Source organism: Phocoena sinus, chromosome 1 (genome assembly GCF_008692025.1).
Source record: "Phocoena sinus isolate mPhoSin1 chromosome 1, mPhoSin1.pri, whole genome shotgun sequence".
NCBI lineage: Eukaryota > Metazoa > Chordata > Mammalia > Artiodactyla > Phocoenidae > Phocoena > Phocoena sinus.
The window spans coordinates 21,787,781-21,909,446 of NC_045763.1; the positions used below are offsets into that span (position 1 = coordinate 21,787,781).

At 42.5% G+C, this 121,666-nt stretch overlaps 3 protein-coding genes, 1 non-coding gene and 1 pseudogene across 7 annotated transcripts; all 5 read left to right on the forward strand.

Annotated features, from left to right (window-relative positions):
• The first annotated feature begins 1,359 nt into the window (after positions 1-1,359).
• On the forward strand, positions 1,360-29,371 carry FAM76A (family with sequence similarity 76 member A). 2 transcript variants are annotated; one of them, XR_004353159.1, is made up of 10 exons: positions 1,360-1,536; positions 2,829-2,893; positions 5,747-5,801; positions 6,550-6,702; positions 11,472-11,629; positions 16,500-16,586; positions 23,694-23,829; positions 25,204-25,409; positions 26,478-26,579; positions 27,094-29,371. XR_004353159.1 is itself a non-coding variant. In XM_032654450.1 (9 exons), exons 1-9 carry the CDS (start codon positions 1,456-1,458, stop codon positions 27,178-27,180), a joined length of 924 nt encoding a protein of 307 aa, XP_032510341.1. In that variant the 5' UTR covers positions 1,360-1,455; the 3' UTR covers positions 27,181-29,371. The 2 variants fall into 2 exon arrangements, 1 of the variants encoding a protein (XP_032510341.1); XM_032654450.1 differs by lacking the exon at positions 25,204-25,409.
• LOC116757524 lies at positions 12,402-14,630 on the forward strand (annotated as a pseudogene).
• An 8,403-nt stretch (positions 29,372-37,774) lies between the features above and the next one.
• Positions 37,775-72,416, forward strand: STX12 (syntaxin 12). Of its 2 annotated transcripts, none has more exons than XM_032648191.1 (9): positions 37,775-38,017; positions 50,990-51,059; positions 52,608-52,707; positions 56,853-56,990; positions 63,010-63,053; positions 64,368-64,473; positions 68,180-68,252; positions 69,513-69,595; positions 70,907-72,416. In XM_032648191.1, the coding sequence occupies exons 1-9, from the start codon at positions 37,900-37,902 to the stop codon at positions 70,997-70,999; spliced, it is 825 nt and encodes a 274-aa protein (XP_032504082.1). In that variant the 5' UTR covers positions 37,775-37,899; the 3' UTR covers positions 71,000-72,416. The 2 variants fall into 2 exon arrangements, with proteins under 2 accessions (XP_032504082.1, XP_032504092.1); XM_032648201.1 differs by having other exon boundaries at positions 68,180-68,240.
• A 4,667-nt stretch (positions 72,417-77,083) lies between these two features.
• Positions 77,084-94,504, forward strand: PPP1R8 (protein phosphatase 1 regulatory subunit 8). Of its 2 annotated transcripts, none has more exons than XM_032608361.1 (7): positions 77,084-77,212; positions 79,106-79,166; positions 83,787-83,940; positions 85,248-85,468; positions 87,056-87,200; positions 91,505-91,569; positions 93,040-94,504. In XM_032608361.1, exons 1-7 carry the CDS (start codon positions 77,157-77,159, stop codon positions 93,391-93,393), a joined length of 1,056 nt encoding a protein of 351 aa, XP_032464252.1. In that variant the 5' UTR covers positions 77,084-77,156; the 3' UTR covers positions 93,394-94,504. The 2 variants fall into 2 exon arrangements, with proteins under 2 accessions (XP_032464252.1, XP_032464263.1); XM_032608372.1 differs by having other exon boundaries at positions 77,135-77,212; positions 84,707-85,468.
• On the forward strand, positions 80,737-80,902 carry LOC116745552. Its single transcript, XR_004347465.1, has one exon.
• Positions 94,505-121,666: the final 27,162 nt, after the last annotated feature.

Here is a 121,666-nt window from a genome sequence, read left to right on the forward strand (position 1 = left end):
AAGAGAGTAAATTGGGGGGGGGTGCACTGATTTATAAGCCATAAATGCGCCCTCGGTTGTTAAAAAACGCACGTTTAGGTAAAACTGCAATTAGCATCGCTCAGGCGAGCAGAGTCAAAAGTAAGAGCAGGGTCTTCCCTGGTGGCGCAGTGGTTGAGAGTCCGCCTGCTGATGCAGGGGACACGGGTTCGTGCCCCGGTCTAGGAGTATCCCACATGCCGCGGAGCGGCTGTGCCCGCGAGCCGCGCGGGCCGCTGAGCCTGCGCGTCCGGAGCCTGTGCTCCGCAACAAGAGAGGTCACAACGGTGAGAGGTCCGCGTACCGCAAAAAAAAAAAAAAAAAAAAAAAGTAAGAGCGGCTATAGGGCAGAGACCTGGAAAGGTCAGCACTGCCGGAAAGCTTTGCCAAAGCCTCAACAAGAAGTTTGTAATTCCTTGGACAGCCCCTAGATGCACCACGCTGGGACCTGAAAAGAGGCAGAGTAGCTGGGAGGGTGTGGCTTGCCTTCCTGTGGCCGGACCTAACCAGGAAATGCCAGGGAGTTGTTCGACAGAGAAGCTGAGGGTGCAACTGGATTAGGCACAGTAGGAAGCAGTCCTCAGGCCAATTGCATCCCACTCAGAGTGGGCCTCCTGGGCACGAGTACTCTCAGGGGTGGACCTCGCCTTAGTACCCGTCTTCTCCTTCCGGGAGAAGCTGTCATCACTCTAGCACCCCTCTTCCACAAAATAGAGGTGCTCTCTCTGGGGCTTCTTTCTCTCTGGAAGTCAGGGACCCTGGAGGTCCCTCTTTTTTAGGGATCTCAGACAGAAGGCATCCCTCTAAGTTGCCTCTCACGTTTCCTCTCCTCCCTCGAGAGAGAGGGCTGTGCGGGCCCCTCCTACCCCGACGTTGGAGGCGTTTTCTCAGAAGCCCCCATCTTCTTCAGGCTCGGGGTGGCGGCCGAGTTCTAGTTCAACAATGCACCGCGCTCGGCTCAACCAGCTGCGAGAGAGCAACTCCATGGAAACCAAAACATCACAACTCCGTGGAGATATCGCGAGAAGCACGGTGACTCCAGCTGCTGAGAGAGGAGGAGCAAGGGCGGGAACAGAGAGCGAAGTGGGAGGAGCCTAGGCACTTCAGAGTCCCCCGCGGGAGATCTTCCCTCCCTGCGGCGCCCCCTCGTGACTGCGCTTTACATAATCGAGGCCGCGCGCGTCATAAGTGGCGTACTCCAGTCCAGACCGAATCAGAGTCGTAAGAAGCTCCGTGTTCCGCCCCTTCCTCCTTGATAGACGTCAAAATGAACCAGTGAACGGGCGCCCAGCGCCGCCGCGCCAGCCCTGGTCCGCCCGCACGAGAACCCGCCCGCCTGCCGCAGCCCGCAGCCTGCCGCCGCCAGGTTGTGCTTCAGACTGTCAGATAAAGCAGCGGGCCGGGCCGGTAGGGTTGTGAGCACGGCCCGGGCCGGACATGGCGGCGCTCTACGCCTGCACCAAGTGCCACCAGCGCTTCCCCTTCGAGGCGCTGTCTCAGGGGCAGCAGCTGTGCAAGGTGCGCGGGCTGGGGCGGCAGCCGGGAACTGGGACGCTGGAGGCGCGGCCCGGAGCTCCCGGTTCTGTGGGGACGCCCGGCGGGGTCCCCCGGGCAGGGCGTGGCAGGCCCGCCTAGCTGCGGAACCGCACCCGCTCCGCCGGGGGCTGGCGGGGCACGTGGGGGAGACCCGGGCCGTGTCCAGGCCCCAGCGGCCGGCGTGTCCGGGTGCTTAGCAACAGCGAGGGATTGTTCTCGGACCCCGTGAGGTCGGGGGAGGGGACAGCTGGTCCCCCGCTCGCCCTCGACTAGCCGCGGCGGAGATCCCTTTTGGGCTGGCTTCCTCCCGCGGCGGGGTCTGCCGGGTTTCAAGCTTAGGGACCTCCTGCCCCGCCTGGGACAGAACTCCAGAGTTGGGTGCTGTCTGGGACGAGCGTGTCGAACTGGGTGCTTCACGGGCACTTTTCAGCCAGTCCTAGAGTCGGAGGTAGCCAGGCTTTATAATAAAGCCCCACAGTCAAACGCACGAAGCAAAAGGATGATATTTCAGCTTCTAGTTAGTGACCTTCTGTCCTCGCCGAGGTCCTGCTGATCAGTTTTTACCGCTGAAGGTCCAAGTTCTCTTTTTTTTTTTTTAAGTTGCTTCATCTTGCTTTGCCTATTTAAATGAATAGAGGTGCTGTGAAGCGACAGTTAAAAGTCACCAAGCCGGCTGGAGAGTGATGTTGAGATATCTCCAGATAATCCAGAGTTTGTATCTCTGGTATGGCTAACTCATAATTGTGTGTCATCAGTGCTTTCAGTGGCCATGACTTTGTCTCTTTCGTTTACTAGGTATGAGAGAACTCAAAAAGTCAAATGTCTGAATACCTTTTTGGCCTTAAAAAAATACATATTTGATTATATGTTTGTATATGTATATATTTATTGATTTTAAGGGAGTTTTATATATGTAAGCAATAATGATTTTAATTCAGTACTTTGGTTTCACAAGTGAACCTGCTCAAAAATCACACAGTGGCGGAGGCAGAACTGGACTAGAATCCAGGGCTTTTTATTCCCTAGGTCTGAGGCTTATTCATACCTTTGTTTTACAATTTATGACTAGTTCCATATAAATTCTTACTTAACTCCCACATCAATGCAGGGTGGTGGTGCCAGTTTTACAGACAAAAAAAATTAGTCCCAGAAAGTTTAAGTGACTCACTCAAGCACAGTGGCTATGCTTGGAATAGTACCCAGGTCTTCTGCCTCCTACTGAAGACTTTCCATTTCTGACTGCCTTTTAAAATTATATCCTCATTTCATTTCAGGAATGTCGGATTGCACACCCTGTTGTGAAGTGTACCTACTGTAGGACTGAGTACCAGCAGGAGAGGTACAGTTTTCGTTGACCATGAGCTTTTCCGTTTAAAATCTGTAATCGATTGCATTTCAATATACAGATTTGTAATCAGTTGCATTGTAATATATAGATCTGTAAACAAATGCATTATACACAGATTCTGCCATTTCCTCTTATAACACAATGGAAGTAAAATACACATATTGTTCCCTAGTTATTCATTAATTGCTTAAATTATTAGTTACTTATTTTTCACATCCTTGATAATTTTATATTGTGGGGTTTTTAAAATAAATAAATAAATTTATTTATTTATTTTTGGCTGCATCGGGTCTTCGTTGCTGTGTGCGGGCTTCATATTGTGGTGGCTTCTCTTGTTGTGGAGCACGGTCTCTGGGCACGCGGGCTTCAGTAGTTGGGGCTCTCAGGCTCTAGAGCGCAGGCTCAGTAGTTGGGGCCCATGGGCTTAGTTGCTCCGCGGCATGTTGGATCTTCCCGGACCAGGGATCAAACCCGTGTCCCAGGGAAGCCCTATATTATGGTTTTGACATTTTTGACACTAAGAAACCAATCCCACAACAGTAAAACATGAGCCTTGTGCTCTAGTATATTTATATGCAGAGTTTGAAGAATTTATAAGCCAAAAGAAGATACTTTTGAAAATGTGACAATCTGATAAAGAGTTTGTTAGCCCTAGTCACATTTGAAAAAACTCACTTGCCTTTACACTTGCCTTGTGTGAATCTCATTTTGAAAAGTGTGAAAAATATTTAGGTGTGCATGAACACACATCTTTGGGGGTCTTTTTAATAGCCAGCAAAGTGGTTTATTGGTATAGTAAGTTAAACTTTTGGGGAACCGTGGCTGTAGGTAATATTGCCTTAAGCAGGATGGGGTCTGTTTGCCAGTTCACACATGGACCCAGAAGCCTAATTTTGGTCAGCTTCATTTCAATTCTAGGAATATTTTCCCTGACATTTCGTTATGTATATTTTCAAAGAAAAAAAAAGCTAAAAAAACTAGATAGTAAACACTCATCTACCCACTACTTGGATTCTACAATTTACACTTACTACCTTTGCATCTATCCATCTCTCTATCCATCAGTGTATTAATCCATCTTATTTGTGATGCAGTTTAAAGTTGGGGACATCAGTGTACTTGACCCTAAACACTTCGGCATGCATATCATTAACTTAGAGTTCATATTTGTTTATGGTTTTTAAATTTTTTTAGAGGTAAAATTTGCACACATTGAAATGCTCAAATCTTAAGTGCATCATTCGATGAGTTTTACAAACAGTATATATCTGTGTAACCCTAAACCCCATCAAAATATAAAACATTACTATCACCCCAGAGATTCTAACCCCAACCCAGTCAGTCCTCACCCTCCTTGCTTTTTCCAAGCAACTACTGTTCTGATTTTCCTTTCCACCATAGATTAGTTTTACCTGTTCTAGAACTTCATGTAAATGGAGACACACAGAATATACTCTGGAAGGTTTATATTTTAGCTTTTACATTTAGGCCTATGATCCCTTTCAAATTTATTTCTGTGTGTAGGGTGAGATTTGAAGTTTAACCCTTAATTCACACCATACATAAAAATTAATTCAAGATGGATTATAGAAATAGGTTTTTTGCATTTTTTTTCTAAAATGTCAAGAGCATTTGTGTATATCGATACATATGTCCCACTCCTTGAGTAATAAATCTAAAATAAACCCAAATGTTCAACATCACAGAGACACTGATGCTAATCCTCTTTCTAGAGGTCTCTTTCAATGTACTTCACTTCCTGAACTGCCTTTTTTTTTTCTTTTTGGCCACCCTGTGGCTTGCTGGATCTTAGTTCCCCACTAGGAATTGAACCCGGGCCACGGCAGTGGAAGTGCTGAGACCTAGCCACTAGACCCCACTGGACCACCAGGGAAGTCCCTGAACTGCCTTTTTAAAATGGCAGAAAATTGCCCTGGGAAATATTTTGTTTGAATATCTCATTTTAATTTAATGATTTTTACTTTGAGGTTTTTCTTTTGTCTTTCAAGTTTGTAGTCACTTTGATAGGAATTGTATGGGAAAAAAATCACAAAGTAGCAATATACTGGATTTTTATGTGATTTTGTTTTTAGCCTCCAAATATTGTTTAAACTGTTGTTAAACATGAAGCATTTGTTTGTACCTCCCTTTGTGAAGGGTTAGACTTTATTTGAAGATAATATTTTTTCCCCAGGGCAGTTTATCAGTTTAGGCATGTAGGTAATATTATGACTTGGATCTTCACAAGGGAAAGGGCGTGTTTATTTTTGTCAGTGCTTAGCTCTTAGAGAAATTGGAAATATTGAAAAAATATTTGGTGTTAGCATCTATTTCCCCACATCAGGGATTTTCATATACTTTTACTTATAGAGGAGAACATAGACAGAGTAAGGTCAACATGGATAGAGTCTCTGAGCTTATATCCCAAACACAAATACTTTACTCCTCATCTCGAATTTCTCAGCTGCTCATCTGAATTGAGGAGAACTAATTTCTTTTCTGCTAGTCCATTTTGGTCTAACATAATATTCTTTTCAGGGTCCTTTGCATATCTGATAATTTTACTTAGTGGTACTTGGAGATGTCATAATCATAAATAACTCACTCTTCATTTTAACCAAAGCCTCCTTGTATTTGAGCTAATAAAATTTATAACTACAGAATAATTAAAAGAGTTACTGGCCAGATACTCACCCTTCAGTTAATCAAATGTCCAAACCATATTCCACCTTGGCACTTAGTAATGAACAAATTCCTTGGACTTAAGGAAGAATCAGTTTTCAAATGTTGTAAGTAAAACGATTTTTTTCTTATAAAGCCTTGTGTCTCTTTCTTCCTTAACAGTAAAACCAATACAATATGCAAGAAATGTGCTCAGAATGTGCAGTTGTATGGAACGGTAAGTAGGGTTTCTCTGTACCTAACAGTCAGGTCTCTTGGGACTGTACATTCTGTGGACTATTAATATAATTACAATATTTTTATTAGAAGACCTAGTTATGCGTAAAAATGTTCTCAGAAAAATTTATGTAGTGTTTTAGCTTTCAAACTTAGCTAATACTTAGTATTAAGGAGTTCTGTGTTTATAGTCACTGTGGCAGGATTGTGATTATAATTTTCCTTGAGAAGCTTCAGTAACCAGTATGTAAAGAGAAGGGGAATGATGAATCCTATGACGTGACCTCTTTGTTTGGTAACAGTTGACTATTCATTTTGATGAATGATTTTTTTTCTTTCAGTGTTAGGGTTCAGCATACTGTGTCCTTGCAGGCATTCTCCCCACATGTTTATACACGGATAATGTCAAAGAGGCCTTTTCAGAAATTTGGACACACTTGCTCGTTTCTCCAAGAGCTGGTTCTGTTGAATTGGTTAGAGAAGTCCCAGCATATATGCTAATGGGTTTTTGTTATTTGTTTATTTATTTAAAAATCAATAGTCCTGTGCAGAAAAACACTTTACATGGTGTTAGGAATTGGGCTTTATTGGATCAGTGTAAAAGGAGATTTATGAAGTTGGGAATGCATTTTTACCATGACTAATGAACTATGTATAATAGAAATCATTGCTTTAAAAAATGCACTGGAAAAAAAAAATGCACTGGTATTTTACAACATACTTACTTGACACTTTTTTTTCTCTTTAAGCCCAAACCTTGTCAGTATTGCAACATAATTGCAGCATTTATTGGCAACAAATGTCAGCGCTGCACAAATTCAGAGAAGAAGTATGGACCACCATATTCTTGTGAACAGTGCAAGCAGCAGTGTGCATTTGACAGGAAAGATGATAGAAAGAAGGTAAATCTCTGTGTTTTTCTGGATATTTTTTTCTTTCAGAGAAATTAAGGTGGGCCAATTGTGTTAAAAAGACATATAACCAAGATTGATTTCTCAGTTCCTCTCCAAATTCTGTTATTGACTTTGAAGAAGATATTCAGTCTTTGTTTTCTTCATTTATCAAATGTGGACCATTATATTATAACATTTCATAGGTTAGTATTTCATGAGAATTTGAATTACAGTGTTCAACATCCCTTATGAGTGAAGTGGTGATTGGCAAAATTCTACAAAACTCTTTAAAGGAGAGATTGTGACTTAAGCAGGATATAGTCTGTTACCAGTTTTACTGTCTGGCTCTTTAAATGTTTCTGTCTGTTGAAGTTAAAGACCACAAGAAGATGATATAGATAGACCTCTATATGGAATGATGGTACCTTGGTGGAATTAAAATGATTTAGATTTGGTCTGTTTAAAACCCTCAAGTGGCTTCCAGTTGCACTTAGAATGAAACCCAAACTCCTTCCATAGCCTGCAAGGCCTGTACCTGACTCTCAGTCTCATCTTCCATCACACTCCCCTCCTCCTCCCTTGGTCCAGCCACACTGGCCACCTTTCAGTCCTTCAGATATACCAGTCTCATTTCCACCTTTGTGCCGGCTGGATTTGCCTGATACACAGCCTTCTCCAGAGTGTCATAACTGGTTCCTTGCGTCAAGTCTCAGCTCAATTGCCAGCTTCTCACAGAGACCTTCTTTACTAACTCCCCTGATCACTCTATCATAGTACCCTGTTTATTGTCTTCATAGCATGTAACGTTATGAGAAATTATCTTGTTTGTTTACATGTTTGTCCACCCCCACTAAAGTATGAGTTCTTTGTCCATCTGTTTTCATGCTGTATTACCAGCAGCCTGGCACATAGTAGGTACTCGATAAATATTTTTTGAATGAAAGAATGTAGTACAGAAACATCTCAGAGATGCTTTTCAGAGATGCTTAGGCTCTCAAAAGCTGATTCGTGGTAACCAGATTCATTAATTTACAATGGGAGGAAGTAACTTTCCAGTGACCAGAATACTCTTCCCTGAATCAAGATACTAGAGAAGCTGAATTAGTAATCAGAAGGTAACATATAATAATAGTTGGAGTACAAGCTTTTTAGTCCCATAGATCTGGGTTCCAGCCCACTTCTGGCTTAGCTGAATGATCCTGGGCAAATTATTTACTCCTGTTATACATCAGTTTTGTCATCTTTACTGTGGGAATAACAGTAGCTACTTCACAAGGGCATAGGGAGATTTAATTGAGATAGGTATATAAAACAATTTTGAGCCTAGCATATACTATACTTCATTAAATGGTACCTATATTATTATTAATTGGATTACACTAGAATTCATTGTTTCTACTTTCTAGTTACAATCCTATCATAAGAGCTTGCGTATTTGTAGGCATCCTCAATCACCTATTTATAAACTTCAGGAGGGCCAAGCTTAGGGATTGAGAGTGGATGATCTGGACTCAGAGTGCCTGGATTGAAATCTTTGTCTGTCACTTATTTGTTGTGTGACTTTGGGCGAGTTAATCTATCAGTGCCTCAGTTTCCTCATCCGTAAATGACCTCATCGTTGTTATGAAGGTCAAGTGTAAACCCCTTCAGAAGGAATCTGGCACATGATAAGTACTCAGTGTTATCTATGATTATTTCTTTATGATAGTTTAATTCTGAGAGGGTGATTTTATATTTTTAAAGTTTGTGAAGGAGAGATCTGAAATAAAGTGTCCTGTGGTTCAGTGTGTGATTTTCATGTTTAATGTTGGCTGTCTTTCAGTGCAGTTGCTTTGTTTTCAAACCCTTCTTCAGTGAAAGCTCTTTCGTGGAGAAGGTCTCCTAGAGTTTTTTTTTTTTTTTGGCTGCACTGGGTCTTTGTTGCTGGGCGCAGGCTTTCTCTAGTTGCGGCGAGTGGGGGCTACTCTTTGTTGCAGTGTGTGGGCTTCTCATTGTGGTGGCTTCTCATTGCAGAGCATGGGCTCTAGGCACGCGGGCTCAGTAGTTGTGGCTTGCGGGCTCTAGAGTGCAGGCTCAGTAGTTGTGGCGTACGGGGCTTAGTTGCTCGCAGCATGTGGGATCTTCTCTGACCAGGGATCAGACCCATGTCTCCTGCATTGGCAGGCGGATTCTTAACCATTGCGCCACCAGGGAAGTCCTCCTAAAGTCAGACCTTCAGGCCATATCCCATAACCATGAAACGCAGCAAATTGAAGTTTGGTTTCAAAATTCATTTATACATTCATTAACAAATAATTAGATGCTTATCATGTCTCAGACACTGCTCTGGGTGTTGGAAATACACTGATGAACTAAGCAGAAGAGACCTTATTCTCTCAGAGCTTTTATTTATGTGTGTAAGAGATGGATGAGAACAAACAAGGAAATAAATGAACACAGATTTTAGGTGTAAGTGCTATAAGGAAATAGGGTATATGGTAGAGAGTGACTGGGGAGGCCAGTTTTGATTGGGCAATCAGGAGGACCTGCATGGAGATAAAATCTGAGCTGAAACAGGAAAGATGAGAAGGAAGCAGCCATGGGAAGCTCTGGAGGGCAAAGATCCTGGGAAGAGAGACCAGGTATGAAAAGACCCTGAGGCAAGAATGAGCTTGGCAGATGGGAAGAACAGAAAGAAGGCAGAGTGAACAGAGAATGAGATTATAAAGGCAGGCAGAGGCTACATTTAAGTCAACATAGGCTATGGTAAAAAGTTTAGATTTTATATTTTAAGGTGAGAAGAGACATAATCAGATTTACATTTAAGAAGCCCTCTTTGGCAGCTATGTGGAAATGGTTGATCTGGAGAAAAATAGCGAGATCATTTGGGTGGGTCTTGCAGTTGTGACAGGTAAGAATGGCTTTGCTTGGGTGGAAGCAGTGGAGTTGGAAAGAAGTGGATAGATTCAGACGGATGACTTGCTAATAGGTTAGGAGAATAAGGTGCAAAGAAGCTTTTGCTAACAAGACAGATACTTTAGGTAAATGATGGTCTGGCTTACCCATGTTCAAGATGGGGCAGAAGATCTAATTTAGAGGCAAGACATGAAAACTAAGATTCCATGAAATATCAGCACACTCCCTCCTCAACCTGAGTAACTGCAACCAGCTCTGCTGCCCTGCCACTTGTACCAGGCCACCCCACAAACTTACTTTTGCAATCTGAGTGCTGTACAGAGGCACCCCAGGTTCAGAGGATTGTGGAAGCCCCATTCTGCTTTCCTAGTCCTGTACCCTGCACCCTGGTACAGAGCTGCTTCTGCCCAAAGTGATCAACTTTTTCTAAATCAAACAAAGTGCCATGGTAGGCCACCACCAGGGATTGGGGCCCTGGAAGCTACTTGCCCATCAGTCTTTTTCTGGAGACTTTTTTTTTTTTTTAACAGAAGATATTGGGGGTAGGAGTTTATTAATTAATTAATTAATTTTTGCTGTGTTGCGTCTTCGTTTCTGTGCGAGGGCTTTCTCTAGTTGTGGCAAGCGGGGGCCACTCTTCATCGCGGTGCGCGGGCCTCTCACTATCGTGGCCTCTCGTTGCGGAGCACAGGCTCCAGACGCGCAGGCTCAGTAGTTGTGGCTCACAGGCCTAGTTGCTCCGCGGCATGTGGGATCTTCCCAGACCAGGGCTCGAACCCGTGTCCCCTGCATTGGCAGGCAGATTCTCAACCACTGTGCCACCGGGGAAGCCCTCTGGAGACATTTATTTCCATCTGAGAAAAGATATCCAGCATACCATTTTATGAGTCATTTATGAGGTATTAAAGCTAAAGTATAGGGCTTCCCTGGTGGCACAGTGGTTAAGAATCCGCCTGCCAAGGCAGGGGACACAGGTTCGAGCCCTGGTCCGGGAAGATCCCACATACTGCGGAGCACCTAAGCCCATGCATCACAACTACTGAGCCTACGCTCTAGAGCCTGCGAGCCACAACTACTGAGCCCATGTGCCACAACTACTGAAGCCTGCGCGCCTAGAGCCTGTGCTCCACAACAAGAGAAGCCACCACAATAAGAAGCCCATGCACCGCAACAAAGAGTAGCCCTCACTCACCACAACTAGAGACAGCCCATGCACAGCAACAAAGACCCAACGCAGCCAAAGATAAATAAATAAAATAAAATAAATTAAAAAAAAAGAAAAGGAAAAGCTAAATTATAAATTTTATGTTTCATCTTCTGTCTTCTCTTTTCCCTGCTGTGTTTTCCTTGATGAGCACCATAGAGATATTTGTGTCTTTTGAAATTCTTATGGGAACTTTGCTCTGGTCTGTGATAAGTTGAAGAAAAACAAAATACAAAAATATATAAAGTTAGCTCATTTTTATTTTATTTATTTATTTAAAAAATTTTTTGGCCATACCACACAGCATGTGGGATCTTAGTTCCCCACCAGGAATCAAACATGTGCCCCCTGCAGTGGAAGTGTGGAGCCTTAACCACTGGACCGCCAGGGAAGTCCCCAGCTCCTATTTTATTGAGCAATTTTTATGTACCTTGCACCATGCTTTACCTACATTATGTCACTAGATCCTTGCACCAGCCCTCTGAAGTAGGTTCTATTATCCTTCATTTTATAGATGAAGAAATTGACCCCATGAGTACCCAGCTGACTTCCGTAAGGTCACACAGCTTGTAAGTGGCAGATCTGGACTTAACCAGAGGTTCTAGCTCCTAATACCCATGTTCTCAGCCACTGCACTAGCACATTCCTTCTTCTTTATCTTTGTCTCCTCATCTTTCAGGTAGATGGGAAATTGCTATGCTGGCTGTGCACACTTTCATACAAACGAGTCCTTCAGAAGACCAAAGAGCAGAGGAAGCACCTGAGCAGTTCTTCCCGTGCAAGCCACCAGGAGAAGGAGCAGTACAGTCGACTGAGTGGTGGCAGCCATTATAACAGGTAACCCCGAGATGCATGAGATAGGACTAGAGGTGCTGGGAGGCCAGATGTAATACTCACACAATTAACCATGGAAGACACCATTTTGTCTAAATTTTCCTATTTTCTCTCTAGTTATTAGTCTATAGAGGGAATCGCCTTTGTCGTAGTTTGTAATTCATGTATCATCCAAGGGCCAGAGAGACTTCCATAAGGCATCAGGATTTTCTGACTTGGTTTCTGTTGTGTCTTAAAAGTTTGTGGAACTTACTCCACTTTAACATGTAACGTTCTCCCCTCCGTTAGAGTGGGTTATCTCCCTAGAAGATTGGACATTTCACAGTCTGAGGGATGCAGCTTTTTTATGCATATTGGCTAGGAGATTGATAGCTATTCTAGGTTTGTCCTTGTGAGATCCAGTCAAAATGATGTCCTTTCATTATTGTCTTAAGCTTCGTTTCAGAGTATCTGTAGAATTGTTAAGAGTTCTGGCTTTGGATTGAATCCTGGGTCTGCCAAGTTTTCTGTATGGGATATTGGGCAAGTTTTTTCATCTGTGAAATGAGGGAAATAATAATATTACCTCATGGAGTTGTTGCAGAAATAAATTATATAGTATGTGCATAGTGATTAGTTTTATAACCGGCATATAGGAAGCTTCAGTACATTTTAGTTATTCGTTGTTATTATTACCATTGTGATTTTCTTTGTTCATTGTTAAGTACTTTCATGAGCCAGAGTCTCTGCAAGGAATGCAGAGATAAGTAAAAGACTCACGCTGCTATCCAAGAGTATGCAGTCTGGTAGGGAAGACAGACCTGTAATCAAATCATTGCAGGATAATTCGATGGGCATCACAGTGGAAACATGTCAAAATACAGGCATAAGAGGCAGTGGTAATTAACTGCCTTGGGAGGTTAGGGAACGAAAGATCAGAGAAATGCTGGTGTTGGAGCTAGATCTTAGGATGGGTCAGAATCATCAGATAAGGAATGGGCAGAGACACTCTAGGCTGAGGGAATAGCATTTGCAAAGACATGGAGGGCATGAGACCACATGGAACTTGGGAACAGCAAGTCCTTTTATTTTGCTGGAGCTTATGATTGGGAGCTGGAAAATGGGAGGAAAAGGAATCCAGCAGACCTGGTAAGGAGCATGAACTTGATCTTAGTGATCTTAACGGGAAGCCACTGAAAGGATCTATGCAGGGGAGGGGCCAAATCTGCATTAAAAAAAAAATTAACCCAGACTACTGGGAAGAATGCATTGGAGGAAAAAGAGGCTGGGGCCTAGTTAAGAAGCTTTTTTGGTAAGAGTCCAGATAAGAGATGTTAATAGAGAACCTCAACTTGAGGCAGTGACACTGAAGAGGCAGATTCAGGAAGATACTTTAGAAGGAGATTTTTGAGTAAATTAGATAATGTGATGAACAGATAGATGGGCAGGAGCTGGGTGAGTAAAGGACAATTCTCAAATTTCTTACTTGGGTGAATGGGTAGATCCTTATCTGAGAGAGAGTATAGGAAGGGGGAAAAAGAAGTTCAGTTTTGGAAAGTTGAGTTTAAAGCATCAAGAAGAATTATTTAGCTCTTTTCCGTGGCACCTTGGAGGCAAACGGCTGCTTCAGGATGAAGCTGAGCATCTTTCCGAGCCACTGTCTGCCGGAAACTCACTGAAGTGAACTATGAACGCAAACTTTGTACCATCTGTGAGAAGTTTATGGCCATGGAAATTGCAGCTGATGCTCCAGGTGAAGAATGGATGGGTTATGTGGTCCAAATCAGTGGTGAGAGTGACAAACAAGGGACCATGAAGCCGGGTGGCACGACCCACAGCCGCGTCTGCTTGCTACTGAGTAAACAGCATTCCTGTTACAGGCCAAGGAGGACTGGAGAAAGAAAGTGCAGATCTGTACAAGGTTGCATTGTGGATGCCAATCTGAGTGTCCTGAATTTGGTCATTTTGAAAAAAGGTGAGAAGGATATTTCTAGATTTGCTGATACAACTGTGCTGCATTGCCTGGGGCCCAAGAGCTAGAATCTGCAAACTTTTTAAGCTCTCTAAAGAGAATGATGGGGCTTCCCTGGTGGCTCAGTTGTTAAGAATCTGCCTGCTAATGCAGGGGACACGGGTTCGAGCCCTGCTCCGGGAAGATCCCACATGCCGTGGAGCAACTAAGCCCGTGCGCCACAACTACTGAGCCTGCGCTCCAGAGCCCGTGAGCCACAACTACTGAAGCCCGCGCACCTAGAGCCTGCGCTCTGCAACAAGAGAAGCCACCACAATGAGGAGCCCACGCACCGCAACGAAGGGTAGCCCCTGCTCACCACAACTAGAGAAAAGCCCGCGTGCAGCAACAAAGACCCAAGGCAGCCCAAAATAAAAATAAATAAATTTATTAAAAAATAAATTAAAAAAAATAAAGAAGATGATGTCTACCATTATGTTGTGAGAAGGCCCTTAAACAAAGAAGGTAAGAAACCGAGGACTAAAGCACCCAAAATTCAGCGTCTTGTTGCTCCACATGTTCTGCAACGCAAACGTCGGCATATTGCTCTGAAGAAACAGCATGCTAAGAAAAATAAGGAAGAGACTGCAGAATATGCTACACTTTTGGTCAAGAGAATGAAGGAGGCCAAAGAAAAATGCAAGGAACATATTGTCAAGAGACAGAAGCTGTCCTTGGTCAAAAAGAAGACGTTCTAAGAGTAACAAATAAATAAGATCTGACATCCAAAAAAAAAAAAGAATTATTTATTGGAAGTTTAGCCTAAACTCACAAGAGAGGTTTGAACATGAGCTGTTGGTAGCACATAAGAGTCAGTGGTAGCAGAGATTAGTTTAAAATGTGGATTTCTGTGGCCCTACCTCAGAGTTTAATTCAGTAGAATCTAGGATAGAGTCCAGGAATCTGCTTTGTTTTATAAACATCTCAGATGATTCTGATGCAGGTGATCTGGGGAACATCATTTCTAGCCACTATGATAGATAGTTGTTAAAACCATGCTCTTGAGTGACACGACTCAGGTTGGAGGCTGAGAACAGATTCTAGAAGCACTCAAGAAGGATGGAGTGAATATTTGAAAACCAAATATCTGATCAGGGTTAATATCCAAAATATATAAAGGACTCAACAGTATGGTGTGTCCTGAAAAAATTAAAAATAAAACTATCATATGATCCAGCAATCACTCCTGGGTATATATCTGAAGGAACTGAAATCAGTATCTCATATTCATTATAACTTTATTCATAATACCTAAGATATGGAAGCAACCTAAATGTCCTTCGAGGGATGAATGGCTAAAGAAAATGTGTATATACATACAATGGAATATCCAGCCATAAAAAAAGAAGGAAATCCTGCTATTTCCTACAGCATAGATAAACCTGGAAGGCATATGCTAAGTGAAGTGAGCCAGAGAGAGAAAGACAAACACCATGTGGTATGACTTTTGTGTGGAATCTTAAAAAAAATAAAGCTGATTTCATAGAAATAGAGAATAGAATGGTGGTTGCCAGGGGCAGGGGGAGAGGGAAATGGGGAGGTGTAGGTCAAGGGGTACAAACTTTATAAGAAGAAGTAGTTCTGAGGATCTAATGTGTAGCTTAGTGACGATAGTTAATAATACCATATTATATGCTTGGAAGTTGCTGAGAGTAGATCTTACGCATTCTCACCATTAAAAAAAATAAAAGAGGCAATTCCCTGGGAGTCCAGTGATTAGGACTCTGTGCTTCCACTGCAGAGGGCATGGGTTCAATCCCTGGTCGGGGAACTAATATCCTGCAAGCCACATGGTGCAGCCAAAAAATAAAGTAAAAGAATGAAGTATTCGAGGTGATGGGTGTACTAATTTTCTTGATCTTGGTAATCATTCTATAATGTACATGTATATCAAATTGTCACCTTGTACACTTTAAATATGTACAATTATATTTGTCAGTTATTCCTCAATAAAGTCAGGGGGGGAAATGGATGGCATGGTCAGTGGTATCAAATATTGAAAAGAGGCCAAGTAAGAAAAGGTCTGAAACATCCTTTGGGCTTGGCGATTGGACATCCATCAGAGTAAAAGGGTTGCAGACTAGTTTTAGGGGGGGTCAACTTATTGGGGCTCAAACTGATCTTTAGTGTTGTTGTGGGACTCAGACACCAGAAGATTCACAGAAATACAGTGAGGAAGAACTGGACTTGGAGTTCAAATATGTCAGCCTGGTGTCTAGTCCCAGCTTCACTGCTAACTAGCTGTATATCCCTGGGTAGGTCAGTTAACCTTGATGAGCCTCAGTTTATGCAAAATAGAAATAATCCCTTGTATATACCTCACGGTATTATAAGATACATGTGAGACAATGAATGTGAAAGTACTTTTTAAATTGTAAGATAGATTATACTTCTGAGGTTTTATTGACTCTCTTCTCATAGTTATTAATAAAGCAGATAATATTTTATCAAGGCCAAGAATTTGGGGGAGGACTATAGAAACGAGCTACCCATGCATCCAGGACCTATGAAATCAAGACTTTGGTGGATTTTGATGATCAAGAATAATTTGCTCTTAGATCTTAGATCAAGGCCACCTGGACATTTGTGCTTGTTGTCTGTTTCATGCGGACAGCGTGCCCCACCTGACCTCAGAATTGAAAGCTTTACCCCCTTTAAGTAACAACACAGGTTCATGTGTGTTCCTTGTGTTATGCTGTATTTTTTTAAGTAAAATAAATGAAAGAGAAGAAAAAGAATAATTAACTCTTGCATAGAATGGGTATTACATTGGTTCCATTTGACAAGACTTTCATTGTGATGTTTTATTAATCTTTGATTTCTAAAGTGTGTGTATCTCTCTCTCTCTCCTTCTCTCCTTTTTTTTTTTTTTGCCACTAAAAGTCAGAAAACACTTTCTACATCTTCAATTCAAAATGAAATCCCAAAGAAAAAATCCAAGTTTGAGTCGATCACAACCAATGGAGATAGGTAAGCCAATTCAAGTGTGTGTGCATGTTTCTGTTTGAAATGCATACACAGTTCCTGAAACAGGAATACATTTTAGGGTGTGTCATGGAGCTAGTCTATGGTTGTCAATGAACTTCTCAGGTTCGCTACACTAGCCACTTGATATCTTATAAATAAACAGTACTGATATTTGTTTATAAATCTAATCTTGTCTAGAACATATAACTGGATTTCATAGCAATTGAATTCTGCAGTCCACAAATAACTTCCTCACACGAATTCGAAGAAGTCAATAGCTAGATGCTTTTTATTGTGATCTGTGCCTGTAGCCTCCTCCAGGCAGGGCAGGAGTTGGTCTCCAGAGGCAAAGCAGAGACAAGTTGGGATTTTTTTTTTTTTTGGCTGCACTGCACAGCTTGTGGGATCTTAGTTCCCTGACCAGGGATTGAATCTGGGCTACGGCAGTGAAAGCGCTGAGTCTTAACCACTGGACCGCCAGGGAATTCCTGACAAGTTGGAATTAAGGCAGTATTGCTCAGTCTGTGAGGGATAATCCATGCTTCCTTAGCATTAACAAGAGATAGCCCAATGCAAATGCTGGCTCAGGAGAGAAGGAGATGTGTTTAAATATTTTTGTTTCATTTTAAGCCTTTCTAAATGCATTTTTATTCCTCACTTTCCCCTCTCCTTCTCAGTGATGCTTCGCTTACGAGCTACTTTCTCCTCATATCCAGGGTGCCCCATTCATGTTGGTGCAGTGGGCGGCTTCTCAGCAGAGTCTTGGGGCCACCTGTTTTCCTGTTCCTCCAGGCCTGGGCATCCTGAAGTGAGACCACCTGGCACACTCTTCCCTAAAATCCTTGGAATCATCTCCATTCTGAAAACTTCCATTCTCGGTTCTCCCTCCCAGGCAGTGGTGGGTATGGGAGCAGACCAGCATATAGGCTTGCCAGCGCTGAATTTTGTTTATTTAGCTGGATACACAGCGTCTATGAAGTTGGCTTTTTCATTAACTTGACTTGAGACTCTGCAAGCTGTCTTCTTAATGCTAGTATTAGTGACTTTAAACTTCTTGAATTGATCCTTCTAGAAATGCTTAATTTAGATATTCTGATTACACAGGGGAAGGAACCATAAAGACCATCTTTCTGGTCAGCTTTATTGTTTATTCTCTGAGCAGCTAGTTTGACCATTCTGAAGAAAATAGATGTGGCACTGATTGTCCCATCCCCTCTGCCAGGATTCATGATCCTGTAAAAACTACTTTTTCAAAGAGTGAACCATTCTGAATGCCCGGCTTTATAAAGGCCTAAGCCAAGACCCACAGCCTTTAGATTCATCATTTCTGTTTTGTGCTATTTGTGACGCAGGCTATGTTTGAATGACCCAGAAAAGCTCATTTAGTTTAACTTTTAGTTTAACCAACAGTCCTTAAAGTTTGCCTTCTATTAGCTCATTTTGTTCTTGAGATATTGCCACTATTCTTTCTGACTATTGCTATGGATACACCAAGCCAAAGACTTAAACTTTCTGCTCAGTGTTTTATTGCATCCAGTTACCAGCAATGATTGTTTTCCTCGAGTAGGATGCCGATCCTTAACTTAGGTCTGTAGTCTTTCATAATGTCCTCTGGGAAAGATCTTTAAAAATAATTTTTCCTTTAAATGTACATGGTAATTAAAAAAATAACTTATCCTAATAACTTGAAAATTTGGAAAAAATTTTTCTGCTGCCAAAAAAATTATTTTCATATACAAGTTCCATTTGAATGTTCCTGTATTAGCAATCTTAACAATCTCTTCCACTTGTTTACATTTCTGTCTTTTAAAAGTTCATATACAAGGTAAATTACATTTTTCCTTTTCTTTTTACTTTTTGTGTTTTTTTCCCTTGCTTTTCCTTCACTTAGAAAACATTCTGACAAGACTTTTTTTTAACAGTCCTCTTTTTAATGTCATGCAAACCAAAAATTTTTTCCTGAGTATCCATTTTGAATTCAGTTCTGTAGTAAATGTTACCAGTTTTGTTTCCTAACTATATTGTGACTGCCTCCCAGTTTTTTTGTTTTTTTTTTTGCCTCCCAGTTTTTAATTAATCACAATCCACTTTGCTTGTCCCACTCTTAAAATATCCATATACTTTTTATTTTATTACAGTATAGTTGCTTTACATATATTTTTAAATTTGTGCTTTTATTCTTTCATTTTTATCCCTTCATGTCTTCTGCAGGTTGCTCTCTAACAGTTTTCCATTGACCTTTCTATACTACCATATTCTCCTCTCTTTTTTTTTTTTTTGGCCGTGCTGCACGGCATTTGGGATCTTAGTTCCCCAACCAGGGATCAAACCCGCGCCCCCTGCAGTGGAAGTGTGGAGTTGTAACCACTGGACCATCAGGGAAGTCCTCTTTTTTATTTTTTAAATATCGAGGAATATTTGATTATTTTTTCTCGTCTTTTTCTTTTTTTTTGCGGTACGCGGGCCTCTCACTGTCGTGGCCTCTCCCGTTGCGGAGCACAGGCTCCGGACGCGCAGGCTCAGCGGCCATGGCTCACGGGCCTAGCCGCTCTGTGGCATGTGGGATCTTCCCGCACCGGGGCACGAACCCGTGTTCCCTGCATCGGACTCTCAACCACTGCGCCACCAGGGAAGCCCTCTTCTTTTTCTTTATTCATTAGCCTTCCATATCATAGAGAACCCATTACTTTAGGGTTTTTTTAAAAAAAAAAACCATTTTTCTCATGGTTTTATACTTATAAAATGCCTTAGTCTTTTTATTTTTTAGTATCCTATAAAATTCACAGCCTCCATCTCAATATTTTATAGTTTGTCAAAATTGTAACAAAAACTCTTCAATTTGAAGAAAATCGGAGTTCATTTCTAGCTTTCCTTCCCTGAGAAATGCACTTTTTGATCATATTTGTTTATTGTTCTATGGGCAGTAAAAGCAGTGGGTGACCTCCAGGCACACCTTGTGGTTTATTGTTTCTAAAGGACATTCTTTTCCTTTCCTTATAGTTTTATTTTATTCTCCCTCTGAAGTATGCCTGAAAGATTAGGCTTACTCTGTGTGGCCTTTAAGGACAGACCCAGGACTAATGGATGGGACTGATAGGGAGGCAGGTTTTGGCTGAACCTGAGGAAAGATGTTTTCTTAAGCTTTTGGAAAAGACAAGAAGCTTCCTGGAGAAATAGTGAGTTCCCTGTCTTTGGAGATATTTAGAAAGAGACTGGATTTGATTTTCTGCCTTGGTAACCTAGCCATCTTTTTTCATTTTGATACCCAGCAGTTCTTATTAATCAGGAGTTAGAGAGTTACAGAGGTCAGGACCTAACACAAGAAAGGCACAACTAGTTTTGTCAACGATTTATTGGTATAGGAAGAATCCTCCCTCAAGAAGCAGGTAGAGCCAAAGCAATCTTGAGAATGAAGAACAAAGTTGGAGGTGTCACGCTTTCTGATTTCAAACTGTACTACAAATCTGCAGTAATCAAAACAGTATGGGATTGGCACAAAAACAGACACATGGACTGATGGAACAGAATAGAGAGCCCAGAAATAAACGCACACTTATATGAGCAATTAATCTACAACAAGAGGCAAGAATATACAGTGGGGAAAAGACAGCCTTTTCACTAAATGGTGTTGGGAAAATTAGACAGCTACATGCAAAAGAATCAAACTGGACTACTTTCTCACACTACTTGCAAAAATAACGCAAAATAGATTAAAGACTTAAATGTAAGACCTGAAAGCATTAAACTCCTAGAAGAAAACATTGACAGTATGCTCTTTGACATTGGTCTTAGCAATGTTTTTTGGATATGTATCCTCAGGCAAGGGAAACAAAAGCAAAAGTAAACAAATAGGACTACCTCAGACTAAAAAGCTTTTGCACAATGAAGGAAACTATCCATAAGATGAAAAGGCAACCCACTGAATGGGAGAAGATATTTGCAAACAATATATCCGATAAGGGGTTTAATATCCAAAATGTACAAAAAAATCATATATCTCAACATCAAAAAAGCAAACAGTTCTATTTAAAAATGGACAGAGGGGACTTCCCTGGTGGCGCACTGGTTAAGAATCAGCCTGGCAATGCAGGGGACGTGGTTTCAAGCCCTGGTCTAGGAAGATCCCACATGCCGCGGAGCAACTAAGCCTGTGCACGACTACTGAACCTGCACTCTAGAGCCTGCGAGCCACGACTACTGAGGCCCACCCGCCACAGAGCCTGTGCTCCACAACAAGAAAAGCCACCACAATGAGAAACCCACGCACCGCAACTAAGAGTAGCCCCCGCTTGACACAACTAGAGAAAGCCCGCACGCAGCAACGAAGACCCAATGCAGCCATAAATAAATAAAGTTTATCAAAAAAAATAAAGTGGGCAGAGGGCCTGAATAGACGTTTTTCCAAAGAAGACATACAGATGGCCTACAGTCACATGAAAAAATGTTCAACATCACTAATCATCAGGGAAATGCAAATCAAAACCACAATGAGATACCACCTCACACCTGTCAGAATGGCTATCAAAAAGACAACAAACAACAAGTGTTGATGAGGATGTGGAGAAAATAGAACCCTTGTGCACTGTTGGTGGGATTGTAAGTTGGTGCAGCCACTAGTATGGAGGTTCCTCAAAGAATTAAAAATAGTACTGCCATATGATCCAGCAATTTCACTTCTAAGTATTTATCCAAAGAAAAGAAAAATACTAATTCAAAAAGATAGGGCTTCCCTGGTGGTGCAGTGGTTGAGAGTCCGCCTGCTGATGCAGGGGACACGGGTTCGTGTGCCCCGGTCCGGGAAGATCCCACATGCCGCGGAGCAGCTGGGCCCGTGAGCCATGGCCACTGAGCCTGTGTGTCCGGAGCCTGTGCTTCGCAATGGGAGAGGCCACAACAGTGAGAGGCCCGCGTACCGCAAAACAAAAACAGAAACAAAAACAACAAAAAGATATATAGACCCCAATGTTCATTGTAGCATTAGTTACAATAGCCAAGATAATGAAAGCAGCCTGAGTGACCATTGATAGACAAATGGATAAAGAAGCTATGATGTGTGTGTGTGTATATACACACACACACACACACACACACACACACACACACACAGGAATATTACTCATCCATAAAAAATGAAATCTTGCTGTTTGCAACAACATGGATGGATCTAGAGGGTATTATGCTAAATGAAATAAGTTGGAGAAAGACCAATACTGCATGATCTCACGTATATGTGAATCTAAAAAACAAACAAAGCAAAATGAAAACATGCTTGTAGGTACAGAGAACAAACAGGTAGTTGTCAGAAGGGTGGGGTGGGGGATGGGTGAAATAGGTTGAAGGAGATTAAGAGGTATAGACCTTCAGTTATATAATCAGTAAGTCACGGGGATTAATATACAGCATAAAGAATATGGTCAATAATATAATAATGTTATGTGGGGACAGATGTTTACTAGACTTACGGTGATCATGATATATACAAGTGTCAAATCATTATGTATGAAACTAACATAATATTGTACATCAACTATTCTTCAGTTAAAAAAAAAGAAGCAGGTAGAGCAGAGTATTAGGAGCTGTGAGGACAAGAAGAAGTTATTTATACTAGCCCATTACTCCATTTCATTTGTTGCTCTGCTTATGGGTTTACCTAGATTCTGTTGGGTTGAGGGAAGACAGTCCCTTGGTGAGCATGAAAACCGGTGGAGACGATGATGGGTCCTTTCAATATTTTCTCCTCCATGCCTTGTTTTATTATTTTACATTTACTTTTTGTTACCTAGTAATTCTGCATGTTTATCAGTTAGAAAAGCAGTGATCCATTCTTCCTCTGACATTCTTCTCATATGCTTCGTGTAGACTGAGGGGGAATATTCTTATCAATGGAGTGTGTCTTCCCATTCTAGCCATAGAAATGTTTGACTTGGTAACTATGAGGAAGTTTATCCAGTGGTTCACCTTGTTATTTGGAGTTTCTACCTGTGTAGAGAATTATTAGTTATTAGATGTTGTTTAAGATGTAGGAAAGAACCAACAGCAAGGGGTATCTAGAGTAGTTGCTGTATTGATGTAGGGAGTTGGGAATCAGTATTGCAGTATCTGTTAGGAGAAACAGGTTTGTGTTTTACTTTAAAGGTTGCCCTGGGAAAAGTAAAGAGCTTCCTTTGGGAAGTCTGTAGAGAAGGGCAGGATTTGACTCTCTTGGCTGTGATTCCTTAACTTGTTTGGGTCTAAGACACCTCTGACCAGCCTTAGAAAGCTATGGATCCTCACCCTAGAAGCCATCCATTGTATGTATACATAGAATTGTACATACAATTTCAGAGCTTTACAGATTCCCTGAACTTGTCCTGGTTACTCTACTAAAAGGATGGAGTTCACCTGGCACTTTGACAAAGTGTAGTGCTCAGAGACTATTACTGGGAGGAATCTGTTGAAAACCCCAGGTTGTGATGTGGCTTTGCAGTTTGCCACCTCTTTGTTCTTTTCCTAACTAAATATTGCAGAATTCTTGATATTGGAAGTGACAATGAACAGGCCAGTTGTAGTGGGGGAAGTTGGCTTCTTTCCTATTAATTTCATCTTCTTTCTATCACTTTTTAAAAAGACTGACTGCTCCTGGGGCAGAACACAGCAGCTGCACCACATCGTGGGCTTTGGAGCAGAAAACAAAGAGTCAGAAACTCTATGGGTAGCTTTAAAGAAAAACGCATGAACTTACAATTGATAATTTATCCAGATTATAGGGAAATTATCTAATCATAAAAAAATTATGACTCTCACCCATAAATAACTGGAGATCTTCAGTGAACCTGGAACAGAATATCCTTGGCTCTTGTGAGAAGACATTTATTTTAGTCGTGAATGTGAGCAAAGATGCTGCAGGAATGCTGTGGGTTGTGGCTTTCGTTGGTATAGTTATCTGATGGCTACCTTACCTGTGCAGTTTAGCAAATACTCTCAAGTCAGGTGTGTGTTTTGCTTGATGCTGGGAATTCAAGTAGTTGCTCCTGCTCTTGCACTTGTAGTCAAGTGGCCTACGATGTGTACTCAGGTAGAAAAAAGTTTATCAATCCAACTGATTTTCTCCCCCTCCATTTTTCCACTCAGCTTTTCCCCAGACCTGGCTCTGGACTCACCAGGCACTGACCATTTTGTCATCATTGCCCAACTGAAGGAAGAAGTAGCCACTCTAAAGAAGATGCTGCATCAAAAGGATCAAATGATTTTAGAGAAAGAGAAGAAGGTACTGTTTAGTTAGTGCTTCCCAGGTCAGAATGAGACAGGCGGGTAAGATATGTGGTGCAGGGCATGATGCTGTTTTTTTGTTTTTGTTTTTTATAAATTTATTTATTTATCTTTGGCTGCGTTGGGTCTTTGTTGCTGTGCACGGGCTTTCTCTAGTTGCGGTGAGTGGGGGCTACTCTTTGTTGCAGTACATGGGCTTCTCATTGCGGTGGCTTCTCTCTTGTTGTGCGGTTTCTCTCTTGCACCTGGGCTTCAGTAGTTGTGGCATATGGACTCAGTAGTTGTGGCTCGCAGGCTCTAGAACGCAGGCTCTCAGTATTTGTGGCACATGGGCTTAGTTGCTCCGTGGCATGTGGGATCTTCCCGGACCAGGGCTCGAACCTGTGTCCCCTGCATTGGCAGGCGGATTCTTAACCACTGTGCCACCAGGGAAGTCCCAAAAGTTGATTTTTCTTTCTTAAATTTGGAGGAAGCTTCCACTTCTAAGGGAGGACCGATGTTGACCAAGCTTACAGAGATGATGTGTAAAAATATAATGTCTGCCTCTTAATTCACAACTATAATGTCTGCCTCTTAATATAACAGAGTACTACTCTTTTCAGCATAAGCTGTCTAGGAAGCTTGTAATCAGAGGGTGCTGAATGAGCACGGAGTTGGGACAAGAGGAAGTAGTTACATAATTGGAATTTTAGTGCTCTCAGGCTAGGAGAACCTGATGCCTCCATCTCTATTATTGGTATGGCTGTGTCCAGGGGACAGTAATACTCAAAATATGTGGACCAGGTCTCTCTCCTCCCTGGACAGTGTTCAGGTAGGCCTTCCTCTGTAACTGCATCACTTTGTTTACTATTGCTGATAACGCCCTTCCTGAGTGACCTACTCTTTGAGCTCATTAATATCTTCAGTAAAGCCTTATTCTGGTCGAAGAGCCATCTCCGCCTCTTTCGGGGAATTTTTTATGTCCTTGTTCTGATTCATATCTATTGTTTCTTATTTTCAGATTGTTAGAGAATATCTCATTTTTGCCTTAATATTTTAATAACAATAAAAATAATAGCTAACTTTTTTGGAGGCTTACTGTGTGCCTGAGCCCATTCTAAGTGCTTATATATATTAACTCATTTATCCCCATAACAACACGTTGAGGTAGGAATTATTATTGTCATCATTTCATAGATAAACAGTACCTTCAGTATTTTTCCCCTTAGGGCTCCAGTCCCTTCCTCTAGCTCTGTTTTCTTCCGGAGGCTGTTATGTTGTTTTGCACTGTGTTCGGAATGCTATGATTCATTCTGAATGGCTAACAAAGACATTTATAATGTTAAAATCTTTATGTGCATTCTTTGCATCTGATTTCTACCTCATCTTACAGATGAGGAAGTGGACCCAAGAGGATTAAACGACCAAATTAAATGTCCGAATCACACAGCTGATAAATGACAGAACAAAGGAATGAACCCAAATCTTCCTGACCCTACTGTGCTGTGTTTCTACTCTGCCAGTAAGGTGGAGATTCATGGGAAGAGACCAGTATTCTTTCCAATTTACTACATGACTGTCAGATGAAAGCAGACCCAAGTATGTTTTCTTCATGAACTAGATCAGAATGACACATAAAAGGATTTTTGCAAAATAGAGACAAAATGAACACTTGTTTCTAGTGCTTTGCAATTGCGGGATCTTAGTTCCCTCACCAGGGATTGAACCTGGACCAGGGCAGTGAAAGCGCTGAGTCCTAACCACTGGACCGCCAGGGAATTCCCACAAAGTTAGGGTTTTAGAAAGAGCAAACACAAGTAGTAGATTATTTCCCATAACTTTCAGGATCAAGGTCACACTCTTGGGTTGGAACACAGGCTCTTCCACATCATGCCTGCCTATCAGTAACCTCATCTCCTGACACTCTCATCAGTCATTTGAACACGCTCTCAGTTAGCTCTCACTCTGCCTGTGCCCATACTGTTCCCTTTGCTCGGATGCCCTTTTCCTTACCTCATGTGCCAGTTGCTGCTTGTGCCTCAAAACTCAGCTCACACATCACTTCTCTGATTTAGATAACTCTTCTCTGTGTTCCTTGAATAGCATAGTAAATAGAAGGCCTGGAGTTTGAACTCTAGCTCTGCTACTTGCTAACATGTATGATCTTGGCCACTTTACTTAACCTTTTCTAAGGCTTTGATGTTCCCATCTATAAAATGGGAAGAATAACATTACTGTCCCACAGGGTTGTCATAGGATTGAATGAAATAATATAATCAAACAGTTTGCCTGGAACAAGGTAAAAATTCAGTAAATGGCAGCAGCTGTTATTCTCATGGCTTCTCTCAAACTGTCAGTCATATTTGTTATAATCACTGATTTATTTGGAGGTATTTGAAAGATGATTGCATATATTAAATACATGAAATATCTAAAACCTTCTAGTAAGTGGTTAAGTATCAAACATGCTATTTCAGGATTTTGTGTAATTTTCAGGAAATCATTAGAAAAAATAGGATACACAGTTCCCTGGCTTTGATTTAGGTATGAATCTTTAGGAGAGCCCTGGATTTCATTAATTTGGGGGACCATTTAGCACTCTGGTACCAAAACATTTCTCATTGCACAGAGATTTCTTCTGGTCACTCTGCCTTTTTTTTCCCTCAGATCACAGAGCTGAAGGCTGATTTTCAATACCAAGAATCTCAGATGAGGGCCAAAATGAACCAGATGGAGAAAACCCACAAAGAAGTTACAGAACAATTGCAGGTGACTCTTCCTATTTAATATGGTAACTCTGGTTTATTTAGCTGATGGTATTTTAAGTGATCATCTCTTAGATTTCTTTTTTCTCAGAGAATTGACAAATCATATTAATCCGCCTTATAGATGTCTTTTAATATTTTCTCTTAGATGTGTTCTGATCTTTTTCTCTCAAAAACAGTGGAATTAATAAATGTGCTCTTTGATTTTTGGATCAACCAGATGTGATTCCAGATGTCTGAATTGTAAATTCTGTTTATCCAGCACATTAAGGCGCTCCACGGTTTGTTTATGTTGCATAAAGCATCCTTTTGTAATAGTGGATCCCAGGAGATTGAAGTACACTGATTAATCTCCAGCAAATACTTTCTTCCCTCTGAACCAAACCCTAGAGCTTTCTGTTGTTTTCTGCCTCTAGAATTTGTTCACCTCTTCCTGACCTCTGCATTGTCTCCCTTAGCATCTGCATGAAAAACATAGCCTATCCTGCTAAAACATCTTGTGTGATTTTTTTTTAAAGGCCAAAAACCGAGAGCTCCTGAAGCAGGCAGCTGCCTTGTCCAAGAGCAAGAAGTCAGAGAAGTCAGGAGCTATAACCTCTCCATGAGAGACCACAAGGACGCTCCTGGCAATAGCAATGGATTCCTGGGTTAGGGTGGCAATGTAGCTGTTCTCTGGGAATTGCAAGCTTTCTTAAGAAATCTCTATTTTACTATAGTTATCCTTCTTTGTGCGATTGCAGTGGGGCTGAGTGGAAACACCTGGTTTGTGCTATATTATGACTGCATGCTTGAATGTTTGGGGTTTCAGGCTCTCTCTCTCTCTCTCTCTCTCCCACTCTCTCTCACTCTCCCTCACTCCCCTCTCTACCCCCAACCCTCCTCTCAGTACTACTGTCTCTCTGTCTGTCTCTCTTTTGTTACTTTTTTATGTGTGTGTGGTGGTCACTGCTCAGTGTTATGTGCAGAATGGTTTGGTTTTTTTTGTTTGGTCCAGCATGGCATCCTGCCATACCCATGAGCAAATAGTTGGCATTAATTACATATCACTGCCACCCTCTGAACTTTGAAAACTGCCACCTTAAGACTTGGTACAGTGGAAGAGAATTTTTCTCTCCAGTAAACCTTTTGCTTCAGGGTATACTCTTGGGTTTTTTTCCAGGTGTATTATGTACTTTGTACTATGTATAGCCAGAGTTTTATTTATTTTTTAAAAAAAGAAACTTTTTCTTGATAAAGGAGTAATGGTAGCCTAGCTTGTTCTTCTTGTAAAAGTAATGCCTCTTAAAAAAAAGTCCTACTCTCTAGCGTTTAGTAAAAGAATCAGATCTTTTCTTTCTTGTTACCTTGGAGTCTTAAAAACTGATTGCTAAGGTGAAACAATTCAATATATAAGTATGGAGTTAAGTGCCTTTTGGAGGATTTCTTGGAAGACCATGTAAGAAGATACTTAAGGTAGCAAAGATTTGGGCAGTCTGTCTTTCTAAGTAAAGGCAGAAAGAAGGGTTGTCCAGGTTGTACTGGACACTTCTCTCCCCAACCCCTTTCTTGATTGTTTTACATGACTGATTTTAAATTCTCACACTGCCACCTCTTTTTTAAAAAACGCCCTTTACTTATATCGGTTGTCATACTGGGCCATTTTCAGGTAACTTTTTTTTTTACATGATTCAAAATGGGATAATATTCAGACTACAGAGCATTTTGGAGGTTAGTATGAGCTGCTCAAGTATGGACTGTAAGTCCTGGGAGAATGATATCACTGTACCTTTTCCCCACTCCTCCTCACCCACCCCAGCCTGTACACTCCCTGCCTTTAATGGAAATGTGTTGAAAACAGGTGCTTCTCGAAAGCAGCTTGGCCACAGCCTGAACTGTGTCCTGTTTTCCCTTCTTGACCCAATAGGCACATGGATTCTCTTTTCCAGGTGAGAGGATAGATTTGCATTTCTAGCCGTACTCTCAGGTCCTCTAGATGATGTTTGTGAAAGGAACTAGAGATGTGTAGTGTGCCATGAAACAGTAAAACCAGCTACCTTGGAATCATTAATGCAGGGGGTGGTACTAGAGTTAGAGGTAATCATAAGGGCAGATGACATTTGTACCTCAGTCTACCAAAAGTGTAGCAGTAAGTTTAACTTGCTAGGCATTTCCTAGGAGCAAATGCTTCTAATCTGTGAGCATTCTCACAAGTGGAGCCATGCACATAATTGGACAGAGATGTGGCAATGAGTGGCTTCCTTCTGGTAAGAGGAACAATGGACCATGTTACTTATCTATCACTCTAGTAGAGGATGTAATTTTCCCTTCTAAGCAAGGGAAATGGCAGTGCTAAACAGTTTTGTAACTTTTTGAATGAGAAACTTTTAGGTAAAGATAAACTGTCAGATAATATTTTCAGCTGCATTTACATTGACTATGGGGAAAAGATTGTGAAAAAAGTTACAGTCATTTTTTTTTTATTTTAAAGGCTTGAGAAATTCTGTTACATGAAGTGACAATGTAAAAACACATTTAGTTTTATACTAAATCTTTTTTTAAGGTCTTGGCATTTAATATAAAGCAAATCCACACATTTTCTAACTTTCCACAAGTTCCAAAAAGGGAAGGAAGAAACTTCAATCTTGAAATTTTGGTTTTTAAAAATCATGACACTGTTTTACCGTGAAATTGAGTAGCTAACTTTTGGTAACACCTTTTGTTTATTTGTATGTTTGTAATAATGGACCTTTTAAAACACAGGAATGTTTTGGTTTGTACAGACTTTGAAAAATGTGTGTTAATAAAAATTCATATTGACTTAAGTATAATTGGTTTTTTTTTTTCATTTCTTGCTGGTTCACCAATAGACATATCCCATAATCCCCTTCAACCTAGAAAAGAGTCAGTTTGTCTTGCTTGTAGAATTTAAACAATTAAAAACCTAACAGTGCTAATAGGGAGTTTTATGTCCATCAGAGAATAAAATCATTCTCTTTCTTCTTTGAGTTTATTTATTCAGTTTAAGTGCTTGCTTTGTTATAAGCACTGGTAGGCAATGAGGATACAGCAGTGAAGACAATTGACAAAGTTACTCTCCTCATGAGGCTCCCATTTAATGGAATATTGGACAACACCATTGTTCCTTGATTTTATATTTACCATTATTACTCAAAATTAATACGGGATGAATCCTTATAAGGTATGAGTTGAAAGGTTTTTGAGATGTCATCTCAAGGAGAGGAATGCATTGGTTTGAAACATTGGTGCTAGTAGGTTTCTAAATAACAGGTGCCTTTCAGACATTATCACTGTCACATCCTGGTCATTCTGTTCTATAGGTGCAATGACAACTTATTTTCTCTAAATAAAGATAGTTTTATAGGTGCTATGGTCTGAATGTTTATTGCCCCTCTCCTCTCCGCCAGATTCATATGTTGAGATCCTAACGCCTAGTGGTGGTGGTATTAGGAGGTGAGGACTTTAGGAGGAGCTTAGGTTCTGCCCTCATGAATGGGATTAGTGCCCTCATCAAGGATGCTCCAAATAAATCCCTTGCCCCTTCTACCATATGCCAGCTATGAATCTGGAAGAGGGCCCTCATTAGAATGCTGACCCCTTGATCTTGAACCTCCCAGCTGCCAGAAATGTGAAAAATAAATTTCTGTTGTTTATAAGCTACCCAGTCTGTGATATGTTGTTATAGCAGCCCAAACAGACTACGACAGTAGGTTATGTTTATGACCACATTTATTGTGTGAATGACCTCAATTTACACAGCCGTATAAACGGCTGTAGGGAAAGAATATAGTGTAAACAGAGAAAGATATCATCTAGTTCTCCAGGAAGTTCTTCAACCACTCTAACTAACCTTAAAAGCAACTTAGCAGGATTTTGGTTGCATCCTTTTCAGTTGAAGACCGTGTGTTACCTGCAGTATAGCTATCTTCATCTAACGGTCAGTTCGAGGATTTGGGGGGAGGGGCCGTTTCCGGGAAGGTCCAAACTGTCAGGACCTACAGAGTGTTGTGGTTACTATTCCTGCATAACAAATTACCCCCAAATTTAGGTGTTTTGCTTTTGTTTTGTTTTTTGGCTGTGCCGGGGGCTCGCGGGATCTTAGCTCCCTGACCGAGGCAGTGAAAGCACTGAGTCCTAACCACTGGACCGCCAGGGAACTCCCCAAAATTTAGTGTTTGAAAACAACCATTTTAATATGCCCACAAACTCTGTTGATCAAGAATTTGGACAGGGCACTGTGGGGACGACTGGTCTTTGTTCTTTAATGTCTGGGTCCTCAGCTGGGAAGATTCAAAAGCTGCAGGAAACTTATTGGAACTGAAATCATCTCTCTGAAGGCTCTGCTTACTTGTGTATCTAGTGCCTGGACTGAGATGACAAAGTCTAGTAATGCTGAATGAAGCTCCTATGTAGGGCCCCTCCATATATACCTTGCCTTCTCCAGCATGATAGGCTCAAGGTAATCAGACTTCTTCCATGGTGGATCAAGACTCCAAGCACAAGTGAACAATTCTGAAGCTGTGTTTCATCATCGGACCTGTCCTCAGAGGTCACATTACCTCACTTCTGCAGCATTTTATTGGTCAAAGCAGTCAGGAGTCCATCCAGACTCAAGGGGAGGGGACGTAGATCCCTTCTCTTGATGAGAAGGTGACAAAGTAGAAGAGCGTGTGGGATGGAAGCTACCGTGGAGGCTATTTTAAAAAATATAATCTGCCAGACTTCCCTGGTGGCGCACAGTGGTTAAGAATGCGCCTGCCAATGCAGGGGACACGGGTTCGAGCCCTGGTCCGGGAAGATCCCACATGCCGCGGAGCAACTAAGCCCGTGTGCCACAACTACTGAGCCCATGTTCCACAACTACTGAAGCCCGTGTGCCTAGAGCCTGAGCTCTGGAACAAGAGAAGCCACCACAATGAGAAGGCCACGCACCACAGCGAAGAGAAGCCCCTGCTCGCCGCAACTAGAGAAAGCCTGCGCGCAGCAACGAAGACCCAACAACGAAGACCCAACGCAGCCAAAAATAAATAAATAAACTTATTAAAATATATATATATATAAAATCTGCCACATAGAGCGTGGATTTTGGAAACAAACCGAATTTAAGAGAACAAGGCACAAGGCAGAAGCTGCAATGACTTTCGTGGCCTATCTTTGGATGTCACACTGCATCATTTCTGCAATACCCTATTGGTTACAGAAGACAAATTACTGACACTGGACTTCCCTGGTGGCACGGTGGTTAAGAATCCGCCTGCCAATGAAGGGCACACGGGTTCGAGTCCTGGTCCGGGAAGATCCCACAAGCCATGGGGCAACTAAGCCCATGCGCCACAACGACTGAGCCTACATGCCACGGCTACTGAAGCCCGTGCGCCTAGAGCCTGTGCTCCGCAGCAAGAGAAGCCACCACAATGAGAAGCCCGCGCACTGCAACAAAGAGTAACACCCGCTCGCTGCAACTAGAGAAAGCCTGCACACAGCAACAAAGACCCAACGCAACCAAAAATAAGTAAATAAATTTTTAAAAAAATTACTGACACTATTCAATGTGGAATGGGACTACCCATGTGCATTCATATCAGGAGGCAGAACCACTGGGGTCCATCTTGGAGACTGGCTACCACGTTGACCTTTGACCAATAAGATTGATTAACAACTATGTGAATCTCTGGATTTTGAAGGCAGGAATGACAGTTGGCATTTGGGGGAAAGGAGTTCATATTTCTTAGTTATGACTGGAGTCAAATAACCACTTTGCCCGCCAGTGCTTGTCAGGCTGTCACTGAAGCAGATTATCAACTCTACTTGAAAAGTGAGACTGTGTCAGGCTGTGGTTAGCTCTAAAGTCAGACTGTGTGTGAGTTCTATCTCTACTTAGGGTTGTTGTGAGGATTAAATAATGTATGTAGAAGTCTCTAAAACAGTGCTTGGCACATAGTATGCACTCGATTTTTAAAGCTATTATTATCACAGAATCTACATTGTCTGTTTCTTGAGAGAGAAAAGTGACAAAATAGAGTGAACATATATGTTCACTTTTTTTTAATTTATTTTATTTATTTTAACTTTTTTGGCTGCATTGGGTCTTCGTTGCAGCGCACGGGCCTTCTCCAGTTGTGGCAAGCGGGGGCTACTCTTCGTTGCAGTGCGCAGTCTTCTCATTGCAGCGGCTTCTCTTGTTGCGGAGCACGGGCTCTAGGTGCGCGGGCTCAGTAGTTATGGCACTCGGGCCTAGCTCCACGGCATGTGGGATCCTCTCAGACCAGGGCTTGAACCCGTGTCCCCTGCATTGGCAGGCGGACTCCCAACGACTGCGCCACCAGGGAAGCCCTGTTCACTTGTTTTTTGTTTCCAAAGTTACTTTATCTCCAGATCACTTTATCCCCAGATTCACGCAACCCACAACTTTTATATCTTTTTTTCAACTCCACATTACCCACCTCGTGCATGCCACTTCATTACACTGATCCTTAGAGTGCCATTTTTCTTTACGTTTAATAAGATATAACTTGCATCTGGTAAAATTTATCCTTCTCAGTGTATACATCAAAAAGATTTTGATGGATGTATGCAGTTGTGTAGTCACCACAGTCAAGACATGGAACATTTCCATCAGCACAAAAACTTCCCTTGTGCCCCTTGGCAGTCAGTTCCCTCCCCCAGCTCCAGCCCCTGGCAACCATTAATCTGATCTCTATCCTTATAGTCTGGCCTTTTCCAGAATGTCATATAAATGGAATCAAACAGTATGTAGACTTTCATGTCTGACTTCTTTCATTTAGCATATGCATTTGAGATTCATCCACGTTGTTTCACGTCTCAGTAAATTTATTCTATGTTGCAGTAGTTTGTTCCTTCTTATAGCTGAAAAGTTTTCCATTGATAGATGTACCACAATTTGTTTATCTATTCAGCAGCTGACGGATATTTGAGTTATTTCTAATTTTTGGTTACTATGAATAAAGCTAACACATTTGCATTACACATCTTTATATGAACATGTGCTTTCATTTCTCTTGGGTAAATACCTGGCAGTGGGATTGCTGGATTGCATGATAAATTTATGTTTAATTTTCTAAGAAACTGACAAACTTTTCCAAGTGGTTGTACAGGTTTGCATTCCCACTGGCAATATATGATGAGTGCTAATTTTAACACAGTCTTCTTTGCAAACTTCTTTGAATTTCTCCACTGACTCTTCCCTACATTTCCCAGAAAGCTTGTTATATTGGTGATAATGATACTTTATTTTTAAAATATGAGATGTATTTACTGAAGTGTAGCATATATACAGAAGAGGACACACATCACAAATGTATGACTTGATGAATTTTCACAAAGTAAACACAGTTATATAATCACCATCTGGATCAAGAAAGACTGCTACCAGCACCCTAGCCCATCTCATGTGCCCATTCCTAGTCACTCCCTCTCCTCCTCAAAACTGAGAGTTCCATGGTGGCCTAATGCTTAGGATTCCAGGTTTTCATTGCCGTGGCCCGGGTTCAGTCCCTGGTCGGGGAACTGAGATCCTGTATAGCTGCACAGCAACTACATGCTATTCTGAATTTTAATAATATAGATTCATTTTGCTGGTTTTGAACCTAATAAATATGGGATAATACAAAGCGTACTCATCTTTGTCTACTTCTTTTGCTACACGTTATGTTGGACAAGGTCACCCACATTGCTCACATAGCAGTAGGCCATGAATTTTCATGCTCTATGATACTACAATTTATCCATCCTACTGTCGATGTACATTTGGGCTGTTTCCAGTTTGGAACTTGTAAAAATAAATGCTGCTCTGGCCATCTTCATAATAGCTTCGAACTGGCAACTATCCAAATGCCCATAAATAAGAGAATGGATAATCAAATTGTAGTAAGATCATATGATAAAATACTACTCAGCAATAAGGACCAAACCACTGACATGTGCAATATCATGGATAAATCTCAAAAACATTATGTTAATTGAAATAAGCCAACACTAAAGAATACATAACATATGCTCCCTTCTTGATGGAACCTGAGAATAGGCAAAACTAATCTGTAATGATAAAAATCAGACAGTGATTTCTGGGGAATTGATTAGAAAGAGGAGAATTGATTAGAAAGGAACACAGCCTGGACTTCCCTGGTGGCGCAGTGGTTAAGAATCCAGCTGCCAATGCAGAGGACACGGGGTCGAGCTCTGGTCCGGGAAGATCCCATATGCCACGGAGCAACTAAGCCCGTGTGCCACAACTACTGAGCCTGCTCTCTGGAGCCCGCGAGCCACAACTACTGAGCCCGTGTGCCACAACTACTGAAGCCTGCACGCCTAGAGCCCACGCTACACAAGAGAAGCCACTGCAATGAGAAGCCTGTGCACCGCGACGAAGAGTAGCCCCTGCTCGCTGCAACTAGAGAAGCCTGCGTGCAGCAACGAAGACCCAACGGAGCCAAAAATAAATAAATAAAATAAATTTAAATAAATAAGACATTACAAAATGTGACTTACAAAAGAAAAACATCTCTTAAAAGAAAAAAAAGAAAGGAATACAGCCTGGGGAAACTTCCTTGGGTAACAGTGAAAGTGTTTTATTTCTCAGTTTGGATGGTTGTTACGTGGGTATATACAAATGTCAAAATTCATTGAAATGAACACTTAATACCTGTGTATTGTATTGTGTGTTAATTATGATGAAATAAAAATTAATACAGAGAAATGCTGCTTAGTCGTAAAAAATGCTGTCATGAACTTTCCGATACTTGGTTTTTGGAACACATATGGATGCACATCTGTTGAGTATACAGGTAGGAGTAGAATTGCTGGGTCATAGAATATGTATGAATCATGGCTCTGCAATTTAATAGCTGGATGACATTGGGCAAGTGCCCAGAACCTCTAGAGAACACCAGTTTCCTTATCTGTTACCAAGGAGCTAATCTCACCTTGATGGGTCCGAACCATGAAAACTGTTTTTGTCAATTAGCAAAAAGACATAATGCTGAGAAACCTCATTTTCTAAAAGCACTGCTTTTTCAGAAAATTTGCTATTTGAAATATCAGTAAGAATGGAATATTCCACTCTCGCCTGGAGGATCTGAGTTACTTTGACACAGAGAAGCAGCCTCAATTTCCAACCCAGGTGCAGAGCTTCAGATAAGGGGTTTCCAGATACAGCATTCCACATTTATCTTCACGCTGTAGTTTCCAAGGAAACAGGATTCTGAGTCTTCTTGTTAGCTCAGGCCTGATGATAATCCCTTTACACATAGCCTGGTGTGCTTTGAGGCTATCAAAAACACTGCTTCTTTTAAATTTTACCTATACTCCATCTTTCCAAATCCTGGAATAATTCTATCTCTCCCGTGCTTGGTGAGATACCCCATGATTCCTCTGTTGTGTAGTCCCCCTTGCAGCAGTAAGTTAATAAACCTAACCTTGTCAGACCATATAAAGATAAAGCCACTTTATCAGATGGGCTTTATCTTGGGTATTACCAATAACTTTGTAAAATGTGTTCACATTACCTGGATGGACATTAAGAAATGATAGCTATTTTTTATTATTCATGTATAAATTCAATATATGTTCATTTGACATCTAGTATTTGCAAGGCACAAATGTATTGCTATGAGAGATAGCACAAGATAGCCATGGCACAGATGGAAAACCACATTTTATTTTAGCTGGAGAAAGAAACCAACAATAACAACCACCACTATGTTTTCAATCCTAGGAGAAAAATACCTTTACTGAACTTCACTTTAAATAGAATCAAATGTAAATGAAAACATTCTCAAGACTATTTTATAGGTAAAAAGTACAATGTACACGATTTACTATAAGATAGGACATAAAACTATGGATTCTAAGAAATCGTATGGTTTTAATAACCAGGATGAGAGGACCCAAATGTCGTCTGTCCTTCTCTAAAGAGAAAAAATTGCTCTTATAAATGCTCCAACGAAAAATAGAGACAGCATTGCTTACAAAAGCTCTAAGGCTGAATGCAGGCTCATTCACCCATTTAGGGTCCCCTCCTACACAGGCAAGCAGCTTCCTCTCTTGGTCATTCCCCAGAGGTTGCAAAGCAGACTGGAGTGAAGTGGGGTGGAGAATACAGGAAACAAACACTGCCAGTTCCCCTTCACTTCTCTCTATCTTGATCTCCTCCAACAGCAAAATCCTACTCTTGTCTCTCCATCTAACATATGCTCACAAAATGCAGTCTTCAATGGGAACATTGAGGTCATACACTCCAAATTACTTAAGAGAATGATTTTAAAAATTTGACAGTCTAGTTCTCCAAGAAATCCTGGTTTGGGATATAGATGAAGAAATTATTTGGGAGGGATTTAGATGGAGAATGAATTTGGTAATATAAGAATGCGTTTTAGGGACATAGCAAGATGACAATACAATTAGCTTAGTGTTTGGGTTTTGCAGTCAAATCTCAGAAAAACAAATTAACCTCTATGGTCTTAACTTTCTCAACTGTAAAAGGGAAAATAATAATGCTTGCTCTGTCGAGTTACTTTACTTCAACATTAAAAAAGTCGATTGTCCGTTATCTAGTCTGAAGGTAAAAATATAGTTAGAACATCGTCCCTTGCTGTGAAAGAGCTTATGAACAACTGAATTGCAGTGAGGGGATCACAAATAATACGTGCTCAAGAAATCTTATTATTATCATTTTATTGTTTAGACTAGAAGAGGGGTGGAGGGAGAAATGAAAGTAATTTGTAAACCATAAAAGTGCACTCCAATAAAGATGTAAAAAAAAAAATAATAAAAAAAAGTGCTCCACAAATCCTAACAAAGCCCTAGAGGATGGAAGCAGAGTGAGGAATTTCAGGAGTTTGGTTACGGATCTGGGTTTCAAGGCTGTCGAATTCTCCATATTTGGGCCTGAATGCTCAGAATAGAACAGAATAGGATGTTAGGGCTGAGATCATCTGGTACAATTTTATGCTAATCGAAAAATTCTTGCCTTCTGTCACCGTGCCCTGGCGATAAACAACACCGCCACCTCAGATTCTCCAATCCGAGCCCCAATGGTATGATGTCATCACCCCGCCCCGCAACCCCAAGCTCCAGGGCGTCACGTCTCTAAGCTACCGTGCCTACACCAGTTCCAGAGGCGCCTGCGCAATGTGGGGGAGCCAGGGCGGACGTGTGCGCGCTGCGAGGGGGCGGGGCTAGCGCTCACGCAGCTTTATCCCCTTCCCCGCCCTTTCTCTTCCCGGTTTCCCTGTAAGCCTGCTGGTCGGGTCTGGCGGCTGCTTCCGGTAGGAGCGCGGTGCAGGGCGAGTCGGTCTCGGCTCCTCGTCATGTCCTACGGTCCCTTAGATATGTACCGGAACCCGGGGGCCTCGGGGCCCCCGCTCCGGGACTTCAACAGCATCATCCAGACGTGCAGCGGCAACATCCAGCGGATCAGCCAAGCCAGTGAGCCGGGGTACCGGGCTGGGGGGGCGGGGGCCGTCCCGGGGACAGGCCCGGGTGAGGCTGCCGAGACGCGGAGCCCGGCTAGGGCTACGGCCAGGGCCACACCTGAGGCCGTCTTGGGTGCTCTGCTCTGGATACGGCGGGCTGCTATCCCCGAGTCTGCCAGGCCCAGGCACCCCGAGGGTCCGGAGCCCCAGCCGCAGCTCGAGTTTCTTCTCAGGAGTTCTGCTCTTACCGTGTTGGGGCCAAGACAGCAGTCCTGACAGCCGCAGGGTGGGAGGGTGTGTGTGTGTCCCCTCCAGAGCAGTGAATGAGTCGACTGGCTCCAGTGGTCAGCCTAGTTTTTCCTGTCATCTGCCTCCCTCCACCCACCTCTCTTTCCTCTTTGGCCAGCTTGGATCGGGAGCTGTTTACTGGTTTAGACTTTACATTCTGCTGAGCTTCTGGCTTCTTGGAAGTCAGAACCTTTCAATTAAGGGAAGTGGAGAGTGCATGTGTTTTGGTGACTTTAATACAATTCTTCCTGTAAGGAATTTGGAAATCAGATACAATGACTTGTATTCGAGGGGTGAGATGACTTCTACTTTAATAAAGAGAATTCACCAAAAACATTTAGGTTTACATTCTTTTGTCTTTTGTAGCAAAAGATTTGCATATATTTTTGGATTTCAAGCCAATGAGGCTTTTGTTTTCCTTCCCCACCTAGTTACTCTTTTGAACAAGCATGATACACAGAGAAGCTCAGGGACATGGCCACAATCACATAGCAAGTAAGACATGGTAGAGGTGGTGGTGGATTTCAGAATGTCATTGCTTGTCTTAAAACTCCCTCCCCACCATTAGGGTCTGAATGATACTATAGTTGAATGAGTCAAATACACGTTATTCCTTGTGCCTGAAAATTAGCTCAGAGCCTTATAAACAGGAGGTCAGCAGCAGCAACTACTTGGAAAGAATGGTATCATGATCCTTGTTGTTTATTATTGTGTTTCTGTGAGCTTGGCTGTACCCTGTTAATAGGTACAACTAGTTGGTCCTGAATTACAATTATGTTCTATATTTTAAAGAACAATCTATCACTTAGCTTTTAAATTTAAATATATAATGAGAGAGGGAAGTTTCTGATGGAAAGCGTTTGAATCTGGGCACTTTGGAAGTGGAAAGAAGAATATGTGGTCTGTTAAATCCAGAAATTTGAAACAAAAATTAATGTGACCACTGGTTAGAAAGTATAGTACTTTGTGTTCCAGTTTCCTTTTGTGAGGGAGCTGTAATGCAGGTTAGATCAGAATATTCTGGTTCAATACTGAAAGTTTCTTATTGAGGCCAAATATAATTTTAATGTCTATTTGTGAAATTTTCATTCTGCATGTATTTGAGTATGAGGCATGTAGTATGTATAGGAACTGACATAGATTCCTTCAACAGGGAGCCTGTGGCGTACATAATGACTGAAAGCGATCGCTACTATAGAAGAGATATAATAAAATTATAGCTATTTAGGAGAGAAAGACACCTTTTTCACTTGGGAGAGGCCAGGGAAGGCATTATTGGCATTTGAGCTAGGTCTGGAAAGATGGTGGAAAGTATTTGAACTTTCGAGAGTAAAGAAGGGAAGAGCATTCCAGGAGGGAATAAAATGAACAAGGCATGGTAGTGGGAAAGCATGTGGTGTGTATAGAAAAGTAGAGTGATTTAATTTGGCTAGACTGGTGGAGTCCAGGAAGTAGTGGAAAATAGGATTGGAAAGGTAAGTTGGGGTCCAAACATGAAGTGCTTTAAGTGCTACACTAAGGGGGTTTGGATATAATTCTTTAGAAATGTGGAAATTGAGTTGGAAGGGAGAGAGACTGGAATCAGAGACACCAGTTAGGATCTGAAAATGAAAAGAAGGAAAGGATAGGAGAGGTGTCTGGTGATAGAATTGATAAGGTTTAGCTGTTGATTGGGCATCAGGCTCAAGGGATAGTTGGATTCATTCCATTAATAACATTAAAAGCTAACATTTGAGTACATACTGTATGCCGGGCAATATAAGTGCTTTACATGCATTATCTTAATTTTGTAACAACCCTGTGAAGTAATTACCAATATTATTTCTTTTTATGGGTTAGGAAACAGGCTGAGAAAGGTTAAATAATTACCCAGCTTACAAATGGCAATACCTAAATTTGAAACCAGATCTGTCTCTTATGACCAGCATTCAGCCTTTTTATAATTTTTAATTAATATTACAGTTTTATAACAGTTAACACTTCAAGTTACAAGTGACTTTTCTTTTTCTTTCTTTTTTTTTTTTTACTCTTCATAGGAAGCTGTGGGGAATACCTGAGGCTGTGGAACTTTCTCTTCTTGTGGTGTGTCTGCCTCTCCTGCTAGATTGTTAGTTCCTTTGAAGAAATGGGACATGACTTATTCATCTTTATATTTCTAGTACTTATCTCAGACCCAAGTATATGTTAGGTTCATTCATTCACTGTTCAACAAATATTCTATGAGCACCTGCTATGCACTGGGGATGGAGTGATGAGCAGGACGGACAAAACCCTGCCCTGATTGTGTGTATGTGTTTGTGTATGTGTACGTATACACACGTATGCATACATGCACATATATAAACAATATTGAGAAATAATAAGTGCTATGAAGAAAAAAATAAGGGAACAGAGAGTGAGGAGAGCAAGAGGGTGGGTGTGCTATTTTATATTTTTACATCAGTTGGTCAAGGAAGGCCTCTCTGAGGGGGTGATGTTTGAGTAGACACCTGAATGAAGTGAGGGAGAAAACCTCGTGAGTAGCTGGGGGAAGGCATCCTAGGCAGAGGGAATAGCAAGAGCGAAGACCTCAGTGATTTCAAGAATAGCAAGGAGACTAGTGTGGCTGGACTGCAGTTAGAGAAGGGGAGCATAGTAGGAAAAGAGGCCAGGGAGGTAGCCAGGGATCATATCATTTAGGGTCTTGATGCTTAGTAAATTGTATTTAGTAGATTTGAATGAATGAGGTTTCTCTACCATCTTGGAACTCTTCCTGACTCATTTACCTTGTGCTGTGTGGTTCCTACCACATCTTATGACCCTAGTCAGTGTGAGTTGGAATTCTCCCCTTGGGATTGTTTACTGAGGCACTGGGAATTTGAAATTGGTAGGGTGACATTGCTTCTACCCACTTATCAGGCTGGTGCCCATCCCCCAGACGTGGCCAGCATACCTAAGTATACAGTCTGAATGTGACCTCCCAGACATATGCCCACATCCATATAGTCCTGCAAGGACCTGTATCTATTGAAAATTTGAGAGAATAGCTATTCTTTTTTCTCAACTGTGGGTTTTTTCACATATGTGGGTTTGGAATTGCTGAGCATATCAGCCTGAAATGCGGCAGGCCACTGCGTGGGTTGTTATAGGTACAGCTAAGGTTGACTGCCTGGTACAAGGGGTTGTTATCAGTATGTGTGGGCTACAGAGGAAAACTGCTTGACTCTGCCTGTTGTGAAACAAAGGGTCTGGGCAAGTATTGCTGAGGCAGATATAAGGAAATAACCTTAACAGGCGCCAAGTTATCTCTGAAGAGATTAAAGAACATCATTTCTGTTCTTTAACGTTGCTAATTTTTTTTTAAAAATTTATTTATTTATTTATTTTTGGCTGTGTTGGGTCTTTGTTGCTGCACGCGGCGAGCGGGGGCTACTCTTCGTTGCTGTGTGCAGGCTTCTTATCGTGGTGGCTTCTCTTGTTGCGGAGCACAGGCTCTGGCGCGCGGGCTTCAGTAGTTGTGGCACGCGGGCTCAGTAGTTGTGGCTCACGGGCTCTAGAGTGCAGGCTCAGTAGTTGTGGCGCATGGGCTTAGTTGCTCTGCAGCATGTGGGATCTTCCTGGACCAGGGCTTGAACCCATGTTCCCAGCATTGGCAGGCGGATTCTTAACCACTGCACCACCAGGGAAGCCCAGCGTTGCTAATTTATTGATATGGTTCTGTTTACTAAAAAAATTAAAAGCAGTTGAACTTTTAAAACTGATTATCGTGTGCAGTCCTCTGGGTTGTTCTTTCAGAGTTATTTTCATATTGGTCCTTTGCTCATAAGCCTTCATGATCTCAGCCTCTGTCATCCAGCAGCATACTCTCAGCGTCTCTGTTCCCATTCTAGTTCATCCTGATAAGGCTATCAGCAGTATGTCTAAAGTCCTGTTTTCATTATACCACTCACCTCCTCAAGAGCCTATGGCGGCTCTCTGTTGTCTGCTGTATCAGATCTTAACATTCCACCTTGCTTTCACTGTCTCTGTCATCTTAACCCAAATTAGCCATATTTTCTACTTCTCTTTGTTACAGGCAGGCTGTTTTTCTTAACATCCCTAAACACGGGGTTTTGCTGCAAGTTTTTGCTCTTTCTGTTCCTCCTTTCTTTAATCTTTCCCTATCTCACTAGCTACCTAAATTATAAAAATCCTTTGAGTTGTGCTTAAATCCTGCCGCTTGTAACTAAGCCTTCCTTTGCTTTTGAAAGAGTGAAGTCAGGAAGAGCCTGGGCCTTAAGCTCAGTAGATCTGTCACTGAGTCCTTGCTCCTCTGTATTGTACTGTTCACCTTGGGCAGGCTAGTTCCCCTTTCTGTCTGTTACCCCATATGTAAAATGAATGGTGTTGTTAAAGTGGGATGTTTGAAAGTGCCTAGTCTAGTGCCCGGTACATAGTAGACATTCAGTAAATGGTGATATCATTGGTTGAGCCCCCTGCTCCACTACAGTTTAGTAGTTAAGTGAGCAGGCTCAGGAGTCAGACTGCCTGGGTTTGAGCCCTAGATCTGCTTCTTGCTAGCTATGTAAACATATTGCTGTACCTCTCTATTTCACAGTTTCCTCATCTATAAGATGGAGTTAATGATAGACTCTACTTCACAGGATTGTGGGAATTAAGTGAGGTGGTTTATATAAAGTGCTTAAAGCAGTGCCTGCAACATCGTTTAAGAAATGTTAGCTATCATTTTGGTTTTTTCCTTTGAACTTGCAAGCTTAGCACTTACTTTATTCTGTAGTCTTTAATTCATGCTTTTTGACCTTGTTATTCCAACTGAGAGATTACTACTATTAGTTTTGTTGTGGGGATAGTGATCACGCATTGTACAGCTGTCTTTAGCTTCAGTGCCTGGCACAGCAGTGGATATGTAGTTAGCATTCGATATGTACTTAATTGATTTTATCATTGCTAAGTACATTTTTCTTGGTCTCGAGTTTGATAATAATAGCTATCCTTAATTGAGTTCTTTTAAGTGCCAGACATATTCTAAATTTAGCTTCATATTATCTTAGGTTATCCTCACAACAACCATATGAGGGTTCTCTTGTTTTTCCCATTTTTTAGGTGAGGAAACTGAGGCACAGAGGAATAGAAACTTTTGCTAGGAAGTGGTGGAACCAGGAATAGCACACAGCAGTCTTAACTGAGAGTCTGTGCTCTTAACGAGTTCGTGTCCTGTCATGGGTATGGTAAATAGAAGATTATACCTTTGATGTTTAGTATTCATGTTCAGTTTAGTTTAGAGCTTTACTATTGTAGTATAGTGGCTACTTTTTTTTTTTAGTTGTTTTAATTTTTTAGCTGCATTGGGTCTTCGTTGCTGTGCGCGGGCTTTCCCTAGTTGCGGTGAGCAGGGGCTACTCTTTGTTGCGGTGCGCGGGCTTCTCGTTGCTGTGGCTTCTGTTGTTGCGAAGCACGGGCTGTAGGCGCGTGGCTTCAGTAGTGCGGCACACGAGCTCAGTAGTTGTGGCGCATGGGCTCAGTAGTTGTGGCTCATGGGCTCTAGAGCGCAGGCTCAGTAGTTGTGGCACACGGACTTAGTTGCTCTGTGGCACGTGGGATCTTCCTGGACCAGGGTTCGAACCCATGTCACCTGTTTTGGCAGGCGGATTCTTTTTTGTTGTTGTTGTTGCTAGAAATCTCTCCCGTCTTAGGAAGTTGACAGAGAGATACTACTTTTTTTTCTTCTTGAATTTTATTTTATTTATTTATTTATACAGCAGGTTCTTATTAGTTATCCATTTTATACATATTAGTGTATATATGTCAATCCCAATCTCACAATTCATCACACCAGCACCCCGTGGCAGGCGGATTCTTAACCCCTGCGCCACCAGTGAAGTCCTATAGTGGCTACTTTTAAAAAGTCAGGTCATTTTCATTGTAGCTTTGCAAAAGCAGTGCAAACCTAATTTTCAAAGACACTGAGATGACTTCATTGTAATAATGACCACATAGGCTATCATTTTCTCATTTAATGTAAATAATGCTCTTTCTTTGAATTTATATTTGCTTGTTTAATATACTGAATTAGAGCGTTCGAGTCTCTCAGATGAAGAAATTTTTACCTGTATGGTAGTTGCTTTTGATATGACTAGACGTTGATTTGGATTAAGGTTCATTTGGAGATTCACATTCTGCCTATATCAGCTAAAAGCACATGAAGAATGTTCAGTCTAGAGTAGTTCCTAGTGTAGATGTTAGCTGGAATGGGCAATAAATTGATTTGCTTCGTAGTCTTTTAAAAATTTTAGCCAGGACATGCTTTTAAAGTGAGAGGTCAGTGATAGGAGAAATTGAGGCCTAGTTTTAAAAATAACAAAATTGCTTACACGGAACTGAGGCCTAGTCATCTGGTTTCCAGGATTATGTAGCATTTCATAGAGAATAGATACCCAATTATTTTCATCCAAAATATTGTGACAAATCAATCTAAAGTAAAACTTTTATTTACTAGAATGCTTAGAAAAGGAGTTTTCTCATTAACCAAGCTGACCAGAAAACCCTTTTAGATGTAGCCCATTTTGGTAAAAATTGTTCCAAGAAGTGTCACTGCACTTTTTGACATTTTAAGTACATTCAAGTGAAAATAAGCATGTATGTAAACATTCACACTATTCTATTTCTTTTTGTGCTTTAGGTTGAAGGGATACATTTCTTAGTTGTAAAACAGATGGGTCATTAAGTCACTATTTTCAAATAAACCTCTGATGTTGGTGGTTATGGAGGGCGGTATACAAAACAATGATACTTCCAGTAGATGTAGACACCACTGTCTTTATCATTTGAGTTTTGGGGCATCTGATACCTGAGTCTTGCTGGAAACTTTTAGGAAAATATCAATATGCAGGAATTTAGATAGAATTGATGGAGGCTTGGATTCATTCTGGTGCTTAACTAGTAAGTGACCCTATAAAGTCCTCCTCTGCCCCACCCCCCATCCCAATTCAGGTAATGTCAGCAAACAAAAGAAGTCAGAAAAGTCTAGATAAATAAAAGTTCTCAGCTGAGAATATACAAAGAGCAGCTGAATTTCAATTGATTTTTTTCCCCCCAAAGTCTGTAAAGTCCCCTTTGCTCTCCAGGGCATTTAATATGGTTTGATAGACGATTAACAACTTGAAACTTTGACATACCTGTAGAGTTTCTAAGGAGAATGCTCTATATAAAGACAGTCAGTAAGATGAAATGTTTCCTTGAACTGCCATACCAGTAACATTTCCCTTTATGTGTCACCCTGTAACCAACTATTTTCTGGAGGGGTATGTATGTGTGTGTGGTTATGCAAATACAAAAATGAGTAGAATGTGGTCAGTGCCATCAGAGGCATATAGTCAATCCAGTCCCATTTGTACACAGGCAGAGTCTCTCTAAGCCAAACTCTGGCTTAAAAACACTGCTTGGTTACACAGCATCATTCTGGGACTAGAGCTTCTTCATTATTGCTGAATTTTAGCATTGAGCAGTGGTGGGAGTACTTAGAGATCATTTAGTCCTTACATAGTTGTAATAATTTAATGAATACAAAGCCCCACACAAATAGTAAGTACTGTGACAAATAGTAAGTACTCAATATATGTTAGTTAAACCTGAATATCATATACAATTGGTGAAAGAGACCCAGCAACATGAAATGACTTGTCTGGTGCCATACATGTAGTTAGTGGTCGAATCCGGCTTAGAGTTTAGGTCTCATTATTCCTAGCTCATGTTTATTCATATCTTCTGCCTTGAAAGTGGCATGACATAAAACAGAGGCTAACTCAATTAATCAGCAGTTACTTATTACCCGCTGGGTGCTAGCACTCTGCTGAACTCTGGTGAGTACACAGGAACCTTACCAAAGGTGGGAGGGAGTCCGGGAAGGGAGCAGGTTAGAGCAAGGGCATCAGCCTATCTAGAGCAGAGAGCTATTAAGTTAGGAAGCTATCAGATAAGCAGGGTGGGGCGAAGTGGAACACTGGGAAACGGAGGCCTGCCCTAAGTCACTAGTTCTGTGTATTTCCTTCAAGCGTCAGCCTTTTGAGAGAACCTAGTGTGGCATAAAAAATATAATCATTGTGGGGGGCTTCCCTGGTGGCACAGTGGTTGAGAGTCCGCCTGCCGATGCAGGGGACACGGGTTCGTGCCCCGGTCCGGGAAGATCCCACATGCCGCGGAGCGGCTGGGCCCGTGAGCCATGGCCGCTGAGCCTCTGCGTCCGGAGCCTGTGCTCCGCGACGGGGAGAGGCCACAACAGTGAGAGGCCCACATAGTTATTGGAATTAGCCCTCCTAGGTTTGAATTCTGGTTTTTATGACACTCTGCTCAAAACCATCAGTGGCCTCACATTTCTTTAAAATTCGAACGAAGTCCTTGCTCTAGTTTACAAGGCCCTATGTAATCTGGCTCCCCTCTCTCTCTTACCTCTCTTTTGCTCCCTCTAGGCCTCCTGTGCCTCCATCACAACAAGTGCTCTTGCCTTGGGGATTTTGTGCTTAATGCTCTCTGCTAGAGAGCTCCCCCAGAAATTTCGCATGGCTTGATCTTTCACTTCATTTGGGTCTCTGCTCTGTGTCACCTTATCAGAGAACTCTTCTCTGACCGCCCCGTGTAAACTAGTACCCCCTCCCTACCAGCCTTTATCTGAATTTATTTTTCTTTATAGCACTTATCACCACCTGACATATGCTTATTATCTCTTTTCCTTAAAATGTAAGCTTCTATCTTCTAGAGCATATAACAGTGTAGAGTAGGTATTCTAAATGAATGAATGAATGAGTTTTGTAACACTCAGTGTGAGCCTCAGTGTGCCCATCTGTAATAATGCTTATTTAATAAGATAATACTTATCAAGTGTGAAGGAAAAACACTTCTGTGTTTCCTCCACTGTCAATACTTCTGACACCAGATGTGTGGATTTACCACACACCAAGCAGTTATCAGATTCTCTGGACTTCAATTGGGTGTCCTCCAATTTAACTCAATTCTGACACTACCTGGAGTTAGCATCAGATTCCACAAATTAAGGGCTTAGTCCCACAAGATTCCCTCTACCCCACCCCCTTCAGATGCCAGTTGTAAGTCCAAGTTCTTATCTGAGCCATATTGGAGGTTCCCAGGAGCCCCTCCTCAGGTTCAGCTAGTTTGCTAGCCCAGCTCACATAACTCAGGAAAACATTTACTTACTAGATTGCTGGTTTATTATAAAAGGATATAATTCAGGAGCAGCCAGATAGAAGAGATGCATAGGGCAAGGTATGTGGGAAGAGCTCAGAACTTCCATGCTCTCTCTGAGCGCTGACACCCTCCCTGCATCTCCGCGCCGGGGGCGTCCGTCCCCCCCCCCCCGCCCCACATTTCCAGAGGTTGATGGGTGGAACTGAAAGTTCCAACCTGATAATCACTTGATCTTTCTGGTGACTAACCCCACCCAACCTAAGCCTATCAGGAGCCCTACCCTAAGTCACTTCAATAGGTAAACTCAGTATGCTCCAAAGGAACCCTTTATGAATAACAAAAGACACTACTATCACTCAGGAAATTCCAAGGATTTTAGGAGCTTTATGCCAAGAACTGGGGACAAAGACCAAATATATTTTTTATTATACCACATCAAGTATGTAGCCCAGTGTCTGGCACATGGTGAATGCTCAGTAAATGCTAACGTCTGTCCTCTTTCTTAAATTATTTGTTTGGCCACCCAGTAGATAGCTTTGACTCTGATTCCCATTTGACTTAGGTAAGAAGGACATTATACATCTTAGTGATGAAAAATGATTATTTATATCTTACATAGTGTTTTTTTTTAGCAGAATGCAGTATTTTATAGTGCTTACATTTTCCAATGGAACCAATAAGCTAAAAACCCTCATTTAATAGAATAGATATATTTTAGGAAAGTTTGTCAAAAGGCAACTTTTTAATCAAGTGAATTCTATATTTCTATTGTGAAAGTGGAGTTATAGTTTTACTTAAAAAATGGCCTCAAAATAAGATAAAATCATAATTTGAAGTGTTAAAAACCAATATATTCTTGACTTTGCAAAATTTTGCTTTGTTACACCCATGATGACACAGGGATTTGGGCTAGGGAGTGTTGACCTAAAACAGAGACTGCCAGATATTTCTCCAGCAAAGAGGGTTTTATTCACGATCAGCAGAGAGTTGCAGTTTGGGGTCTGCAATCATGGCTAGCCAGGTGGAATCCCCCTCCTGGCAAGGGAAGGGGAAAAGGAAGTTGGGAGGGGTATAGCAAACAAAGAGTCCATGGCTTTTCATTGGCTGAGAGGAGTCTTCCTCATAGCAGTTGGGCTTGGCTGTTGTGGCAGCGTGTGCGAGCTCCCCCTTCTGGTCTCCCAACTCTGTTTAACTGAAGTTTCTGTTTATTAATTTTTTACAGGAGAAATAACTTGTACATGCTGCTAAGGACTAAGTTGTTCAGTTTCTACTTAGGAGAAGAGTCACTCAGCAATCACCTGGAAGATTTTGCTTAATTATTGTTTCTTAACAGACTTAGAGGCTATTAACACATCTGTGTTTTTGTAAGGTAACTGGTACTTAATAAACTTCGGCTTGCCTTTTTACTACCCTTGGTGACCGAATAAGGGCCAAGGTTATGACTCTGACCCCCAAATTTTGTTATTTAAGAAGCATCTTATCATAAGAAACAATTAATTTTTATTTATTAATTTTAAAAAATATTTATTTTGGTTGTGCTGGGTCTTAGTTGCGGCAGGTGGGCTCCTTAGTTGCAGTTCACGGGCTCCTTAATTATGGCACGTGGGCTCCTTAGTTGCGGCAGTGGGCTCCTTAGTTGTGGCACGTGGGCTCCTCAGTTCTGGCATGCGAACTCTTAGTTGTGGCATGCATGTGGGATCTAGTTCCCTGACCAGGGATCGAACCTGGGCCCCCTGCATTGGGAACACGGAGCCTTAACCCCTGTGCCACCAGGGAAGTCCCAGGAACAATTAATTTTTAAAATTTAAAATTCTAATAAGTGCAGTTTCGTTTTCATTGGACATTGAAGCTTTGTTTATATATTGTTCCTATGAGATATATACAAATGATACAGTATACAGTGATTTCCTCATCTTCTTCCACTAAGCCAGTCATTTAGCAGTCTGGTGTTTCACAGGTGAAACTTGGGCATTAATCCTGAGAGGGTAGGAAAGGCCCTCACAAAGGACACTGTCTTTTGGCTAGAGGAGCCATATATTACCTATTGTGTTATAGTATCTCTTGAAGTTCTAGTGAAACTTGAAGATAATTAATTGTGTTTCCCCTGGGCAAAAAGTACTCTGTTATTGTGTTCTGTATTCCAGCTACTTGCAATAGAAGACAGGGAATGCTCTTAAAATGCAAGCGTGTAAACAAACAAAAAAGTCGTACAATAAAATTCCAAGCTCTGCAAATGAATGAATGAATGAATCTCCCTCGTCCTCCCTGCCAACCAGAAAAAGAAAATAGAAAGCAGGACATGGGAAATCAGGGGCTCTGTTCCTGTTGCAGAAGTCAGTGAGGGACAAGGGTGTTCAGATTCCCAGGCAGGCTGGTGTTTCTCCTTATTGAGAGATAATCCATTCCTCTGCTTTCCTAGTCCAGGACTAGGGGCTTAAACATCTAGGATTCAAACATGACCATTCCAAATCTTAGCACGATACCTAGGTAGAGTAATCTGAACAAAACGATACACTGTTTGTCTACAGACAGCGTAGTTAAAATATAGGCATTGCAGTCTGATGTACCTGGGATTGATTTTTTTGCCCTGCTACTTTTTGTGTGCCCTTATATAAGATATTTAACTTCTTTAAATATACTTCCTCATCTGCACAGTGGGGATACATCTACTTCAGACTGTTGCTATGAAAATTAATAAGATTATGTATACAAGGCTCCTAATATAGTACTTGGCACATAGAGGTGCTCAGTTAGTGGTAACTTAATAATAAGTGTACATTGTCTTTCCAAAAATGTTTGCCGTATAAAATATTGTGTATGAGTGAATTTAAATTTTTATTGTTGTGAATTGATATTTGGTATCAAGGCCATTCCAAAAGCTATGAACATTTTAACCAGTGCCATGGGAAATCTGGCAAAATGTGGGAGTTCTTTGGGAGTGACGAACAAAATCACCACCCTCTACTTAGTGGCACAGTTACTCTAGAGGAGAAAGGCGGACCTTATAAGTAGCTTTCGACGGGAATATATATGCCAAGGTCTTGATCATAGCATGCTTTCTATTAGTTGTATGTACTTATTCAGGATGTGGAGAGAGACCAGTGATCTGAGAATTAGGATGCTCGTGATGAATGTATTTTTCTTTTTAAAAAAAATTTATTTATTTTATTTATTTATTTTTGGCTGTGTTGGGTCTTCATTGCTGAGCGGGGGCTACTCTTCGTTGCGGTGCACAGGCTTCCCATTGCGGTGGCTTCTCTTGTTGTGGAACACGGGCTCTAGACGCGTGGGCTTCAGTAGTTGTGGCACGCGGGCTTCAGTAGTTGTGGCTCACGGGCTCTAGAGCGCAGGCTCAGTAGTTGTGGCGCACAGGCTTAGTTGCTCCGCGGCATGTGGGATCTTCCTGGACCAGGGCTCGAACCTGTGTCTGCTGCATTGGCAGGCGGGTTCTTAACCACTGCACCACCAGGGAAGCCCTGTGTTTTTCTTTTCAATAAATCTTTTTTTCTTCTCTCCCCAGCTGCTCAGATAAAGAATTTGATGAGCCAACTAGGAACTAAGCAAGATTCAAGCAAGCTACAGGAAAATCTGTGAGTAGCTTCCTAACAAGGTTGGGATTTGTGAGGACCTTTTGGGGACCCACTTAATACCCTTGCTGCCTGGCAGCTGAGGTTTCAGCCCTATGAAATCAGAATGAGAGGCAGTGGGATATGAGGTCATAGCTGGATCTAGAAGGGGAGCAACAAAATATATTAATGGGTTGTGATCTCCATTGCCTCGCAGAGTCCTTGAACACTGCTTCTTTTCTCCCTTGGGCAGTTTAGCAGAACAATTTAGGGAGGCAGAGAGGGAATCCCTACCACTCTTAAACTACATTCTGCCTAAATGAGCTTCCTTGTTGGCAGAGGCCTCCTGATGATCTACAGCGCTCGTCTAATCGGGTTGGATTTCCAACTGTCTATCATATTAGAAAAATGTATTCAGAATGACCCGAGGAGAGTCTGAGGGAGAGAATAGTGGAATAGATTCTTTTTATTATGTCCTTCTTGACTCCATCTCTGCTTTTAGAAGTTCTAGTTTTCATCTTTAACACGCACTGAACAATATTCTTTGTTTCCTGTCCTAGACATTGTGAAGTGAGAGAATGACTTACTACTTTGAGCTTTTTCCAGGGAGATGTGAGATAGCTCTGGGTATGTTAGTACTCTATGCGATGCTCAGGCTTCTGATTGACTTCCCTCTTGGGGTTGTTTTGTTTGTTTGTTTGTTTTGTCTCCCTTGTTTTATTTATTTATTTATTTTTATTTTTTTATCTTGGAGGCCCCTTTGCAGTGAAAAAAACATTAGTAATTAATGGTGTGGTTTCCCTGTCCTCCCTTAAACCCTTTGTAGAAATGGCCAGATAGTAGAGGAAACCATGACTAAAGGAGCCTTTTTTGTATTTCTGCTACCTTTCAATCCCACTTAATATAGCACACATTCTTCCCTCTTTAATTTCCTTCCCCCTCTGCTCGTTACATTTTTTTACACAGTATAGGGCTTCTTTGTTTTGGAGGGAAGAGCCAGAAAGTCAGGCCTAAGGGACAGGTAGGGAGCCAAGGATAAAGCTGAAAAAGCATGAGCTTCAAGCAAGAGCGTGGGAGTAGATCTTTGGAGGTTGTTCCCTAGGGTGGAAGCTGTGCTTCTAATGCACATTTCGTCCAACCTCCAGTGCCTGGATTCTGTCACTAGTCAGTGGACTGTGACAGACAGTACCCATGCAGAACTCCTGGGCAAATCAATACAAGAGTTTTGAGAGAGCGTTCAGTTTGTTAAAACTCTTAGGTTGAGGTGTGGGGGCAGTTGCTCTTCTTCTATCAGAACTGCTGAGAATGCTTTTCCTACCTCCCCGAGGAGTTAAAATACCCAGTCAGCAGGTTTCATTGAGGCAGGTTCTTTCTACTCAGTAACATGAAGACGACTTGCAGTGAGTGTGACTGGGTAGTATTTCCGGAATTTTGTTGTGAACCTGGGCATCTGGGAACCCATTTCTTCAAGTGCCCTTTCATTCCCTGCTTTGTGAGACACTATGAGAACGAACTGATACCAACAGCTCTCAAGAAGTGAGAATATCCTAAAACATATCTTTTCTCTCTTAGGCAACAGTTACAGCACTCTACAAATCAGCTTGCCAAGGAAACAAATGAATTACTGAAGGAATTAGGGTCCTTGCCCCTTCCTTTATCTACTTCAGAACAGGTTGGTATTTTGTGGGGTTTTGGCTTGTTTTTTAATAAGAAAGGACTTTGTTTTTGTGGAGAGGCAGTGTGTGAAACAAAAATAACTTGGCCTTTGGTTCTAGATAGACCTTCTCTGAACCTCAGTTTCCTTATTCATAAAATGGATAAGTGTCTTTTGTGACAACAGAAAGAACGTATGCACCGGATCTTGCAAAGTGCCTAGCATTTAGTAGGTACTCAATATGGGTAGTGGCTGCTGTTATTAGTAATAATATATTAGTAAAATGGGTTTAACTGGAGAAGAATATCCATGTTTGCATCTTGTTGGGGTTTGACCTGAAGCTTTATGCTTTCAGGCTTGATCCTAGTTTTCTTGTATCCTGTATCTATAAATTTCAAGCAGACGTCTTTTATATTTTGTAGTCACTTTCATGTCGCATCATGAATCATTTATAGGTTTCAGGTTGAGGAAATGCTCAGGGAAATAGATTCCTCTATTTAAGTCATTTTCTTCAGTGGCCATTTAAATCCTTTAAAAACACACAATTTTTACTGGAATTCATTGTTCCCTTGATATGCGTGCCTTTTCTTCAGACGTTCCTGAAGTCAGATGTGCCCCCTCCATTGTGGCTTGACTTTTTAATCTATTATTCATGGTCTGCCTCAAATCCTCTCTCTTCCAGGGCAAAAACCTTCTCCATCTATCTTAGCCTATTATGATTCTATTTTGCTTTTAGTTTCTGTACCATTCATGGGAGCACTTAACTTACATTTCTTTTTATTATTGAATTTTTTAAAATGTGGTATCCTATCTCTGATGGCTCTAAAGATGAAGCCTACCACCTCCCTATCCCGGGTTGTCTGTGCACTGTGACTATTGGAACATAAAACAATTTTAGTGTGTTGTGATCATCATTTATAAAAATGAAACAAAGTAGAAATATCAGGGTGTGTAACCATGTAATAAGGGTAAATACTGTTAATGAAACTTTCATACATATGTATATATATGGTGCTAGGTCAAGATGTCACATTCTTATTCTGTGTCTCCATCAAAAAAGTTTGAAAATCATCAGTTTAACCCATTCCTGGCAAGTCGTTTAATGAAGTATACGGTTCAGCCTTTGGAGTTTTGGCATCCCCTTGCACAAAAGAAAAGAACCCAAACTAGGTGCTTTTGTCATCCTGCTACAAAGTAGTAACCTTAATGTAATCACCCTTTGACTATCCACATTCTTGGATCATTAAGAACATGAAATAAATCTACAGACATATTCTCTCTGGTGAAATACAAATCCTTGATTCCCTTCCTCCTATTGTGCTGAATATTCTTTTCCCTTTCAACTGTTTCTTTGTCTAATTAATCTTAGCCCTGTCACCCATCTTTTTGTTACTGGACTATCAAACCACACATCCTACTCTCAGCATTTTTCTCATACTTACGTGCTATCATCAGTAATCTTCTAGTTGCTAAATCCAGTGGCCTTTTTTGAGTTTATTCACTTCTCTTTGTTTCATTTGATCCTCTTGCCCATCCTGTCTTCACTGAAACTTTCTTCTTTCCATGATCTCTGTAGTAAAGCCTACAAAGTAGTTTTCATGTCTCCCAACTCTGGTGATCCCTTTCTGGCCTATTTTCTCTTACCCCAGGTTGAGTCTCAGCCTCCTTCTCTGACTTTATATCTTCCTAGAAGTGGGTGTGCCCCAAGGCTCTGCCATTGATCCTGTAATTTTATTACTCTATGCTTTCTCCCTCAGGAGTCTTTTCTACTGTACTTTTATGAGCTTCCTGTCACCTTTATGAACGTGATCCCCAGATCTTTTTCAAGCCCTAGCCCCTAAACCTCTAAGTATTTGGCCCATATTGCCAATTCCTGCTCTAACATCTCCTCTTGAATATGCTGCCTTCATCTAAAATTTAATGTGTTGTCTTATACTGAATTCCTCCTGTTTCACCCAAACCCCTTAACTAAGCTGATTAACAATGCTTATTGTCATAAAAAAGTTTGTGCCTTTTGACCTAATGTTCCCACTCCTGCAAATGTGTCTGCGTTCTAAGAAAAAGAAACCAACTATGTACTCCGGAGCCAAATTTCCTGGATTTAAATTCTACCCCTGCCATTTACTCTGTGATCATAGGCAAATTGCTTAACCTCTCTGTGCCTCATTTGTCTGATCTGTAAAATAGGTACTATAAGAGTACCTAATTTATAGGTTGATGTATGGATTAAATGAGTTATTATATAAGGTACTTATAACAGTACTGGTACATGATAAGCACTGTATAAATATTAGCTGTTACAATGGGGCTCACTTTAGCTTTATTTATAATGGTTAAAAGTGGAACAGTCTAGAAGGAATGTTTACCTAAAATTTACTAGATCAACTTGATGGAGTATTATATAACAAAGACCATAATTGTGAAGAGTATGGTAACATGGAAAATGTTAATGATAGTACTTTTGTATAGTGAGATTGGGGAGTGATGGGTTTTCCCCCCCTATTGTTATAATGTTTATGTAAAAATTAAAATCCAAGAAAAGGGATAAAAAGTCCCTTATCTAAATTTGCTTTTCAGTATTACCATCACTCTCCCAGGTGTGAAATTTGAGTCATCCCTTGACTTTATACCCCTTTCCCCACAGCCAGTCACATAATATTCCTTAGATTCATTTCTTTGTGTCCCCATTACTGATACCAAGTCTTCCTAACCTTAAATCTAGATTATTGCAGTCATCTTTTTTTTTTTTTTTTTTTAAAAACTTCTTTTATTTTTATTTTTTGGATGTTGGGGGTAGGGATTTATTAATTAATTTATTTTTGCTGTGTTAGGTCTTCGTTTCTGTGCGAAGGCTTTCTCTAGTTGTGGCAAGCGGGGGCCACTCTTCATTGCGGTGCGCGGGCCTCTAACTATCGCGGCCTCTCTTGTTGTGGAGCACAGGCTCCAGACGCGCAGGCTCAGTACTTGTGGCTCATAGGCCTAGTTGCTCCGCGGCATGTGGGATCCTCCCAGACCAGGGCTCGAACCCGTGTCCCCTGCATTAGCAGGCAGATTCTCAACCACTGCGCCACCAGGGAAGCCCTGCAGTCATCTTTTTGACTTGTTTCTTTTTCCCATTCCATCACCATCACGGACTAATTTTTCTAAGTTATCATTTTGTACCCATCGTGTTCTCCACACAGAAATTTTCGTTGCTCTTTGTTCTATAGAGGTTGAATCCCAAACTCATTATCTTGGCATTTAAAACCTGCCGTGGCCACCCCCTTTCCTCCTTTTCCAATTTTATCTTTTAGCTATGCTCGTGAAAAAGCCTTTGGTTCAAGCCAAACTATCTTTTTCTAGATCCTCTGCAAATTTCTGCCACCATGCCTTTGCTCACACTGTTGCCTTGCCTGGATTCGCTTTACCCCTTCTCTCTGCTCTTCATGCCTTACTCTTCCTTCGGTGCCCACCTCCTCTGGAGGCCTTTTGATCACTTAGATTCTTACTGATCATACTTGCCTCTGTATAATGTGTACAGTACTCTGTATAGTACTAATTGAATATAGCAATTATTTGTATAGCTAAATTCTTTATCTCCAAATAGATGATAAGCTGTTTGAGGTCAGGGGTGACTTTTTACTTCTGTGGTCTCAGCACCCAGCAAGTGCTCTCAGTATGTGTTTTTTGAGACGTAGCATCAGTAAGCTTAGTAAAGGTAGCTTGTAACTCTACAAAGTAGTTTTCAGGTTCTCAAAGATTTTGAACCTCACTACAGTGTGAAGGAAAATGATGGTTTTCAGGTAAGCTGTGAACTCAGTATAGATGAATACAGTATTAACATTTTAGCAAGAAAACAATCTCTGTTGGGTATTCTGCTTTTAGATTCTCCTGGGAGCTAACATTTTGAATTGTGGCTCCCTCTGAGATTCCCTTACCAGGTAAATGATACCCAATTCCCAGGTTTGTCAGAATGAAAGAAGGAAAACTCTGACTTGGCCTATAGTATTAACCAGGGATTTGAGTTAGAAAAGGACAAATTTATTAATTTAAGGAAGAGCCTATTTCATAGTAATTTTCCTAGTTGGAACTCTGTAGGAGGTATAATTTTGCTTTTAATGGGAATTAAAACCAAATGATTCTGGGTTAATGTGAAATTTCAAGTTCTTATTTAATTTCCTTAGCGCCAGCAGAAACTTCAGAAGGAACGTCTCATGAATGACTTCTCTGCAGCCTTAAACAACTTCCAGGCTGTGCAGAGAAGGGTATCTGAAAAGGAAAAGGAGAGTATTGCCAGAGCAAGAGCTGGATCTCGTCTTTCTGTAAGTTTATTTCCAAAAGAAGACCTTTGCAAATTTCAGGATGTTCTTTCCTAAGTTTTTAAAAAAATTTTGACCATTTTCTTTGCTTACTATCCCTCCAAATAATAAACATAGACATTAGCTGCTGTGAAAATGTCAGATTGGTTTACCCTTTGTTTAAAAAAAAAAAAGTGGACATATGGTCACTTTGTACACTAGACTAGAAAAGAATGTGCCCAAAGATTTACAAAAGTGACAGGTAGAATTGTGTGTAATTTTCTTTTTCCTTTTTTCTTGTCATGTTGATCTTATGTTAAAAACTTAAAAAAAGAAAACATGTTTCCTAGAATATCGCAGGCTAGGTTATTTGGACTAGCCTTCTCTTTGAAAAGAATTAACAAATACTAGATTTTAACAACCCAATTTCTTAAAAATATTAAGAGCCCTGAAAATATTAAGGTCAAAGTCTAAGAGAAGGTGTGAACCCATAGACATAAGCAGAGCACTGAAACTGCTTTTCCACTGAGTACATTTACTGAGGGCCAACTTAGATTCAGTTTCGATGTCCTCATGGCATGAAGGGGGACAAAAGTCAAAGCCAAGAATCCATGCATGGTGGATAATCTAAAAGAAGGTGCTCCTCAAATTAAACTGGGCCCTAAAAAATGAAAAGTAAGCCCTCCTTTCCCCTAGCAGACTGCAAAAAAGATCGCATTAGCACTGAGGATGGCAGGAGGGAGGAGAAATCCAGACAGTAAGTTGTACCACAAAGTAACCTTCAGGCAGATTTACTGCCCAAATTCTACCTGAATGGTCCAAAAGCCTAAAGCTTCAAGTAGTCCTGGTCTGGTTGAGTACCTACGTGCCAGACAGAAGCAAATACAAATCCTTTCTGTTTAAAGGCCTTTATCCTAGCCCTAAAAGAATACCCTCAAATAATTTTTGAAGCGTAATGAGCAGCCCAGGGTACACAAATAAACAAATAACCCCGGACAAAAACTAGTAGAAACAAAAGTGAGGTGAAATAGACCTATAAAGACTTAATGTATTAGAATTATAAGATAACTATACTTATTGGGTTTAAAGAAATAGAAGATCTTGAACACATCTGCAGGAAGAAGGAAACTACAAAAAGCTTTGTAAAGAGTCAAAAGATTTTCTAGAATTGAAAAATATAATGTGGAAATTAAAAACTTAACGGGTATGTGGTTTAACTAGAAACTAGGTTAGAAAATATTATCCAGCATGTAGCAAGAGGGTTAAGAAGTTAAATAGGGAAGAAAGGTTATGAGAAATGGAGACTGAAGTAAAAGGATCTAAAATAGTTTTTTTTTTAAATAAATTTATTTATTTATATTTGGCTGCGTTGGGTCTTTGTTGCACGTGGGCTTTCTCTAGTTGTGGCGAGTGGGGGCTACTCATTGTGGTGTGCGGGCTTCTCATTGTGGTGGCTTCTCTTGTTGCGGGCTCTAGGCACATGGGCTTCAGTAGTTATGGCACATGGACTCAGTAGTTGTGGCTCGCAGGCTCTAGAGCGCAGGCTCAGTAGTTGTGGCGAACGGGCTTAGTTGCTCCGTGGCATGTGGGATCTTACTGGACCAGGGCTCGAACCCGTGTCCCCTGCACTGGCAGACGGATTCTTAACCACTGTGCCACCAGGGAAGTCCCTATAATAGTTTTTTTTTTTTTTTTTTTTTTTCCTATAATAGTTTTAATTAGAGTTACAGAGTGAGGGTAGAGCAGACATAGATCAGAAGTCATATTTGAAGAGAGAATGGCTGGTAATATTTCAGAACTGATGAAAGTCACTAATCTACAGTTTCAAGAACCCCAACAAATCCCAAGAAGGATAAATTTAAAAACTCTAATTCTAGGTATATCAAAGAGAAACTTCAGAACACCAAAGACAAAGAGAAAATCATAAAAATAGCCCGGGAGGGCTTCCCTGGTGGCACAGTGGTTGAGAGTCCGCCTGCCGATGCAGGGGACACGGGTTCGTGCCCCGGTCCGGGAAGATCCCACATGCCGCAGAGCGGCTGGGCCTGTGAGCCATGGCTGCTGAGCCTGCGCATCCGGAGCTTGTGCTCCGCAACGGGAGAGGCCACAGCAGTAAGAGGCCCACGTACCGCAAAAAAAAAAAAAAAAAAAAAGCCAGGGAAACAATAGAATATCTTCAAAGGTGCAATAGTTAGACTTCTCAACAGCAACACTTGAAGCCAGTAGAGTGTTGTCTTTAATGTTATGAAGGACGATAACTGCCTCCCTAGGATTCTAAACCCAGTGAAAATAGATAACCAGAATGAGGGCTAATTAAAGACGTTTTCAGTCAAAAGAGAGTTTGCTATCAGCACACCTTACTTAAGAACATTCTAAAGAATGAACTTCAGGCAGAAGGAAGGTGATCCCAGATAGTAAGCCTGAAAAGCAGAAAGGAGTAAGAATAAAGAAAGTGGTAAATATGTGAAAAGACAAATCACAAACAGGGAGAAGATACTGCTATTTGTACAACTGACAAAAGACTGGTATCGAGAATATATAAAGAATTCTCAGGAATCAATATGAACAAGACACAACCCAACAGAACAATAGTTTCTTAAACTTTTTGATTTCAGGGCCCCATTATACTCTTAAAAATTATTAAGGACCCCAAAGAGCTTTTGCTTGTATGAATGATATCTATTGTATTAGAAATTAAAACTGAGTTTTTAAAACGTTTATTATTTCATTTACAAATAATAATAAACCCATTACATACTAACATAAAAATGTAAATGAGATTTTAATTAATACTACTTTTCCAAAACAATAAAAAAAGTTTTAATGAGAAGAGTGGCATTGTTTTCATTTTTGCAAATCTTTTTAATATCTGGCTTGACAGAAGGAAGCTAGATATTCATACCTGCTTCTGTATTCAGTCTGTTATGATATGTTGTTTTGGTTGAGGTATCTGAAGAAAATCCAGCCTCACAGAGGTAAGTAACTGGAAAAGGAAGGAGTATTTTAATTAACCTCTTCAGATCATTGTTGATATTTTTCCTTGATACTACATCAAAACTTAGTTGCATTGTGGAATCGAAAACCATTGTCAATGACTTGTTCATACTCTGATGCATTAAAATCTTGGTCTGTCTTATGCTTTTATTGGATCTTTTATCCGTGCATGATTTTTATAACATCATGTATTTATCATTTGGAAAATATTGGTTCCCTGACTTATGCAGGTCTTCTAAATGTTGATATATTTCATTTTACAATATCAAAAAATCATGTATAGGGCTTCCCTGGTGGCACAGGGGTTGAGAGTCTGCCTGCCGATGCAGGGGACACGGGTTCGTGCCCCAGTCTGGGAAGATCCCACGTGCCGCGGAGCGGCTGGGCCCGTGAGCCATGGCTGCTGAGCCTGTGCTCCGCGACGGGAGAGGCCACAACAGTGAGAGGCCCATGTAACGCAAAAAAAAAAAAAAAAAAAAAAAAAAAATCATGTATTATCTTCAGCTTGACCAGAAAAGTCTTTAAATATTGAGAATCTCTCAAGTTCACAAGCAGTAGATACAAGTTTTCCAGAATTCTTTTTTTTTCTATTTGAAAGCTAGATTTTTATCACTGGCAACAAACACTGTGCATTATTTTCCTTGAAGTGACAGGCTCACATTGTTTATCTTGAAGACCTTGTCTTTTGAATACCCATCTGAGTAACCATAGATTGTTAGTTATTCTTTTATATATATCATATATAATATATGTTTGTGTATACATATATATGTGTATATATGCATATATATATGTATATACACAAATTGTATTAAAAGTTTATATATTTTAAAAGTTTTATATATAAGTATAAACTATATTGAATAAGTAAAAATACTATTCCCTAAAAATAGTAGCTAGTTCACCCAGCAACTCAATTACACAAGTGCTTTTCCTGGAGACAAACATCGTATTGCTGTTTGTAGCAGGAGGGCTTTATGTATACTTCCCATTTCATCATACAGAATATTAAAAAGACGTGTACTAAAAAAAAAAAAGAGACATGTACTGAGATTTAGTTAATTAATAAATTTAATGGCTTCATTAAGGACGAACTGGCTTTTATCCCCCTATGTGTGGTGATAAAGAATAGAAAACTCCTAGTATGGTTTGGTGCCACTGCCTTGATTTGTGTTAAAGTGCAAGTGGTAGTTTTGTCCACCTTTGTTTTTGTCAACACAGTGATAAAAGCAAATAACATCTTAGTATTGCTTTGAATAATGGTCAAATGGACCATTTTTAGTAGTCAATGGAATTACAGATTAAAACCACCCTGAGATACTATTTCATGTCCAAAATAAGGGCAGAAAAAAAAAAAAGGCAGAAATTTAAAATTCTGTGAACAGGGAGGGTTGTTGCCATGGATATGATGCACAGGAACTTCCCTATCTGGCCAGTGGTAGTATGAGTTGGAACAACCACTGGAAAACATTCTGGCTGCAACTTCAGAACACATGCACACCTTATGACCCAGCAGTTCTATGCTAGAGAACACTGTAAGTCTGTACCAGGGTATATGTACAGGAATGTTCATAGCAGCATTGTTTGTAGTACTCAAAAATCGGAAACATCCAAATGTCGATTAACAGTAGAAGAGATAGGGCTTCCCTGGTGGTGCAGTGGTTAAGAATCCACCTGCCAATGAAGGGAACACAGGTTCGAGTCCTGGTCCGGGAAGATCCCACATGCTGCGGAGCAACTAAGCCCATGCGCCACAACTACTGAGCCTGCTCTCTAGAGCCCGTGAACCGCAACTACTGAAGCCCTTGCGCCTAGCGCCCATGCTTTGCAACAAGAGAAGTCACTGCAATGAGAAGCCCGCGCACTGCAATGAAGAATAGCTCCCGCTCGCCGCAGCTAGAGAAAGCTCGTTGCACAGCAACGAAGACCCAAGGCAACCAAAAATAAATAAATACATTAATTTTAAAAAACATATAAAAAATACAAGAAAATGATGATCACAAAGTCAGGATGATGGTTGCTCTAAAGGAGAGGGAGGTGATTGTAACTGGAGGAGGGCACATAGGTAGGCTTTAGGACACTAGCAGTGTTCTGTTTCTTTTTTTTTAAATTTATTAAATTTATTTATTTTTGGCTGCATTGGGTCTTTGTTGCTGCGTGTGGGCTCTAGGCATGCGGGCTTCAGTAGTTGTGGCACACAGGCTCAGCAGTTGTGGCTTGTGGGCTCTAGAGCTCAGGCTCAGTAGTTGTGGTGCACGGGCTTAGTTGGTCCGCGGCATGTGGGATCTTTCTGGACCAGGGCTCAAACACGTGTCCCCTGCCTTGGCAGGCAGATTCTTAACCACTGTGCCACCAGGGAAGCCCTTGTTTTGTTTCTTGATATGGGGAAAGAGTAAAAATGTTTTTTAAAAAAACCCACAGTGTTCCTCTGGGCGGGTGGAATTTTGAAATTTTCTTTATTTTGCTTATCTTTTTAATTATTGTTATCATAAAAAGGGATGGCTTTTTAAAAATAGGAAAAGATTGCTCTTTTAACATTTTTTCTTAGTTTGTTGTTAAATTACAAAAGTAATACATAATTAGACTGATTTTTAAAGTCAGTTTGCCACTTTAGTACCTAATATGCTTTAAATGTCCATTTAAAAAAATCTTCACATGTTCTGAAAATTTGTTTCCTAGCAAATTTTCAACTCCTTCCCTTAATCCACCTGCCTCCAAATTTTAAGATAGGTTATCATTATTATTAATTTTTATTCCTTTCTCCTATCCATGTTTTCTCCGTCCTACTTAGTATGGTTTCTGTTCTGAATCCAAATTGGAATGCAGATTTGCTTTCAACTACTTCACACCCATTTCCTGGTCCAGTCAGATTGCCAGAGCCCTGTGTCATCTTACAGACTCTGTTGGAGCCAAGGGATGTTACTTCTTTATACTGTAGCTAAAGGAAGCCATTGTGTGTGTGTGTGTGTGTGTGTGTGTGTGTCTGTCTGTCTGTCTGTCTGTGACATGTTTCTGGATAACAGCAGCAATAATGCCATCTGCTTTCTAGGTGGAGGAGAGGCAAAGAGAGGAGCAGCTCGTCTCATTTGACAGGTAAAGGAATTATTCTAATGTAGAGAGTTGAGATGGGATTTTATACTTTATACTTAATTTTAATTTTAAAAATCAATGAGAAAAAAGGAGGAAAAAGAAAGGGAGTCCTGGAGTAGGTAATTTATAATCCATCAAATAAAAAAGTCAAAACTGTGGGCTTTTCCAAGATCTTTGAATTATGGAAGGAATAATTTCAAAGTGAATAAAAAACTTTCAAGAAATCTCTGATGTCTATGTGTTGAGGAGAGGGTGTGGCTCAATAAGAATAAGTATGAGCCCCCAAATCTACGGATTTGGAGGTCTAAATAATTTTACCTCAAATTCAGATTTAAATTCTTCAAAGTTCTTGGGTCAGTGTTTACTCATCCCTAAAATGTAGGCAACCCATCCTTCTAGGAGTATTAAAAGAAAAAGCAAATAATTTGTATCTGAAGAACATCTCCTTTCTTAACTTCTCCAAACTGAATTAACTAATTCCATAAAAATGTACTGATGGTATTAGTTGAGAACATAAAATGTTTTCTTATAGGTATGTATCTATCTCCCCCCCACTATACTGTGAGCACCTCAAAGGCCTGGGGTGCTGTCTTATTCAGTTTTGTATCTCCAGGACATGGAGGAAATTCTTTAATTATTGTGGAGATGATTTGTGATTTATGTGTACTGTTGGAAAATGCTTAATACTGAATTTTCAAAGTGTTACATTTCTAGTATAAGATGTCGTATGCGTTTCTTTTAAATATGGTACCTGAAAAGAAGGGTTATAACATTTCACTAGCTTTTTACTTTGGCTTTCTGTTAAGAGACATTTAACCTAAAGCATAACCTCAAAGAGATTCTCGAAAACCAGGGGATGTGATTCTATCGGACTAATTGGTGAAGCACTGACAGGTCACTTAACCTGCTCTCCTCCACCTGTCTAGTACCCGAGATACCAATACAGCTTGCACTTTGAGAGTGCCCTGGGAGAGAATGGGCCTTTGTTGATTTCAAATCTCTGCCCACTTCTGTCTAGCAAGCCCTAGCAAGATTGTAGAGTGTACCCCTGAAGGGAAACAGCAAGGAGTCCCATCCCTTATAATTCTGCTTCCTCTTAGTTTTGCCCAGGAAAGCTGAGACTTTGTTTTCTTGGTATTACCAACTCTTTGCCTCTGGATGTGAAGAATGTGGCCTCTGACACTTGTATTGATACCAGAGGAGTTGGAGCCCTGGTACTGTCTTTGGGCAGGCTCTGCTGGCAGCAGAGGTGATGAAGGTATGTCTTATGCACACCTTAGAGAGGAGGAGTCAACTAGTGTGCTTGTCTCCCTGCAGCCATGAGGAGTGGAACCAGATGCAGAGCCAGGAGGATGAGGTGGCCATCACTGAACAGGATTTGGAACTTATTAAAGAGAGGGAAACGGCAATTCGGCAGCTGGAGGTGAGAGCCAAGTCATGTTTTTTGTTTGACTCAATGTAGATGCAGTCTCTTAATTTACCTGGTTTTTCTCGCAGTGATTATGAAAAAGGATGAAATGAGTTGTTGTATGGCTAATGAGACATATTATGTCTCAGTGTAATCACGGTGAATTTGAACTACCCTTTTGTTGGTATAGGCCATGGCACCTGAGAATACCCGAATCCTCTCCTCAGTTACTGTATCTTATATGGACTCCATGAGACTATGCATAGAGAACAGAGCAAGGCCAACAAATATTTTATTGCTCATTAAGACTTTGTCCCCAGGGCTTCCCTGGTGGCGCAGTGGTTGAGAGTCCGCCTGCCAATGCAGGGGACACCGGTTCCTGCCCCGGTCCGGGAAGATCCCACATGCCGCGGAGCGGATGGGCCCGTGAGCCATGGCCGCTGAGCCTGCGCTCCGCAACGGGAGAGGCCACAACAGTGAGAGGCCCGCATACCGAAAAAAAAAAAAAAAAAAAAAAAAAAAAAAAAAAGACTTTGTCCCCAAACCTCAATGCCAACCTCTAGGTTAGGTAGGGCTCTATGGAGAGCCCTTTGCTTAGTCTGAATAGCCCAGAATAAAGATAGGCCAAAAAGGTTTGCTCCATTTTTGTGTATCCCAAAGTCCACTCCCAAGTTTTGGATATCACGTCAGTGAGTCAGAGAAATAGGAAGAGTTTTTGAGGTAGGGGTTGAGAGAGCGGTCTTGAGGCCTCTCTTACCTTAGTTCCCAACTTTAATCTTGTACAGTGACCAGTAAGATATCCTTAAACCTGAGTACTTTTCTCCTCCATGGGGATAGAAAACTGCCATCCGCGGAGGCAGTGGGGAGGGGAGGGTTGAGAGAGGAGAAACTTTGAGCTCCTCCTTGACCTTCATCTGTGGCAGTCGTTCTGAACCATGACTGCACTTTAGAATCACTTGGAGATTTTTTTTTAAATTCCCCAGCTCTCCTCCTCCACTACCAATTACTATGTTTGGACTATATGATTTGCCTATTTCATAGATTAAAAATGGGCAAACATCCACAAGAGGCCCTGGCCGTGGACACTTTTTCCCTTACAAACTTCGCAGGTGATTACAATGTGCAGTCGAGGTTGAGCCCCACTGCCCTAGAGCCCATCAGTGTCAGTTTTTTTGATGGGACAGCTCATCCTCAAGTTTGATTATTACCTTCAAAAATGTCATGTCTTGGGCTTCCCTGGTGGTGCAGTGGTTGAGAGTCCGCCTGCCGATGCAGGGGACATGGGTTCGTGCCCTGGTCTGGGAAGATCCCACATGCCGCGGAGCGGCTGGGCCCGTGAGCCATGGCCGCTGAGCCTGTGCATCCGGAGCCTGTGCTCTGCAACAGGAGAGGCCACAACAGTGAGAGGCCCACGTATTGCAAAAAAAAAAAAAAAAAAAAAAATGTCGTGTCTTTTCTCTGTTTCACCTTCAAAAATGTCATGTCTTTTCTCTGTTTCACCTATTGCTACTAATCATTGACTTGGTTCTTTAACATGAGAAATCCTGTTATAGCAGGGAGTAGAGTGAGATATATGGAGCTAAGGAGAAGAATGTAATGTAGTAGATGTCAGGAGTGTAATGGGCACTTCATTCAACAGAATTAAGGCCAAATTCCTTAGCCGGGGCTGGATTTTCATGTCCAGTCATTTCCTGCATCTAACATACAAACCCCATGCTAATGGTGAGGCATCACACTCCTGTGTGCCTCTTCTGCTGTCACACTACACTGCTGACACTCCTGGCCCCTAGATGTGTGGGCTTATTCCCACATCAAGCAGCTCTGCCACACCATCGGGATGTCCTGCAATTCAACTCAACTCTGACACTATCTCCCTGGAGTTAGCCTCAGATCCCACAAGACTGACCCCCCTCCCTGTGACTTCAGATGCCACTCCCAAATGCAGGTCGTCACCTGTGCTTCTGACTGACAGGCTGGAAACCGGAGGTTCTCACGACCCCGTCCTTGGGTTTGATTAATTTGCTAGAGCTGCTCACAGAACTCAAGAAAACAGTTTACTCACTAGATTACCGGTATATTATAAAAGGCTACAGCTCAGGAACAGCCATATGGAAGAGATGTATGGGGCAAAGTATGTGGGAAGGGGTACAGAGCTTCCATGCCCTCTCCAGGCACACCACTCTCCCCAAATCTCCATGTGTTCACCAACCAAGAAACTCTGAACCCTGTGGTTACATGGGCATGATTGATTAAATAATTGGCCCTTGGTGGTTGATTTAACCTTGAGCCCTCCTCCCCTCCCCAGAGGTCAGGATTGGGGCTGAGAGTTCCAACCATCTAATCATCAAGTTGGTTCCCCTGGCAACCAGCCCCAATCCTTACTGGTTTTCCAAAAGTCAAGCCATTAACATAAACCTAGGAGTGGTTGAAAAGGGCTTGTTATGAATAGAAAAAGACATCTTTATCTCATTTATCACTTAGAAAATTCTAAAGTTTTTAGAAGCTCTGTGCTGGGAATGGGACAGAGACCAAATATATATTTCTTATTATGAATCACAATATCACACCTTATGTTATAGCCAAACTGGGCTGTTTGTTCTTTAACCCAGTTACCTTTCTGTGTATATAGCTTCTCTTTTGCTGTAAGGCACAACTCAAGTCCTACCTCTTCTGCCATAGTCTTCCTCCTCTGCTAGACTTCCTATACCATTTATTAGTCATTTACCATGTAACACCCTTTCTTCTTATTTATCTTATTGTATACTGATCCCTCCCCCCGCCCCCCCCCCCCGCCCTGTTAGCTAATATTAAGCCCTTTTATATTCACAGCAATTAGCAGACTCTCCCAACTATAGTAGACTCTTAGCAAGTAATTGAGGTTCTGGCAAGAACTATTCTTGCAGGTTATGATTAGGAAGTCATTGCTTTGAAGGCATCATTTTTTATTATAGCATTCTGAGAGGCAGTACACTTTGAAAGAGCGTGGGCTTTAGGGATATAATCCTGGCTGCAATGCTTAGTTTCCTCACTGACGAGTTGTATGACTAGACAAGTTACATAACCTCTCTGAGCCTCATTATCCTCAAAGATACTTAATTCATAGAGTTACTGAATGATTAATTCAAGTATCAAGGAGGCATAGTAACAAAAGATCATGAACTTTTAATTCTCAGTTCTGCCACTTGCCAGCTGTGAGACCTTGGGACAAGTCATTAAACCCCTTTGAGCCATGATTTTCTCTTCTGTAGAATGGGGATAATACATGTCTCATTGGGTTGTCATGAGGACCAATTAAGTAATAGTTAATAATAGCTGACCCTTATGAAGTGGTTATTTCACAGTTCTAAGAACTTTTTATTTAGTACTTCTGAAAACCCTATGAGATGGGTACTGTCATCGTCCACATTTTAGAGGGGAGGTCCAGAGAAGTTCTTAATTTAAGGTTGGACAACAAAACTGGAGGACTAACAGTCCTCTGTAGCTGACAGTCAGGCTCCGAGAGACTGTGCTTTTAATTACCTACCTGGTATAGTGCTTGGCACATAGTAGTCATTTAGTAGATGTTAATAATTAACTATTTTTCATTTTCTGTTTATGGAGAAAACATGATTTATAAGCTTTAAAAACACACGTGTTGTTACTAGACAAAACTTTAGGTAAGTGGAGGAAATGAATCTTCTAACATGTTGCTTAATGTTAATTGTTTTTTTGTGTTCCTTAGGCTGATATTTTGGATGTCAATCAGATATTTAAAGATTTGGCAATGATGATCCATGACCAAGGTGATCTCATTGGTATGTATTATTGATACCTTTAACATGAAGGTGAGTTGACAGTATTTGTGTGCAAAGAAGTCAGTAAGATGTGTCTTAGGAATTTTGGAATACCATTTAAAAATCATTTTCTTAGCAATTTTCTTATGTTGTCAAATGTGTAAGTTAAAATGAGGCTTCCATGAATAGTCAGCTCCATTCACTTGCCATAGCCTCTTGGTAAGTCTTTGGCTGTTTAGGGAAATATTACCTGTCAGCTTCCCAGTTTTTTTTTTTTTTTTTTTTTTTTTTTTTTTTTTTTTGCGGTACGCAGGCCTCTCACCGCTGCGGCCTCTCCCACTGCGGAGCACAGGCTCCAGACGCACAGGCTCAGCAGCCATGGCTCACGGGCCCAGCCGCTCCATGGCATGTGGGATCTTCCCGGACCAGGGCACGAACCCGTGTCCCCTGCATCGGCAGGCGGACTCTCAACCACTGCGCCACCAGAGAAGCCCAGCTTCCCAGTTTTTATCTCCAGAAACTTGCACAACTATGGGCTTAGAAACCCTTTTTTTTAAAGCTTTTTATTTGGAAATAGTTTCAAGTTTATAAAAAGTTGCAAAAATGAAAATAATAAGGAACTCCTTGGGCTTCACTGGTGGCTCAGTGGTTAAGAATCCGCCTGCCAATGCAGGGGACATGGGTTCGAGCCCTTGTCTGGGAAGATCCCATGTGCTGTGGAGAAACTAAGCCCGTGCGCCACAACTACTGAACCTGCGCTCTAGAGCCCGTGAGCCACAACTACTGAGCCCACGTGCCTAGAGCCCCTGCTCCGCAACAAGAGAAGCCACTGCAGTGAGAAGCTTGTGCAACGAAGAGTAGCCCTCACTCGCCACAATTAGGAAAAGCCTGTGCGCAGCAACAAAGACCCAACACAGCCAAAAATAAATAAATTAAATAAATAAAAAATAAGGAACTCCTTTATAAACTTTACCCAGATTTACCTCTTGTTAACGTTCTGCCCCACTTGCTTTTTATTTGCCCTCTTTCTCACTCTATGTATATACCTGATTTTTTTCTGAACCATTTGTGGGTGAGTTATATACTTCATAACCCTCCACCCCAGTATTTATTTCCAAAGAATAGGGCTATTCTCTTATGGAGTTAGTAACTTTTGATTTCATGCCTGGATAGTTGGAGTGATGGTGATGAACCAGGACCCACAGCATCATAATTGTCTTCAGTTTGCAGTCTTGAGACATCTGAGTGTGGTAAAACATCCACTGCCCTTCTTTTTTGCAGACAGCATAGAAGCCAATGTGGAAAGCTCAGAGGTGCATGTAGAAAGAGCCACTGATCAGTTACAGCGAGCTGCTTACTATCAGGTAAAAGCAGGTACTAAAGAAAGTCACTGTGTGCTGTAGACTTTTTGAGAGCAGCTGCAGCCTTTTGCTTAGACTTAAGCTGGAGACAGGTAGTCATAATTGCAGTCCTAGCTCCACTTTTAGTATTTTTCTTTGCAGAGAGATCTACAAAAAGGCATCAAACTTTGAATAAACTGACATAGAAGCCTCTTAGCTGCAAAGCTAACCATGTAAGCTAGCATGATACCTAATCTGGTATAAGCCTACGTTTATAACCTAAACAGCTGAAGTTTGTTTCAATTAGGATAGTAATAGGTACAAAGTAGAACTTTGCAGATATGTTGACTGTTGCCACAGAGGATGGACAAAGAATCAACTCCGACAGCTATTTATGAATTAATAGGGGCTTATCATTTTGGAGTTATTTCGTATGAATAAATAGGGGTTAATTGTTCCACTTTCTGTAAAGTGATATTTTTCTACATATGAGTTGAAACTATAGTTTTATGACTTTTATCTGGGTCTTTACCTCAGTTTACAAATATTGTGAATGAGGTCTCTCTCATTTCTCCTCAATTTGGTGTTGCATGGCTTTTTAGAAATAAATAGCATTCAGTCAGTTACCATGTTCCTAAGATAGCTGTATTTCACCTGGGACTGTTCTTAAAGAAATTCATATTTAATAATAGTGTTTCCCTTTAAAACTGAGTGATGACTTTAATATCCAACGGTAAAGGAACAATTAAGTAAATTATATACATCCACTCAATGTTATGTGGGAATTAAAAGATGTTTATGAAGAGTTTATAATATCAGAATTTTTATGCTAATGTATTAAGTGATAAAAACATCAAACATCATACAGTATGGTCCCAATTATGTCAGATAACAACATGCATGGATAAAAGATCAGAAGGAAATACAATCAAAATGTCAACTGTTTTATTATCTGTGGGTGATTATTTTCTCTTCTGCTCGTGTGTAGTTTTTACAGTGAACATAATTTTACAGTGAACAAAATTTTATACTAGGTATAAAACCTTTATTAAAATACACATGTATGGATAACTTATTTTATTGCAAATAATGCCTAGCAACATACGTATAAACAGTTCCTTTGCAAAATTGTATTTGGGAGCCTGGAATTAGAACTTGCGCTGCTGCCTAGCACTGGTAATTTGAGATTTTTGAGAAGGTGTCCGCATAGTCATACATGGATAGAGTTAATTTTGAATTACCAGGAGGCAGATTGATGAAGCACTCTTGGGGTCTTAGATTGAAACATTTTTTACTTGTTTCATGAGTGTCGTCTTTACATATTTCTCTCCTCAGAAAAAATCTCGCAAGAAGATCTGTATCCTGGTGCTTGTCCTGTCAGTGATTATTGTAATCTTGGGACTTATTTTGTGGCTAGTTAATAAATGAAGTGATTGCCTCCGAGCCTTCTCCTGCTGAGCTGTTTTCAAGGGCAAGTGCTTGCTGGAGTCTTGCCAGAACAAACTGATCACAAGAAGACAGAATACACCAGAATGTCCTGTAATAATTTAGTTAGAAACTAACTACTAACTAGTCCTTGGAATTAGTGACCTGTGGAGACAGTATTTATCAACTTATGTATACATTTTATTGATTTCTCAAATTAAGAATTAATTTATGTGGATTTTGCTTTCTCTTATACTCTGATTGCCCTTCGTCCCAAGTGTTTACTGAAAATTACATTCTAGATATTCTTGTTTTGGTAGGTAACACTATAGTCTTGTAATATTGTCTATGTACATACAAGATTTACCTTTTTACTAGCAACTGAGATAGAATTACTTTCTGTCACCCAGCGTATTGGAGTCTGTCAGAAACTGTATAATAAGCCAGCATTTTTTATTATTTAATATTTGTTTGAATTTCTAGAAGCCTGCCCCCTATATGCTTTGAAAGGTTTTGGCAATGTATTTAACTAGAGAATAAAAAATTGCACAGATCCAGATTAAATGAGAAGTAACTATTTGAGCTGGCCAGCTGTTGGGGTGTGTGTTAATCTGGGTTTAAGTTTATTATCTGCTAGTGTCATCGACTGCAATTCATCCATATATACACTAAATGATCTTGTTCACTTTTTGAAGAGTTTAATTAACATTATGATTCTCTGTGGGGTTCCTCTCCCACCTGTCTGTATAGAAGGGGAGAATTAGACAAAGCGTTCTTCTGGAGAGCAAATAGGAATTGTTTGGAATGATTTAATCTTTTGTTGTTGTTGCTCAGTTGTGGTTCTGCACTCCTGGTAAATGATGAATGTTGCCATCAAAAGGCTGCCCCATACCCTAATAAGGTTTGCTGGGCATTTGATGGCAGGAAGATTTTAAAAGCTAGACTGAAGTTGGTTTAAAATTTAGTCCTGTGAACCTGGCGATAAAGCAAAGGTTCTTTTTTGTAAATAATACTGGTTTGGAATAGTGATGTTAGACTTATCCTAATTTATGAACAAGAGATTAATCTCTCCATGCATAGTTTTAGACAAAAAATGTTTCAATAAAAGATTGCTGTCTTGTAACATAAATGTTGTCCACTCCCCTTTTTCACAAGTGTAGGGAAGTTAAAAGGAAAGTAATTTCTCTAGGCTCTCACATAAATGTGAATTGGGCCAACGATTTCAGTTCATCCTTTAGTGAATCAGAGGATCTCACTACCCTGGATATATTTATACTTATTTCTTCCATTCCCTTTAATGTTACTTAATCTTCTTTTACTAAACTAATGTGAACAGCAGGGAAACAGGGCTAAATGCATAAGTTTCTTTGCACTCTTGCAGCGTTCCACCCACATAAGGCAAATAAACATTTGAAAAGCTTTTGTAGTAAGTTTTTATGAGTTAACATCCTGATGCAGTAGATATTGGGTAATGTGCTGTCCAGAGAAAAATTGAGACCTGCAAGAAGACTGGAGATCAGGTGAGGATTGGTTTAGGGGTGGAATAGGTCCTTTCCTTGAGGAACAGGATAGAGCTATTGGGGCATCAAGTGGCCCAAGCAGCAGCTTCAGAGGTAATTCCTTGGTTATACAATCACTGCCCCTTCAGCTCTAAATTACGGTTGGACTTGAATACATCATTTGTAACATTCCAGGCAAGAAAAAAGTCTTGACTGTTAAAAAATACCAAACAAACAAACAAAAAAACACGAAACCTTTCAGTTTGGGTAAAATGAAGCCACCATAGTTCTGTTCTGTGTTATCCAATGGTGGTGGTAATAGTAGTCATGGGTAGCAAATATGACCTTGGCCTAGAATTTCAATGGCCTGGAATTTGTAGTAGTCACCAAGAGGTTCTGCTAAGTGGTCCTAACAAACCTGTTCACAGAATCCTCCTTGACTGTGCTTTGTCCACCTTTAGGGCACCATGGTTTAGGGCAGTGGCTCTTAACCATGGCTTCACATTAGAAACTAAAAATATACTGATACCTAGGTGACCGTGCCACAAGATTCTAATTTAGTTAGTTTGGGTTATAGCCTGGGTATAGAGACTTCTAAAAGCTCCAGATAATTCTCAGGTATAACCATGGTTGAAAACCATTGGTTTGGAGGTCAAAAACTAGACTGGGGTACAGAAGGCCTGGGGAATCTTAGCTCTGTCATTAACTTGCTGCAGGTATTTGGACAAGTTATTTAACCCATAGGCCCCTAGTTTCCTCAGTAGTTCTCTTAAAGCTATAAAATTCTTTGATTATAAAGACCATAGGGATGTGGTCTGAACATACCAACTGTATGTTTGTCTCTGTATTCCTTTCCTTTTCTCTTTCTTTCTCCTTTCTTTATAGAATATTTTCTCTTCAAGTGAATTAAAACAGTAGTACTGTAGTATAGGGTAAAGTAGAGGTGTCATGCTGGCCACTTCCTCTGCGAATGTTCCAGAACAAGAACTTGCTAGCTGCTAGACCAATGCTCCCTGGGTAGGTTTTGTTTTGTTTTGTTAAGGGGTGGTGATACGCTGCCTTGCACCACTGGGGAAAAAATATCAAAATGAAATCATGCTTCAGTCAGTGCAAACTAAAACATACCGAGCCTCCTCCATTCAGTTTTTTTGTTTTTTGGGTTTTCCCCCCTTCTTTTGTTCAGGGGCAGTTCTCAGTCATGGGAATGAAGCTTTTGCTTTTGGTCACTAAATGCAGACCAGAACCTCACTCAGATTTCATTCTATCCTGTTTCCTAGGGCTAGAAATCACCTGCTTCCTCCCTTTTCTAAGCATATTTAGCGTATCCCTAGGTTTCAAGGAATTTTTCAGTATGGCTTTCCAGTACTATGAATTACATCTACTACTTTAGAATCTCCATTTAGCCAGGAAATAGCTTGAAAGGTTTTAATTCCAACCCTTGATCCTGCTTTTAGGCCGAGTAGTTCGTTTTAATACGTATCCAAAATGAAATTTGATTAACAATATACTACTTAATTTTTAAAAGATAAACTTGAAATAATAGAATTTTTAATGTGGGACTCTGATTAAGGACCAAGTTTTTACAGTCCATGGAGAAATGAGAAAAATAACATAGTGGGCTTTTTAAAGTACCATCTTTGAATCTGAGCTAATGGCCTTCTCACTTTTTAAAAAGATTATGAAAAGGTGGTGATGTTAGGTGACAGTCTTCATTTAAAAATCTCAGTTGGCAAAATAAAAGTTGACACCCCTGTAATACTTATTTTCCCCTGGTCCATGACATCTCGAATATCTGAACCACTCATCTATAAAGCTGCATCACTTTACAACTGAAGAAGCTGAGGCCAGGAATGGCAGTATACTGCAGGAAATTAGAGGCTTGAGGAAGTGCTCTGTATGTGAATGGTCATTTGTGGGGTAATACTGGAGCCCTTGCTACAAGCAATTTACTATGCTGAATGTTTTACATTTATCATCTTACACTCACAAAACTATCGAGGAGATATATTTTTCTCGTCCTCTTTTTATGGATTAGGAAACCGAGGCATAGTAAGTAAGCGACCTGGCCAAGGGCACACAGTTTAGGAGCAGTGGAGCCAGGATTTGATCTCAAGCACACAGACTTCAAAACCACACCTTTAGACACTATACACTGTCTCCATTCATCACTGATACAAACTATCCTGCTCACCACGTCTTTCATGAAGCTTTAACAATGCGGAGTAATGGGAATTTCTATTCAGTTTTCATGAATATCTTTTCTTTTGTTGGCACCTTGTAAACTTTTCATTCACCACCCTGCTAAATGAAGTCTCCTGCTGTACCATCTCTACACAAACACACAATTTTTTCAGTGTCTCCATTTGATCACTCATATATAAAAGATGTTCTAAGAAGTTTTTTGATATCAGTATGCTCCTTATGTCTTTAGATTCTATTCTAAGGAAGTCTCAAAGTCTAAGAAATTAATGTCTTTGTTGAGATACCAAAATCCAAAGGCAGCTAGCCCATCAGTCTTTACATTTCAAAAGGTTCATGTCCTAGACTGCTGTCCTCCAGTTTGCTGATCTCTATTGACATCATTGGTGCCCAAAGAGCATTTTGCTTTATAAGGCCCAGGAAAGTGTAAGGTGCCATTACATCAGAGGTCAGTGTGAATATCGGCTATGCTGGAAACAGGGAACATGGCCAAGGAATAAAAAATTATAGGGGTAAGAATATAGCTTAGGTTTCTTGGGTGTACATTCAGCATTATAATGGATTAAATAATAGAACACCCACAGAAGCTGAGAAATTGAAAGGCAAAGCTGACATAAGATGGTATTAGGTCCCTGATAGTTAGACATGGCTTCAATACCTCTTCATGCCTGAAAAGGGCATGGGACCTTAAAGGCCCACACAATCTCTGTAGACACAAGCACCTTGCTCCTTTCTGTTACACTCGAAACACTTGAAACTATTTAATTCTTTTTTAAGAATCAAGTCCTTGTGCTCAAAGGAGGAAGCTATAGCCTGTTTTCCTGAAACCAAGTTTAGAGCTATCAGCCTAGTCTATTTTTGGAATCACAAAGCTGGAAAGTAGGATATTAACCAGTTTGTGTGATAAGTGATCTGAGGGAATTCCGTGGCAGTCCAGTGGTTAGGACTCAGCGCTTTCACTGCCTAGGGGTGGGTTCAATCACTGGTCCGGGAAAGAAGATCTTGCAAGCCCCGAGGCACAGCCAAAAAAAAAAAAAAGTGATCTGATCAGTTAACATCCTTGCTGGATGAGTTTACTGTGCATTTGAAGACCAGGGGAAAATGTGATCCTCCTGCCCAAGAGTTGATCGTTTTAAATTCTAAGTTAATATTATGCTGCAGCTAAATCTTGATGCCTAGAGATGTCACCAAGGGCAAACTCTTTTGAACAGGCTGATGTTCGATTTAAAATCTAGAGGACCAGTAGCAAGCAATCAAGAAAAGAAATAACTCCACCATAGAAGGAGATAACTTGCTGTGCAGTCAGTGCCTCTTTATGGGTGAACAATAATTTTGCATTCGGTTTCCTTAAAAGAAAGAAAGAAAAAAAAAGGTCAGATAATCCTCCCATGTTTTCTACAAAAGTGAAAAAGTGTTGGGCTTTAGTTGCATGCTAATATGATCACACCAACATCAAAATGTGACAGATAGCGATGATTAAAGAGCATGGGCTTTGGCATCACACTGATTTAGATCTGAATCCCACTCACCACTTGTTCTAGGGTGAGGCTGGGTAGCTCAATCTCTCTGACCCACCCCTCAGGAATCATAATACCTATTTCAAGAGAGTTGTGAGAATTAAATGAGATGATTCATAGAAACTATATACTTGCCCAGATAAGTAAGCACTCAATAGACATAAGCCATTACAACCAGAGGACCTGCTGCTGGTCTCTTTCACCCAGCTGTTGGCCTAAAGCAGGCCTGAATCCTAATTCTTCCTTACACTATCTAGTCACTATGACCAAAGTTTTAAAATCCAAAGGGGCCTCAACTTGATTAACCATTTCATTCATGCACACTGAAGATCTGGACGCCTGCCATCTGGTTGGATCCGTCCCTGGCTCCTGTTTGTCCAGAGTTTAGATGACCCCCAAAGGTAGCTTCCCAGATAATCTAACTGAAGCTCTCAAGTGCCGGATTTGGGTTACAATGGGGAAGGGAGTACGGTGCATGCAGCTCTACGCAGAAGGACCGGAAAAAGAGAAACAGAAAAGTTGGAGTTTTTCCAATCTCTGAGCTCTACCCTCTAGCTTCTCTCCAGACTGGGGTCGAAACGCTGAGGGGGCAGGCCCAGAGCAAGGGTGGAGTCGCAACATTTTAGAGCCTGGGAGCGTGTTTGCAAAAAGAACGTAGAGGGAAACAGAACCCCTCCTTACGAGCCCATTTTCCTCAAACAACTCCCGGCCAAGGAAAACCCTGACCTCTGTAAAAAGCGAACTATCAAGCACTGAAAAAGACCTCAAAACCCTACCCCAGTTCCCCCCACTACTAGAAGCGCCCTGTGCTTCTGCGCGTCCATGCGTGCGTGGGTGGGCGCGCGCGCGCATACGCACAGGCTGATGGGAAGCCGCCTCTCTCCTCTGGGTCTTCCAGTTTCCCGGCGTGCTTCAGGCCCGCCAAATGGGAGGGGGAGAAGCAAGATGGCGGCAGCCGCGAACTCCGGCTCCAGCCTCCCGCTGTTTGACTGCCCGACCTGGTGAGTGGCGGGGTGACCAGCGCTGGAGTGGCCTGGCCTACGCTGGCCAGGGCTGGCCGGGCGGCTCATTTCTCGCAGCGAGCCGAGCGGCCCAAAGATCCTGGGACTGACTGAGGGAGAACTGTCTGTCGGGCCGGGCGGCGTGTGGAGGAACCGGGAACCCGGAGCCCGGGCCCAGGAACTGGGGAAACCCAGAGTTGGGGGCTCTGAGGCGCTCGCTTAGGCAGCCCCTCGGGCAATCAGCTGGTTGCCGGGGCGCTTCGGGGCCTGGACCCCGAACTTACCCCAACTCCTGTCTGGTGCTCTTGTGGAGCATCGTATCTGCCCCCCTGCTCTCTGTCCCGAGCGCGCACGAGCTAGCTTCCCGGCCCCGGCGCCCCGCTCAGAGCCCCGCATCCCGCGGTTGTCGATGCAGCCTGGGTGCGGCACTTGCCTGTCTCTCGCAGACTGGGAGCTCCCTGAGGGCAGGATCGGCTCTGACCTACCCCCAAGCTCGCCTCAGCGACCAGCGCGAAGCCGGGCAGCAGAGGGCATCCTTGCTTGTTAGGATGAACCCCTTTCCTCCTTTCGCAAGTTCTTGGGAATAATGGAATAATTTTAGTCTTTGAGTAGAGTACACGATGAATACATATGAATTGCCTTGCAAGGAGACCCATCCGAGTTGGGGCTATTTCTGCTCATCACAGTGTATTGTTTGTGTTACTCTCTGGCCCCCGTTATATAGAGATCCTCAAAGGCAAGGGCTGCCTAACGCATCTTTATATTCCGAGTTCCTAGGCCTGAGCCTGGCACGTAGTAGGAGTTCAGAAAGCATGTTTTAGACATAACTTGGCTTTCCCTGTTTTCCAGACAAAATGGGCTTTTGTCCAATGCACTTGTCTTACTGACAACCTCCATAGAGGAGTTGGATCAGGATTGTGAGATGACTGTGTTGCATCTTAAGTTAGATGTAAACAGATGCATTTTTGTGTGTGCATATGTAGGGACTCTGGCAAGATTGTTCATCCTTCAAACTTCAAAGGAGCAAACACAGGAAGCAAGTGAATGTGTGGCTATTTTCTGGGTCCCTCTGCACTTTTGTAACACCCAGTTGCTTCAGTCTACAAATTCTGTGTCCATTTTGGCTCCTTGCTGCATTGATTTCAGAAGTTGGGCCAGGACAGTAAACTTATAGTTAGAAGAGACTGTATAAGATCACCTACCTATTTTCTCAGCGTCTGTTAGGCACCAGGCACTGTGTTAGGTGCTTTGACATACATGTATCTCCCTTGGATGGTGTGGTTACAGGAGTGTAGAGAAAAGTTCCCTTACCCATGCCATTGTAGAATGACCTGTTCAAGGTTAACAAATATGTCTTGTATTTATTGGTACCTGGTTTCATGGGCATAGTTTTGGATTGTCTTAGCTCCCTAATTACACTTCTCTGATTTGGATTCAGAGCTCAGGACAGTACCCTCTGCTTATTCTGTGATGAGTCTAGTCTTGATCAGCCCCAGACACCAACTGATTTATTCTGCCTTTATATGGTATTAATTAATGGTAGTGGCAAATCTTAGATTCAGACTCCAAGTGACCAGACAACCCCAGCTATAGTACTTGCAGTCTTTGTGCTGCTTTCTCTCCAAGGTGGATAATCCAGTGCTAAAATATGGGTTTCTTTGGTGCTGCTCTAAATACAGATCCACTAAAATATGTTTCGGAGCAGTTGAATCACTGGGGAAGTAAGTGTCAAATGTAGAAAGGAGCTATAATAACAGTGAAGTAGATGGCATTTCTGCTTGAACGTGAACTAATTATAGGCTAGTAAGAGAGCTACAGTGTTGAATGGGATAATGATTGTAAATAGCATCTACAAACTCATCCTGAAAATGTTTTTTCACACTTATTTTTCAGGGCAGGTAAACCCCCTCCTGGTTTACATCTGGATGTAGTCAAAGGAGACAAGCTAATTGAGGTATGGAAGTACATGTCTTCCCTTTTTTTCCCACCACACTAAAGATTTTTGCCAGTGACTCACTTTTCCACCTCCTCTCCTGTGCTTTGTTTTACAGAAATGCTACTTTCGTTCATCCTGATTTTTTTTTTTCTATTAAAAGCACATGGTGATATAACACATTAAAACCATGTATCTCCACAGACACTCAGTTTTTTGTGACTCCTCTCACCTTCCAAATGAAGGGTTTTAATAGATCATGGGCTTGTAGGCCTCAGTCAAACTGGATGCCCTATAACTTGGTGAATTCCTTCTCTCTGAGTATGTGGAGTTGTATGGAAGGTGCGAGATCTGTAGTAATTGAAGAAGAAAGTGAATGATGTAGATTGAATTTAACTTTTAAGTTGCTTTTATGAGATTCAAGCCAAAACTCTTCAGAGAAGATAGTAAACTAAGATACTTGCTCAAAAAAGAGAATGGAAATGGTGACAAAATTCATTCATTCATTCAAAACATTTACTGAGTACTTATTATGTGCCAGTCATTGTGCTCGGCATAGGACTATAGCAGTGAACAGAACAAATGTGGTTCCTGTCCTCAAAGAAATCATCTGATGGGAACAACAGAATCAAACAAAAATTTGCATGATTATAATTGAAATAAGTACTATAAAAGACAAGTTGAGCAGAATTCCAGCTTTTCTACAAGTCTCTAGAATGAAAACCACATAGAACTTCAAGAGAACATGAATTTTGATTAGCTGTTAGGTTGTGTACTTTTAAAAAATCCTTATGTTACATTTATTTACCAAGAGATGGAGATTAAGCCCACTCTGACTGTGGAGTTGTGAGTCTCTGTGTCTTCAACCAATTTTATGTTTGCTTGCTTAGATAGAATTTAAGTTCAAGGCCCTATTATTGAGTGCAGTTATTTTTCTTTGGTATATATAGTAAAAACATTGCACTCCATAATGAAAAGCTATCTTTGAGGTCTCCTGCAGGATATTCTATAAATACAGTGTTTTCACTTTCAGGATGTTGTAGAGATACCCACATATTTTGCAAAGTATTAAGGCATGAGTTGTGATGAATTCTCTTATTAATTCATCAAGCCCTGAGCCAGTCACTTAGAGCCCCTTTGTCATGTGTTCTTCTGTCTTAAAGATTACAGAGTACCAAGATTATTCAAGGGAATAAGTTAGCTAAAATGTTTTTTGTTTTGTTTTGTTTTGTTACACTGTAGACTGTTCCACACATATAAAATATTGTTGCTAAATAGACATATAGGAGTCTTTTTTTATATATAACCAGAATTTAGTAAATCTTTAGTTTACTACAGGAAGAAACAGACAAGGAGGGCTAGCGTTAATGATAATGTCATATTCCTCTGCGAAATAATTTATACTTTCAAAGCACTCTGACTTGTCAAACATCCTTCTAATTACTGGTTTCCATTAAGTGATAATGTTCTCTTTCAGTGCTCTTAGGTGTGCTGAGTTGCCACAGAACTGTCATGTTACAATACTTAGACATCACTGTATTGTTTCCGAGAGGAATAGACACGAGATGTGCTTATTTTTTAAGGATTTAGGCAGCACTTGATACTAACCGAGCTATCTGTGTCCTAGCCTTATGTCAGAGGCTTGTGATGTGTTGTGATAGCTGGGTTTAAGAAGTGCAATATTAAAACAAAAGCCATGAGTCTTTTAAGCCCAGTGTGTAAAGATACACTCTGAGTTATAACTCAGAGGCACAACTGAATAATGGTACTAGCCATAGCTAGTTAAGAAATTGTGGCTTAGTGGCTATTGAAAGACCAATGCATTATTTCATTCACTTGGACAGAAGAAGCATATTGTCTAAGAATTCACACATTTTCTTGCTTCTGAGGCATACTTTTTTTTCCCCTACATTTTCACATTTCTATAATTGAGATGCCTTTAATAGTGAATGTATATATTTAATTTGGAGGCCTTTTCTTTTTTTTCCCTTCTAAACACCTAAATCGCTGGTACTGGCAGCTTAGAGTCATAGAAATGTGGTCAATTTTATATTAGAGCCCAAGTGCTGGTGATCTTATGTACTGTTTCTTTAAGTCTAGCCTGTGAACACTTTGGTTAGCAAATTTAAGCTTATGAGGACATAATCTATGTGCACATAAATATGAATGAGAAATGCAGTGAGATTCAACCTGCACAGATATTATCTAGAGAGAATAAGATGCTGAAATTTCAGGGCTCTCTCAGTTCTGAAGCATTGTCTTATTTTTAACCCAAGTCTTAATACTTGGGTCTGAGCAGACATGGGGATGCTTGTGTGACTGAGCTGTCAGGCTGTTGTTGGATCCTGGTGCTCCCTAGCACTAGGGGCCTGGGACAAGCTCTGCCAGCAGCAGGTGGGCACTGCTGGACACGGTTTCCCAGAGGTGACCCCCATACCTATTTTGAGCCTTAAAGGCTAAGCTGGGAAGGAACTGGGTAAGTGATTGTTTAAAAAACAATTAAGAGTGTGACCCATAGTACTTGTTCACTCCTTAAAATGTTTTTTGCCATATGGTGGATTTTTTGATGCAGGAAGAGTGAAGAAAATATATAATGTAGTGGTTTAAAAAGCTTAGACTCTGAAGTCAGACAAACCTGAAATTTCTAATCCAGTTTATAAATATCTAGCTGTGTGAACTTGCATATATTAATTAATTTCTTTGCGCCTCACTTTTCCTATCTATAAAAATAGGAATAATAGTGCCTGCCTACCTCACAGAGTGGTTGTGAGGATGAAATGACATAGCATAAAACTCAGAGCATAAAACTCATAGCACATAGGCACATAAGTACTCAGCAGTTGTTAACTGTTATTAGTACGGGAGGTGTATTTCTGGTTTTGTAAGAACACTAAAGCATAGGGGAGAATTGTAGCCCACTGTGGATTCAATGACATAGCCAGGAATGAAATATAAGCCTCTTGATTCCTAGCCTGGTACATCCTAGTTTGACTATACTTCCCTACTCAACTTTGTGCTGTCTTCTCTCAGGGATTTTAGAAGGAGCATAGTGTGAAATCTGAACTAGAGCTTAGTGAGACCTTGTGTTTAAAGGAAAAACAGGGAATTCCCTGGCGGTCCAGTGGTTAGGACTCGGCACTTTCACTGCCGAGGGCACTGGTTCAGTCCTTGGTGGGGGAACTAAAATCCCTGCAAGCCGTGTGGCACAGCCAAAAAAAACCCCCAAAACTTAAAGGAACAACATAATGTATATGAATGAGGGTTATTCTTCAAGTACTTATATTGTAGACTTTAAGAACTGAAAGCAGTGTTAGCGAAAATTTATCCAGAGTCCTTCATCTATGATGGCCCAGTCTACAACCAGTCTGTGGCAAAGTCTTTACTGATCGTGGGCTAAAAGAAAAATAAAGACAGTGTAGTGAGTTTTTCATAAATTCAGCACAAAGAGTGGTCCTTTATCCCTCTTCTTACTTATTTGTTAAAATGACCTATCTTTCATAAAATGATTATAATACTGATTGGTGACAATTAAAAAAATAGTTCTCATATGGCAAAAGAAAAGTTAACAATACTATGTCAGCCCCTACAATTTTTAAAATAATAGATTGTTGGTCTGCGAAATCCTCTTTTCTGCTATTATATTGGGGCCTTATACAGTTTTGTTTTTTCCAGTACCACAGCAGTGGCTAGAAACATTTTGGAGCTCTTCTCAGAATTGTTTCAGACCCATGGCACTGTTGTTTAGAATGTTAGCATTGCAGGTCATTTCACACCTGAGTTTAAACCCCAAATCTGCTACTTAACCAGCTGGACTGTCTTGGATACGTGGCTTCATCTCTCTGAATCTATTTTCTTATGTTTAACGGTAAAGGTGATACTTGGTTCACAGAGTTGTTTTGAGGATTAGATGACATAATACTTAAAAATGCCTAGCAATAATAGTTCTTCAATAAATGTTTAATCCCTACGTCCCCTTCCCCCAAACCTGGAAAATCTTTGCCCTGTGAGGTTGTTCCATATTTGGACACAGCAAATACTCATTTAGAGTTAACTTTGAGTAATGCTTTTTTGTGGGCAAAATGAAATGGGACAATAAAGTTAGATTTAGAGGCTCATACAATGATGTCTAATGTAATTCTAGTTTCTAAAGAGGGTTCCAGAAATACTCTGGGTCTCTGGCAGCATGATTAGAATATAGATAGGTGTTTATATCCCCTTCCTTTTTGAACCAATTGATAATCTTCATTTGAATATATATTTTTCTGAAAAGCGGTCTTATTACTTTATAGGCATGCTTTGTGTTTCCTGCTTGACCTAAAATTAAGATTCAGTGAAATCTTAAATTTCCAATGGTCAGAAGACAACCACTCGTGCATGCCATTTACATCTAATACGATTAGGAAAGTTCTTTTCATATCAACACTAAACATTTGACCACTACATTTGGGGAGATTAATTGCCAACCATCCCCCAATGTTAGTAAATTATTCTGAGCTCTTTATCTGGAAGAATAATAGTAAATATAAATATTTCCCTTGACAAGGAATTTTATCTTAAGATGCTCTACTTAGTTTATTGGAAGAATTTTTGCTAAACCCTGTTGAAACAAGCTTTAAGTAATATTTAATTTAATTTATTTAGAAACTGATCATTGATGAGAAGAAGTATTACTTATTTGGGAGAAACCCTGATTTGTGTGACTTTACCATTGACCACCAGTCTTGCTCTCGGGTCCACGCTGCCTTGGTCTACCATAAGCATCTGAAGAGAGTTTTCCTAATAGATCTCAACAGTAGTAAGTAACTCATATCCCATCCTATTTCACACATTGTCTTTTGGGCAGTGTGAAAATGCTCTTTGGGTTCTTCAGTTTTGAAATTGTGTTTTGTTGCTCATCAAGGAAGTTTATGTTTGGTTTTTAAATTAGTTTTTCTCCATTCCTGTGATATTTCCTATTTTACTGGAATAATTGATGACTGGAGAGAGAAGAGGGTTTTGGGGAGCACTTTCCTGAAGAGAGCAATAGGTATATACAGAGAACAAAAAAAGCATCCAGGAACTAAGGAATGTGTTTATAGGCCCATGATAGATTGTGGTCCAATTTAAGCAGAAGCTGTGATTAGCTCCATTAATGTAGTAGAGTTGTAGTACAGCTCTTTAAAAAAAAAAAAAAAGCTTGTTTTGACCAAAAGTTAATTTTTTATAATGGGCTCTTTATCCCAGCTACATTTTGCTGTGATATTAATAATATCAATTTTAATTCTATGAGCACACTCCAACTAATAAGATTTTCAAGTTTGTCAAAGATAATCCCAGAAATGTGGTTGAGACTTGACTGCATGGGGCCTTGAAATTTGTTCATTTTTGCCTATGTATAAATTACAGCTTGAAATGTAAAGGATCTGCTTCCTGGGTTGATCGTGTTTTACTCCTTTCCCCGCTCCCCATACACACGCACACATCACCCCAGTATGCTTATATAATGGTTTTGGAGAGCCTTGTCTCATAAGTACTTACTTGCAAATTTATCTCATCTTTTCTCTCCATTTCATAATATGCAGAATGCAGACATGGAAAGATATCCAGACTCTCCAGTAGGATTGTGGCTTGCCTTGCCATTGATATTGCACCTGTTTCAGCCAACCTCATTTCTTATCCTGGGGAAACCCCAAGCATAACTGCCACCAGGCCAGCAATTTCTATGTTCCTTAGACTTGGGGCTGGAGAGGTCAGACCATAGCAATTCCTGTCTCCTGCCTTAGCGGGCATGCCTATTGCTGGGTTGGAACCATTCCTGCTGGACCCAGAATGGAGCCAAGCCTGTCTGGCAGCAGAGAACAAGCAGTGGTATTTGTTATGTGGGGTAACAGCAGGTCTGAAGATGTGTAAGAAATCCACTGAAGAGATTCAAGATTCAGTGAAGGAGTTTCCTTTTCATTGTGACCCATGACAAGGGATGCAAAGTGGACCCAGAGCCATTTCCATTTTAAAAAGCAAAACTGATGTGCTGGCAGGAGCTACTCTCCCTTCTACAACTCAGGTTTGTTTGTTTGTTTGTTTGTTTGTTTTCCTCTCTTACATTTCTGATTTGGTTATTCCCAGCACACGGCACTTTCTTGGGTCACATTCGGTTGGAGCCTCACAAGCCTCAGCAAATTCCCATCGATTCCACGGTCTCATTTGGTGCATCCACAAGGGCATACACTCTGCGTGAGAAGCCTCAGACATTGCCATCGGCTGTGAAAGGAGATGAGAAGATGGGTGGAGAGGATGATGAACTCAAGGGCTTACTGGGGCTTCCAGAGGAGGAAACAGAGCTTGATGTAATTCCATTGTCTATGTCATTGTTATGTCTTTTGGGATGCTGGCTTTTGCAGTGTGTAGCTGTTCCGTGTAGTGTGAAATGCCAGTAACTTAGCAACTGGAGGTTTTCTTGAGCCCAGTGATAAGCCTTTGCCACTTTGGCAGTGTGGTGTGGCCCTTGGAGAGCTGCATTGTGTGGGTTTGGTTATGTATAACCAGGGCTAACTAGGAGACTGGGTCTCCTGCCAGTAGACCCTTATGGTTGTCTTGTGCAGTTTCAGTGGATGTTAGAAGCCAAGGCTGGGAGTTACATTTCTCTAGAGCTGCACTGTCCAATGCAGTAGCCACTAACCACATTCCAAGTACTCAGTAATCACATGTGGCTGGTGACTAACCATATTGAATAGCATTGATAGAAAACATTTCTATCATCCAGAAAGTTTGTTTGAACAACACTAGCTTACAGAGATTGAAGCTTTCATTCATTTATGTAGCTGTTTTTGATATTGTCCAGTCAGCCCAAGAATCTTCTGAGTAGAACTAGATTACTTTTGCTTTGGGCCTGGCTGCCCTGAAGGCCATGAATTTTACAAGATTTAATTTTAATGTGCTAAGGTTTTCTTTTCTAGAGCTGACCCCAGTAGTTTGTGATGTAGCTTTTGTCTTCACATGTCTATCACTGCATTGGTGTGACTGGTCTATCCAGGTAGATCAAACGCCAGCCTGTCCTTAACCACCCACATGCATTTACTATTCTTGTATACCGAGACAGTTTCCCAGCCCTTAGGAAGAAAAGCACAGTAGCAGTCTTACAACTTAGAAGTTATTTTGTTCTAAAGAAGTAGCCTCATAGCCAGGGACCTGGTTGGTAGTCACTCTTGCACATTCTCTTCCAGGCTGCTTCCATGCCTTCCTGTCTTTTAGTTCAGTATGTTAGGTCATCTCTGGGTCCTTGTTCTCAAGACATTTGGGATGTCTCAAACTGCAGTACAGATTGGAATAAGTCCAGGTGATTGGGAAGAGGCAGGCAGCAGTGATGAGGCCAAGTTAATCACTGAGATGGATAGATAGTTATGAGTAGAAATGGGGCCAGATGAAGGGATGGGGAGTGACAAAACATTAATGCCAGATATTCAGTGCACTGGTAACGTCCTTACAAGTTTTAAAGGAGAGAGCTACTGGGAAAGAAGCTGTCAATTGTCCTTTCTCGTCTCTGTTACTTAAAAACAATTCTTGGATTTCTTCCCAGTTGTATTCCTTTAATTCTCAGCATGAAGACATGATAAACTTTATTCAAAAAAACCCAAAACCTCAACTCAAGGGTTTTTGCACAGATGACCTGTCTTCAGCTCAAGGTCCTTCACTCCCTTTTGAATATCACTGCCGCACTAGTCAATGAAGATGTTCCACATTCTGTCAAATTGAGGCTTGCTGGTATTAGCTGTCTAGGGACGGTAATGAATCTTTTCTGAATGCAGAAAAGAATCTCATCTGTGTGGAGAGGTCAAGGTTAGCTCCTAATACCTTTCTGCCCTTTATTTGGTAATATTCTCCTTCAAATTCCTTGTGTACTTATTCCTGTCTTTCCTGTGTGAACCCTGTCCCAGAACCTGACGGAGTTCAACACTGCCCACAACAAGCGCATTTCCACTCTCACCATTGAGGAGGGGAATCTGGACATTCAGAGACCAAAGAGGAAGAGGAAGAACTCACGGGTGACCTTTAGTGAGGATGATGAGATCATCAACCCAGGTGAGGTATTTCCTAGTTTTTTCTGATGAAAAAGCTGTGGTGTCAGAGTAGTGTACACAACCTGTAGGTCAGTTGTAATGTTTCTGTACAAGGTTTAGGATAACAGGTGCTATGTTGAGGGGAGATATTTTTGTACAGAACAGGCATACCTTGGAGATATTGTGGGTTCAGTTCAAGCATTGCAATAAGGCAAGTCACATGAATTTTTTAGTTTCCCAGTACATGTAAAAGTTACGTTTACACAACTTCAGTCTGTTAAGTGTGCAATAGCATTATGTCTAAAAAAGACAATGTACGTACCTTAATTAAAAAATACTTTATTGCTAAAAGATGCTAACCATGCTAGTCTGAGCCTTCAGTGAGTTGTAATCTTTTTGCAATAGTAACAACAAAGATTGCTGATCACAGAGCACTGTTACAACTGTAGTAATAATGGAAACGTTTTAAATATTGTGAGAGTTACAGAAATGTAACACAGAGACACGAAGTGAGTGAATGCTGTTGGGAAAATGGCACTGATAGACTTGCTTGATGCAGGGTTTCCACAAACCTTCAATTTATAAAAAACTCAGTATATGTGAAGTGCAGTAAAACAAGGGGTATGCCTGTACATTGATGGAGTGCCCTGAAACTCAAGCATTATCCAGTTGCAGTGTGAAAGAAGTAGATGAAGGAAGGCTGTAATTCTCCTTTGCTGATCCAGGTATAGTGGAGTTTAAGTATAGGTCAGAGCAGACACTATTGTCATGGGGTTCCATGTATGATTGGTAACTCTAAGATTGGAGAACTTTCTGCTACTATTAATCGCATTGAAGACTTACCTCTGTAAGGTCGTAATTTATAGATAGTTTGTATGGAAACGTCAGCAAGATGAGAGCATCAGTTTCTGGGAAGGCCATTGAGTTTACCCATTTGTTCCATCATTCAACATTCATTTATTGGGCTCATGTTATATATCAAGTACTCTGGGAGGTGCAGTTTATACAGTGAAGATGGAATTGGGATTCCAAAAATCTTGTTTGAAAATAAACCTTCATGGATGGAAACAAGGATCCCAGACTAACAAGTTGCTTTTATATCCCAAATTGAAATGCAGTGAGAATAACTTTCAAGTCCTGCATTTAGTTTCAGAATGTCAATTATTTAAATGGAGAAAATCTGCTCCAGTGACAGCTCATGTTAAAAAAAAGGTATAAGGATTTTAGTTAGTTAAAAATGCAGTCTGAGTCATCAGGCGGATATGGAAACTAATCAAGTACAGTTTAAATTTGCATTAATAGAATAATGGGGGACAGTAACCTGGTGGCCTGTGTTCCTGAGCAGAACTCACCCAAATGTGTTACTAAATGCAAGCATGGCCTTAAGTACTAAATGTGTTACGTAGTCTTGAGGGAAGGAGGAGACTCCCAGCTATGGAAAGTGGTCCCTAAATGCTGGGAACTGTACATGAGGGAGAGTAGATTGGAGGGAGGCACCCTGAGGTGAATGTTTGCAAGGCTGACCTTCGGGAGGATGGAGTAGGCGAAACCAGAGCCTGTGAGTAGCAAGTATTTGGCTCAGCATGAAAAGCAACAACAAATCCTTCTTATATTTAGAAGAAGAATTAAAAGAATTCCTGTGAAAGAGATTGGGGCATTCATTCTAGTGACTTTTGTTCACTTTTTGATGATGTGTGAAGTGGAATGAATTACTTCTCAAGGTACTGAATGCCCAAGGGAAATGTTTGGGCAGAAACTGGATGACTAATCTGGGAAGTTTATTTCTGAGTGCCAGATAAGAGTTTCTAGGGGTTGGACCTAGGCATTTGTAGTTTTAATAAGCTCCTGTTTGTACTGATGAACAGCCAGCAGTTTGGGAATCACTGAACTAGATAATTTGTTAAGTCTCTTTCAGGACTTGGGGTCTGATATGTTCTGTTTTTCTCCTTGAAAATTATTGTGGGACTTCCTGGCGATTCAGTGATTAAAACTCTGCTCTCCCTGGTTGGGGAACGAAGATCTCACATGCCGCACGGCATGCCCAAAAAAAAGAAAAAGGAAAAAAAAGAAAATTATTGTCCTGCAGCTTTATTAAGGCAGTACGTTCAGACAGAGTATGGCATAGTGTTTAAGAGCGTGGGCTCTGATCAGAGGGCCTAGGTATGAAATCCACCTCTCCGCTTAGTAGCTCTTTGACCCTGGCCAGTGACATGACTACTGGTCTCAGGATTGGTGGGGAGATTAAATGATTAATATATGTGAAAATACCTCATATCTGTGCTTGGCACTCAGTAGCCCTTGATAAGTGTTAGCCATTGTCCTCATCATCATCTGCCACCCCTTCTGCCTTTACCTATGCAGACTTTCCTATACTAGAGGTGGACTTAGCAAGAAACTTCTCGGTCGATCTTCCAGGAGCAGAGATTGCCTGCAATGGGCAGACCCCCTCTCTAGGAGTCGAATGGCTAGAGAATGAGGAGAGGGTGAGAGGCCTGAGCACCATTCAGCCAGCACAGGACAGGGTCCCCCAGATGGCTTAGCCGCCACTTCTGCAGGCCTCTTGTGTTTGTGGGCCATATACCCCGTTAGCCATGCCTCTTGGGCTCCAGTTGCTCTTGCACTTGATTTAGCTTTCCTGAAGGGATGATTGGAGCAGGGCTGTTACGGTAATGAGAGAGAAAATAAGGGTGCCTTTTTTAGAGACCTCTCCTTCCTGATGAGTCTGGATATCTTTTCCTCTTTCTTCTTCCATATAGAAGCTATTCATTCATTGAACATCGATTGTTTGTGAAAATAATTCCAGGGTATATTCCTTAGAGGCATCCTAATATGTGAAAAGCCAGACTTAAAACAAATAAACCAGGGACTAATTATTCAAATTAAATAAGGAATCTTTGTATTCCAAAGGGACTCACAAGAGTGTTTCTTTAAATAGCAAGTGCCCTCAACACATTAAAATAAGGTGTACAACATCTATTAGGGAAACAACTCCTTTCCTACCACTATATTAAGATAAAAGGGCCCTGGAGTAGTTTTTTCTAGTAATGATAATAAGTCTCTGCTTGCCTGTTTCCCCACACTCAGTCTTCAGTGAGAAAACTGTTCGTTCTAGGTGATCCAGCCCAATCTCCCCTCTGTGCTCCAAGAAAACTATTTTTGCACCACTCTTCAAGCACCTCCATTGTATTGTATTCTAGCCTGTCTGGCTTTACAACTGTGAACTCCTTACAGGCAGGACGGTGTCTTGTTCTTTATTTCCGTGCCTGATGTCCAATAAATGAGAGACTGACTGACTACAAGCGTGTCCCTTACTTGGTCTTAGTGCATTCTTCTGACACAGTGACTGAATGAAGCTAGAAGCTTCGTAGGGTGCAATAGTGTGTATAAGCTGTGAAAAGGGAGCTGCTGTCCCACCCTGCCTGGACAGGGGCTTCAGATCCTTTAGTGAGTCTTAATTGTACAGGCATACCTTGGAGGAATTGTGGGTTTGGTTCCAGACCACTTCAGTAAAGTGAATATCAAAGCTAGTCACACATATTTGTTTGGTTTGTCAGTGCATATAAAAGTTATGTTTACATTATATTGTAAACTGTTAAGTGTGCAGTAGCATTATGTCTACAAAAGCAATGTACTTGTTTCTTTACAATGCCTTAATTACAAAATACTTTATTGCTAAAAAATGCTAACCATCATCTGACAATGCACGGTTGCCACCAACCTTCAATTTGTTGTTGTTTTTTTTTTAAAAAAAAACAATATCTGCAAAGCACAGTAAAATGAAACTCAATAAAACAAGGTATGCCTGTATACAGTTGTTCAGGTTGAAAGGCGAAGTTAAGCTAGAAGCCTTGGGTCTGAATCCTAATTCTGTTATTTGCTAATGAGCGGGTGTTAGCAAGGTATGTGGTGTGTGACCTCTTTTTATCACTAACATGAGATTATTGATGTCTTCCCTCAAAAGAGGGAGGTATGTGGAATGGGAAAGAACCTGGGGAAGCCAGTGTAGCACATAGTTCAGAGCACAGGCCTGTTTCTGGCTGCTTAGATTTATATCCTGGCTCCTCTCCAGCAAGGTGACTGGGCCGGTCACTTTCCTTCTCCAAGCCTGAGTTTGTTTTCTCGTCTATTAAATGTTTATTGTAGTGGTACTTACCTCGTAGGGTTGTTGTGAGGATTTAACACAGTACCCAGTAAACACTTGAAGTGTTAGCTGTATTTTACTGTTTTAATATGAATTATTGTGATTGCTTTATTCGCATTGAGCCCTATAACCTTAATCCTCCCAGTTGATTACTGAACTAACCCTGCCCTCGTGTGTTTTTGCAGAGGATGTGGATCCCTCAGTTGGTCGCTTCCGGAACATGGTGCAGACTGCAGTGGTCCCAGTCAAGGTAGGAAGCATGTTATGACAGTATTTGAAATGTCATACAGTCTGGTTTAAAAACCCACTCTTTTATATGTAGGTAAGTGTTAAGTGTGTGCTTAATTTTAAAACATTCTTTGCTCCTTTCCCATTTTTCATACTGTGGAAATCCATTTACCCCATCTGTGTGCAGGGATCCTGGAGTGCCATAGAGAGGCTGCAGGTGACCAGCTAGCTTGATCCTGCATGTAAATTATGGTGTGATGTGGGTCTGTAAATTTACCTCCCAGTAGGGTGCAGAGAGACCCACCTTTCTTTAACCTTCCTTTCTTGACTCAAAGTAAGCTATTAGGCAAAGAAGAGACATTGTTGCATTTCTGCATGGCACCTCTGGCCTTTACCACATCTTTATTTTGTGAATGGGGATGGCACAGATAGGAAAGCCAGCCCACATTGGATTAGGTTTAAAGAGCTGAAGAACCAAGAGGTGGAAGTTACAGAGGTGTTCTGATTGCTCAACATGTGGAGAACCACCTGCCAGCTAGGGCTCCAAAAGGGAGCAAATGGCCCCTGGAAGTAGATCCCTATTAGTAGAGGTATTCAAAATGTGATTGGAAGATGCTGGTCAGAGATGCTATAGGGAGTTTTATTTTTTTAAAAATCTTTAGAATATATTAGAATAGATTGATAAAATGTGTCAAGTTCATGCAAAAGGAGTAGAGGGGTGAGGGAGGATCTTTCATTGAACTTTAGTCCAGTGTGAAAAAGTATAAGATGAAATTTTTCCATACAACTCCATAGTATTTGTGTCACATTTCCCCTTGGGCACTTTTTTTTCTTCACCCTTTGGAATTTTCTGTTGTCTTTAAAGTATAATTTGAATTTTGACAGATATATACACCTGGGTAACCACCACCATAATCAAAATACAGATTTCCATCACCCCAGAAAATTCCCCTTTGTCCCTTTGCTGTCAGTTTCCTCCCACTCCCAGGCAACCAGTAAGCTGCTTTCAGTCACTACAGATTTGTTCTGCTCTCAGATTAATGTTTAAAAATTAGGTGCCCAACAGGAAGATACTAACTTTTTCTTTTCCCCCCAAAAAAGAAAAATTGAAATACTTGCTCCATCTATTATCACCTCTGATTCCTGAAAGGGCATTTTAATGATGAAAACAAGAGGGAGGAGTATGACCTTTAAAGAATGGTCACTTAAACTGGATGTCTTACTTTATGAAAAGTTCACACACTAGCCTCATTTTTCTCAGTTTGACGTAGGATGGTGACCACTTTGTGTGGGGCAGTGTTTGGGAGCCGTGATGTTAGATGACCACTGTAAGGTCTCTTCAAACCCTGAGATTTCAGCACAGTGAGATGGGTTGTTTAAGAAACAAAACAAGTTAGAGGTTTAGGGGCCTTCCCCAGTTTTTCGAGGACTGCAATAGAACAGGCTAACAGCACTCTTGTGTCTCACTTCTTGTCTTCTCTATAAACCACAGAAGAAGCGGGTGGAGGGCCCTGGCTCCCTGGGCCTGGAGGAATCAGGGAACAGACGCATGCAGAACTTTGCATTCAGTGGAGGACTCTATGGGGGCCTGCCCCCCACGCACAGTGAAGCCGGCTCCCAGCCGCATGGCATCCACGGGACAGCACTCATCGGTGGCTTGCCCATGCCATACCCAAACCTCGCTCCTGACGTGGACTTGACTCCCGTCGTGCCGTCAGCAGTGACCATGAACCCTGCACCAAACCCTGCCGTCTATAACCCTGAAGCTGTCAACGAACCCAAGAAGAAAAAATATGCGAAAGAGGCTTGGCCGGGCAAGAAGCCCACACCTTCCTTACTGATTTGATATTTTTGGTAATGGAGGAGGGTGGGATTGGGTGGGAACAGGGTGGAAGGGTGATGGGGGAGCTAATGAATTAGGGAGAAAAACTTTCCATGTGTGCAGTATCGTCTTTCAGAATGTCTCCTGGGGTCCTAACCATGTAATATTAAAACTGGGGGTGGGGTTGAAGTATCCCAGAAAGACCTGTCTTCAGAACACTTTCATTGAAGAGAAATGTTTCATACATCCTTTTAAATAGACTGCCCTGGCTCTTTTCCTCTCTTTCCATTATCTCCTTTTTTCTTTTCTCCCTCTTTCTAGGATCACTTTTTAAAAAATCATTTACCCCAGGGAGAGACTCCAGGCCCTCAGGTTGAATGCAGAGCTGTGGAGGTGACAGTAGCATTGCCAGCTTTGTGGGTTTAGCAGCCTGATTTATATTTACTATCCTGCAAGTCCCAGGTATCAGAAGGGTTGCCACGGATTCCAGGTTAACAAGAGGGTTTAGAATGCTTCAGTTAAGCTAAGGTTTAAAACAACTCAGAAGTTTTCCTGGGTCGGTGGTTTTGAGGTCCAGTAGTTAGGCTTTTCTCTTTTGTCCTTTCTGTTAGAATGAGAACATTTTGATTTTTCTTCATCTGTGACCAGTGCCATAGACACAGGTTGATAGTTTTAAACTTACAGTATTGTTTGAACTTTACCTGTTTTTCTTGTCAAACCTGAGTACTCTACTTGCTGAAGTTTCTCATTTGATTCCAGAGTACTGTCCTCTACTCTCTAAGGCATTACTTTCCTTTTCAAGTGTGTTATGAAGGCAATATAAAGGATATGACCAGTTAGAGCAATTTCAATTAAAAAGGAAAAGATTTTACTTTGAAGTAACAGATATCTCGAAGAGGACATTTTCAGATGTTGATTTGGAGGCTCTTTCCCCCCCTTGACTGAGAGCTCTCGTTGTCCAGAGCTCCAAGACTAGACCTGGTTAACAAACATAGGAGACGAAGGTAGGACACATTGATGTGAGCGTTGTACAGAGATTTGTACATTTGTGTAATAGGCCTTTTCACGCTTTATGTGTAGCTTTTTACCTGTAACCTTTATTACATTGTAAATTAAACGTAACTTTTGTCATTCGGGTGCAGTCTGTGATTCAGTTGCCATCACCTATTTCTACTGCCATTAGGGAATTTTTGTCAATACAGCTGTCAGGCTTGGGAGGTGATGCTCTGTCCCCATTTTATTACTACAAATAAAGATGCCCCCTGATGAACGTGGAAATTCTAATTAGAGATTCCAGTCCCCAGACTGAAGCCTCGGCGAGCAAAGTGGGTTAAGAAGTGCTTGCTGCCCTTCATCAGGAGGCAGAGCCGCAGGTCTGACGAGGAAGACTGGGCTTTGGGGCCCTTGTCCTGGGTGTAACCATTGCCCTCTGGTTACAGCTACCTGCATTTGCTCTATAGCTCAGGAGGCACAGGAGTGAAAGGAAGCTAAAAATGAGTACATTTAGAAGGGATTTCAGCCAGAGTTTGGGTTGGATGGGTGTGTCTTGCATACTAGAACCTCGTGTGCAGGAAGTGCATTTGTGTGTGGTGAGACTTAATATATGTGGCTTTGTGGTGAAAATGCCAACTAGGTTCCAAATCCCTTAGATTGAGAGTGTGGACTCACGGCAGGAGCAGCCTGTTAAAGAACAGAGATCTGTAACATCACAGACAAGTTAACTTCTCCACTGGCCTCCGTAACAGTGAGTGTCCTCGTCTTCATGAGGGTGCCTTCCTCTCATCACAGCGAAGGTTACTGTTAGTGCTGGTTAACTGTCACTCGTTGAGCACCTGCCTACTGTGCCAGCCATCTACAAGCATGTCATTTAATTTTCATAGCCCTAAGAGGAATACTGTTTTTATCCCCATTTTACAGATGAAAAAACAGGCTCAGAGCTAAAGTAAACTTCCTTATGATTTCATGTAGTAAAGTCAGGATTTAAACTGTAGCCTGAATCCAGAGCCTGAGCACAGGTTTACACGGCCTCCGGGATGAGTTAAGGGGAAGGATGTGCCGGTCTTTAGGTGGCTCGTCATTGTGCTCCGTAGACTGGAGCTAGGTGTTCGTTCTGAAGTTTGAAAAGAGTATTTTTGGGACTTCCCTGGTGGCACAGTGGTTAAGAATCCGCCTACCAATGCAGGGGACACGGGTTCGAGCCCTGATCCGAGCCCTGGTCCAGGAAGATCCCACATGCCGCGGAGCAACTAAGCCCGTGTGCCACAACTACTGAGCCTGCGTGTCACAACTACTGAAGCCTGCGCGCCTAGAGCCTGTGCTCCTCAACAAGAGAAGCCACCACAATGAGAAGCCCACACACCACAACTAGAGAAAGCCCGCGCAAAGCAACGAAGACTCAACGCAGCCAAAGATGAATAAATAAGTAAATAATTTTTTTTAAGAAGGGGAAAAAAAGGTTTTTTTTCCAAACTGGACAACTTACTAGAAGGTATAATAAGGGATTTAGGTCTAGTTTAGATAATAAAATAAATCCTTCCTGGTGAGAGAGAATAAAATCCTTCCTGGTGAGAGATGTCATGCATTATTCGGTTTCAGAATTTGAGTTGCAGAGTAAAACGAATTGGTGTCTCAAAGAAGGCTCAACAGAGAATATCCAAGCCTACAAAGCTCTGTCTTTCTCTTCAAAGGTCCATTTGCCTTTAGTGGAAGCAGGACTGGCTGAATTTGGTGGTTACACAGCATACGGAGGCATGTGTGTATGGAAACCTGGCTTTCCTGGCACCAGATTTCTGATTTATTCCAATCATGTTTTAGTGCCCCTCAAAGATGAACACTGCAGGAAGGGGCTCAGCTGCCTCTCGCCCCTAATGCAGCTCTAGACGATGACTGGGTAGGTAAGCCCCCGCTCTTCACCACCAGGATCAGCAAATGGTCTCTATCGCTCAGGTGAGCACAGTGCTGCTGAGGGATGCAGGGATGAGAAGCAACTGTTGGTTTCCCCAGAGTCCTATGCCCCTAATAGACCACCTGCTAAGGAGGGAGGGGATGACTCTTCCCCTCCCCAGGGTGGGAGAGAGTGATGAACCCCATGGAGAAGGACCTATTGACAGAAAGCAATAGGTGATCACAGCTCAAGCTGTTTGGTGACTGCTTGCCTGAAATATGCTCATCATCATCAACTCAGAATTTTGGAGTCTAGAAGGGTTTGTAAGATCCTGCCTGGATCCCTCATTTTGCTTGCAAGCAAACCATGGTAGCGGGGACTTACTTCTACTTCTTTCAACTAATATGGATTGAACATGTGTGAGTAGAGATGAGTGAAACCCGGGGTGTCAGGGAGGCTTCTAGGGAGATGATGTTTGAGCTGAGCATTGAAGATCAAGGAGGGATTTGCTGCGTGAAGGACTGTGGGCCATGGTTCTCCAGGCAGAAGAACCAGTGTGAGAGAGGCATGGAAGGAGGACGAGGGGATGGCTGGGGGGTGGCAGGAGGGAGGAATCAGAAAGGCAGAGTCCAGGTCCCACACGGTGAGCTCTGCTGGGGAATTTGAATCTACCAGGGAGCCAATGAAGGATTTGTTTTCCTTACTTAAAAAAATTAATGTATACAGACATTCTTATACAGCAATATTGGAAACTCCAGAGACATATACCTCACACAGACACGCACCCTCCTCACCCAGAGTGGGGAGACTTCCTCGGGGAGATTTCAGGCAGGGCAGCAACGGATCGGATTCAGATGCTAGAAAGTCCCTCTGGCAGCAGACGAATGAGGCAGTCCCTGACCTCAGGTGAGTCTCGAAGCAGGGGAGACAGGTGTTCTAGTGTACTCTCTCACACAGTTTAGCAAACCTAGAGGTAAGTCCATGTAGAGAGAATACGGAAATGAAAGTTCCTTAGTAGTTCTATCTGTGAGAGGGAGGGGTGCTAAGAGGAGAGGGTCATGGAAAGCTTCAGACCTTTGATGTTTCCAAATGGCGGAGGTGGGGGCACTCCAAGCAAGGGCAGCTGCAGGAGTAAAGGGGGTTAGGGTGGATTAAAGGCCCTGGCGATGTTGTTGGGGGTGGTAAGAAGGCTGGAGTGCTCACCTACCGAATTTGGGTAGTATCTGTAGCCATGGAATGAAATTGCTGGAGGAATTGTATGTGGAGGCTTCTACCTCTGAAGTGGGGTAGAGGTGCAGTTCCAGAGTCAGCCAGCAGGCAGGGCCCTGCTCCCATCTTGCAGCTGCCGTAGGAGCCAGTGTGAAGACCCAGGGTTGTGGGTGGCAGAAGATAGGAAGGGAAAGCATCTGGCTCCTTGTCAGGCACCCTGATGGCACTTTACGTGTTTTACGTCCCTAAATTCTCCCAACAGCCCCGAGAGGAGGTTGGTGGAGTCCGACTTTATACCTGGAGAACTTGAGGCTCACAGAGTGCATAGCGGGCAAGCGATAAACCAGCAGTTTGAACCTGGACCTGCTGTTTAGGATGACGAAAAACACAAGGGAGCTCCTGACTCAGGTTGCTGTCCCTGCCTGTGCCTGGGGTCTGTGAGAGACTCTGGATTTTGGTCCCTTTCTGATTTTTCTCTTTCTCAGTTTCCTACCCCTTCCGTCTCCATCTCTGGTCCCTTTTGGGGTCCATGGAGCTCCAAGTGCTGTCTCCATACCTGGGCCAGGCTGGGTGACTGAAGCCCCCTCCAGACACTATTGCACTCATGGCCTGGGGACAAGGTTACTAACAGGAAGTGCAGGTGAGATGTGGAGAGAGGCTCTCAGGAGAGAACCTCTGATGACCAAGTCCCCCAGCCTGCCTGCCTCGGCCTCCCCTCCACCCCCACCATTACCACGGTATTCCTCCATAGCCAGGCCGCCACTTGGGCCTGGAGCCTGTTTTTCTGCGGTTATGCCCTCTCCAACTGACACCATCAAGACAGTCTCTCCTCCAGACCTTCCTCAGCAGTGTTCTATTCATCGTCACTGCTCTCAAAGGGAAACAAAACCAAAACCTCTATTCCACTTTCTCACCAGGTACCACAGCTTCCTCCTGTTTCTCTCTTCCACCTTGCACTACAACTTCTGGAAAGAATTGTCTCATCTGTGTCTTCATTCTCCAATTGCTTATGAATCGACTTCAGTCAGGTTTTTGTCCTAACACTCCATCAAAACTGCCTGCTGATGACTCCAGTCCGTCGTGTTCACTGCTCTGCTCAGAACGCTCCAGAGGCCCCTCATTTCCTCTGGCCTGAGAGCCAGTCTTTTCACTGCTCTGCACCCCCTCCCATTGCCTCTCTGTCCTCCTACCTCTCTCCCCCTTGCTCATTCTGCTGCAGCCACCACGGGGTCTGGCTGGCCCTTCAGCCCTCAAGGCACACTCCCACCCTGCCCCTGTGGCTGGAACTCTTCTCCCAGATGGCTGCCTCCCTCACTGCCTTCAAGCTGAACAAGAGGAAGGCAGGCCCTGACCTCCAGAGGCTGGCCTGGCTCACACAGCTGGGCCTTGGTGCTCTCCTGCTGAACATATACAGTTTCACAGAACATCAGTGTCAGACAAGGCCACTCTGTGACCACGATGGATCAAGACAAACAGGACCACTCTGTAATGATGTCGGAACACAGACAAAAACGTGAACACTGTCCAAACCACAGAAAGGAATAATTACCTTAAATGTCAATGGACTGAATGCTCCAATTAAAAGACAAAGAGTGGCAGACGGGATAAAAAAACAAGAGCCTACGATATGCTTCCTACAAGAGACCCACCTTAGGGCAAAGGACACGTAGATTGAAAGTGAGGCAATGGAAAAAGATATTTCATGCAAATGGAAATGAAAAGAAACCAGGAGTTGCAATACTCATATCAGACAAAATAGACTTTAAAGCAAAGTCCATAAAGAAGGACGGTATATAATGATAAAAGGATCAATACAAGAAGAGGATTGTACACTTGTCAATATATATGAATGTAATTTAGAAGCACCCAAGTGCATAAAACAAATACTAACAGACATAAAGGCAGAAACTGACGGGAATTCAATAATAGTAGGAGACTTTAACACCCCACTTACATCAATGAACAGATCTTCTAGACAGAAAATCAACAAGGCAAGAGTGATCCTAAATGATACAATAGAAGAGTTAGACTTAATTGATATTTTCAGGACATTACATCCAAACCACAAAAAGGACCAGCCATCCCTGTACTGGGTTGACTTGTGGCCCCAAAAGATACGTCCACCCAGAACCTCAGAATGTGACCTTATTTGGAATAAGAGTCTTTGCAGATGTATTTAAGGTAAGCATCTTGAGATGCGATCATCCTGGATAAGAGTGGGCCCTAGATCCAATGATGAATGTCCTTGTAAGAGACAGAAAAGGGGAAGACACAGAGACACAGAGGGGAAGCTTGTGAAGAAGGTGGCAGAGACTGGAATAACATGTCTATAAGCTCAGGAATGCCAAGGGCTGCCAGCAGCCACCAGAAGCCAGGAGAGAGGCATGGAACAGATGCTCCCTCAGAGCCTCCAAAAGGAACCAACCCTGCCAACACCTTGATATCCAACTTCCAGCCTCCAGAATTGTGAGAGAATAAGTTTCTGTTGTTATAAGCCACAAGTTTGTAGTAATTTGTTATGGCAATCCCCCTAAGCCAGATAATATGGGAGACTTGCTTTTTGCTAATAACAGTGGTAACCTTGGTCTGGTCTTCCCTCCTTCTAGCTAAAGTTAATTAAGATCCCCAGTCATGAAAGTAAGGGGTTGGAAAAAATATTCCTTGCAAATGGAAATCAAAAGAAAGCTGGAGTAGCAATTCTCATATCAGACAAAATAAAGACTTTAAAATAAAGACTATTACAAGAGATGAAGAAGGACACTACATCATGGACATATACACACTAACAAACGTAGTAAGGTAGATAGCTAGTGGGAAGCAGCCGCATGGCACAGGGATATTAGCTCGGTGCTTTGTGACAGCCTGGAGGGGTGGGATAGGGAGAGTGGGAGGGAGGGAGACGCAAGAGGGAAGACATATGGGAACATATGTATATGTATAACTGATTCACTTTTTTATAAAGCAGAAACTAACACACCATTGTAAAGCAATTATACCCCAATAAAGATGTTAAAAAATAAATAAAAAAAAAAGGACACTACATAATGATCAAAAGATCAATCCAAGAAGAAGATATAACAATTGTAAATATTTATGCACGCAACATAGGAGCACCTCAATACATAAGGCAAATGCTAACAGCCATAAAAGGGGAAATCAAAAGTAACACAATCATAGTAGGGGAATTTAACACCCCACTTTCACCAATGGACAGATCATCCAAAATGAAAATAAATAAGGAAACACAAGCTTTAAATGGCACATTAAACAAGATGGACTTAATTGATATTTATAGGGCATTCCATCCAAAAACAACAGAATACACTTTCTTCTCAAGTGCTCATGGAACATTCTCCAGGATAGATAATATCTTGGGTCACAACTCAAGCCTTGATTAAGAAAATTGAAATCATACCAAGTATCTTTTCTGACCACAACACTGTGAGATTAGATATCAATTACAGGAAAAACAGTAAAAAATACGAACACATGGAGGCTGAACAATATGCTACTAAATAACCAAGAGATCACTGAAGAATTGAAAGAGGAAATCAAAAAATACCTAGAAACAAATGACAATGAAAATACGATGATGCAAAACCTATGGGATGCAGCAAAAGCAGTTCTAAGAGGGAACTTTATAGCTATACAAGCCTACCTCAAGAAACAAAAAAAATCTCAAATAATCTAATCTTGTACCTAAAGGAACTAGAGAAAGAAGTACAAATAAAACCCAAAGTTAGCAGAAGGAAAGAAATCATAAAGATCAGAGCAGAAATAAATAAAATAGAAACAAAGAAAACAATAGCAAAGATCAATAAAACTAAGAGTTGGTTCTTTGAGAAGATACACAAAATTGATAAACCATTAGCCAGACTCATCAAGAAAAAGAGGGAGAGGACTCAAATCAATAAAATTAGAAATGAAAAAGGAGAAGTTACAACAGACACTGCAGAAATACAAAGCATCCTAAGAGACTACTACAATCAACTCTATGCCAATAAAATGGACAACCTGGAAGAAATGGACAAATTCTTAGAAAGGTATGACCTTCCAAGATTGAACCAGGAAGAAATAGAAAATATGAACAGACCAATCACAAGTAATGAAATTGAAACTGTGATTTAAAATCTTCCAACAAACAAAAGTCCAGGACCAGATGGCTTCACAGGTGAATTCTATCAAACATTTAGAGAAGAGCTAACACCCATCCTTCTCAAGCTCTTCCAAAAAATTGCAGAGGAAGGAACACTCCCAAACTCATTCTATGAGGCCACCATCACCCTGATACCAAAACCAGACAAAGATACTACAAAAAAAGAAAATTACAGACCAGTATCACTCATGAATAGAGATGCAACAATCCTCAACAAAATACTAGCAAACAGAGTCCAACAACACATTAAAAGGATCATACACCATGATCAAGTGGGATTTATCCCAAGGATGCAAGGATTCTTCAATATATGCAAATCAATCAATGTGATACACCATATTAACAAATTGAAGAATAATAACCATATGATCATCTCAATAGATGCAGAAAAAGCTTTTGACAAAATTCAACACCCATTTATGATAAAAACTCCAGAAAGTGGGCATAGAGGGAACCTACGACAAATACTGCAGCAAATATCATTCTCAATAGTGGAAAACTGAAAGCATTTCCTCTAAGATCAGGAACAAGGCAAGATGTCCACTCTCACCACTATTATTCAACATAGTTTTGGAAGTCCTAGCCATGGCAATCTGAGAAGAAAAAGAAATAAAAAGAATACAAATTGGAAAAGAAGAAGTAAAACTGTCACTGCAGATGACATGATACTATACATAGAGAATCCTAAAAATGCCACCAGAAAACTACTAGGGCTAATCAATGAATTTGGTAAAGTAGCAGGATACAAAATTAATGCACAGAAATCTCTTGCATTCCTATATACTAATGGTGAAAAATCTGAAAGAGAAATTAAAGAAACACTCCCATTTACCATTGCAACAAAAAGAATAAAATACCTAGGAATAAACCTACCTAGGGAGAAAAAAGACCTGTATGCAGAAAACTATAAGACATTGATGAAAGAAATTAAAGATGATACCAACAGATGGAGAGGTATACCATGTTCTTGGATTGGAAGACTCAATATTGTGAAAGTGACTATACTACCCAAAGCAATCTGCAGATTCACTGCAATCCCTATCAAATTACCAATGGCATTTTTTATGGAACTAGAACAAAAAATCTTAAGATTTGTATGGAGACACAAAAGACCCCAAATAGTCAAAGCGGGCTTGAGGGAAAAAATCGGAGCTGGAGGAACCAGACTCCCTGACTTCAGACTATACTACAAAGCTACAGTAATCAAGACAACATGGTACTGGCACAAAAACAGAAATATAGATCAATGGAACAGGATAGAAAGCCCAGAGATAAGCCCACGCACATATGGTCAGCTTACTTTTGATAAAGGAGGCAAGAATATACTATGGAGAAAAGACAGCCTCTTCAATAAGAGGTGCTGGGAAAACTGGACTGCTACATGTAAAAGAATGAAATTAGAACACTCCCTAACACCATACACAAAAATAAACTCAAAATGGATTAAAGACCTAAATGTAAGGCCAGACACTATAAAACTCTTAGAGGAAAACATAGGCCAAACACTCTATGACATAAATCACAGCAAGATCCTTTTTGACCCACCTCCTTGAGAAATGAAAATAAAAACAAAAATAAACAAATGGGACCTAATGAAACTTCAAAGCTTTTGCACAACAAAGGAAACCATAAACAAGACAAAAAGACAACCCTCAGAATGGGAGAAAATATTTGCAAACAAAGGAACCGACTAAGGATTAATCTCCAAAATATACAAGCAGCTCATGCAGCTCAATATCAAAAAAACAAACAACCCAATCCAAAAATGGCCAGAAGACCTAAATAGACATTTCTCCAAAGAAGATATGCAGATTGCCAACAAACACATGAAAAGATGCTCAACATCACTAATCATTAGAGAAATGCAAATCAAAACCCCAGTGATGTATCACCTCACACTGGTCAGAATGGGCATCATCAAAAAATCTACAAATAATAAATGCTGGAGAAGGTGTGGAGAAAAGGGAACCCTCTTGCACTGTTGGTGGGAATGTAAATTGATACCGCCACTATGGAGAACAGTATGGAGGTTCCTTAAAAAACTAAAAATAGGGGCTTCCCTGGTGGCGCAGTGGTTGAGAGTCCGCCTGCCGATGCAGGGGACGTGGGTTCGTGCCCCGGTCCGGGAGGATCCCACATGCCGCGGAGCGGCTGGGCTCGTGAGCCATGGCTGCTGAGCCTGCGCCTCTGGAGCCTGTGCTCTGCAATGGGAGAGGCCACAACAGTGAGAGGCCCGCGTACTGCAAAACAAACAAACAAACAAACAAAAAAACTAAAAATAGAACTACCATATGACCCAGCTATCCCAGTACTGGGCATATACCCTGAGAAAACCATAATTCAAAAAGAGACATGTGCCACAATGTTCATTGCAGCTCTATTTACAATAGCCAGGACACGGAAGCAACCTAAGCATCCATCAACAGATGAATGGATAAAGAAGATGTGGCACATATATACAATGGAATATTACTCAGCCATAAAAAGAAATGAAATTGAGTTATTTGTAGTGAGGTGGATGGACCTAGAGTCTGTCATACAGAGTGAAGTAAGTTAGAAAGGGAAAAACACCATATGCTAACACATATATATGAAATCTAAAAAAAAAAAAATGGTTCTGAAGAACCTAGGGGCAGGACAGGAATAAAGACGCAAACGTAGAGAACGGACTTGAGGGCACGGGGAGGGGGAGGAATAAGCTGGGACAAAGTGAGAGAGTAGCATGGACATATATACACTACCAAATGTAAAATAGATAGCTAGTGGGAAGCAGCCACATAGCACAGGGAGATCAGCTCAGTGCTTTGTGACCACCTAGAAGGGTGGGATAAGGAGGGTGGGAGGGAGACGCAAGAGGGAGGGGATATGGGGATATATGTATATGTATAGCTGATTCACTTTATTATACAGCAGGAACTAACACAACATTGTAAAGCAATTATACTCCAATAAAGATGTTTAAAAAAATAGATCCCTAGTCATAGAATTGCCCCCACTCCTACAGCATCCAATCCAGAGCAAAGTCCTACTTCCTGAAGCCCTCCCAAATCATCTAACCGAAGTCCAAATCCCATAGTAATTCATTTCTAACACCCTCTTACTGAGTGACCCCACGGTCCCCATGGAGTACGCTGTCCCTCACTACAAGTCAGAAGCTCAACTTGATAACTGCCCTGTCTTTCTGGTGGTTTTTGGCTGGAGGTCCTTCACAAAGTCTTTACCCAGAGGTTACCATCTCCAGTGAAAACTGCAGCCTGCCGCACCCCCAAGCCTCCCCATTCCCTTGCTCCATTTCCATCATAGCACCCATCGCCTTCTCCCACACTGGATCAATTTCTTATTTGCTCTATATTGTTTGTGGTCTGTCTCGCCCATCCCCAACCCCATTTGAATGTGAGCTCCACTAGGGGCATGGATTGTTGTCAGGATCGTTTCAGGTTGTATTCAGGATGGCTAGAACAGGGCCTAGCACATCGTAGGCACGTGGTAAATATTTGTTGAATGAATGAAACATTGCTAGGACCGGAGGTCCTAAGCAGCTTGGCCATCAGGAAGGCTTCCCTGGAAATGGGCTATGAAGGCTGGGATCTAATGGGTAAATAGAGGTAATCCTGCCTGACAGTGGGGAGGAGCGTTTCCAGCATGTGCAGAAGGCCTGGGGAAGCGAGGGGATATTTCATGATTGGGGGATTGCAAGTGCTTTGAGATAGCTCAAGAGGGAGTTCTGGAAGGGGAAGGCAAGAGATGAGGTTGGAGAGTTGTCAGGGGCCAAGAGGGCTGGGTCACTGGGAACTCAGAGTTTACCCTGAGGGCCACCAGGAGCCATGGAAGTGCTTAAGCAGAAGGCAGCATTTTAAGAGTAGATGGCAGGAGGGGGACAGTGCCGTGGAAGAGGTGAGGCTGGAGGTGGGAAGACCAGTGGCAAGACTGTAGGAAAGTGAGATGATGCCACCTGGGTCACGGTGGCAGCTGGAGAGAAGGGGCTGAGTCCAGGGAGAAGGAGAAAGATCCAGGTGCCTCCTGGGTCCTGGCCTGGGCATCCAGGTGATCAGAGGTGCCATTCACTGCAGAGGGGGAGGTGGGAGGGGCACGTTACGGGGAAGGTGCTGAGTGTGAGACACTTCGTGCTGTGGAACATCAGGGGAGATGTCACGTGGGCAGTTGTATGTATACCTGGAGCTCAAAATTGGACTGGAGACACAGGTTTGGAAGATGGACACAGCGGTGCTGAGAGGAGTGGTGGAGAGAGGAATTCTGAAGACTTCTAGCTGAGAAGCCACAGCCTTGGGGGTTCAGGGCAGACAGGGTTTCAGGGAAGGCAGAGGAAGGCCCACTTCCCGCCCCGCCTTCCACTCTCTCTGGAGTCTCTAGGTCTCACCTTGCTCCCTGGAACTCCCAGTGGCTGGATCACTCGCTGGGACAGAAGAGTCCTCCCTCTCCTAATAATTCACCGCTCCAGGCTTGTTTAGAAAGCAGAGGGGGAGGCTCTGTGCTGCACACAGGCCCTGGGACCAAAGGCGCTCTGGGACCAAAGCCCCACCTGGAGGCGGAGATGGCAGCCCCTCCCCGGGACACAGGCCCCCATTATTCTGGGAAAGCTCAGAAGGGGGGCTGAAGTCGGGGGGCGGGTAACCAGAGGAAGTCCAGGCACAATGTCACCATCAGCAGCTCACAGACAGCAGAGCTGGCGGGCAGGCCTGGCACTCTCCCTCCTTGTCCCAATGGCCCCAGCCACCTGCCCCCAAGACTCCGACCGGAGCTGACGGCAGCCCTGCCCCGATGGAAGGGCTTAACCCAGACTCCCTGGGCTCCATTCTGCCTCCTACATGCCTCTCCCTCCCATCTGCCCACAGCCAGGTGGGACCTCCCTCCTCCCTCCTCCCTCCTCCGAGCACTGCTGCAGTGCCCTTCTCTGCCCACCAAGCCATCTTCCACATCTCCCCCGGGGTCTTCCTAAAATGCAATTCACAGCGCATCACTCCTCCTTCAGATGCCCCTGAAGCAGGGACTCATCCCCGAAACTTTTGGGTCAAAGGCCAATCTCCCTCCTGGGGCCTCAAACCCTCCCACTTGACTCTTAGTTCCTTAGTGTGCATCCTCCCTGCTGCCCTCCCCCTTCATCTGCTGTTCACCCTCGGCTCACACTCATCACTTCCTCTGGGCGGCCGTCCTTGGTCCCCAGGCTGCGTAAGGAAGGTCTGCTTGAGTAACTTCCACTCACTGGGTTTTTCCCACTCGGGTGCTGGGAGGGCAGAGTCTGGGTCTATCGTATTCACCACAGCTTCCCAGCAAACCCACAGTGGGCCAGCCGTATAGACAGCATTGAGTTGGAATGTGTCATGAAGCTCTTTCACCCTCCTCCCCTCCCCCATCCTTGGATCCTGCCCCCGCTGGATCAGGTGAGCAGGAGGTGTTATTCCCCATCTCAGCGAGAAGGGGCAGCTGAGTGCAGAGCCGCGTCCCTTCACCTGCGCCACCTAGAGGGTCTTAGCCCTGAGCCCAGTGACGTCCCAGGGGTGTTGGGAGGAGACACCAGCAACTGAAGTCATGTTTCATCAAGGCTCCCAAACCCTCAGGGGAAGTAAGCGCGATGAGACAGAGCAGGAGATTCTGTGGGGAGGGCTCCAGAGCGCCCCTGAGAAAGGGAAATTGCCCTGTGGCTTCCTGCTCCGAGCAGCAGAGGGGATGCTGGCTCCTGGGAACCTGGTTCGGTTTCTTCCTGGCAGCGGAACTTGGCCACACCGCTTACCCTTTCCCACCTGTAAAATGGAAAGCACCGGAGAACCCTGTCTCAGGTATGGTGAGCTTAGCGGAGCAGTGCGTGGAGAGCCCCTTGCACAGCGCCTGCCGCATGGGGAGGCAAGTTCCCCTTCCCAGGCCCCCAGGCCTTCCCATCAGCTTCATGCATATGAAAATTCAAATGTGTGCAACATCCAGGCCGAGGGTGGATGGGACGGACCCGGCTGAGGGGACAGAGGACACAGGGGCAGAGCTGCTGACTAAGGGCTGTGGGACGGCCCTGGGGCTGAGGAAGAGCAGGAAGTCCTAACAGGAGGAACAGGGAGGGGACCTGTGGCCTCTTTCAGCCCCTTTTCATTGCAGCTGGGGAAGCTGAGGCTTAGAGGAGGCAGAGCCAGGTTTGCGACTGCAGCTCTCCTGAACCTACCGCGCTGAATGCAAGCTTCGAGGCACACGCTTTAGACGCAGACGATTGTTTGACTCAAGATCACAAGGAAGAGGGTGTGATAAGCCAGGAACCCAGGGTCCTGACTCCCCAGGACCCTTCCCCCTTCCCCAGGAGGCCATCCTCACAGGGTCTGGAGGAAGATGTGGAGGCTGGGAGTGACGGCAGATCACACAGTCCAGAAGCTTCCCATCATCTAGTCAACAAACGCCAGGCTCTGTGGAAATAGCAGAAAAAGAGACGCAGCCAGCTCTCAGGGAGCATATAGACTACTGGGGAAGAGATGTTAAGAAATCACGAATGAATGTAACAGTATAACTGTGATGAGGGCTATGGAGAAGGGGTTCATGGGACTGTGCAAGGATGTAGTAAGGGACCGCACTCTACCTGGGAGGTCAAGAAAGTCTTTTGAGGATGCGGTGCTTAGGCTGAGACGCAGGATGGAAAAGGTTACTGTGAGATAATAATTATATATCTATATCGATATCTGCCCCTGGTTCCTGGCCCAAGGCTCCTGTAACCCTTGTAATTTCCTGACTTATGAGGACACTAGGAGCATCTTTTGTTTTACTGAAGTCACTTGGCTGGGGGGAGTGGTGGTCCCGAACGGCTCCTAGAGGGGGGCTGTCCACCAGGAAGACCAAGCCTTGATTAGAAGCTTGGAATTTTCACATACACACTCCTCAACGCCAACTTCTCCAGAGAGGGGAGAGGGCTGGAAATAGTTGATCATGTCTACACAAAAATCCAAATAGCAAGGGTTTCGGGGAGCTTCTAGATGAGTGAACACATCCACGTTCTGAGAGGGTGACACAACCCAGCTCCACGGTGACAGAGGCTCCTGCGCTTGGGACCTTCCCAGACCTCGCCCTATGTGTCTCTTCATCTGGCTGTTCATCCGTATCCTTTGTCATAACCTTTAATAAACTACTAAATGTAAGTGCTTCCCTAAGTTGTGTGAGCCACTCTAACAAATTGATTGAACCCTAGGAGGGGGTCGTTGGAACTTTCAATCTGTAGCTGGTTGGTCAGAAGCACAGCTAATTACCTGGGCTTGTAACTGGCCTCTGGAGTGTGTGTGTGTCGGGGGGGGGGGGGGTAGTCTTATGGGACTGAGCCCTTAACATGTAGAATCTGATTATATCTCTGTGCAGACGGTGTCAGAATTCAGTTGAATTGTAGGACACCTAATTGGTTTCACAAAGTTACTTGGTGTAGGGGAAATTCCCTGGGAAGATGGTTTTTTTTTTCCCCTACACAGTTACCCAGGCAAGAGGGTGGAGTGCATTCCAGGCAGAGGGAATGGCATCTGCAAATGTCCTGTCATAGGAGGAAGTACAACATACTCTAGAAATGTGCTCCAAGTTTGCCTTTTCAGGAAGGTGGAGTAGAGGCATCTTCTTCCCCTTTTCTTCTTGAAAATCACCCCATCACACACAGACAGACACACACACACACAATGGGAACAAGAAACAGAAACTCCATCTTCTAAGAAGATATTTCTGACCTCAAACTACAATATTGTAGAAAAGCATCAAATGTTCTAGATTCTAGTATGGTTTAATAATGGAATTATTAAACAATTTTGTCTTCTCTATAGTTCTAGAACTTGGCTTCCTCAGCCCTGCTCTTTTGCATTAACTAATAAAATTCCAATGCCTGGCCCTAAGAATGAAAATTTTAATTAACAACTTCTATGAAAACAAGCCTCAGAAAGATGGGAAGTACCTGTCTTTTCTCCCCTGAAGCTGTAGAAACACAAATACTTATTATACTCCATCATAAAAATGAGTTTAAGAATCAGACATGATTGGGAATTCCCTGGCAGTTCAGTGGTTAGGACTCCACACCTTCACTACTGAGGGTGTGGGTTTGATCCCTGGATGGGGAACTAAGATACCGCGAGCCGTGGTGCGGCCAAAAAAAAAAAAAAAGAAAAGAAAAAGAATCAGACATGATACAGATCAAAACAAGAAATTTCACGAGTGTGTCCATCTGTTTTTCTGTCCAATGTGGGGACTGTGGAACTATGTGTGAAAAACATGTTAGCTCTGTTAATACAAATCCATCCTGAGTGGGACTTCCCTGGTGGAGCAGTGGTTAAGAATCTGCCTGCCAATGCAGGGTTCGAGCCCTGGTCTGGGAAGATCCCACATGCCACGGAGCAACTTAGCCCATGCGCCACAACTACTGAAGCCTAAGCGCCCTAGAGCCCGTGCTCCCCAACAACAGAAGCCACCACAATGAGAAGCGCATGCACTGCAACGAAGAGTAGCCCCTGCTCGCTGCAACTAGAGCAAGCCTGCATGCAGCAACAAAGACCCACTACAGCCAAAAAAAAAAAAAAAAAACCAACATCCTGGGAAAGGTTGTTTGCACAGAGAGTCTTGAAAGACAGCCAGATTTCAGATTGTACAAAACTCTGTGGAAGTAACTTTTAAATTCCAAACATAAGACTGGGATGGCAATTGGCTATTTTAACTGATAATTTGAGCCAGGATAATTATGTTACAATTGTCATCTGTACGGCTCTTATCATAACTGACACCATCTTGGGCCCATTCAGCTCCTCCTGTCCTTCCACTGACACTAGCCAGGACTCTACTGTCCTGTCATCAAGGACTTTGTAGTTAATAGATACTGTTTAATAATTGTGACGTCCAGGTGGCTCTATATTCTGTCAGTCTCCAAACAATGATGAAGACCTGCGCTGACTATTCCCAGTGCCTATGCTCTAGTTACCCATTTATACATCTTGACTAGAAATGCACTTCCTGTTTCCAGGCACCTACCCCCAAACCCTAAGTTAACTATAAAATTGTCCCAGTGGCCCCTTGGTGGTGCAGAGTGCAGCTGCCAATGCTTCTGTATCATTGTCTGCCCCATCCCACCTTGTGATTACCCTGTAATAAACTGATCCTCTGATTCTATGGAGCTGCTTGCCTCATTTTTGGTCTTAAGATAACTTCTCAAGGAATTCCCTGGTTGTGCAGTGGTTAGGACTCGGCGCTTTCACTGCTGTAGCCCTGGGTTCAATCCCTGGTTGGGGAATTAAGATACTGCTAGCCATACGGCATGGCCAAAAAAAAAAAAGATACCTTCTCAGTTTGGTTTTTGTTACCTCCTACAGCCAACAATTAGCAAACCAGCCAGGAGACTGAAAACGACAGAGAAATGGGTAAAGGGATAGTGCAGGGGGGCTGGGGTGGGGGAGCCCATCTCTGGTGGGGGAATCCCAGGCTGGCAAGCCACGGCCACATGGGGTGACCTGGCTAGGTTTCTGGAATGCTTCCGGACAGTGTATGAGCATGGGGATGCCAGGAAAACACCAGAGGGCTTACTAGATATATTAATCCAAGCCGTGGGAAAGTGAAAGTGGAAAAAAGAAAGAGAGCAAGCTATCAGGTTGTTGCATTACCTTTGTTGTGTGTTCTGAGGATTAGCACAGACAAGGAATTGCAGCTCAGCAGTGGAACTAGAGCCAACTAGAGAGGCGCAGGGGTTAGAGAGGGATGTCCAGACGCCATGGTCCACCACCTCAGACGTTATGTCAAAGAAAATACAACAAGAAGAGCACATTGAAGTGATGCATGTAAGATGGCTCAAATGAAGGGCTGTGGGCTGCCCCATTCAAAGGTGTTATTTCAAAGGTGTTATAAATCAGAAGATTGCCTCTCTGTCCCTTTCTGGTTTATGTTTCGCCCATACCTGATTATGCCGTGGGTTTGGATGTCCTACAGGACTTGGACCTCACAACCACCACGGGCGAGTTCCGGTTACTGATCCCAGGGGCCAAGTTAAGGGGATCCTGTAAAATTGCTTATCCCTCAGAGAGTGGTGGCAATAAAACAATATTGCCTACCTGGGGGACAGGAAGAAGCAACGGCTACCGTCAAGGAATTAGAGAAGGTGGGAGTTATAAGACTGGCCCAAAGCCCATTCAATAGCCCCACGGGGGGACTTCCCTGGTGGTCGAGTGGTTAAGATTCCGCGCTCCCAATGCAGAGGGCCTGGGTTCGACCCCTGGTCAGGGAACTAGATCCCGCATGCCGCAACAAAGATCCTGCATGAGGCAATGAAGATACCGCGTGCCGCAAATAAGACCTGGTGCAGCCAGATAAATAAATAAATATTTAAAAAACATAGCCCCATGTGGCTGGAGTAAAAACCAAATGGCACCTGACGCATGGCAGTAGACTATAGAGAATTAAACAAGGTAACACCCCGTATCTATGTGGCAGTTCCAAACACAGCCCAACTCCTCTTCTCTCAAGACATATCGTTGTGTCTCAGATTTGTCTAATGCCTTTCTCAGCATACCCTTAGAAGGGGTTCCCAGGACCAGTGTGCCTTCACGTGGGAAGGGAGACAATGGACTTTTACTGTCTTACCCCAAAGTTATCTGCATAGTCCTACTATACGTCATGGGATGGTGGCCCAGGACTTGGAGAAATGGACTCTTTTTCCCTCTTTTGTTCTCTGTTATTACACTGATGATATCATGTTAACCTGTGATGACTTGCTCTCTCTTTCCCAAGATGCTGCATCTCTTCAGGAACGTTTAAAAGCTCGGGGATGGGAGGTAAACACTGACAAGAAGCAAAGAGCAGGACAGTCAGTAAAGTTCTTGGGAACTCTCTGGTCTGGTGAGACCACAGTGATGCCCGAGACTGTCATTGATAAAATATAGGCGTGTCCGCATCCTGCAATGTAAAAGGACTACAAGCCTTTCTTTGTAGGTGGGCGAGGGTACTGGCAGCCTTTTACTCCCCACCTTGCCCAGATATTAAGACCCCTATAGGCTTCAGTAAAAAAGGGAACAATCTGGGACTGGAATATCCCACAACAAGAGGCTTTTGAAAAGGTCAAGGTGATTGTCAAACAAGTCTAAGGACAGAGGGTGTTAACGCCAGACACAAGTCGTGAATTGGATATAAGTATACATCCAGAAGGGTTTGGATTGGAACTGTGGCAGCAACAAAATGGGAAAAGAATCCTGCTAGGATTCTGGTCTCAATTACAGAAAGAGGGGGAGAACCAGTCTAGTCCAATAGAAAAACAATTGTTAGCAGTTTCCCTAGCCTTACAGCAAACCGAGGATCTGACCACCGACTTACCCGTCAGCTTACGAACTCCCCTGCCTGTGGGTCGATGGATTAAGGACTTTCTTTTAAAGTCTAAGAGTGCCTGTGCGTAGCTGAGTACCTTACACAAGTGCATGTGTACCTTCAACAGAGAAGCACCTCTTACACTGGTCCCCTGTCTCAGGAGTTGCATGTTTTATTAGGGCTGGTGACCACCACCTGCTTGCACCCTCTGTAGAGCACAGGTATGAGAAGATACCGGGATGCCTCCTGCTGATACATGGTACACGGTTGGCAGCTGTAGGGGCAATTCCCCCCTGTACTCGACAGCTGTTTGGATTCTGATGTCATCTGGTTCGAGAAAGGGACTAGACAAAGTAGTCAGTGGGCAGAACTCAGAGTGGCGTGGCTGGCGACTACTCACGGGTCCACGCCCCTCAACCTTGCCACTGACACGTTGGGCCGTATGGAAAGGCTTGACATGTGGATGTCTCAGTGGCATCAAGATAATTGGAAAATATAGGGAATTCCCTGGCGGTCCAGTGGTTAGGACTCGGTGCTTTCACTGGCGGGGCCCGGGTTCAATCCCTGGTTGGGGAACTAAGATCCCATAAGCCACAGAGTGCGGGAAAAAAAAAGAAAAAAGAACAATTGGAAAATATTAAATAAACTTCTGCGGGGGTTGAATTATGGGCTGATATTTGGACTGCCTGCATGCTACCAGGTGCCAGTGTGCCCGTGTGGCACGTTTCAGCCCACTCACCCTAACTCTCTCTGGCAATCATGAAGCTGATGCATTAGCCAGGGCAAGAGGTCTGCTGCTGGAGGAATTACATATCCCATCTGACGTGGTGGAATGGCTCCACCGTAGAGAAAAAGGCTCCATTTGCCCCTCAAATATGCGGATCCATGGGCTTCCCTTGTGGCGCAGTTGTTGAGAGTCAGCCTGCCGATGCAGGGGACACGGGTTCGTGCCCCGGTCCGGGAGGACCCCACACGCCGCGGAGCGGCTGGGCCCGTGAGCCATAGCCGCTGAGCCTGTGCGTCCAGAGCCTGTGCTCCGCAGCGGGAGAGGCCACAACAGTGAGAGGCCACGTTGAGAAAAAAAAAAAAAAATGCGGATCCCCAAGCTGTAGATCATTTGAAGTGCCCCCTGAGACACCCCCCAGGGCACATCAGACACTCTGACCATCCAGTTACTAGATGGCAAGTGGATGATACATAGGGCCTTTGTGGGTGTCAGAAGAGTATCAGTGTGCTCTAACCTGTGCCCACACAACCACTGGATCAGTGGAAGCCTTTGCCATTAAGAGCCAATCAGGGGCTTACCTGGTGGCACAGTGGTTAAGAATCTGCCTGCCAAGGCAGGGGACACAGGTTCGAGGCTTGCTCCGGGAAGATCCCACGTGCCACGGAGCCCGTGCGCCACAACAACTGAGCCTGCACTCTAGGGTCTGCGAGCCACAACTACTGAGCCCATGTGCCACAACTACTGAAGCCTGTGTGCCTAGAACACATGTTCCGCAACAAGAGAAGCCACCGCAATGAGAAGCCCGGGTACCCCAACAAAGAGTAGTCCCTGCTCGCTGCAAGTAGAGAAAGCCTGTGTGCAGCAACAAAGACCAACGCAGCCAAAAATAAAATAAATAAATACATAGATAAATTTATTTAAAAAAAAAGAGTGAATCAGGCCGTTACAATTAAAGGCCTGTCAAAATTGGAAGTTATGTAAGAAACACTGGCCCAAATTGACAGTGATCAAGGAATTCATTTCACTGGACATGAAATACAAGAGCAGGGGCTTCCCTGGTGGTGCAGTGGTTGAGAGTCTGCCTGCCGGCACAGGGGACACGGGTTCGTGCCCTGGTCCGGGAAGATCCCACATGGTGCGGAGCGGCTGGGCCCGTGAGCCATGGTCGCTGAGCCTGCGCGTCCGGAGCCTGTGCTCCGCAACGGGAGAGGCCACAGCAGTGAGAGGCCCGGGTACCACAATAAAAAAAAAAAAAAGAGCGGGCAGAAGCTCGACAAAGTCTTTGGCCTTTCCATTTTCCATATAACCCCACTGCGGCTGGCCTGGTTAATTGGATGTTAAAAGCCACCTTAACAGCCCTATCCCCCATCAGCACATTACAAGGTTGGTCCCCTCGGCTGTCTGAAGCTATCAGACTGTAAAATGCAGGCTGACATTCTGCATATGAACGGCTGTCTGACCGAACACCAGCAAGGGCGTTGAGAAAGCAGGTACAAAAGGGAGGTCTCTGCCTATCCAGTGGGAGGAAGGTCTTGATTTTGTCTGTTTGTTTTGCAGCTACCACTGGACTTCCCACCTGGTGTTACTGTAATTCATTGGCATTTAAATTGGTTTGCCCCTCCCAGGTGGTATCCTGGATGGGACTCGCCTTGGTATCACCTTCATTCAGGGATTTTATGTGGGAATGGGCCCCAGCAGACCCAGATCACCTCTCCGGAAGCATTAGCACAGGAGCTGAAGTGGATTTAGTCATGTGGGTCCCACTGAGGTCCCTGTATATAATTTTACTTTACCTACTGAAGATATTAAGGATAAAATGTGTGATATCACCACTGGGAAAAATGCCAAAACAAGGGGTGGTTTTGGCCGGTGGAGATCACACGGCTACAGTGTTACTCATGAATGAGGATCTGCTTTATCTTTGACCCCTAAAACACTTGTCTTATTGCCCATAGTGTCTGCCTCATGAACTTCCTGACTCTGGTTACAGGAAGTGTCTTCCTATGCTGGGCCCCAACATATGCAGAGGTCCACAATCGTTCTGACTACAGGGTCTGCAGCCCGTTGCCTGTCTCCAGTGCCCAGGGGATGCCGTGGACAGTTCACCCGTTCAACCACATGGAATGGGAACAGTGGCTTGGATTGGCGACCAAAAATCCCCTTGGTGATCTGATTCCTACTGAGGAAGGCTCTATGTTTGATTGCAGTGGCTCTAAACAATATGTTTTTCCCCTGGTGCAAAGCTAGTCAAATGACTCCCAGATTCCAGTGGCTTATCGTATTTGGGATGGCTTGGGGGAGTTGGGAGCTGAACATGGAGTCTTGAGGTCAGTAGCCCCCGTCTGCATAGAAAGGACCAACCATATGCAAGCAAATCACAGACATATCTGGTGTCTTCCCTATGAAGCCTGCCAAGTAAGTCACAAGATATTAAATACTGAATGGACAGGAAAAGAAGCAGCTTCATACAACAGGCTCCTTTATGACTTCCGAACAAGGGACTTGGCTATGTGGATCCTATTTGTGCCTCATCTGCCCTGTGGGTGAATGGGCCGATGCACCTTGGGGTTTCCTTCCCTCTCAGGCCATATCTATCTATCTATCTATACACATATGTTCTTACTGGAAATTTCCCATAACCTTCCTGCTATTAAGTCCAGGTGGTGGGTCCATCATAGTTTGTCATGGTGGGAATGGCCAACATCTATTTTCCTTCCCCAGTACATAGGTGTAAGTGCCATATGGGAAATCCAGGCGTTAGCACAGTTCACCATGTCAGCTTTGAATGACCCCCTCAAAAGCATCTCTCTATTAAACCAGGAAACTGCTCAAAAGAGAAAAGTGGTGCTGCAAACCGTACGGCTTTAGACATGTTGACATCCGTGCAGGGAGGAGCTTGTACCTTTATTGGGCAGGAATGCTGTGCGCTTATACACCTTCATCTGAACCCAACATAACTGGTTTACTTTCCCATATGAAAACAGTCATTAATCATATACAGTTTCCTTTGCTGATGCTCTACTCGCTGACTTACTTCTCTCCGGGGTACGTGAGGAGCCGTAGTTCTTAGTATTCTTCTATGTTTAGTAGTTTGTTCTTGCTGCTGCTGCCAAAGAGGAATGCAAGCCACCTCCCGAGATCTGTCACTAGTGTCTCTGCGGAAGAATGATGGATAAGAGTGTATGGCTTTCAAGACGTCATCAAGATGTCAGGGGTGGAGTGTACGGCTGTTGGCATAACTGATGCCATCTTGGGCCCATTTAGCCCCTCCTGTCCTTCCACTGACCCTAGCCAGGACTATACTGTGCAGTAAATGACTTCTCTGTCATCGAGGATTTTCTAGTTAATAGATACTGTTTAATAATCCTTAGGACCAGGTAACCTTTATGCTCTGTTAGTCTCCAAACAATGTCAAAGACCTTCGATGATATATTCCCAGTGCCCACCAGACTAGTTGCCCATTCATAAATCTTGATTTGGGAAGGCACTTCCTGTTTCCAAGCACGTACCTCCATACCCTAAGTTAACTAAAAAATTGTCCCAGTGGCCCCTCAGCCATGCAGAGTGCAGGCGCAAATGCTTCTGGATCATTGTCCACCGGATCCCACCCTGTGAGTAAGTTACCTTATAATAAACTGATCTGTTGAGTACATGGAGCTGCCCGCCTCGATTTTCAGTCTCCAGATAGCTTCTCGGTTTGGTGGGCACTTTTCATTATCTCCATCCTCCAACAGTCATCTCTTAATTACTTCTAAGGTTTTCTTCTCTGGAAGAGTGAATCAAAGCAGAAGATAATCTTTGGCAACTCCCTCTCTCCCCATGAAATAAGAACAGGATGAATTAAAAGTAGAATTTTAAAGAACTGTTACCAAACCAAACTTGAGTCCACTCGCCCATGCCCAGTAAAGCCAAGCTGCTGACACTGGGTTATGGTGAAGGAAAGTGCAGTGTTTATTGCAGGGCACCAAGCAAGGAGTCCAGGTGGCTAGGGCTCAAAAAGCCCAAACTCCCTGATGGCTTTCAGGGAAAGGTTTTTAAAGACAGGGTGAGGGACAGGGGTTATGGGGTACACGATTAGCTTGTGGATACTCTTCTGATTGGTCAGTGGTGAGAAAATCAGGAGTCAACGTCATCAACATCATCAACCTTCCAACCTGTCTGGGGTCTACGTTCTTGTGGGCAGCATAGAGTTAACTTCTTCCGTCTGGTGGGAGCTACAGTATCAGCAAAACATCTCAAAGGACATGGCTCAGCAGATTATCTCTAGCCCTTGAAGAGGAACTAAAGGTCCTTGACTTTGTTTAATGGGTAAACTATTATTATTTCGTCTTTTGTTTTGTTTTAATATTTATTTATTTGGCTGCGCAGGGTCTTAATTGTGGCATGCAGGATCTTCATTGCAGCATGCGGGATCTTTTTAGTTGTGGCATGTGGGATCTAATTCCCTGACCAGGGATCGAACCCAGGCCCCCTGCATTGGGAGCATGGAGTCTTAACCACTGGACCACCAGGGAAGTCCTAGCATTTTGTCTTGTTTGACTGTTTTACTTTGCTTCTGCATTTTCTCACTTCTTGGATTAGATTTATCCTTTGGAACTAGGGGAAGGCCTAGGAGGCTAAAGTTTTTCCACAAATAAGAGGCAGGTGGAGGACTTGTGGGGGGGTGGTCTGTCCCGGGAAGGCACCATAGCATCTTGCTTGGTTACAGAAGGTTTTGGAAATTAAAAATATAAAAGCAGAAAAAAATTTTAAAAGTTGTAGAACAGTTAGAAGATGAAGTCTATGAAATCTCCTGGAAAGTAGAACAGAAACTCAAGGAGATGAAGAACTGGTCCGGAAGATACAACATACAAGTAAAAGATGCTAACAAAAGAGAGAAAAACGAAAAACAAACAACAAAAAAAAACCAAAACAAGAAAGTTTCTAGACCTGAAGGTGTGAGTCTCCATATTAAAAAGATTCACAAGTGCCCAGAAGCAAGAATGAAAGACCTGAAGAGGGCTGAGCATGTGAAAAATCAGAGCACCAGGGACAGAGAGAGAACTCCCAACCTTCACACACAAGGAGTCTGGGGTAAAAATGACGCTGGACTCCCAACAGTAAACATGTTACTCCAAGACTATGGAGCCATGTTCCAAGTTTGGGGGAATACTGTCTACAACCTGGATGTCAATACCAGCCAGATCATTGTTGAAGAATAAACAATGCTGTACCTTAGATTTATGCTTAGACAGAGTCTGAGAGAACTTGTTTTTTAAAGATCATGATAGGGACTTCCCTTGTGGTCCAGTGGGCAAGACTCTGAGCTCCCAATGCAGGGAGGAACTAGATCTCGCATGCTGCAACTAAGACCTGGTGCAGCCAAAATAAATAAATAAAAATAAATCTTAAAAAAAATAAAGATCACGATAAAACACACGTAACATAGAAGTTATCACTAGGTCTATAGTTCAGGAGTGTTAAGTATATTCACACTGTTGTACAACCCATCTCCAGAAGTTTTTCATCTTACAAAACTGAAACTTGATCCCCATTTTCCCTCCCTCCAGGCCCTGGCAGCCACTCTTTTACTTTCCGTCTCTATGATTTTGACTACTCTAGATACCTTACTCCTTTTGTCAATGGCTTATTTCACTAGCATAATGTCCTCAAGGTTCATCCATGTTGTAGCATGTGTCAGGATTCCCTTCCTTTTTAAGGCTGAATAATATTCCATTTTATGTAATATATACCACATTCTGTTTATCTATTCATCTGTTGATGAACACTTGGGTTCCTTCCACCTCCTGGGTATTGTCAATAACACTGTGATGAACATGTGGGTGTATGGATACCTGAGTCCCTGCATTCAATTCTTTTGGATATATACCTAGAAGTGGCATTGCTGGGTCACATGATAACTCTATTGTTAATATTTTGAGGAAGAGATAAATTCTTTTAAGCTCTGCTGAAAGGAGACAGCATACCCCGCTATTCCCCGCAAGCCCAGAAACTACATAGAGGTTTTTGTAGTGTTTGGAACCCAAAGCCTGACACCTGCTCCCAGAACTGAGCCCACTTCCTTCCCTCTGCTCGCCAGCCATGCAGGTGCTGCAGTCCCTGCTGGGAGAGAAGCATCTGATGCAGGGAGCAGGGAGTTTTGGTTCTATCCAGTCCCAGCTGGGACATGCCGGGGCAAAAAGCTCTTTGGGCTCACACTCACTTCCCCAGGCCCAAGCCCCATGGTTCCACTTTCTGTGTTCCCGCTCTGCTCTGCCCCCAGTTCCCTCCTCGGGACCTCGCTTGTTCCCAGGCCTGAGCAGCTCCTGCCCAGCCCCCCTCAGCTGTCACCCCTACTGATCTGCGCCCCTGCAAGATGTCTTGGGACCCTTCACTACCCCCACCCCCAGAGCCAGCATGCCCTAGGCCTTCCCTGAGGTCCTGGGGCTTGAAGAGGACTTGCAGCTAACTTTCCACCACACAGGAGGGAGCAGAGTCAGTCCTTCGGAGATTCACAACCACACATGGATCCTCCTTGAGGAGATGCAAGTACTGAATATCTTTTTCCAGAAGGGATGTTCCCCCAGTGAACATCTACCAGGGAGGGGCATCCCTCCAGGATGGTCTCCACAGCTGTCTCAGGGAGGACTTGGCAGAGAGTCATTCATGTATATAAACCAAGCTACAGAAAATCTAGCAAACAGGCAAAGAAGACAGATCACCCCTCAAGCCCCCATGGTTCCCAGCTCCGGGAGCGTTACTGGTGTTACTGGTTTCCCGTGAGTTTTCTGCACAAGATGGGCAACTCGATGTGTGTCTGCTGCTCAGGTGGGGCGCCCTCGACACCCAGAGGTGTCATCACGTGGAAGACTGTCGTTCGATTTGTGAAAGGGCACACGTCCCATAGCCATCAGGGCCAGTGCCAGAGGAAGAAGTCCACAGGGGCCCAGGGAGGGCTCCAGGCTGCGGGACAGAAGCCTTGTAACCTAGCAACCAGCATGCAGAGGGCTTCCAGCCTCTGCCAGCTCACTCACCCCTGAGCAGAGGCAGCCTCCTCCTCTCTCCCATACCCTGCCCTTGACCTTCCTGACTGCTGGCCTGTTTTCCACCACCTTGGGCCAACATGCCTCACTGGTGGACATTGAAGTGGACAGCAGAACATTGTAACCACCATGTCCAGCACTGCACCATCATTAGTCCCCTTTTCTTCCTGGAAAGGATCATCCCACCCACTTGGATGTTGCCTGAAAACCCCAGGCCACATGACAACACCTGCAAGAGTGGACGGTGCCAATGCAGCAGCAAGGGCCCCAGTCCCCAAAAGTTCCCCTGACCATCGGCTGCCCACAGCAGGTCCCGAGCCAGTCACCTTCAGACTCCAGAAACGCGACAGAGACTGTGGAGGAAACTCCAGCCCTTGGTCCTGGCAGGCACCCTCCTCTCAGCTCCTTCCCACGGCAGCTCCCTAGCCTCTCTGTGAGCCTGGGATTCCCTCTCCACACCCCACTCGGCTCTTGAGGGACCTGGGGAGGCCCAGACCAGTGTTTTGGGGGTGGAAAGGGCTCCGGTGACGGCCAGCATAGGCCTGGCTTCCAATTCCATTTCCTCCATTTGCATATTGCGTAAGAGCAAAGAAGAGTTTCCCACTCAGACTCTTATTTTCCTAAAATAGAAAGCAGGGTGCTGGGAGAAGGAAATAAGAGCTGAGATCTCTAAGAAATGACACAGGCACAGGAGGCCCTAGGGAAATAATAGTGATAACAGATATCGAGCGCTTGGCATGTGCCCAGATGCCTATGTTACACTATCATTTGCACCAACACCCCACTCTCACCAGTTCCCATTGTACAGAGGAGACTGAGATTCAGAGAGGTTAAGGAACTTGCCCAAGGTCACACAGCTAAGTGATGGAGCTAGAATTCAAGCTCAGCTCTATCTCCAAAGCCCACCTTTTTTTTTTTTTTTTTTTTTTTGTGGTACACGGGCCTCTCACTGTTGTTGTGGCCTCTCCTGTTGAGGAGCACAGGCTCCGGACGTGCAGGCTCAGCGG

Coding starts and splice junctions, on each gene's coding strand:
- FAM76A (XM_032654450.1), top strand. CDS start 1,456: ATGGCGGCGCTCTACGCCTGCACCAAGTGCCACCAGCGCTTCCCCTTC. Junction 6,703..11,471: donor GGAAAGATGATAGAAAGAAG/GTAAATCTCTGT, acceptor CTCATCTTTCAG/GTAGATGGGAAATTGCTATG. Junction 26,580..27,093: donor AAGTTACAGAACAATTGCAG/GTGACTCTTCCT, acceptor TTTTTTTTAAAG/GCCAAAAACCGAGAGCTCCT.
- STX12 (XM_032648191.1), top strand. CDS start 37,900: ATGTCCTACGGTCCCTTAGATATGTACCGGAACCCGGGGGCCTCGGGG. Junction 52,708..56,852: donor CTTTATCTACTTCAGAACAG/GTTGGTATTTTG, acceptor TAATTTCCTTAG/CGCCAGCAGAAACTTCAGAA. Junction 63,054..64,367: donor CAGCTCGTCTCATTTGACAG/GTAAAGGAATTA, acceptor GTCTCCCTGCAG/CCATGAGGAGTGGAACCAGA.
- PPP1R8 (XM_032608361.1), top strand. CDS start 77,157: ATGGCGGCAGCCGCGAACTCCGGCTCCAGCCTCCCGCTGTTTGACTGC. Junction 83,941..85,247: donor CCTAATAGATCTCAACAGTA/GTAAGTAACTCA, acceptor GGTTATTCCCAG/CACACGGCACTTTCTTGGGT. Junction 85,469..87,055: donor AGGAGGAAACAGAGCTTGAT/GTAATTCCATTG, acceptor ACCCTGTCCCAG/AACCTGACGGAGTTCAACAC.